Genomic DNA, 123861 nt, shown 5'->3' with positions numbered 1-123861 from the left:
GAATTTATGTTGTCACTACCATGACACTTTCGATTTATACACTCCAGCCTCAAAACTGACGCACAAAAAAAGTCTGCTATGCTGCCCTGGTCTGACCTGGTCCAATCCTGTGTATGCCTTGATTGCTGAGCCTGCTCAGAGGCTCATGGTCCTCCTGGGAATGATGAATTCCAATGATTTTTCCTAATTGTAGCACTGCAGAGTCTCAAGGGTGGCTGCATTCCTAAAGGTCTGCAAAATGATCTCTGGAAAGTGTGCATACTGCCTTTTAAGATCAGGATGAAGGGTTTCCTCTTCTGGGTGAGTTTATTAAGTCTGTACCAGAGCTGGGGTAAGGCATCTGTGTCCTTGAGTGAGGTTTAAAATTAGGGGGAGGCTGGAGAAGCATTAAAATCTTAATCTACTATAGGGTATTCTCTACCAGATATTTGCTTATTTCAATTTAATCCAGCAGACATTTTTTAGCACCTACTATGTGCCAGGCACTGTGTCAGGCATTGAAAATTCAGAGGCAAAATATTAAATAACTTTTGCCCTCAGGGTGCTTACATCCTTTTAAAGGATTAAAAAACAAACACACAGGATTCCACAATTAAATAAACATAAACTATATACAAATTGATTATCAAGTGACTTCAGGGTGTAACATCAACCACCAGGAAAAGTATGAAAGGCCTCCCTTAAAAGTTAAAACTGCAAATTAGTTAGTTAAAGCCAAGGTTTGTGAGGAGCTAGGGACTCTGAGAGGCAGATCATCCCAGGTCGAGGGAACATTCTGGATAAAAGAAATGAAATCCCCTTATGGAAAGAGTAAGTAAATCCTTTAACTAGAATATAAAGTACCTGAGGGGGCTGATATGGAATCTTTTAGGGAGCATCACTGGGAGACAGATTGTGAGTTCATAAAGTATCTACTATATGCCAGACATCATAAACTTACTTTCTACTTAGAGTCATTAAATGTCAAACTTACACGATAGGAGTTAGAGAATTGACTATCTTGGGATTTGTGGTTCAGAAGGAGAAGTATTCTTTCTTTGTCCTGATAATCTTTTTGGAACCTGATCTTTAAGCCAGAAGGCAGAATTGAACCAGGTTCTGGAGCTCTAAAAAGAAAATAGACTTTTCCAGGAATGGGAGGAAGGAAGGAGTGGGGGGCCCTCAAGAGCTGCCCAGCAGCAGCAGTAGGGGTCAGCCTTGCCATCCTTGTCCAGAATTTAATGAGCAGAGTGAAGGGAGTAAAGTCACAGGAGCAACAGATAAGAGGTCAAAGTGAAAAGGGGAGGATTCCCAGCCCCCACATGTATATTGGAGCAGGAAACAAGCTAAAGGCATTAGTGACACCTACCTGTTCAAGGACTGAGGGACTCTCCAATAAAAATGTTGCCTCTTTCCCAACTTCCCCTTCCCATGCATGACCAATAAAAGACAAGAAATGAATATAAATTTAATTTAGTAAAGGGAACCGATATATGCCTAAATATTAGGAATTTTCCTAACTGGGGGCTCTGAGCTACTGTGATTTTGCCTGTTTCTTTCATTTTTTTTATTTTTCTATGATATCATACTATATACATACATACTACATACATAACTACATAAACCATCAGAGACCTGGACTAAGAAGACCCAAGGGATTAGGGTTGCTTTTTACTAATGAGAAGAAAAAAAATTAGTTATTTTTATGATGGGGTATGGCTGATTAAATATCTGGAGAAAGGGGATATTGGGAAGAGACAGGAGTATCTTTCAACCAACAGCTCCCTCTTTGGTGATACATATGAAATGACAATTGATGTCATACACAGAAGAGTTTGCATTTTACATTAGTTGATAAGGAGCCATTGGTGAGCCTTCTTGATTGGGAGAGTGATTTAGTGATAGCTGTGCTTGATTAATATCTGATACAATTGAAGTTCCTTGTGATCAGGAACTATTTCCATTTTTGTAGTCCAAACAATTAGCTTCATAGTTGACATAAAACTGATACTTAATAAATATTGATCATTCTGGAAGATGAGGACCAGTAGATTGGAAAGGAAAGAGACTGGATGCAGGGACATCAGGGAGGATGTTATTGTATTCACAAAGCAAGGGAAGATGAGCAAGTGAACTAAGGCAGTGGCCAGATGAATGAATAGAAGGGGAAGATGTCATGAAAAAAGAATGGACAAGATTTGACAATTAAGTATGGGATACCAATGAGAATATAGGGTGGAAGAATGACAGCAAGGCTGGAGACCTAGACAAGTGGAAGAATGGAGGGGCAAGCTAATGAATTCTGTTGCAGACCTGTTTCATTGTATCCCTGGACTTCAGTTTCCATAAAATACCATGGTGCCACAGCTTTCCAATGAGTAGAATTTCTTTTAGGGGCAAGAACATCTATAAGAGCCAGAAGGCAGGGCCACGGGTCTAAAGAGGGACTTGTCAACAACCTCCTTCTGGCCTGTTTTCTCACCTACTCTGAAGGCAATAGGCACTATACCTGAATTCCGGAAATTTTCTGTGCATGAGGCCACTTAATTTGGTACTTTCCACAACCTCAATTAGTAATTAGGCAAGAGAAAACAGAGCCACCTACTTAGCAATTGCTTCCAAATATGAGTATGGAAACTACTGGGCTTTAGAAGTAGAAGGGTCCCCAGTGATCTTAGAATTGGGCTTCTCAGTTTTCCAGAACAGTTCCCATTTCCAGAAGGGAGGAAACTGAAGCCCCATATGAACATCAACTTTGGTGGAAAAGTCAATGGATTGGAAGTGTCTGAAGATCTGGGGGTCAGATGCCAGTTCTGGTCATTATGATCTGGGTGACTTCAGACAAGATATGGTCCTGCCCAGGTCCTTCCCATCTGAGGAAAATGATTGGATTTTGATCAGATGCTGCCTGGAGTCCTTCCCAGTTCTTGGTCCCAAGACCCTAAAGAAAGTACCCTCAGGACTCAGGGGAAGTGTCACTTCCCCAAGTCTTTCAGATGCTCCCCGGGGTCCATCCCTTCACAGATTTACTCTGAGCTCTCTTTTCCAGGAGGAATCTAGGAAGAAGGTCTCTAGTTCTTGGGTTGACCCTCTATGGGAGGATGTCATGAAGAGTGCAGAGCATGAGAAGTCATGGATCAGCTGGGGTCCTCATTATTGAGAGGAAACTTCCAGAGCAATTAGATCACAGATTCTTTGGAGTGTGTGCTTGTGACTTTGTGCCTCTTCTGAACTATTGCAATAGCTGGGCCAATATCATTCCTCAAAGACAATAGAATGTCTTTGAGGGAGAGACAGAGGGAAGGAGGAAAGAAACCCCAAGCCTTCTGCCTCCGATTCCCCTCCCTTTCCACTTCATCAGTTTGCTCTGAGGGCCTTTACCTGCCCCCAAGAGGTCCAAATATTCTAACTGCTTTTAATGGGGATAATCAATTGAGAGGCAGCCCCCCCCCAACTTTGCAATAACAAGGCTACACAAGGAGCACCCCTAGAAAGAAGAAAACTTGCAGGGAATGAGGGTGGGGCAGGGAGCTTCAGCCTGGTCTTCCTCGGAGGAGGTAGTGAGACCGCTCTAGGAGCAGGCTGCATTCTCATCACTTCCTCATTTGTCTCGGCAGACTTTAGGTCTGAAAAGGTCGGCAGCTTCTCTCTGTCTCCCTCTCAATCTCTGGATCTCTGTGTCCCCCGGTGCTTTAGAGTCCTCTTTCCCCTCACCAGAAGGGCAAGGCAAACGTCTCTCCACTCTTTGTTCTCTTGCTAGCCGTGGCTAGAGACTACACTGAAATGGAGAGGATGCTGACCCACCACGTAATGATGAGCTAGGACCCAGAGCACTAGCCACCCAGGAGCAGAGGCTGAGGCCGGCCTGGGAAGGGACTGGAGCCGAGGGTCGAACTCCTATACATGCCACTGACGGCCTCGGGCTCGGACCCTCAGAGCTGGGGAGCAGGGCCGCTTGGTGTGATCCCAGGAAGGAAGAGAGCTTTGGCAGAGATTGGGTTCTCCAGCTCCGGGTCAGTGAGTACGTCGGGATCAGCAGGAGGTCGGCTGGCCGGCCAAGCAAGGCGGGGAGTAGGGCTCCGCGGACTGCTGCAGCTCCGGCAGGGAGTGGGCGGGAAGCTTAGGGAAACCGAGGGTGGGGAAGTCGGGGTGGGGGGAGCCTAGATGCCGAGGACCCAGCGATGTGGACACGGTTCAGCCTCTCTCAGACCCCAGGGTAATGGGGTGGGGGAAGGACGGGAGAGAAAGCGCACACACATCCATCCATACAGGGCTGAGCAAAACAAAGAAAGAGTGTGGGCCGGTGACTTCATACTTCACCAATGTCCCGCCCACGCGCCCACAGCCTCTGCTGCCCCAGCCCAGATCTCCCGGGCGGGCGTGGAACCCGCGCCCGTCTCTTAGCAACTGCCGAGCCGCCGAAGTCGCGCAGTCCCAGCTGCCCGGAGAGCCCCAAAGGGACAAGCTAGGCCTAGCTGGGAGCCCCTGGTGCTCAGCAGCCCCCGTCCCAGCCCCTCGTTGCCAGGATCTGTTCCCGGCCGGGGCTGCACTCTAGGCCCCTGAGCGCTGGGGACTCCGCGCCTGAACAGCGGCGAGAACGGTTTTCTGGTTCCAAAGGGGGGAGGAGAAAGAAGAGGGGAGGGAGGGGGGAGCCCAACCTCCTCTTACCTCCCTCCACTCCCCCCCCCGGGACGTGCCCGGGGCCCCTCTAGCCCCACCACACCCCCCGCGCCCGCCCCCTTCACCTAGTCTCCAAAGCAGCATCCCTGCCCACCCGCCGAGAAACTCGACGTGGCCGCTGCCCGTGCGCCCGGCCAGGGGCCGCTCCAGTGCGTGCCTTCTACTACCCAAGAAGGAGCAGCGGCTCCAGCCTCCGTTGCCCAGCTTCATCCCGACCCGGGGCTGCCTTCGGGCAGTGTAGTCCCTCGGTCCCCGGGGCAGCCAGAACGCAACTTTGGCCACCTGTGTCTCGGAGCCTCCCAGTCCCCGGCCGGAGTCACTCCGTCCTGGGGCCGGGCCCCGAGCCCGCTCACTCCCTCCCACCCCCGCCCCCCCGCCGCCGCCGCCGGGCGCTTTGTTCGGGGCAGGCTCCCGCCGAGCTGATTGATGCCGCAGCGGCTCCGTCGGGGGCGGCCGCGGGCAGAGCTAGGAACAAAAGCCCTTTGTCCCGGGCCGGCCGGGCGGGGGCTGGGGCGCGGGCAGCCGGACCGGCCCCCGCGCGCTGGCTCCGAGGCTCGCCCTGAATGAAGCGCGAGCGCCCGCCGCTGCCCTTCTCCGGACTCTGCCTCGCCTTCGTGCTCCAGCCCAGCTCCCAAGCCCATTGTGCGAAGCGCCCGGAGTCCGGCGGCCGCCCTGACATGCTGTGCCCCGCTCGGGCTCTGGACCCGCTCCAGCTCCCTGCCGAGAGGGCGCCCCAAGGCACTGAGCCCTGCCAGGGCTGGAAAGGAGAGACGTGCGACTGAAACTTGGCCCCCAAGGATTTCCCCGCCGGGCTGCTCCAAACCCAGGCGGGAGACGAGTCCCAGAGCTTGAAGCCAGCGACCAGGAGGGGCCGCCCGCCGTGCGCTGCCAGCGATGTGGGGCTCGGCCTTGGCGCTCTGGACTGCAGCCGGCATGGTGTGCCTGCAGAAGGGCCGCCGAGCTCCGGGGCCCGTGCTTGGGGCCGCCTGCCTGTTCTCCATGGCTTTCGGACTGGGAGAGAGTAGTGGTAAGTGACCCGGCTTGGTGGGCACAGTGGCCGGGGCCGCGCAGGGCACGGGGGGAGGTGTTGCCTGCCAGGCATCTGGCTCTGTAGCCAGGTAAAGAGGAGCAGGAACTGCCTGCGTTTCTCAGGAAGGAGCCTCAGGCTGCAGGACCAATTGTGTCCGGACAGGTTTGAGTCAGGGGCTGGCTGCAGAGCAGGCTTGCCTACCTGACAGCTTCCCCCTTCCCCCAGTGAGGTCCTGAAGCAGGTGCCTCCAGCCTGTCCAGGTGTATCTCGAGTGGCTCCTTCGCTCGGGGCCAGGGAGTAGGGAGTGAGTGCTCGGAGAGAAACGCGGCATTGTCAACCAAGTCTGAAATCCAGCTTCTGTTTACAGAGGAGACAAAGCGACATTCCGGTGCCTCCTGGGAGGATTCTTTCTAGTTCTAGGTCCCCAGGCCTCATATACGGCCCCGGGTTGGAGGAGGGTTCAGTGAAAGTTTGCGTGTGGGGAGAGTGAGGCCGATGTCCTTGGTCCTAGAGCCAGGCATGGAGGGGATCTTAGAAGCCATCAGCCCAACCTCCTTATTTTACCGATGGGGAAAGTGAAGCTCAATGTGGGTAAATGGCTTACCCAAGGTCACACCGGTAATCGTCAGCGCAAAACCAGGAATGAATCCAAGTGCTTTGACTCCAAAGTCAGCATTCTTTCTACTTCAGTGTTCCGATTTTTAACTGAGAGCTGTCCCCTCAACTTTAGAGCTACCATGATAAACACGCTCAGTACTTCAAATGCCTGCCACCGGGGAAGAGGGGAACACCACTGGCTCTGAAATCTGAAGGGTCGGATTTCAACCATGCCTCTGGCATTTAATTGTCTTGGGCAAGGCATTTATAACCTCCTTGGGCTTCAGCTTGCTCATTTGGAAAAGGAAGGAGTTAATAGGGGACCTCCAAAGTCCCATCTATCTTTGGAGCTATGATTTATATATGGTCTAGCCCTCCTACCTCCTATAACTCTAACTGACTTGGTATCACTAAATGGTCCTTAACCCCCAATGATTAGGGCACACTATACTTCCTAGCCTCTTTCTCCAAGGGACCGGACGTTCACCCCAATTCCCCACAGTCCTACAAACTAGGGAGCACCACAGATATTTGTAACTCATTTGGCAGAAGAAGAGGCTGAGGCTCCGATAGGTAAGGTGAATCGTGTTAGACCTGAGGACCTCCTTGACTTCTTCTTCTACATTCCATTCACCTTGTTTCTTCTCTTAAGTCATGCTATCAGGACCTGAAGGATCCCTCTGCTCCTTCATATCCTTCATCTGTGGCTTTAAAACAATACCCTTGGTCTGATTTATACTCTTAAGTTTGCCAGAATCTACATTTTGAAGTTTGATGTTAATCTTTACTTAACAATCCCTGGAGCAGCTTCCTTTGACCTCCCAAAGCTAGGAAAGCTCAGCTATTTATTGGAAGTTGTTTGGTAGAATAAAATCAACTCCCACGCTTGGACTCTTTAAGCCAAATTTCTGCCTGAAACTAATTAAAGTGACTACTTCTTAACCCTATAAAATAAGATTTATAATGGAGTCACCATTCACTTCCTTTAGGGTGCTTAGCCTCCCTAAATAGTTTCAGATATATTTGACTAATATTTTATTCTCAGATTCCTTCTCCATCCAGCCCCATATCCAAAGCAGCAATTGGAATTACTTTTCTTCCTGGTTACTTTTTAGAGGCTCCTGTGAATTCAAAATCACATTTATAAAGTGAGAAAAAGCACACCATTCAGAATAATTCATTCCACCCTAATGGGAGAAAGCAGAGTGTTTTCCCACATAGCACCCTTTAGTCCTATGTCAAAAGAAAGGGACAAAAGTGTCTTTTTTCCAGGTGAAAACATTCTAAACAGGGTGTAGTACAGGCACAAGGCTAGGATCACTGGGCTGGAGAGGAGGGGTGGGAGTATTCTTTAATGGAGGAAATGTGCTAGTGTTCTGGATCACTTTTCACACTTGAGATGCTTGGCAGCCCTTAAGGATTTCTTTGGGAGCCCCCTAAAGTATTCTTCTCAAGCAAGAGAAGACATTTGGAATGATGTCACTGAGTTACCTTCACCTGGATTTTGGGTGCTTAGAAAAGCTTCTGAAACATAATAGGAATTTAATAGTAAGTACTTGCTGACTTGATTGGATATGTGATCTCAAATGCAGCCTTCTCTCCTTTGATTCCTAACACTATGGATAAGGTTTCTGATATAGCTATTAGGGTTGGGGTTCGAGACTGGTTCTGGGATTTGGTCTTATTTTTATTTATTTATTGCTTTAGTGTTGGAAGCTTTTAGTAGGGAATTCTCTCTCTTGGTGCAGACAGGTACCTTCTCTATACCTGACAGTCTTATTATAGTAACCTGGAGCACTAGGAGGGTCAGTGACAGTTAGTATAACTCACTGTCCCCAGGAGCTTCTTATCCCTCTTCAGACTAACCCTCACCCTCGGAGCTGAAATCTTTGCTTCCTATTTTACAAAAAAACAAAATGCAGGACCATTCTCCACGAGCTCCCTCTTTTCCCTTCGTCCTTGTCTCTTATCCCTCAGTTGCCTTCTGCCTCATTCTCCTCCTTCATCCCTGTGTCCCAGGGGGAGGTGGCCTACATGTTCAAGCAATCCCATTCACCCTCCCTTCTCAAACAGACAGCCTCCTCCATCATCCCCACTGTCACTTTTTTTCCCAATTCTCCCTCTCTATTGGCTCATTCCCTACTGCCTGAAAGCATTCCCATGTGTCCTCCACCATCCTGTCAAGCCCACTTTTGATCTTTCCATCTCCACTGTCATCCTGTACTGCTTCTTCTTCGCTAAAACCCTTGAAAAGTGCATCTAAATAGATGCCTCTGCTCTCTTTCCTCTTGCTCTCATTTGAACCCTTCACTAGTCTCCAGAACCTGCTCCCTCCAAAGTTACCAATCTTCTCTATCTTCCAAATCCATCTGCTATTTTTCAGTCCTCTTCCCTGTGACCTTCCGGTATCATTGCTCCCTCCTGTTCACTCTCTCCCCACCCTTGTACTCTTTTCTCTCTCTCCTGGTTTTCCTCCTACTTTTCTGACTCCTTTGCTGGTTCCTCCAGATCCCACCTTCTGACCATGGTGACCCTCGGAGTTCTGTCCTGGACCCTCTTCCCTCTTCTTCCCCTGTGCCACTTTACTAGTCCATCTCTGCAGTCCCCATGGATTTCGTTACCATGTCTATGCTGATGATTGTGAAATCTATGTATATCCACCCCATCCATCCTGTCTCCTTTCTTGCATTTGCAACTGCTTTTCACGTGTCCCAAATGAGATGGCCAGTAGACATATTAAACTTTACATGTTCAAAATGAAACTCATTATTCCTCCACCCCCAAACACCCTTCCCTACCACCAAAGCAGGCGATACCACCTACTGGGGCCCTCTGGCTTACAACCCAAGAGTCACCTTGGAGTCCTCATGATCTCTAGCTGAACTCCTCGAACCCCCATGTCCAAGCAGCTGCATAGCTTGTCCATCTCCCCCTGTACACAGTCAGTGTCCATCCCTGGACTAGGCCCCCTCACACTGCCCCCACCCTGGTTCCGGCCCTCCTCCCCTCTTGCCTTGATGACTACAATGACTGCTGGCAGGCAGATCAGCCTGCCTTCAGTCTCTTGGCACTCTAACTCGTCCTCCATTCAACCACCAAAGAGATCTTCCTAAAAGGCAGATCGCACCATGTCACCCCCACCCACTAAACCCCGCAGCTTCCTCTCACTTCCAGAATCAAATACAAACCCGCGTGTTTGGAATTCAAAGTCTTTCCTCTCGTACCTTGCCAGACTTCTTCCAACTTATTCTCCAAATCCTGCCCTCCCACCCAATGACACTAGCCTCGTGGCTGTTCCATGAACAAGATCCCCCATCTTCAAGCTGGGGGCAGTGCAGATTTCTGGTTATCTCCCCTGCCTCCTTCTTCCTTTATGGCCCCCCAAAACCTCATCTGAAACAGCTTCCTCAAACCCTCTTCCTTCGCGGGGCTTCATTCTTTCCAGTTCGTCCTGTTTATAGCTTCTTCCATAGAGTTGGTTATCATCTCCCCTCCTAAATTGTGGGGCAGCCAACTGGGGTACTGCTAGAGCTCTGGGCTTGGAAGCAGGAAGACTCATCTTCAGGGATCAAATCTGGCTTCAGGTGCTTACTAGCTGCTAGAAGTCTCTTGGCCCTGCTTGCCTTTGTTTCTTAATCTATAAATGAGCTGGAGATGGAAATAGCTAACCACTCCCATACCTTGGTAAAGGAAACTCCCCAGGCAGTCACAAAGAGAAGGACAGGACTGGACAGCAACAACAACTATTACAGCAGGAGCTCCTTCAGGGCAAGGGCTCAGTAGCCCTAGTGTTTATCATTGAGTCTCATAGATGTTTATTGACTGACTGCCTGACAGTTGGGGTCAGAGACTGGACTTGCATTCAAATCCCCCTGGCTCTGAAACTGTTCACTGTGTTGTTTTACTGCAAGAAATACCTAAAATGAACCGAGGTGTAATTTTTTCCAATTTAGAAATGAAAGGAAACTGAAATACCAGATGATGAAGTTAATCATCAATCAGTAAACATTTATTAAGTACCTACTAAAAGCCCTCAGGGGTAGAAGTGGGGGAATATCCAAAAGGAAGCTTAAGTTTCCTCCACTAAGTCAGACAGATAACACCTTGTCTGTTCAGCCTAACTCAATAGAGCAAGACTCTTGGTTTGTTTTAAGCTGCTACAACATGCTCTCTCTGCTATGCCAAGAGCTGGAGAATTCAAATCAAAAATAAAACCAGGCTGCCTTCGAGGAGCTTACATTCAAGAAACCTGGATTTAAAGGGAAAGATTTTCCCCTTACAAGTCTGTCACTTATGAAGTCTTCACTTCTTCACTTCACATCCTCAGTTTCCTTATTTTTAAAATGATGATGTTGCATTGGGATTTTTCCACCTCTAAATGTACATTCCTATGGCCCTTCTCTCTCTCTCTCTCTCTCTCTCTCTCTCTCTCTCTCTATATATATATATATATATATATATATATATATATATATATATACACGTGTATATAAATAGTCACCTGATGCTCAGAGAGGGCAATTAACTTGTTCCTACTTGAAAATGTCAAAGGTGAAATTTAAATCCAGATCTTAATTTTAGGCCCTCTATTCGATCCACTACTTTGCCTCTCTTTGGGATCTTGGTCTTCTCTAATTTACTCCAATTCAGTAATCTACTGGGAATACACAGGATAATGCAAGCAAATAGCAAAGCCTTTGAAGTAGAGGAGGAGGAGGAGTGATAAGAGAGCTGCAGGGTGAGCTACTTTGTTTGTAATCTAATAAACTTCCCTGGAATTCTCCTTTGGAGAATAGCTGCTGAGCTACCATGATAGTGTGAGATTTCACACACAGGTTCCAAGACCAGTGAAATCACAAAGTTAGCCAAATAGAAATAAAAAGTAAATCGTATAATTTATACAAAGCATATAAACATCAGGCAGGTGGTAAAATGAATAAAACACTACACTTGGAATCAGGAAGATGTCAGTTCAAATTTCTGTGTCAGATAATTAGTAGATGGGTGACCCTGGGTATGTCACTTAACCTGTCTGCCTCAGTGTACTCATCTATAAAATGGAGATAAAAATAGCACCTATCTCCTAGAATGGTTGTGAGGATCAAATGAGCTAATATTTGTAAAGTGCTTAGCACCTAAATGCTTGCTTCTTCTCCTCAGTTTATTTGTGTTAGTTTTTTTTTTTTCCTTAATCAGATTAGATGGCAAGAACAGTGTAGGGAATAATGGGAAGAAGACTCAATTTAAAATCACAAAACCTGAATTCAAATCCAGACTCTGCCGCTTATGGCCCTTGTTAATTTGGAAAAGTGAATATCTCTGGGTTTCAATCCGGGTCTGGACGTCTTCTAAGGTCCTGTCCAGTTCTATGATCCTAAGAACTCAGAGGATTCTGACACTATCCTGGACGTCTATAATGGACACGAAATGATTAACAACAGCAATTCACTCAACCAGCATTCATTATCTCTGATTATCTCTGATGTGGAAGGCATTGTACTAGGCACAGGGAGATCCACAACCAAAGGAAACTTTGCCTTCTAAAGAGTTTGTAATCAAAGTCTATAGCCAAGAACATCCACGGTGGTCATTTTTGCCTCTCTCTATGGTTTAAATGTACAGAAGCAGGAAAACCCTAAAGCTGTAAAAGAATAAAGATACAACCCAATCGATGGCTGAAACCTACCTAGGAAATGTTGAGATTTTTTGAGCATTTGGTAGCTAAACAGATTGAACTCAGAATGACTTTTATGGTAAGGCTAAAATTGACTCCGGTAGTAGTATATACAAATTTGGTGATATACATGTCATACAAACACATCTCTGTCATGGCTATGATTACCGTTCTCAAAAATCATCAATGGTAAATTTTTGAACCTGTCTTTTCCTTAAAGAATGTTGTAGGGGCAGCCAGGTGGCTCAGTGGATGGAGAGCCAGGTCCAGAGACCAGAGGTTCAAATCTGGCCTCAGGCACTTCCTAGCTGTGTGACCCTGGGCAAGTCACTTGACCCCCATTGCCTAGCCCTTACACTCTTCTGCCTTGGAACCAATGCACAGTATTGATTCTAAGACGGAAGATGAGGGTTTAAAAAGAAGAATGTTGTAATAACTCTGGCAAGATGACATTTTCCCTTCCTTGGCCAATCTTTTATTATTGTCATTATTGTAATCCTCAACGGAATGATCCTCCTCCTACCGGCCTTCCTAATTCCTCCCCTTTGGCATTGGAAGGGATTCTGAACATCATCTGGGTTGAACCTGTCCATTCCAGTCAATCTTTTAATTAATAAATGAAGACTCGCATCATACAGCTCGCAGTGGCAGAGGGAGCACTTTAAACGGGGCCTCTCCTGCCAGAACGAGGGTTCCGTCCTCTCTCTCTAGGAGCTCCTTTTCATCATCTGTTTCATACGTGGAAACAAGAAGCGTGAGTGAGGATGGAGATGGGGGCTTCTCTGTCGGGCCACGTTCCCACATTTGTGCCTGAGGACGGGGGACTCCCATTAACGGTGCTCCGTAACTCTGGGTGCCTCCCTAGCACTGGGCTGGTTTTTGAAAGGTGACAACCCTGAGAAAGTCTAGTTTCCCCCAAAGAGCTGCCTGAATCAGGCTCTCGAAGGAAATGTTTGAAAGGTTGGCAGAAGATGAGAAAGTGTTGGAGCAGTGATGGGGGGGCCGTGCCTGAGCAGAGCTGAGGCAGCCGTGGCCAGGATGGCCTTTAAGAAACATCCAGGTGGCCCTACCCCCCCCAGTTGTCTGCCTTCTGCCTTTAAGGTCAACATTAGAACCCCACCAAGAGTTGTTCTCTCTAGATAATTCCCTTTTAAACCAAGACCTCCTCACTAACACCTTAGTGTGAATTAGCTTAGTCTACACTTTCCCTAGAGACAGTCCTGAAAGGGCTAACATTGGGCGGCTGGCATCTGGGAGAAGAAAGGTGATGGCGGGTAGGGAGTGGCCCCAGGCACTTTTTACCCACTGTGCCATTTTGCTCAGGGTTGGCCGGGCTCCCTTACAAAGCACACTATAAAATGTGGCTACTGTTTGTTTTTCCTGTAGTGAGGGCCATGGAAAGCCTTTCATCAGATCAAAGGCAGTGCAATGAGTAAGGATTTACCTGGGCAGGAGGTAAACATGGCAGTGCTCTGGCATATGGCTGCTCACTTTGTCCCAGCCTTTTGGCTTCCTTATCAATCCTGGCATCAGATTTACGGGTGTGCTTTATCCCAAGCAGGGTTTGGCTAACATCCCCAAAAGGGATTTGGTGTCTTGTCTCATCAGTTTAATTCAGTTCCTGCCTTCAGGGAGTTTGGACAGTTATGGGGGCACACAACACTGAGAAAGCAGGGTAAACAGAGAGCCTCCGTATGACTCTGGCCAAGTCATTATTCTCTCAGTGGTGTAGAAATAGCTTCCTGGGTTGCACAAAGATACTGCCTGGATTGGCAGAGGGAATTTCCTTCCTGGGGGAGCCCTATGAAGGGCCTGATGCAATCAGAACAACAGTCCCTATGCTGGAACATAACACATTCCAAAGAAATACAAAATAAATCACCAGGTCAACAAGAATTTATTAAGTTCTTACTGTGTGCCAGCACTGTAGGGAATGACAGAGATGCAAAGAAAGATGAACTTAATACAGGTGGTTCTGCGCGCCCCCCCCAAGAAATTTTTTAAAAAAAGGAAAGATCAATCAACATTTATTTTAGAGAAACTAGCTCAGTGCCTTCACCAAAAGCAAGATGGAAGCAAACAGAGCATCCTTCTGCGTAACGTTGGTGGGCAATCATTGCCTCGTTGATTTCTGTACTTCTCCCCTTCTGTTCCTTCAGCCTTGATACAAGTGGAATTGCCTGCTAGAAACTCTTGGCTTCCCTACTGACCGATGCAGAGATGCTTTGGGCCCCCAAACAGATCATCTTTGCATTTCATTTCAGAACCCAGAACATGATCCCCATTTGGCTTTGTATTTAAAGCAGTTTCCCTTCTCTGAAAACCCATGATTAAAGAGGGGCTGCACTCAGCTAGAATACCAAGAAGAGGCAGGAAAACCAGGTGAAACCCAAATCTAGATCTAATTTTCAAAGTGCATAAAAAGGTGCTTCAGTCCAATAGACTGAGGTCCTCTTCTTTGTGGGGGATTGTCTTAGAGCCCCCAAGGATACAGAACAAAACAGAAACCAATCTCTTTCCTTCTTAACCCTCTAAATGATATGGGGAAGAGGACTACATTTATACCCTGATGAAAGGACCAAATCACTGGTCAGAGGAGTTTAGGGGGCTCTAAAAACTAGGAGTTTAGAAAAGTGTTCCTCTACGAAGTGGTGCCTGAGCTCAGCATTGAAGGGTGTTGAGGATACGAACTGGCCAACAGAGGAGGGACAACGTGGGCAAATGCTTGGAGATGGAAGATGTAATTCTGAGTTCAGGAAGACCAAGTTGGCCAGTTTGGCTGGAATAGAGAATGTGGGAAGAGGAATCATGTGTAATGATCCTGAAGGAGGCCTGGGGCCGGACTGGGAAAGGCTTTCACTGCCAAGCTGAGTTTTTCTCTAGCTTTCCTTTTGCTAAGTCCAAAAAGAAAATATTTAATCGAGAAACAAAAAATCCAGTGCTATTTTTCCAGTTTTTTCCAACCTTTCCGAATGAACTTTCATCCAAAGATATTAAATAGCTGGGAATAATAATAATATTTTCTAGCCATTTAGAGAGTTTTTTTAACCACACCTGTTAAAATTGGTGTGTTTCTCAGCCAAAAAAGAATCACTTAGCCATCTAGTTAAATGTGTACCATATAGGTGTGCATTTCAATCCCATCCTTTCCCCACCCAAAGTCATTTTATTGATCATTTAGAGCCAACATTTTGAACCCAAAATCTCTAAATGACCATCTGTGCCTTGGAACTATTCAAAAAGTAGTCGTGTTCCTTGGAAATGGAGAGATCGTTTCTTTGCCTTGTGGTATAATTTTGATATTGTTTATAATTGAGCAAAGCTGATTGGAGTAGCTCACTTCCAACCAAGCCCCTTTGGAGAAGCTGTTTCAACCTATTCATTCTTTTAAAGCATCTCTTCTTATTTCCCTTAACAAGTTTCCTGGTGAATAAGTGATACGGGAACTTGATCAATTGGATCATCCTTGGCTCCAACCCCACTTGCCTGACCCAGATGCTGCTTTCCCAAAAGATAAAAAAGGCTTTTAATTCATGGCAAAGGTCAGTTCCCTGGATGGCTTCTAGTAGCCTGTTAATCATTCAGTGCTTCCTGGTTGCCCATCCAGCAATGGTTATTTGAGCCAATATTGTTGCTTTCCAAAGGAGAGCTGCCATTGTTGTGCTTCGTTGCAAAAAATGAAGTTATTTATAGAAAAAAGATAGCAATTCCGGCTTCCTTATTCCACATCATCTTCCAAGGGGTGCCTTCTTATGATTGACTTTTGTAGGCTTATGCAATAACTTAGGCTTCTTCACCATGTAAACAATGGCTTTCCTCTACAAAAAAAAATACAATTGTTTTTCTCTTAACTAAAATGATGCTTTTTTGGTGAAAGGGAAAGTGAAAGGGAAAGAGGAGATTGTGTACATAGGGCTGAGTCTGAGTCTTTTCTGTCATTACCCAAAGCTCTTCTTCTATTTGGTTTTGAGGGTATAGAACAATGATGGCAGACCTTTTGGAGACCATGTGCCATGCCCCTTCCCCACCTCCCCACTAAGTGCCATATGTACCTTGCCCCATCTTTACCCCACGCAGGGGAGGGAGAAAGTGCTCCCATTGGGCTGATGGGCAGTGGGGACGAGGATGCAAAAAATTGTTATCAGGCATGGTAAAAAGGGGGAAAGGGAACAGCTCCTCCAGTGTCCCTCTGCCTTTCTAGTAACAAACTCTGGAGGGTAGTGTGGCTGTGTGCTCAAGGAGAGAGCTCTGTGTGCCACCTTTAGCACTTGTGCCGTAGGTTCATCATCACTGGTATAGAGATTCTCACTCAATTCAACTCAATTAACATTGACTATAGCACCTACTGTGCAGCTGGCTTTATGCTAAGCAAAGGAGATACAAATTAGAAAAAAAGAGGAAAGTCCCTGCCCTCAATGGGCTTATATTCTGAAAGGGTTTAAGCAATGGTTCACAGTGATAGTGGACACTCTCTCCCAGGAGAACTGCCTCAGATGTTCCATTAGAAATGTAGTAGAGAGAATTTTCTTTCAACTGTAACTTAGAGTAGCTGCTCCCTGAGGCTCCTCAGAGCTAGGAATACTAGGAATTTGAGGCCCTTCCACATTTCTCCACTACATAAAGACCCAGGCTGGAGAAGTACAACTGCCCATCTTCAGGTGTCCATCTTGCATGTTGACAGAGACATGGTAGAGGGATGTGACAGTAAAACTCAGTGAAAGCACACTCCGTAACTCTCATTGAGCTTCATGATGTAAAGCTGAGTGAAGCTAGAAGAACCCTCTGATGCATAATAGCTCTCTGCCCCTGTGCAAGTCTGTAAAATGAGCACAATTAGAGCACCTCTATCTTCCAGACTTCTTTGTGTGAGGATCAAATTATGTAATATGTTTAAACTGTTTTGTAAAACGTAAAGCACTATAGAGATGTCAGGTGTTGTTATTCTTTGTAGCACCCAGATAGATACATTTTTGTGTGAATTTACTATAAAAATATTATATAGTGATATCATATTAATTTAGACTGTACCATATTATAAATATTAAATATTTGCCATAAAAGAGCATTTGTCAAATCCCTTCTTAGTTCCCAAACGAACTACTAATTTTTGGCAACATTCCTCTTGTGCCAGTATTTCTTCCACTCTAGCTAGAGTCACTCTGAGAGTCTTCACTGCCCTCCTCCATCCCATCCCTCCATGCCTCATGGAATCATGGGAACTTTAGAGCTAAAAGGAGCCTTCTAGGGCTTCCCATGGACTCATTTTACAAAGTAGAGCTGAAATGTCTTGGCCCAGGCCACATAGGTGGCCAGTGCCAGAACTGACATCCCAGGGTCCTAAAAGGCTAACTTCAATATTTTTTCCCACCACATTCTGCTTCAACCTCCATCTAACTCCTCCAGGTTGAAAGAATGGGTGGGAGGGGGAGAAAGAATTGAAGTGAGAAGAGTCATGGCAAGTATTCCCTGTTGTGGAGATATGGGGCAGGGGTGGGATTGGCTGTGTATTTCTCCTGGGCCTGAAAACATGAGCTCATGTGAGAAATGAGCTCTAGTCCAGTTTTCAAAAGTTGAAGTCAGAGAAAAAAGAGGGAGAAGAATGAGAGAAAGAATGGCTGAGAGAGCTGTGATGACAGCAAGCAGCGATGGCACCAGAAAAGGCAAAGAAAATGCAAAAGACGCCAGATCCGGGCCCCCAGGTCTTAGCCTTGCCTCTTCTCTATGAGCTCAGACAAGTAATTTGATGCTTTTGACCTCACATTTCTAATCTGAAAAATGAAAGAGTAAGAACAGTCCATCTCTGAGGTCCCTTCTGCACTGGAGTGTTGGGTGTCTTCTCATTCTGCCCATTTAATAAACAGTTTCCAAGCTCTGCCTGTGCGCTAGACACTATGCCACTCTCTTATCTGAGATACAAAAGGATAAGACTTGGGGAAGAAACATCATTGATAATAAACAGTATAAAAAGAGGTTAACTCCGTTCATGACACACAAAGTCCAAAGACTTGACTTCTAATTTTTTCTGAGTTACTGATTGATTTGGCAAATGTAGAAAATTATTAATAGGGGGCAACTAGGTGTCTCAATGGGTAGAGAGCCAGGCCTGGAGAGGGGAGGTCCAGCCACAAATGTGGCTTAGATACTTCCTAGCGATGTCACCCGGGCCAAGTCACTTGACCCCCATTGCCTAGCCCTCACTGCTCTTCTGCCTTAGAACCAATACATAGTATTGATTTTAAGAAAGAAAATAAAGGTTTAAAAAACAGTCATCAATAACTCTTACTATAGAGTTGGTTTGTTTTGAGGTTCCCCCCCATTTTTCTTCAATAATAATGATTTTCTGATACCAGCATATCTCATAGTCACTTTTTGGGTGGGGGTAAGTGGGAAATGAAAGTATATTAAAGCATTCTCATCTGATAATTGCATATTATCAAACATCTAATAATAGTCAAAGAATTAACTGAAAATGAAAGCACAAATCAGCAAAGCCCATTAAATGCATTTGACCCATGTTGTGTAGATTTGGGTACTTCAAGATCGGTGATTCCAACCTCTTGAAGATCCATCCATCCCTTCCACCAACCCAGACCCTAACACTCCATGGCTTCAGAGCTGACCCATCCTTGAAAGTTGAAAAACTGGGCCCCCTTGTGGTCAGTTTCATAATGAGCCCCTCTTAGCTTGGCAAGGTTGGGCATTGGACGGTGTGTAAGTCCTCCTTGTCTACACCATCCTCGAGCTTCTTTGGCTCAGGAGAACCCATTGGAGGTGGGCTAGCATCCCTGGCACAGCCTTTGGGTCCTCAGAGTTGGGATGCTCCTATCCCTGGGTGAGGCATCAGAACAAGAGTCTCCTGGAGGTCATGTTATAAAAGATGCCATAAAAGGTTTTTCTTGCTGTTTTTCTTGAGGCTGATAAGTCTGTGACAACCTCAAAGCAAATGTTGTCCTTGAGATGGGAAATCTGGTAAAGCAGGAGGGATTGTAGAATATTGGACCAGTTGATGGTTAAACCATGTCTTGGGGCTTATAAAAACATTTTCATGTATGTTATCTCATCTGAGCTTCAAAAGTGCCCTGCAAGGTTCATTTATTATGATCCCAATTCTATAGAGTAGGAAACTGAGTCACAAAGAATCATCTGACCAAGAAGCATATATCTGTTAAGCCCATAATCTGGGCCAGGCACTAAGGAAGGGGGGGGGAGGTTCACCCAAGGATAAGAGCAACACAGAAGAAGGGCCAGGTCTTCAGAATCAACTGTGCTTCCCACAATACCCAACAGTGCTTCTCCTTAATATCTAGATTAAAAGCTACTCTTTTTATATGGCCCTTGCTTTCCTGATAATCTTCCTGTGTGAAAGGGAAAACAAATGTTATTTTAATCCACTTTTATTCATGCAAAGTCTGAGACTGTGAAAGGCTTGCCTGGGATCATACAGCTAGGCAGGATTTGAACCGAACGAAGTCTTCCTGATTCTTTGAAGCTACTTGTACAAGCTGATGGCAGAGCTAAGATGGGCTTGTGAACATTCAGCTCACATTTCAATGGACACATCTTACATTTCACAATTTGTCACATCCGTCACCTCACTCGAGGTTCAGAAAAATTCTAGGGTTTGCCTAGGTGTTATCCTTTTTTCATAGATGGAAAACAGGCCTGGAGAGATCCATGAGTTAGTCATGCAGCAAATTAGTGGCAGATCAAGGATTCAAATCCTGCTTCCTTAACTTAAACCAATGTACTTCCTGTTGTCCAACTACAAGGCAGTATTCCCAGATAACCAGAAATTCTTGGGTGGAGAAGAAAGCTAGAAATGATATCTCCCCATCATCTCCACTAAGCTCCACTGTGCATTTTCTTGATCGCACGCCAATCAATGGGAAGACTTGTTTATTCACTAATTTTGGAGGCCAAGATCCAATCCTGGTTCTGTCTCTTGCTAATTGTGTGATCCGAGGCAAGTTTTTGAACCTGTCTCAAACCCACGCTTCCTCATCTTTTAGCCCTAAATCTATGACCTAGGATTCTCAGGGCATTCTTGGGAGGTAGTGAGTTCCCTGTTCCTATCTGAATGGCTACCTGTTGGGGATGCACAGAGTGCAGGATTGAACTTAATGGCTTCTGAGGGCTCTTCTATGACTGTTGGTTGGAAAAACCCAAAGGGGAAAGCAGAAGCACATATTCCTTGGGGAAACGGAAGTTCCTTAGGAACTAGAACAAACCACCTGGTTATTTTGGACTCTTTCCTTTCTCCTCTGTAATCTTCTATGGTTGACTAAATGCTTCCTTAGTTCTAGTTCCAGTTGAGTCACTGGAAGTTCCTTGAGGACAAGAATTTTCTTTTTTTCTTTCAGTCAGTTAATAGGCATTTTTAAAGCTCCTACTATGTGCCAGGCACCATGCTAAGAAATGAAAAAAACAAAAAGAGGCAAAAGATAGTCCCTGCCCTCAAGGAGCTCACAATCTAATGGGGATACAACAAGCAAACAAATATAAAGAAATAACTATCTACAGGCTAAATAAGAAGCAGTTAACCGAGGGAAGGCACCAGAATGAAGAGGGGTTGGGGAAAGTTTCCTGTAGAAGCCAGGATTTTAGTTGAGATTTAAAAGGAGTGAAGGAAGACCGGTAAGTGGAGATGAGGGGGGAAGCATATTCCAGCCCTGGGGAACAACCAGAAAGAATTCCTTGGAGCTGAGAGCGATAGAATCCTTTTTTTTTTTTCTGGGAACAGCCAGGAGGTCAGTCAGTGGATCAAAGGGTAAGTATAAGAAAGGAAGAGGTAAGAAGACAGGAAAGTTAGGAAGAGCCTTAAATGCCAAACATAGGATTTTGAATTTAATCCACAAGGTAATATTGGGGCCTCTGCAGTTCACTTGGGGAGGAGGATTTACCCTCATTACCTCTCACTGTGCCTGTCACCCTTAATAATTATCAGTGGCACAAATCAACATAGAATCCCTGTGAGTTTTGTAGAAGACCTTAGAAGCACATAGAATCATTCGGAATTAGAACCAGCAGTGCCCCAAGAGATCATCTCATCAAACATAGTTACTTAACAGGGGAGGAAACTGAGGCCCAAAGACAAGACACTTGCCCAAGGTTACCCAGATGGTGTCATGTGGATTCCAACTTCTGACTCTTTTTATGGCACTAAGCTGCCTCTCGATGAAGGACACAATCAGTCAGGCTATCAATCACCCAACATTAAGTACTTACCATGTACCTGGCATTGGGCTAAGTACCCAGGACACAAAGACAAAGACAAAATATTATATTACCAAGAAGGACAGGGTCATCCTGTAGGTCCAGTGCTTGAACCCTAGCCTGGCCACTTGCTATCACTGTCACCCTGAGCAAGTCCCTTCCTATCCTGGGTCTCAGTTTCCCCCTCTGTAAAGGGATAAGATTGAATTAGAGGATCTCTAAGGTCAGCCTTTGAGCTTTGTGGGATCCTTTGGTCTTCAATGTCATCTCAATCTTCATAATATTATCAAAGGGAAAAAGAAATGGTGACAAGATGGAACCTGTGTTTGTTCTTTCTAATTCCTTTTTTTAGTCCACCCAGACAAGGTAAATCAAACATTGTTTATCACCTGCTGTATGCCAAGTATTGCACTGGGCCATAGACTGAGCAGTGTGGATGATGCAATAGAAGGAGCTCTGGCAAAGCCTCATCCTAAACCTTATTACATTTGGCCTCCAGCCTGGCAATTAACCTATTTGGGCCACAGGTTCCTCCTAGCTAAAATAAGGGGCTAGAACTGGATGCCTCTGAAGTTTCTTCTTTCTCAAGCTATGAGCTCATTAAACAGTTGTATCCATCCATCCTCGGTTCTTCTTTGAGTAGGAGGAGGAGGAGAAGGAAAGAATACTAATAGTAAATAATGGGGAGGACTTCCTGGAGGAGAGAGCAGCAGAGGTGAGCACTGAAGGAGACTTGGGATTTTGAGAATCCCAAGTTGGGAAGGAGTTCATTTAGAAGAAATCCTTTGTCAAGACTTGATGTTGATATTGATTTGCCAGTCCTGTAATAAAATCCATACAAGCAATAAGTTCTCCATTTCAAAGAAGTTTTTAAAATCCAAGTTTCTCATGGCCTACACTTTTAAACATCAAGCTTTAGGGATTTTACCCTGAATAGCTATTTAATGGTAAAAGAGAAGAAAGGGAGGGGAGGGAAGGAAGGAGAGAGGGGGGGAAGAAAGAAAAGAAAGAAAGAAAGAAAGAAGAAAGAAAAGAAAGAAAGAAAGAAAGAAAGAAAGAAAGAAAGAGAAAGAAAGAAAGAAAGAAAGAAAGAAAGAAAGAAAGAAAGAAAGAAAGAAAGAAAGAAAGAAAGAAAGAAAGAAAGAAAGAAAGAAAGAAGAGAAAGAAGAAGAAAGAAAGAAAGAAAGAAAGAAAGAAAGAAAGAAAGAAAAGAAAGAAAGAAAAGAAAGAAAGAAAAGAAGAAAGAAAGAAAGAAAGAAAGAAAGAAAGAAAGAAAGGAAGGAAGGAAGGAAAGGAAGAAGGAAGGAAGGAAGGAAGGAAGGAGGAAGGAAGGAAGAAAGAAAGAGAGAGAAAGAAAGAAAGAAAAAGAGAGGAAGGGAGAAAGGAAGAAAGGAAGAAAGAAAAAGGAAGGACAGAAAAAGAGAAAGAAACTCAAAAGAAAGAAAGAGAGAGGGGAAGAGAGAAAGAAAGAGAAAGGGAGAAAGAAAGGAAGGAAGAGAAAAAGAGAAAGAAAGACAGAAAAAAGAAAGAAAAGAAGGAAGAAAGAGGGGGAAAGAAGGAAGAAAAAGGGAGGAAGGAAGGAAAGGAAAAGTAAAGAAATGAATAAACGTAAAAGAGAAGAAAGGAAAAAAGGGGAAGGGAGGAGAGAGAGAGAGAGAGAGAGAGAGACGAGAGAGAGAGAGAGAGAGAGGAGAGAGGAGAGAGGAGAGAGGAGAGAGAGAGAGAGAGAGAGATGAGAGAGAGAGAGAGAAGAGAGAGAGAGAGAGAGAGAGAGAGAGAGAGAGAGAGAGAGATTCCTACCTGCAAAGAGTTGGAGTGGAAAATAGGAAGAGGCCCTGAAACTCTAATGAAATATATTATATTGAAAACATTATCTGGAGGGGCAGAATAGGAAACTGGTGAATATTTTGGCTTTTCAAAACAGGGAGTGTGCCTCCCAGAGAAGACAGCTGGAATGCATGGAAGCTTTCCAGTTCAAACAAGGAGCAGAGTACATGTCCAGTCCGACTTTTTCAGGCCAGACTCCGAGGCTCTGAGCAGGGCTTTGCCTAAGAGCAGCTGGAGCTGCCTAGCTTGAGTAGCTTTGGAGCCCCAAGAGGTGCAGCTCAAAGGCAAGCTCAGTCCCAGGGAGATGTCCTGATTGGTGGCCATGATAGCTGTTTTTCTGTCTTCCTTCCTTGGGTCTCTTTCCCTTTTTCCTGTGTCAAGAAGACTACCTCACTCATACAGTAAGGTCTAGTGAAAAGACTCAAGACAATAAACATTCATTAAATTCCCTAGAGGGTCTGGGCCAGCCAAAACCTTGGGGGAAACAAGGCAGGAAAAAAGGTAACAGGTCCTGCCCTCAGGAAAGTTGCATTTTGTTGGGGTAAGCAACTGAACCAGAATAATTCTAGAACCCAGGGCACTGGCCTTAGGAGTAGGTGGCTTGGATTCAAGATCTGCTTCTAACACTTTCCATGTAACTCTGAGCAGATTATTCAAATTACATGGGCCTCAGTTTCCCCATATGTAAAATGGAGGCATTGGTGCTTGTGCTATCTTACTGCCTGAGTGGTGGTGTGGAAAGTGATGGGTAGATCTCTAAAAGTTTGAGGCTGTACCAAAGTATATTGTCCAGAGAAGCAGGGGATGGAAGTGGGCTGGGAGGGAAGGACGTCTAATATTTGGGGAATGATGGGAAAAGGAAAAGCTTACTCAGATCTAAACAAGGGTCTCACACTCTCACACTTGCTCTTGCTATTTGTATGTCTATTCTTTTCTCTCTTTCTCCCTGTCTCTGTGTCTCTGCATCTCTGCCTTTGGGTATGCATGTCTCTTGCTGTCATCGCCATGTATCAGTGTCTCTCTCTCTCTCTTCCTTTCTCCTCCTCTTCATCTCTTTCCCTCTGTCCCCGTGACACATTAGACAACCCAAGCAGGGAACACTGCACCTAGTCAAAGAGCTTTCCACCAGATAGTGGGATCCTTCCCCTCCTACAAGCCTGGGCTCCAGTTCCACTTCCTCGGTGAAGGCATAGACGGCCCACAGTGCCTCACTCTCTTTGGGATTTCCACCTGCAATACACAGGTTTATAGTCCTCTCTGTGAGGCAGCTGCTGGACCCAGAAGACGCGAGGTTATAGCCATGTGGATCCTGCCCTCCAGGAGTTCAGGGTCTTGTGAAAGGGATTAGTCATGCACACAAATGACCCCAAGATATCGGAATCAGGCTCTCTGGAGAGGTCCCGGCCACAGGCAATGCCACGGGAAACTGCACCAGAGAGAGATCGCTTGCCATTGAGAACCATAGGAAAGGCTGACTTCAGAAGGACGGGCCCTCCAGTAAGGTCTGGAAGGAAGAGGAAGATTCTATCTATCCATCAGATGATGGTGATAGAGCTGGGCCACCTGAAAGCCCGAGAGATGACATGAGAAAAGGCACAGAAGGTAGTGTGGACAGATGGGGAACTCATGAGAAGGGGCAGGGAAGAGAGTAGACCAGATGGTTGGAACGGGGTGTCAATGGAAGGGCAAAACATGGCTACATCTAAGCTACCAGATGCCTCGAAGGGCAGGATCATCATTGGCAACAAGTTATGAAGTACCTCCCCCGTCCCAGGCGCTAGAAATAAAAGGACAAAAATAATGTCCCTTCCATCAAAGGGTTTACCTTCTGTTGCAAAGGCTTTCTCGTCAATTTGATCCATGGAGGGAAGACGCTGAAGGGTCCTGAGTAGAGGAATGGTGGGATCTGAGCCGTCCCTTAGATCATTTCTGTGGGCAGTTGTAGGAAAAATAAACTGGAGGGGAAGGAGACGAGATCCAGGAAAAGCAATCTGGAGGCCACTCCAATAGTCCAGGAGAGAGCAGATTCTATAGCAGATGTAGTGGGAGTTGAGGCTGGGTCAAGTTTAGGAAATCTTGTGAGGTAGAATTGGTGAACTGGTAGAATTAGGCAACTGATGGAGGTTCATTCACAGTACTGAGACTGAGAGAAGTCAACAATCTAGGCTCCCTGGTGATGTAGTAGCTAATATACTAGCCTCAGAGAGACATGCCTCAGTTCAAATCCTGCTTCAGACTTGGTGGTATGACAGTGGATAAGTCATTTAACCTGACCTTTCTTATCTGTAAATTGGGGATAACATCTGTTGAGGATCAAATGAGTTACTATATTCATGTGCTCTGCAAATCTTAGTGTCATAACAATGACTTAATCTTTTCAATCATGTCCAACTCTTTATGACCCCATTTGGAGTTTTCTCAGCAAAGATACTGGAGCAATTGCCATTTCCTTCTCTAGCTCCTTTTACAGATGAGGAACCCAAGTCAAACAGGGGTACCTTGCCTAGGGCCACACAGTAGTAAATCTGAAGTCTGATTTGAACTCAGGTCCTCCTGACTCCAGGCCACTGCTCTATCTACTGTGCTACTTACTTAGCCTTCCTGCATATCTCTGTTAGTTATTATTATGATTGTAAAGGCTTGAGGGTTTCAAGCCTGGATAATGGGGGTAGGAGGTGAGGAATGGCTTTATTGATAGAATTAGAAGAAAAATAAAGTCTTAGGGAGATGAGTTTAGTTTTAGCCATGTGGACTTTGAGCTTCCTCTTTGAAAGACACCCAATTCAAGAGAAAGAAAGCAGATTCCGGAATCAAAGGCCACATGGGTTCACCTCCCGCCATTGATATGTATGCTGTGTATGATGTTGGACAAGTCACTCAAGCTCCGTGGTCCTCACGTTCCTCATCTGTGAAATGAGGAGGCCAGAAAAGCTGATGTCTTCATTCCCATCCAGCTCTACCTCCATGACCCTATGAGGTGCTCATGGGACATGCAAACTGGGCTGTCCAGGGGGAGACCTGAGGTCTGGGGGACAGAGAGTGGGCAGCCTTCTGACTCAAAGCTATACCTGAAGGGAAGGAAGGGACTGCATTTATTAGAAGGAAGAAGGCAGAGAACAAAACGAAGACCAAGGACAGAGTCTTGGGCGATTTCCCTGCTGCTTAGGCAGGTGAGGAGAAGGAAGGAGACAGAGAATTAGGAGCTGTGTGAGTTGAGTGCGTGGAAGGTGAGGGATGAGAATATCAAGGGGCAGTGGGCAGCAGGGTCAGTCATTTCCCAGAGGTCAAGGAAGGAGGAAACTGAAAAGAAGTGATTGAAAGTAGTGATCTGGAGGCTGTCAGCAGCCTTGGCAAGAGCTGTTTCAGCAGAGTGATGCGGACAGAAGCCAGATGGTCATGAGGGGCTGAGCAACGAGGGGGTGGAGAGTAAACGAAGCTTGTGAACAGGGACTCCGCTACTCTTGCTAGAAGTTTGGAAAGAAAAGGAAGAGATTACTGATGTGGGGTGGGGGTGGGGGGAAACAGAGTCAAGGCTGGCTAGTTTAGGATAGAGGTGACATGAGCCTTTAAAGAGGGGCTGACCGAAGCTAGATGAGAGAAGCAAGGGGTCATTTCTGGGAAACGGTCATACTAGAAATAGAAAGGGCCTAGATCAAGAGTACCAGGTGGAGGGGGGGCCTCCACAAGGGGAACCTCCTCTGACTGAGAAGGAAGGGAAAAATACCAATGACAGAAGGAGAGGGTGAGAATGGGTATGCAAAGATTTCAAGGACTGAGGGGAAGGAATTGAGGAAGAGAATATTAGCTGTGAGACCTTGGGTAAGTCAACTTTGATGTGGGCTTCATTTTCAAAACAAGAGGTTTGGAATAGGGGACCTTGAAGCTCTGGGCTTCCAGACCACTGTGAAGTTTCCAGCCACTGACCTGATTCTTCTCATGAGGAGGACTGTCTGCTCAGAGGAGAATGAAGGCCATTGACTCCACTTGGCATTCCTACTGCCCAATGATGATTGTCTGAAACATGATGGATTGTCATGTCTGTTTGTCTATTATCTCAGTTCTACAGTGGATAGTGCACTGGGCTGGAGTCAGGAAGACTCCTTTCCCCAAGTTCAAATCTGACTTTAGACACTTACTAGCCGTAGGACCCTGGGCAAGTCACATCACCTTATTTGCCTCAGTTTCCTATCTGTATAATAAACTGGTTTTGCGACTGTTTTTAATCCGCGATGCCATACTATCTCTTAAGAGTTGCGCTACCTATAATTTTTATAATTTTTCATTTGATCTATACTAGGAAAGAGCAGCCTCTAGCAGCTCTTCCCTAGAGGCAGGGCCGTGTAAAGGAATATTGTGCTCATGTGCTCCACAAATAGCTGCAGGGCACATAAATACATAGACCCACGGAAAGAGCTGGTAATCGGCATCATTGTTAGCTGGTCACTGGCTGGCTCCATGATGATTCGGGGACTCACAGGAGTGCCCCAGGTCTCTGGAAATGTTCTTTTCTTTCTTATCTTGTCTACTGAATTAAAACAAGAAGGTCCCTGAAAGCAGTCTAGACTGGCAGGATTCGACCTCTTAGAGCTCGAAAACATGGACTCATGCTGCTATTGGTCGCTCTTCATCTTCGAGACATGCAGTTATGAATGATCATTTTGTAAATGTTCCAAATGACCAGCAGGGTGGTATAATGGTTAGAGAGGAAATTGAAAAGCCAGGTAGATGAGGGCCCTTTATTGGCACCATTCCTCAGCAATGCTGAATTTTTTATTGAGTTCATCTCAGGATCAGGACTTAACACGCAGGTCACTCTCCACCAAAGGCTCTCTGGGCAACATCCGTCAGGACCAACAGGGAGACAGCAGTGAGAGGAACAGCAGGAAGAGCCTTGGGAAAGGGCTGGGTCTGAAGGGAGAAGACCTAAATGGGAATTGTAACAATTCTAGCAGATATCTGGGTCTCTGGGGAGAGTCACTTCAGCTCCTGCCAAATCTCCTGCCCAATTACTGGAGGGGGAAAGTACAACCAGAGATTGGTTTGTCTGGAACACATCTGGGAGTTTGTGAGATTGGGAGCCCAACGGAGTCATCAGTGTGCTGCAGCCACCAAAACAGTGAATACCACGGAGTCTGCAGTAACAGGAGAGGAGCAGCGTCCAGTCCTGGGGAGGAGGGGATGATCTTACACTATTCTGCATAGGTTGGATTGTATCTGAAGGACTCTGTTCAGGGCTGAGTCCCACAAACAGGATATCGGAGTGTTCAGTGGAGAGCAAGTAGACTGGGCGATCATGCAAGGATCACATCATCATCATCATCAACATCATCAACATCATTATCAACATCATCATCAACATTATCATCATCATCATCATCATCAACATCATCAACATCATTATCAACATCATCATCAACATCATCATCATCATCATCAACATCATCATCATCATCATCATCAACATCATCATCATCATCATCATCAACATCATCATCATCATCAACATCATCATCATCATCATCATCATCATCATCATCATCGCTATCAATCAGTAGTGGCATTAACATGGTTGATTATAATGAATAATATTGATTGATGCCAATCGCTATCACTTACATAGCAATTTGTAGTTTACAAAGTATTTTACATATGGCGACTCATTTGATCCTCACAACAACCTCAGGAGGTAGTTGCTACCAGCATCCCATTTTAAGAAGGAACTGGGAGTGTTGAGTTTGGAGGAGAAAAGACGATAAGAATCTCAAAAGCACTGACTATATGCCAGGGAGCGGAGAATGATAGATTGAGAGCTAGAAAGAACTCGAGTCAATCTAGTACAAGGTCCCCATTTTACAGATGAAAAAATGGAGTCCCTAAAAAAGATAAAGGACTTCCTCATAGTCAATCACATAACATATGACATGATGAGAGTATTCAGTTATTTGAATGGCTCTCAAGTCAGAGAGGTTATGCTAGTTCTTTTTTTCCTTAAAGGCAGAGACAGGAGCAATTGAGGACAGATGTGCTCTGGTAAATGTTGCATTTGTGACATAGTTTTAAGATTTATTTGCATTGTGCACACTTAAATCTAGAGAGCTAGCAAGATAAAAAATCAGTCCTTAATTTGTAGGAGTTCTGGGGAGCTGAAAAGACGGACTGGGGGGAGGGATGAGGCCCAAACCAGTGGGGAAAAGAAGGCTGGGAGGTGGTGGATGCCCCCTCACCGGGGTCTTCACACACTTCTTGGGGCTATTTAGAATAGGTATACCTTGTGGGTAGACGTTAATATAGGCGGACTCTAAATTCCCTTCCAGCTCCCAAATTTGTTTCTACATCTATGAAAATGGAGGAGTTCAAGGCCATGTGTGATTCCTGCTCATTGTAATTCAATCTGATCCAACACATTCCATGAGGAAGACGCCATGTTCAACTGTGGCATTGACCAGGACTTCAATTCTCTTCTCAAGGAGCTTAGAATCTAGCTAATAAAGGGAGCTATTTGAGGAGGGAGAACTAGAGCTGCCTTTGCACCAAGAAGGGAGATGGAGAACATGTTCTCTTCCTGGATGGGGTGACAGCAGAGCTGGAACTTAAAGGGACAGACTTCCTCCAAGATGGTGGAAGAGACAACCGCACTGCCGAGAATAGGAACAGAGAGTTGGAGTCGCACCTAGATTTCTCCAGAGCCTTAGCACTGCCAAGTACTTGGTAAACATTATCCCATCTGAACGTGGCATCACTCCATGGGAAGTGGGTCCTACAGAGGTACTTTGATTCCTGCTTCTCTACAGCAAATTGAGGAATGGAAAAGTTAAGGGACTTCCCCAGAGTTGCACCCCAAAATAGAACTGAAGCAGGCTTTAGACCCAGCTTTCTATGCGCCGTGGCCTACGGCCTCTCCTGCTGTTTGTTCTACAAGCGGCTCCAGGTGCCTTCCAACGTTCCCCTCATCCTGGCCTGTTAAAGGCTGGGTAATCCCTCCATTAGCTTTGGCTCTGACCAGGACTGCCTAAAAGCTATTCAGAGCTGGAGCTGCTTGACCTGGGCCAGCCAGGCCTCGCGGGGCCAGGGGAAGGCATCGCTGGTCTCTGCCCGCTCTCTTAGAGGGTGCCCCATACGGACTCCCAGAACTCCCGGAAGACCATCCTCCTTCACCCAGCCCCATCCAGAGGCCTTGTTTCTGCATGCAGATGAGAGCCTGAAATGTATCTTTGCCAAAGTTTATCTGGCTTGTCTTCTGAGAATCTGATCCTGACACTGTCCAGCAGCAGGCTTTGACGTGGCTCCTGAAGGGGCCGGAGCTGGAGTCGGCCCCGAGTTCTGAGGAAACGCGGGATGCCCCTCCTCTTCTACATCCCTCCAAAGCCAGAGACCTGCCATCCCCGAGCCCTGGCAGGACAAAGGAGCCTCCCCAACGGCCACCCATCAGGCCCCAATTTCCAAGATGGAGGCGTGCCCTCCATGTTCCAATTCTGTGGCAGGGACTATAGAAGCAGAAGTAAACTGAGGGGGCAGCGGGCTGGCTCAGAGGATTGAGAGCCAGAACTAGAGGCAGGAGGTCCTGGGTTCAAAAGTGGCCTCAGATACTTTCTAGCTGTGTCACCCTGGGCAAGTCACTTCCCCTTCACTGACCACCTTAGCCTAGGCACCAAGACACCGAATGGATTCTGAGACACAGGTGAGGGCTTCAAAAGAGAGCAGAAAGGGAGTCCCTTCCCTTTTCAGCCACTCACTTCCTTGGCCTCGGGTTGCTGAGGGTTCGTGGAGGGGAGAATCAGACTAAGTTGAGGAGCCCCTTCCCTGCCCTGCCCGGCCTCAGCTCCGCATCTGAGGTACGCCACAAGGTGAGCGTTCAGCCCAGAACTCGTGCTTGGCCCCCTGGAATCAGGACTGAAATATGGCCCAGCCCCAGTCCGCGTGGTTGTAGCCCAGGTTGAATGTCCACGACGGTGACCCATCGGCAGCTCAGAGTCCAGAGTTTTAGGGCTCGGACAATGCTGGAGGCCTCCTCGAGGGCCTCCGTGGGACGTTGGCTTCGTCCTGGATTGCCTTGAAGGCCCACAACACTTTGGCCAGCTCGAGACACCAGCATCCCCATCAAGAAGAGGGGACACGGCACCCCAGGCCTCTGGATGGAACCCGAGACCCCTAGTCACGGGGCAGCCAGTCTCCTCGGCGCTCTACCTCAGGTCGTCCATCAGCCAAACATCCGGAGGGGGAGGACTGACCGGCCTTTCAGCTACATTCAAGCTCTACACAGGGCATCTTACATGCTTTCTAGACCCTTCTAGAGCCAAGGCTGTGATGCCAAGTTCCTTCAGGAAAAAAAGGAGAAAGCTAGTTTTTGTCCACCCCAAAGCATAAATCCAATGTCTCTGGGTGTTTCTATCTTCAGAGGTTCTGTCTCGTGGCAGGAAAGCCTCGCCACGGCAGTCAGCTGGCCCTTTCTCTCCCCTGCCCGCCCCCAGCCCCCCTGGGCTGCCTCTGCCGGATTCTCGAGTCTCCTTTTCAGTGCCAGGTTCCAGAGTAAGATGGCTCTAGAAGGAGCAAAGCCAGAGGCCAAGGAGGAAGGGCCGGGCTCTCCTTGGGGATGGGAGGCAGCAGGGCTGAGGGGGAGATGTACCTGGTGAATAACGGGGGGCGCCAGGCAATGGCCACCATTGACCAGAACGTGATTCCTAGGTCTGGGGGGCTGAGGCCGTTGTCACTGCAGGACGCTGATGATCAACGATGCAGAAAAAAGCCTATTTTTTTTTCTTTTTTTTCCTCATCATAACAGTTTGTGCATGGAGAGAGGGACACTGTTGGGATGGAAGTAGGAAAAGTTTCCAGGGGAAAATCGTATCATCCAATAACACAGCCATCGGGTTGGGAGCTCACTTAGGCAAGCTGGCTGAAGGAGCCCAGATGATGGGGCTCAGAACAGAACAAAGCCCAAGCCAGCTTGGAAGGCGCCAGAACTCAGGATTGCCATCACCCGTGGGCTGGGCCCTTTTCTACCTTTTGGCCTCAAAAAGCCAGAGGAGCATTGATCTGAGGCTGGAAGGAACCTCAGCATTCACTGAGTCCAGTCCGTTCATTTTAGAGATGAGGAAACTGGAGTTCTAGCACAGTGAGTGAATCCTCCCAGGTTCTACAGGATCACAGATTTAGGTGTGGATAAAACTTCAAAGGGCGCCTTGTCCAACCATCTCTCCTTCTAGAGATGCTGAAACTGAAGTCTAACGACTTGCCTAAGGTCACACAGCTGGTATGTGTCTAAGGTAGCATTCGTGGGATCATAGATTCCAAGCTAGACGAAACCCTAGAGAGAGAAAGCATCTTCGAAGAACCAGAGCAGAGCCGAAGCCTGCAGGGTCAAGTACGCCCACAGTCATCCCTCTGGAGCCAGCACATTCATGCCTGGGTCATGATAGGTTGGGATTTAGGAGACCAGAGTCCATGCCGAGTGCTTAGGGAGTGGTCCAGACCAGGGCAGAATTGTTGCTCTAGACACCACAGCAAGACAATCTTGGTTAGAACATCATCGTGATGGTTGGCATCTAGAGAGGTGAAAGATTGAGTCACAAAGAACATCTCAAGCATTTCATTTGATCCTTCCCCACAACCATGTGAGGTTTACTACAGATATGATAGGGATTAGTTATCTCATTTTACACAGTGAGAAACTGAGTCAGGGAGGTCAAGCAACTTGCCTGGGTGACTTAGCTAGAAAGTTCTACAGCCAAGACTTCAACTGAGGCATCTTCTGGATACAGTCCAGAAGCCTCTATTACTCATTGCTCAACTTGTGGATCCTTTCATTCCAGCCACACTTGAGAAAGCAGAATGGCACCATGGATTGGGAGTTGGCCTTTTATAATCAGTCAGAAAGATTTACATTCACTTTCTACCTCTGACACTTACTAGGTTTGTAAGCCTGAGCAAGTGTGTGAACCACCGACAACTCCCTAGCACTTATCTGTGAGGTATAAACAACTGACATCTTTGTTGTCAGAGAATTCCCACGCTAAAGGCAATCACGAATGATTAATGCGATATTCCCAGAAAAAAGAAGAGAGCAGGAAGTCTCTTCCTCTTGGGTTCCTCAAAGAAGGATTTATCCAGAACTATCAAATGTAAAGTACATTCAGTTTCCCCACCCTTTCCATCATCAGTCGACCATTAAAAGTCTTGGGCAGATGTCCTATTTGTGGGCCATGTGAGATAAAAGGAAAAAGACTGTAGGATATGAAAAGGGGGTTCCCTACCATGAGGAGGGGACCCCCAGTGACCTTCCTTTCTCTTTCCTACCTTTCCCTCCTTTTCCCTTTCCTCAAGAGGGTAAAGACTTAGATTCAAATTCTGCCCATTTCATTTACTACCTATGGGACTCTCTAAGGTTACATTCCTTGTCTTATACATATTTCCACATATTGATAGATAAATGAAAGACATTATCTATGTCCTCCATTAAACCATAAACTCCCTGAGGGCAGGGAATGCTTTTTGCCTATTTTTTACCCTAAGTACTTGCATAGTGTTTGGTGTAAAGATTTTTGGGTTGAGTGGTTGATTGAAATCATTTAACCTTTCTTGTCCTCAGTTCTCTACCTGTGTGTAGATGGGGAGAGGAAGGGACTAGATGACCCCCGGAATCCCTTCTAGCTCTAAATCAAGCAATCCTGCCTTCTTCGTGAAAAAAAAAAATGTGTTTATCTTTCAAAGTCTCCTAATTGGCCTCCTCCAGTCCAGTTGTTCTCTCAAGTCATTTGTCAATGGTCAAATGGCAGGGAACATCCTATGGAGAAGAGCTCATTAATGAGTAATCACCCATTGTGTCTTTCATTGCAGAAGAGAATCGATGTACCACCTCGAATGCAGCAACGTGTACCAAGTGCCTGGCGCTGGGTCCAGAGTGCGGATGGTGTGCCCAAGAGGTAGGTTTGTGTGCTGGTTTCCAAGCCCAACTTCATGACCCTAGTCAACTGGAGTGAGGAAGTGCCCGATGGAAATAAAGGGAGGGCCCCTGGGACAATTTTCCTTGGCCTTATTATTGGAGACAGCCTATCTGGCTTTGTGAAAATAAAGTGTAACCTTTTTATTAGGAAAATTACAGTAATTCAAAAATAAGTGCAAACCACTTTATGTTTTCCATCTGTTCCATAGACAGCATTGGCAGACAGAGATAGTCACTTTTTGTAGGCTCAGCCGACTTTGGCAAAACGTGCCGCCCTCATTTATTTTAAGCATTTAATTATTTTTCCAAGCTGAATCACGCTCATGTATAGGCTTATTAAATGTCAACAAGCTAATTTATTAGTTGTGTTTCATTCGTCTTTGTTTGAAATACTTGGAGATAAGTCCTGCCCTCCATTACACAGCATGGTGCATCACTTCCTTTGGGGGCTTGTGGAAAAAATGATTCTCTGTCTCTCTGTCTCTGTCACTGTCTCTGTCTCTTCTCTATGTTTCTGTCTCTGTCTCTCTCTTTGTCTCTGACTCTGTCTCTGTCTCTCTGTCTCTATCTATCCCTCTGTGTCTCTGTCTCTATGTTTCTGTCTCTTTCTCTTTCTTTCTCTATCTCTCTCTGTCTCTCTCTCCCTCTGTCTCTCCCTCCCTCTCCTGTTCTGTAAATTTTCACGAGAGTTTGCAATTTGATTACTGGAGCATTCTACAGAGATTGTAACCCTTTGCCAAAAATTGTGTTCCTGCCTTCTGCCAAAAATCAACTCATTACAAATAACAGCATCTTGAGGCTCACCACCCATAAGAAATCTCCAAAGAAAGCATTCCAGGGGGCTCTTTTAAGGCTTAAACTAGCCGGGCCATCAGAGTGTGTGTGTGTGTGTGTGTGTGTGTGAGTGTGTGTGTGTGTGTGTGAGAGAGAGAGTGAGTGTGTGTATGTGTGTGTGTGAGTGTGAGTGTGTGTGTGAGTGTGTGTGTGAGTGTGTGTATGTGTGTGAGTGTGTGAGTGTGAGTGTGTGTGAGTGTGTGAGTGTGAGTGTGTGTGAGTGTCCTTGGTACCTCACAGATGTGGGCTGCTGTTGCCTTATGGAAACCATCTGCTGATTTGGGTTTCTACCTTTGTTGATACTTTCGAACAGTTTGATTTTATTGTCACGAATGGTTGCTAGGGACAGCACCCCTGGGGCTCTTGGGAATCAAAGGCCACATGACTCCCCAGGGGGAGCCCTAAATCTTTTCTGTGACATGGACTGCCTGGGCATTTGGGTGGGAAAGCCAGTAGACTCTTTCTCAGAATCAGGTTTGAAATGAAAAAGTAAACTACATGGGATTGTCGAAGGAAGCGATGATGTTAAAATGCAGTGATGTGTGTATGTATTTATGAAAATGTGTGTGTATATATGCACATTAATTTTAAAAATCATGGATCCCAGATTAAGAAGCTTTGCTTTAAGAGTCTCTCAAGCTATTTGCAAAGAGTGAATAGACTTTCAGCAGTAGGTCATAGTGGAAAGAGAACACTGTTTAGGAATAAATCCAGCAAAGTCCTCACATTTTTCAGACAAGGAAACTGAGCCACAGAGAGATGAATTGATTTGTTCCCAGCCCCAGAGGTAACAAATGGTGCAGTTGGGTCTAAATCTCCATCCTACACATTCTCCCCATTACACTGTGATCAAGGCTCAGGCGTTGACTAGGTGTATGTACATAGACAAGTCACAGAGTCTCTCTATGCCTCAGTTTCCTCCTATTCAAAAAAAAAGATAATACTCTCTCATGAAACTGCTTTTTAAAATTAAAATTCTTACCTTCCATCTTAGAATCAATATAGTATATTGGTTCCAAGGTAGAAGAATGGTAAGGGTTAGGTAATGGAAATAAAGTGACCTGCCTAGGGTCACATACCTAGGAAGTATCTGAGGACAGATTTGAACCCAGGACCTCCCGTCTGTGGACCTGGCTCTCAATCCATCAAGCCACCTTGCTGCCCCATATGAGACTATTTTTCAGAAAAGTGCTTTAAAGTCTATTAAAGGTCTGAAGAAATGTGAGCCATTTCCACTGCATGCCACATGTTCTCGGGGCTCCTTCTTCCACCAGAACTTGGATTTGTATTCTTGGGGTGCTGAGCTCTGAGAGGTAAGATCGCTCTTGCTCTCAATGAGCTTATAGTCAAATGGGAGAAGATCACACACAAGAGGAGGTAGAAAAGGGGTATGTGGGGAGACACCAGGAGTACCTGGCACAAGGGCATGCCCAGCACAAGGAGAGTGGAAAGAAGCGAGAATCTAGTTTCTGCCCTCTCTAATGGGCCTGGGAGCATCCAGCCTTCATCCCTCCAATCAGAGATGGAGCAGGTGCTCTTTGTCAAGGCTTGAGGCAGCAACATGATGGCGAGATTGGACGTGAGGAGCTGGTGATGGGAAGAGCAGCGTTCTCACTTCACGTGACCCAGAAATCCTCTGAGATTTGAATTTTAGCATTTCTCTAGAGATCCCTAGTTATAGTCAGAGAGCCAGAATCTGGAGACCCCTGATAGGGAACATCCAGTCGAGGGTTTCCTAACCGTTCTGTCTCGCGGGCCCCTTTGGGTTGTGTCCGGTGGTGTCTGTGGAGCCCTTCTCAGAATCGTGATATTAAATGCATAAAATGAACTACTGAAAGATGTGGATGGCCCCACTTTTAGGGATGACGAGGTTCCGATACGCTGTAGGATTACAAAGGAAACACACATGAGGTATCTCCCCCCAAAAAAGAAGCTTATGGACTCCAATGATGAATGCTTGCCCTATTCCAGTCTTCTTGTTTTATAGGTTAGAAAAGCAGGACACAATAGATGAAGTTGTGGTCGAAGGTCACACAGGTAGGATTCAGAGAACTCAAGATGCCACTCAAAATCCAGGGCTGTTTCGAGCTTGCCACCCTCTAAGAGGTCCCCTGGCTTGTTCTGTCTGGGCTAGTGCCCTAATACTATTCCCGGATGGCTGTTGCAAGTGCCAGGAGGCCATCGGCTGTGGTATGTTTTAGCTGGAGTGGTTTGGAATAAGACAGAAAATTCGATACAAATTCCAGTTCTCAGCCAAATTTCTTTATAGCCAGCTATGAGGGCTATAGTCATGGTGGAACTGGAACGAGGGCAGGACCTTTGGGTCTTTGCCCTAGGGCTCTGATAGCACTTGAACTCCTTTTGCATTCAGAAGTCATTGAGATCAGCACCTGACTCAGAAGAGTATCTCATTAAAATAAGAAACTACCAGAGAGGGGCTATAATCATTGTTCAGTCATATCGGATTCTTCATGACTCCATTTGGGTTTGGGATTTTTGGACAAAGATACCGGGATGGTTTGCCATTTCCTCCTCCAGTTTGTGTTAAGGATTGGGAAACTGAGGCAAACAGGATTAAGTGACTTGTCCAGGGTCACACAGCTATTGTATCTGAATTCCAGTCTTCCTGACAATAGACCTTGTGCTCTATCCATTGCACCACCTGGCTACCAGAAAGAAAAAGTTTGGTATAATAGACAGGACAAGCCTTAGAATCAGGATGAGCTCAGTTCAAGTCCCATCTCTGATATGAGCTAGCTGTGTAAGGCAGGTCCTTAATCACATGATATTGTAGGCAACTGATTATGAGGTGCAGAGAAAGTGTCAGACAGCATTGACAGAGAGAGTTGCCTCTCCATTGATCAATTAATCAATCAGAAATCTGGTCCAAAAATAAAAAACAACAACACCCAGTTGCTGATGATATCCTTCCATTCCCCTCCAACAATACTCTAATTTCGTCAATAAAAATATCCTGAGATCTGCCATGTTTGGGGTGTTGTTGCCATAAGGGGAGCACTGAAAAGTATGCCACTCTTCCTCCTGCATGCATGCCCATTGTGCTCCCTCAGCTGGCATCAGCAGTCTCCTGTCGCCCTGCCACATGCCCGCCTTCATCCCCGAGCATCCCCTCACCTGGCACAGCCTCAGACTGCAGGGTCTCCAGATCCCTTCCCTCACACTCTTCCCTGATCACTTTGATCACATCTCAGTCAGAAGAAAGAGACTCCCTGCATTTACCCTGCCTAGTAAGAGCAGAGGCAGTGCCAATAGGGCAAGAGACATTTCCCTGGGTAGAGAGGATTAGGGTGACTTCTGACCCTTCAGACAAAAGGCCAGGGACGCCCGTATGGGGTGACCCCGTGGGAGCGATGGAGCGGGAGACAGTCCGTGGACCCGGGACATGTCCTTGTCAAACATTGCCTAAAGCACAAGGACACAATAACACGTTTAAAAAGAGATTCCAGCTGTGGAACATGGAAATTATGGGACTGTGTTTCTACCTCCCTCCCCACAGTGTTTTCCTTGTCATCCCTCCGGGAGGGCTCTCTGCTCGTGGAATAATGATCATTGGCAAAGCTGCGGATGCTGTTAAAATAATGATGAGATGCCTTTTTCTTGGGTTCTTCACATTCCCTTCCTAACCTTTGCAGGAGGTATGAGAACACACTGAAGTGTTCCTTCTGCCTTTCCTACTTGGTCCATGTCTGAATCATGCCTGGAAAGATGCCCAAAGGGCAGTGAGATGGGACACATGGTCTTCTGGGTTCAAGTATAGCCTCCTTGAGGGCAAGGATCATGTTGTTCTTGCTCAGGACCTAAAACTGTACTTTATACACAGAGAAATAAGGATAAGTACTCGCCTTCTGATGCCATTGATAGGAGGGACTCTCAGAGGGAGAAACTCCCTCTACCAGTGTAGACAGGAACCTCCTCTCCAGCTTGTTGATTTAGAGAGTTCCCAGAGCTCAGAGCTTAAGTAGCCTGCCTACTACCACAAAGACAACATGTTTCAAGACAGGATTTGAACTCAGGACTTCTTGACACCCAAGTCAGCTGTGGCTCCATAACCTCCAGCTGAATCTGCATAAATGCTTGTTCATATATTGATTGAATGGTTACTGCCCTTGGCTATCAGCACTTTCTCAGTCCCTATCTATAGATCTTTTTGTTAGCACTGTATCTCTCAAACAGAATGCAGTCTTTGAGGGTAGAGGCTGTTCCTTTGTTTGCTTGTTTTTTTCCTTCTTGACTTTGCATTCCCAGCACCTAGCACAGTGTCTCCCGCTTTGTCCCTGCCTAATCAATGAATCCTTATTGAATGGAGTCATTAAATCAGGAAAGGCAGGCTGGTTTGTTAGGTAGAGAGCTCCCTGGAGTCCCTGTTTGCCTTCACTGATTGGCTGGTGGTCCTTCAGCAATACTGAAAGAATCTAAGAAGACAGAGGCTTCTTGACCCCAAGCATCTGCTTGCAAACTGGAGAATCCAGGTGGCTCTGGTCCTTCGAGGCCAAATAGCTCCCTGAGTTTGGGGCTGGAATTCCCCAATCCCGATCAGAAGTTTCATGGCATGAAGACCTGGCCTTGACGTCTTTCCTCTCCCGCCCTTCCATCTGGTTTTGTTTCTTTGTTGTCGTCATTTTCTAATAGAGACAACACCTCCCGGGACATCTGATCCTGGACTGTTCTGTTTACACGTCACGTGCAGGTCCTGGCCAAATGCGCCGGGGATGGCATTTACCCCGTGCCCTGGGCAAGGTGGGCTCCTCTCAGAGCAGGGGACCATGAGATTGCCCTCGGGCTGTCTCTCATGGCTCGGTAGGTGCAGGGTGTCCCTGATATTCTCTAGCTGTGTGGGGGAAGCTCTGAAGGACACAAAACAGAGGGGGAGAAATAATGGCTGCCACCTCTCATTCTGCCACATCTTCTCTTCCTGTCTTGTGGGGAGTTAAGAGAAGGGAAGAAGAAGACCGCTCAAATGATGAGAACGCTGGGTTAGATCATGACTCGACTGATGTCCATTCTTACCTGTGAAATGTGGTCTTTCTGCCCTCAGACAGGGAAGATCTCATTTGTTTTGTACCCTCTGAACTGGCTTGAAAGTCTTAAAAATATTCCTACCATGAGCACTGGCAAAGAGAGATTATAGTCTGTGGGAGATTGAAGATTGCTGTTCTGGAGACTGGAAGACCTGTATTCAAATCCTGGCCCTGATGTTTATGAGTTTTAGCACCTTGGACAAGTGTCTTCCCTTCTTCTTTCTAGAAATCAGGAAGTGATTGGGGGTGCAGCTGGGTGGCTCAGTGGATTATTGAGAGTCAGACCCAGGGATGGGAGGTCCTGGGTTCAAATCTGGCCTCAGACATTTCCTAGCTGTGACCCTGGACAAGTCACTACACCCCCATTGCCCAGCCCCTCCCACTCTTCTACTTGGGCACCAATAAACAGTATTAATTCCAAGACAGAAAGTAGGGGTTTAAAAAAAAAAAGAAGTGATTGGAGGTTCTGCCCTGCTGTGATCTGATGATAACAACAGTATTTGAGTATTATTTTTTATTTTCCATTCTAAATGGCCCATTTAAGGAAGGGCAGGAATAAGCTTTAGGACACCCTAAAGGAGGGGAGCCAGGATGAGCGAGGGTCTCAAGTTCCTGCCTTGGGAGGAATGCTTTGTTAAAGGAACAGGGGATGTTTAGCCTAGAGAAAAGTATGGGGGTGAGAGGAGTCATGATATTTTCAAAGATTTGAAGGACTTGCTTTGTAGAAAAGACTTAAACTTCTATTTGACCCTGGAGTAGGGAGCTAGGAGAAATGAGAAATTTAAGCTTGATATTGGGAAAATCTTTTTAACCATTAGGAATGTCTTTATTTAAAATGAACTGGCATGGAAGGGAATGAGTTCCTCGTCACTGGAGCTATTCAAGCAAAGTGAATAAGGCATCAGAATTGCCTGGTAGTTGGCGAGATTTCTTTTTCAGGTAGGGAAGTGGTCTCAGAGGTCAACTCATCCAACCTTAGGCTACTCAGATGATTTGCCCAGTAATGTAGGCAGTCAACAAACAAAGCAAGCTAGGAACTCGGGTCCTCAGACCCTGGAACAGTGGCCCCTCTCTCTTGGACCAGACAAGACTGATGGCTGTGAAGGTGGTTTCTATCTTTGGAGATTCGTGACTCCGGGAAGACATTGAGCCCTCGGGCACTTTCCCAAGGCAGATGGGTTGCATTTTCCACTGGAGCCAAACACTTCTGAAACAAAAACCTACCCATTTATTTATATGAAAATGGCTTACTCGCATGTAGATAAACAGCTCGCTTCTCTGACTTCAAAGGATCTCGTCCTTCTTCCACGTGAGGACACCACTCAGGGTGCATCCTTTTCGGTGCCTCGGTAGATGATGTTATCAACTGCTATGGCAAAAACAAACAAACCAGTTTCCCCGGCAGCTAAGCTTCTGGAGATGAGGTAGCTGGCTCCTCTCTTGTGGAGGCTGGTCCTCAAACAGCAGTCAGAGGCCAGGACTCAAAGTTTTTACAGACTGGAGACTTAAGTAAAACCTGACACAAATGTTGTAGCAACAATTAACATTTCAAGAGCCTGTTTGATGATGATGAAAACAATGTCATCATCATCATCATCATCATCATCATATTTATAGAGAGAGCAGCACATGGCTCATTGGATTGAGAGGCAGACCTAGAGACAGGAAGGTCTAGGTTGATCTTATGTCCTAACTGTGTGACCCTGGGTAAGTCACTTGTCTAGCCCTTACCTCTCTTCTGTCTAGGAACCAAAACACAGTATTGATTTTAAGATGGAAGGCAAGAGTGTAAGTAATAAATAAATAAATTTTTAGAGAGCACCTACCATGTGCCAGGCTCTGTGCTAAGCACTTTACAAACATCATCTCATGTAATCCTTACAAGTGTAAAATTTTAAATTAAATCTCAATAATAAAAATATTCTTTTAAGATCATTAGAATGATCATTAGAAATCAAGGAATAAAGAGAATACAAAATAAAAATCACATGCCCATGGCTGGTTAACCATTTTTAAAATCCTTGCTCACCACCATCACTGCTGATTGCTGTATCATGCCCCAAAAAAGAGCAAGAGCCTCAACGCCCACTCCCTTTATCCTCTGTCTACAGGAAGTACATAATGACAGGAAGTCAGTGGGCTCTCGGGATATGTAGTTCTTTTTTAGGGTAACAGATTTTTGATTATACACAACAACCCTTGGAGATAAGTATTATTATTTTCCCCATTTACATTTGAGGAAACCAAGGCAGATGTTAATTGATTTGCCTAAGGTTACACAGCTAGTAAGTGACGGAGGGTTACTAGGTAGTGTAGTAGGTAAAATGCCAAGCCTGTAGCCATGCCAACTTGAGTTCAAATCTAGTCTCAGACACTTAATAGCCTTGGGACCCCAGGGCAAGCTTTCTCCTCTGTAGGAAATGGCAAAGTACTTTAGTATATTTGCCAAGAAAATCTCAAGAGGAGTCACAACTGAATAACAAAAATATGCCTAAATCACGAGAAAAGAGCCCCGAGTTGTAGGAGGAAAGGCTGAGGACAGAGACACGGACACTGGAGCGAGCCGTTACGTGGCTCCCCACCTACCCCTGGCACTTCCCCTTGTCCTTTGTTGTGTCACGCACTGAATGAGCCTTCCTTTTAGCTCAATATAAAGACTACTTAATAAGCACATACTCCAGCCAAGGCACAACGCCAAGGGCTGGGAGCAGAAAGATGAGTCAAATACCAATCCCTGGCATCAAGGAGCTTTCATTCTCTGGGAGGAAACATCCCAATGACCTAATTCCTTGGTATCTGCAAAGCGCATCCCCAACCAGGTTCTAGAGAAAACCCCCCAAATGGACAGACACTGGGACAGAGCTCCCTTTCCTTAGCATTTTTAATGTGCTTGTCATCGTTTGAGATCTGCACAGAAATCTGGCCAGGTAAATGCTGTGTCTTGTAGTGTCCTATTTTGCACAAAGGGAAAATGAGGTTTGGAGAGCTTAAGAACTGCCCCCGGCACACACAACTACTAAATATCTGCCACAGGACTGCCATCCAGCTTGTCCAGAGTTCAAATCTGTGTTTTATTCAAGAGTCGACATTGTGCCACAGTCAATAAAAGATCATTTGAGGAGAGAGACATCCCCGACCATACGTCTTAACCAGAAGAATATCTATATCTATTCTATTAAAATATAGAATATTCTTGTAAGAAAAATATATACTCTTGGGAAAAGGCTATTTAAAAATAAATGTGTGCATCTATATCTATATATTCTTGAGGAAAGGGAAAGTGTTGGTCCCACCTCTCCACACATCACCTGCTATTTTAGAAGGCCCTTCAGAAATCATTGAAATGGAACTTGGATTCCATAAAGAGTCACGGATTGCCTGTGGACATCTCCAGTTGTTGAGTTCATTCAGTCCCAATATCAAGGGAAGTTACCCCTTTCTGTGCTTCTGTGCTGATTTCTCCTCACTCCCAGATTCTGTGGCATGCATGTGAGCAGAAGAGCTCCATTGCTTTTCAGCTTCAAGTACGCCATCCCGGCCCCAAATCAGGCGCTTTCCTGGGCTCCAGGGATGGCAGCATCCCATCCCTACCAAAACCTGGAGCTTCCTCAGCTGAGATATCACACAAAGGCTTCCAGTGGCCTCCATAATTCCTTCTAGGCTTATAGATTTAGAGCTGGAAAGGACCCCGGAGGCTTTCTAATCTGAGCCTCTCGCTTTACAGAGAAGAAACCTGAGACCTCCAGTGTGGAAATGGCTCACCTAACATCAGACAAGTAGAAAGGGACACATATAGGATTTGAACACAAGCCTTTTGATTCTAAACATAATGTACTTTGTCCTCCACGCCATTTGAGCTGGGAAAAAATATATGAAGTTGGGAAAGTTGATTTGTCTTTTTGCTTTATTTTTCCAAGAGGAAGAGTATATGTTTGGATTGGGAAAGGAAATAGTTGCATTTAATTGTAATTCTGGACCCAAATGATCTGGATGGTGGGTTCCTGCATTGCATGCTTGGGTCCTTGTTGAGCTGCGTGCCATACTTTGGCATTCTGTCCCACTTCAGTACATCTGACCCAAACACAGGGCCTTAGATAGTTGAACATGGTATGGATGACAGTAAAGGGACTTCCTTGGGCAGCATCTGTCCCCAGGAACTTGTGAGTGTTAGATCAATGATGGTGATAAGCAGAAAAATAGCAACAATAAGAATAAGAATAATTATCATCACTGGCATTTCTGTAGCGCTTTAAAGTTTGCAAAGTGATGCATACATATAATATATTCCCATATTTGTATATATATATTACACCGTACTTATATATGTGCCTATATCACACATGTGTCTATGCCTATACTTGTAATCCTCGGATCCTGGATCTGGAGCTGAAAGGTCCAACCCAATCACTTTGTTAGGACAGTTTAAGAACGGACTGACGTTCTTGGATTTGTAATTTAGATGGGCAAGCCTTCTCTTCAGTCTGGCAGTGATTTTTCTGGCAGGCTTTGAACCAGAAAGTGGGCTTGTCATGCCTGGGAGCTTTGAAACAAATGAACCAAGAGCTGCTCCCCAATTAATAAACGGGAAAAGAATATTAACAAGCAGTTCTTGCGGGAAGACGTCCAAGCAATCCGGAGCCGTATGAAAGAATACTCCAAAGGGCAGATAATTAGAGAAATAGGAATAAAAGTACCTCGGAGGGACCACTTTGTACCCATTAGAGTGGCAAAGGTGACCAAAAAAGATGCTGAATATTGCAGGAGCTACAGGGAAAAGAGGCCTTTGAATGCAGCGGTGGCGGAGATGTGAAATGGTCCAGCGTTTGGTCATTGGGAGCTCCATCCCAAACGTAACGTGAGAGATGCATTCCTCTGACTGAGCAAAACCTCTACGAGGTCTGTGTCCCAGAGAGACCAAAGAGACCAAAGGACCCAGATACACAAAGCTCTTAGAGAGCAGCTCTTTTATAGTGGCAAAGAACTGGAAACTAAGGCAGAACCCATCCATTGGGAAATGGCTAGAGAAGTTATTGGCAGGAAATGCAGTGGAATCCCATTGTTCCATAAGAAATAAAGACAGTTTTCAGAGCAACCCAGGAAGACTCAAAGAAATCCTACAGAGAGGTGAGCAGAAACAGGAGAATAAGTTATTCTAGAGCAACCAAAGACTTCAACAATGCCATAATGAGTCACGGCTCTAGAGGACTGAGGATGAAGTTTACTGCCTGATCAAGAGAGAAGGGACCATCTCACCATTCAGAATGAGACCCTCGGCTAAGAAAGGAATTTGTTTTGCTTGATTTTGTCAACTTGTTATTAATCATTTTGCTTTCCTGTTTGTTTGGTTTTTGTTTGCTAAGAAGAAGAGAGGAAGGAGAAAAATTAAATTATTTGTAATTGGAAACATAAAATGTAATCCAAAAGCAAATGCATGAATTAAAAAATTTAAAGTAAAGCATTTGGACAGTTTTTTTAAGGTAGACAAAAATGTTTGAAAGAGCAGTCAGGAAGAAAATCACCAGCACTGCACGAGCCAAGAAGCCTTAGCTGTGAGTCGGATTCCTCAGCCTCATCAGATGGAATATGCTGAGCTGGAGAGAAACATGGGGCACTGGGTAAAGCGAGGAAGAGGCAGGAGGAGAAAGAGGGAGACTAAGCTGGCCGTCAGCTCTATGCAGACATTTGAAAGAAGCTGGACTAAAGCTCCCAAGGTGATGAGCTCTTTATGCTGGAGCAAAGTTCCAACATGTCTATTATTTCCCCAAATGTCCCTTAGCACGGCTGTGCAGCCACAGGCTCTGGTGTATTCTCTTCTCATTTCTTTCATCCCAATGCTTCTTTGTTCCCGACTGTCTCAGGCAGAAAGAAGCCCAGAACCAGGCTCAGAGGCTTGTGTTGAATACTCAGTCTAAGAAAAGGGGAATGGAGGAAGCCAGTGTTTAGCTGGAATACAAGAGATTGGAATTTGAGCAGAGCTAAATCTCTATAAGAAGGTCCCCTCTTAGGCCAGTTCAAACTTACTCAACTTTTCATTTTATGATGGGAAACGGAAGCATGGGAAATTCAGTGACTTGGCCAGAGTCACGCAGCTTACCTTTGTTGTTGCTGTTCAGGGTTGCCTGCCTCTCCAGGAACCCATTTGTGGTTGTCTTGTCAGAGAGGTTGGCCATTTCCTTCTCCAGCTCATTTTATAGATGAGGAACTGAGCAAACAGGGTAAGTGACTTACCCAGGGTCACACAGCTACTACGTGTCTGAGGCTGGTTTTAAACTTGAGGCTTACTAACATAATAAATGTTTCATAAATTCCTGTTGACTGAATTTCAGTTCTTCACCTATTAAAAGGGAATGATGATACCTGGAGTGTCAGCTTCCCAGGCTTCTTGTAACACAGATGTGGTTTTAGATAGTGGTGTCTATCTCTATCTCTACGTGTATTTCATATATATGTATATCTGTGTGTGTATGTAGTTTATATATATGAATATACAGCAATGAATTTTCCTCTGGGAAGCTTTCTCTCACTAGCACACACACACACACGTGTCTCTTTATACACACTTTATATACGTAATACATCAGCATAAATGCATGTGTGCATCATTTTGTAACCTTCAGATACTACTTAGATATCAGCTATTATTCCTATTATTCCCAGGCTTAAACTTACTTCAAGCTTATAATTTTAAAGCTGGGAAACTCCATATGCCTCATCTAGTCTCACTCAGTAGCTCATCATGGCAGAGAGACGAGGAGCCTTAACTCGAGCCCCAGAGGTAATCGGACAGTGGAGCCAGAACCAGAATCGAGTCCCCCTAACTCTTGAGTCCGGTGGCCTTTGCTCTACATCGTGCCGCCTCCGCTTTTTTCAGCTTGGTTTGGTGCCTGCTTTCTGGATGCAGAATAGATATTCCCACACCAGAATCTCTAACAAATGACCAGTTGGCTTCTCTTTAAATTCCGTTTCCTATTTGGAATGAACAAATGCTCATTCTTGTTCAATTTCTTTCTCAAGGCAAATATTCAGGAAGCATTAACAAGATGATCTTGTACTGTGATTAGCTAACGGTATTGGATATGCCTAGTCCTAGTTTTTGTAAATATGGCTTGTTCAGAGAGTTCAAATTCAATTAATTTCAGTAAACATTCCTCATTCACTCATTTTCTAACTAATTCCTCATTTAATTTATGTTTCAAACTTTGGAATTGACCATTAACATCCATTTGAGAATGGGTTTGCCAGTGGATGCCTATCCTGGGTTCTTCGTAGAATGTAATCTCCTTGAGGAGGGGGACTCTTTCGTTTTTTCCCAAGGGTTTGGCACCATGCTTGTTGAGCTGAATGGAATGAAACCAAATTAAATTCTCCGGTCATTTGTATCCCCCCAGGTGTTACATGTCCTCATCCCATTTCTCGGAACACTAATCTGGCTTTCTTTGAGTCGGACAGATGTTGCATGCCTTAAAACCACCAGTGCTTTTGCTTCTTAACAGGATTTCATGGCTGGAGCGTCAGCGAGTGAACGTTGTGACATTGTTTCCAACTTAATAAGCAAAGGCTGCTTGTCCGATTTTATAGAATCCCCTTCAGTTGGCGTGACGATACCCAGTGGAAGTGAAGCAAACACTCAAGTCACCCCTGGAGAGGTGTTCATCCAGCTGCGACCAGGTGTGCTGATTTAAATTATTCCTTTGACTGTATTTATTGGATGCTACTTGAAGCTTGGTTCCAATGGCTTCTATTGACTTGTCGGTTGAGGAGAAGGCACTATGATCTAGCATAAAGGGCTCTGAATTAATGATGAGGGGAAATGGGCTATAAACCAGGCTTTCCCATCAGCTGACTGTGTGACCTTAGGAAAGGTAATTCAACTCTCTAGTCTGCAATGTCTTCCTGGTGACTGGACCAAATGATCCCCGAACCCTAACTATTCTAATATTCTTAATCATAATAGTAGTTTTGATAGCAGCAGAGAGAAAAAAGAATGTGCCTCCATCTTTGAAGAAACTTCTAGTTGGGTAGAGAAACTGGATGCTGTGAATGGGCAGAAACTGGAGGAGGAGACCAAAAAGACCAAAGGCCCAATGGGGGTTGGAGATGATAAAGGCTCTTGGGGGTGTAAACCTTAAAATTCCTTAGACTTATAAATGTTGGAAATTTCACCATTGGGAAATTTCATACTTGAAAAATTTCCTATTGATAGTGGGTCTTGGCTATTGGAATGTGAACCCCATTGGCATGAGAGTTTCCTCCTCCTCCCTTCTTAAGATTACTTTAGGACAGAAACCTTTTGCTGAACAATGAAAAGGACTTTGACCTATGCTTAAGCATAGAACAGGAATTTCTTTGAGTCATGATTGATTTTAGAATTGATACAATGGAGATACTTGGAATCAATCTCCACCCTACTCAGTCCTAACAGGATTGAGGAAGGGCTGCAGCATAGATCAAAATTTAATTATTTGAATCTCTACCCTACTCAGGTTAACAGGATTTAGGAAGGGCTGTAGCAAAGGATCAAAGATTTAATTATTTGAAAATATGACCTTCAACAGACATGTGCAAAGCCAGAGACCTCTGGGCGGTCCTGGGTTAAGCTAGAGCCTCCATTGGCACAGGGAAATTGATGGACAGTGATTGGTAGATATGAGAACTGAGGGGAGGGAACTTGGATGGTTTCCTTAAAGAGAGAGGGGTCTGAAGACTCAGGGGTGGTGGTTGAGGAGTTTGTCTGAGTGGTTGCGGTGTGCTCTGAGAAGCTTGCTCTGGAGGAAGCTGAAGGTGGGGGCCTCTGAGACTGTTTCTCCATTTTGGTCACGTGAGTAATAGGGACTGATCTCTTTTCATTGCCCCAGCTATCTAAGGGCTTGGGCCTTTTGGCCCAGCCTAAACAGAAGGGGTATTTAAGCCCTATTCCCTTCTCTCCCTTTTCTCTCTCTCTATCTCTAATTCCTTTCTTCCTCCTGTTGTAATTAAACTCCATAAAAGATTGACTGCTGACTTGAGTTTTCATTTAGGAATTACATAGCTGAATTCCTTGGCGACCTTAAATTAATACATATCAGTCTTTTAAAGTGATTTCCTTGTCACAGGGGTATTGTTGGGGAGTCTTTTCCTAATGAGTGGGAATTGTCGATCGCATTCAGCAAACACATATTAGGTGACTAGTACTGGATGCTGGGCTCTATAGTAGGTGCTAGGCATATAAGAGCCAAAATAGAACGGTCCCTTCATTCTACCAGTCAAAAGAAATTAGCATGCAGGGACATAAATAGGAAATATTTGGAAAGTAAGTGCAAAGTAATTCTGGAGGACAGAGTTGAAGTCCACGATTTCATTGGTGTGAGTGTTCCTTTCACAGCCAGCTAGCATAGGGAGGGAGGGCTGGACTTGGAGGAAGACAAGGTCAAGACTTGCCTTGGATGCAGATGAATTTTGTCATGGTAGGAATGTCACAGTTTGTACTTTCGGTGCCCCTGGCTCAACAAGAACTCCCATCATGGGTTCCTTTTGTGTCTGTTTGTTTACAGACTCTACTAGTCTTCCTTCCAGAACTGGGACTTCGTGTCCATCTGGAATATCAGGTCACTTGACATTGATCTGGGTTTTCTAGTTTTCTCTGGAAGATTTTTCTGGGTGTCGAGTGCTATTTTCTCCAAGAATCTCAGAGGGACCTCAAACCAGGGAGCTGCAAACTGTCAATATAGCCCACATGGCCTCATATAGGGCAAAGTATGATCTCTCCCCTACTGCTCTTAGTTTTGCAAGCTCCAACTCCAAGCCTTCCCCTGGTTCAAGCTCCAGTTGCCAGCTGCTGGTCCCAATCCTTTTCAGCTATCTGGAAAGCTCTCTAGGCTAAGAGCAAGAGACCTGCTTATTGGTCCTGGGTGTGAGCTTCCTGCCGCAGGTCACTCAGCTGCTCTTTGACCACCTTCATTCTTTCTTCTGTTTCTTCCAGGTCAGCCTTATTCTGCCACCACCCAACCTAGTACCTTTCATCTGCTCACATCCTCAGAGTGATCTTCCTTCCAAAACATTTCCCCTTCAGCTTAAGACCCGGAGAATTCTTTCAGCTCCCTGATTCCCCGGATAAATTGCGTCCTTTAAAAATGAATTCCCCAGGTGTGTCTAAGCCAACTGAATCCTGCCTCATGGGCAGCCTCGAGATCCAAGGGTCTCAACCTGGAGTACATGGCTGCCCCGAGGATTTGCTGAGAATAGATTGCAGGGAGTCAATGAACTTGAATGGGAAAAAAATATTCTATCTTCATAGAATCTTCACTGGCCTCTGCCTAAAATTTAACATTTCCTTCAGTTGTTTAAAAATGCCATCTGTTAAGAGCTGTTACACTCTCCACCAGCCTGCCATAGGAAAGGGGAAGACTCCTCAAGCTCTATTCTATTCACAGCAATATTTCTTCTCAGCCATCTCCTTCCTTTTGTGGCCAGCCTTTAGACACTTTGCCCACCAGCCATCATTATGTACTACCTCTTCTGTCCAGTGATAGTGGCCGCCATCTCTAGGCTCCAGGTAGTTTCTCTGGCTGTCTCCTATGCCCAGAATGCTCTCCTTCTTCTGCTTTGACTAACTGGCCTCATTGGATTCCTTTGTTCCATTGTCTACAGGAAGCCTTCTTTACTCCCTCCTAATCTCAGTTCCTTTTCTTTGTTAATTATTTCCTATTCATCTGGTCTAGGGACAGATTTGTTGGCTTACTTTCCTTCCCATTAGATTGGGAGCTCCTTGAGGATAGGGACCATCTTTGCCTCTTTTTATGCCCCCAGCATTTAGCCCTGTGCCTGGTACACAGTAGGCTCTTTCACATGAGCTCATTGATTGACTGGCCTTATCTGTTCTTGTAGAGCTCTAGCAGGTAGACTGATTATCCTGACGATGAGAATAGACTATTTCTTGCCATATATTATACTAATGGCTCAGGTAGCTAAGTGGCATAGTGGATAGAGCACTGAACGTGGAGTCAAGAAGAATCATCTTCCTTAGTTCAAATCTATCCTCAGATTTTATTAGCTGTGTGACTCTGGGCAAGTCACTTCATCCTCTTTGCCTCAGTTTTATCATCTGTAAAATGAGTTGGAAAAAGAAATGGCAACCCATTCCAGTATCTTGCTAAGAAAACCCCAAATGAAGACATAAGGAGTTGGGCATGACTGAATGACAACTGAAACGCTAATTTCTACCAACTCCTCCAAGTCATCTCTCCTCATTTGTCTAATCAAAAGTGGAAGAATCATAGTAAAGTAGGAAAGTAGTTGGTCTTAACCTTTGGGTGGTCCAGGTTCAAATCCCACCTCTGAAAAACTAGCTTGTGCGGATGCACAGTTCCTCAGCCAAGATTCTAAGATTTATCTACTAAATCCTAAACATGGATTCTCTTCTGATCTGCAAACTGCTTGGGCATAGGGAATTCCCACTGTAGGAAGTCCCCCATGCTTACAAAATCAAAGCTCCATTCACTTATAAACTGAGGCTCCTTTGACCCTTACTCAGTCTCCCATTAAGCCTCACGCATGGAGCCACCTGCTCCTTCAGGCTTCCTTCTGAACTTCCCAGTCTCTTCTCAGACAATGTTAACGCAAAACAGCTGCTCATCACTCATCACAACTGGATTATATTTGGCTTCCTCTGGCCCCAGACAGACTGGGAATAACAGGGATGTGGCCAAATCCTCACATGAATTTTGGGAAGTATTGATTTCATTTTCCAACCCTGCCTCTTGGTGCTCCCCAACTTTCTGTCTCATCCATCAAAGCTATTGGAGGAAATCTGTGTCCTTTTCCCTCAGGGCTTTGTTGGCTGACAGCTTCAATGTTCTGATAAGCTCATTCTCCCTCAAGTGTTCATGTATGAACAAAGAATGGTGATTGGTGACGATGGCTATGTAGTGTCTAGATATCTCTTCATAGGCAGAAGAAGTTTGTTTTTCACTTCTGAAACATGTTAGAGCGGATTTGTCTGAATGCTCAGAATAATAGAGTGAAACAAGAAAGGGTTTGGAGTCCCGGTGCTTTGACAGGTGAGCAAATCATCTTCCCTCTCTTGCCATTCGTTTCCTCGAATGAGGGAGTCGAACTAGATGAGCTCGAAGATTCCTTTCGACTTGAACTTCATTGTGTCAGTGGAGGTAGTGGAGAGCTCCTGTGTCCTTGCCTGGCTCTCAGTCCACCCAGCTGCCCTCAGAGCCACTTCTTCCAATGGCACAGGCCACCCACCTGCTCTGGGTTGGGGCTAGTTCTTGGACCTTTATCTTGATGCAAAACTTTGAATCTTGGTCATGTTCGTCCATTGCTCTTACTTCTTTCCCTGGATGTCAGAGGGAATATATCTCACCCCTTTTCAGGGAAAGTCCTTCAGACCTCCCCCAAGTCTTCATTTTTCTGGCTAAACATCCTATTGGGCAGCTAGATGGTCCAGTATACAGAGTGCTGGGGCTGACATCAGGAAGACTTCCTGAGATCAAATCTGGCCTCAGACACTTACTGTGTAATCCTGGGCAAGTTAACCTTGTGTGCCTTGATTTCCCCATATGTAAAATAAAATGGAGAAAGAACTATAAAACCACTCCTGTATCTTAGCTGTATGACCTTGGGCAAGTCATGTTAACCCTGTTTGTCTCAATTTCCCCATCTGTAAAATGAGCTGGAGAAGTAAATAGCAAACCAGTCTGGTATCTCTTCCAAGAAAACCTCAAATGGGATCACAAAGAGTCAGACCTGCCTGAGACAATGGAACCACAGATAGCTACTGTTCTTTCAACTGATCCCTATGGGATATGAACATGAGACCCTTTACATCCTAGTCACCTCCTTTTCCCTTCATTAGTCAAATATGACATTGGCACACCCTTATTCTCACATTTTTTTAAAACAGAATTCTCTCATCCCCCTCTCAACTCCCTTACCCATGGAACTCCGACAAGTCAATTAAGCTACCTCATCTATAAAAGAGATAGTTTGAATTGATTTTCTTTTTTAAATTGAGTGTCTTTATCTCATGCAGGCTGGCAGTGGGGCTGCTCCTCATGGGCCCAATATTACTGATGATCAGCCCCAAAGATTTGACTTGCTCCATTTTCCCCCAATCTAAACTGATTCATCCATCTTTTAGGCAGCCTGGTGGACTGCCCCTTCCCCCACCATGGGTTTACCATATTGGAGCTGGCTTTACTTTGGCACTGGATGGGTATCCCTACTACAGCTCAGAATTTCCTGGCTCAAACAAGTCATCAGACTCAGCAGCCAGGCTTAGAGACATGTACTATCACATCTGGTTAACCTATCGACCCTTTCCTAAAAAAAGTTCTGAAAAATTCAAAATAAACCAAGGAAAACAATTGTAATCAAATAGTTATAAAAAACGGGTTTTAAATATATGTATTCACAGATCTCAGATTAGGATCCCCTAATCTAGACGGCCCCTGAGATCTCTACCAACTCTCAGCCATTGATCTTAGAGAGCATCAACTTTCACTGCGTAGGTCTACCTGGCATTTTTCCTGTCTCTGCCTCAAATTCTGTTGTTAATAGCTTTTAAAGGTGGTGTGCATGTGAATCCCAAGGACAGTTGTATCTTAGACTAGCTTAAAGGTCAGAGAACTCAAACACCTTCCCCCTTTGCAGTTGAGGACACTGAGGCCAGGAAAAGTTAAATGACTTGCCCAGGACCACATGAATAGAAAGTAGCAGAGCTAGGATTCAGATCTAGGTCTTCTCCCTCTAGATCCAATATTTTCTTCCTATTGAGCCATAGTCTTTCTAAATAAAAAGAAATGAGAGAAAACATGAGTGGGGAAAGGATAGATAACATTTGGTTTTTCTCTTTATTTCTACTTGTCATCTCACTATTTCTATTCTTCCTAGAATACTTTTAAATTAGGTTCAAAGTTAGGATTATTTTATTTTAGTTTATGTTATGAAATTCACCCAAGTGGAAAATTAGTATCAAATATCCCATCAACTCCCATGACTTTTATGAGAACCTATCGTAAAATTTGAGCCCAAAGTCAAATGAGCTGATTTAAGAGCAGTGAGCCACTCACTGGATATTTTGTGGAGAAGATTCTTGGACAAGTGGAGAGGTTGAGCATGGTGGCTTCTGGGACCCCTCCAACTATTCTATGATTTAGCTTAGGATTTCTCCAACATTTTACCTCAAAAAAAAAAAAAAGAAATTCATTGGAATGAGTATTCTTTATCTGAATTTTACATTTTAGAATTGTGCCCATTACTGTTCCCAACTCCCAAATGGGGCCACCATTGCCTAGAACAGTAATATGATCATTGGAGACATTTAACAAATGGCCATTGAATTGATTATGCTTTCCTAGCATTCTAATGTTATAATAATGGCACTCAAAATTCAGGAAATATGGAAAATACCCTGACCAACAGCCATCAGGATTTGAGTTCGTGTAGCTTGCAGTCTGAGGGAAGATAAAGGTTTTTCAAGCTTCAAGTGTAGTCAGTCTCCAGCTCATTGTCGGGAACCATCTCCTAATAATCATCTCTGTCCAAGAGTAGGATGGGCTGTCTCTGGAGGTGGTGATCTCCCTGTCATCAAAGGTCTTTAAGTTGAGACTACATAACCAGTTATCAAAGATGTGACACTGGGATTTCCTTTCAGATATGTATGAGACCTGATGATGACTGAGGTTCCTTCCAACTGTCAAATCCTGTAATATTTTGTGAGTCTGAAATGCAGACATAGATAGCAGAAGGGATTTTCCCAAAGTCTCATACATAATGAGTGGAATTAATGTTACTGTTAGAGAGTTGGGGTAAGTTGGAATTGGGTTTTAGGATTTGACCCCCAGATCCCCAGGCTTAAAATTCCTGACCTATAAATGACAAAGGGGGGACCTGTCAAGAGGATCATGAAGCATTCTAGAACTGATGAGTTTCCTCCACGTAACTTAAAATTTAAATCAGCAAAAGACCCTTGAAGGAATCTGGATCATATTCTAGTTTTTCACAATAAAGAATCACATTGCCTAAGAGGGTTGCAGGAAGTCCTTCAGGATCCCATAAATCTAGACCAGCAAAGATGTGTTGGAGCAGAGGAGCCTCCCTGGCACCCCAGAAATGGCATCCCAAAGGCAATTCTCCCTTAACACCTGGCAATGATGGATAGACGCTCTCATCTTCTGGAAATGCATGAGAGTTCACACACAGTACGTTCCAGAGGCAATTACAGAAAACAGAATCTGCAGACAAGGGAGACCTCCTCAACATCTTCTTAATAGGGCATCATAGGGGACAGCAAAGTGGCTCAAAGGATTGAGAGCCATGTCTAGGTTCAAATCTGGCCCAGCTGCATGACCCTGAACAAGTCACTTCACCCCCATTACCCAACCCTTACCGTTCTCCTTTGGAACCAATACAAAGAATTGATTCTAAGAAAGAAGGGAAGCATTTAAGTTTAACAGAGTCATGTGAATTTAGTTTTTGGCTCAGCAAATCTCATAAAGGTATTAGAGATACTTCCATTTAAGAATGGACGGCTTTCCATGTGACAGTCTCCCCATGGAGGTAGATAATTCGGTGTTGAGAAGAAAGCTTCCATATGACCGCATCTGTTGTTTTCTTTCTACTCAGGAGCAGAAGCGAGTTTTATGTTGAAAATCCAGCCTCTCCAGAAGTATCCAGTGGACCTCTATTATCTCGTCGACGTCTCTGCCTCTATGCACAATAATATTGAAAAACTCAACTCTGTCGGAAATGATTTATCCCAGAAAATGGCATCTTTTTCCCATGACTTTCGACTTGGATTTGGATCCTACGTGGATAAAACAGTGTCTCCCTACATCAGCATCCACCCCGGCAGAATCCACAACCAGTGCAGGTGCGGCCAAGGCCTGTGATGCTCCACGGGGATGGTGGGCAGCCAAAGAGGCGGATGTGGGGCTGGTTCTAGAGCTCCAGAGCACCCGTATGCTGCTACTTCTCCTGCTTTCCTTTTTCCGTGTTTGCCAAGGCGAGATTTGGAAGGCTTGGCCTGGAAAATGGCTTTGGTGTGATACTTTCAGGGCCCTCAGCACCATGGTCAAGGAGAGTGGGAGGGAGGGAGGAGGAGGAGGAGGAGGAGCAGGAGGAGGAGGAAGAGACAGACATGGGAAAACAGGAAAATATGGATTCAAATCCTTCCCCTCTCCCTAGTGCTATGACCCTGAGCAAGTCTCTTAAGCACCGGAAATCAATCTAGAAACGTTTAATGATATGAAGTAGATGAGAGAGAACCATATTTCAATTTAATTTGTTTCCTTGGTAAACCTGTTTTTAAAATGGCGCATGCATTTAAAGACAGGTTCTAAGAGGCAGTCCAGAGGTCTCCCCAATCCAGCAAAGTCAGGAGGTGGGGCCGTCCCAAAATATTTAATGATCTACTAAAGAATATTAGGGAGAATATATACACAATGATATGCATTCTACATAGTAATAAGTAGACCTAAGTGTACGTATACATAATAAATATACATAATAAAAGGGCTCTTAAGCACCTTAAACATATATAGAGAGCATACTATATAGGATATGGATATAGAATATGTTTGTATGTCCATAAACATGTATAGGTCACGCACATAAAATTATCGGTGGCTCTATAGGCATAGAATCCTAGATCAGACGGTTCTAAAACATGTGTCCTGGCCCAGCTTTGGAAGTCTGGTGAAACTAATGGAGCCCTGCTTAGAATGATGCTCTCAAATGCATGCATTTCAATAGATTTGCAAGAGATAAAAACAGATTGAGATATATTATAAAAGATATTCTTTTAACATTCATAGCATCCAGGTTACATGCACACATACGTGAAGTCACTGTCCTACAGCATCCATGAGCTGGGATCCCCCTATGGAGGGGAGAAGCCACAGGAAGGCAACCCCGTCCCCACTGCCAATGAAGCGATCTTTGCCCAACTAGCCATTTTCTTTCGACAATTATCATGTGGTCCAGAGAAATTGTCCTCACTCTTGTCATTTACAGAATTCCGCATTTTTCTCCAGTCCCCTTCCCCCCCCCCCCAGCTTTGGATATTTATTTCTGAGTGTCAGTATTCGACAATATTGTTTTCTGTTATTTTAAGGCTGTTCCAAAAAGTAATTAATGGAAATTCGGGGCTCTCAACCGCTGCCTCCCTGTCATTGAGACTCAAAGAGCACTTCTCAAAGCAGAGGAAACTAACCGCAGCATTTTTTCTCCCTGTGACTGCAGCGATTACAACTTGGACTGCATGCCTCCTCACGGCTACATCCACGTGCTCTCTCTGACCGAGAACATCACGGAGTTCGAACGAGCAGTTGACAGACAGAAAATCTCAGGGAATATTGATACGCCCGAAGGAGGTTTCGATGCCATGCTCCAGGCGGCCGTATGCCAGGTAAAGGGGGGCTGGAATAACCAGGGAAGGCAGAATTCTCAAAGATTGGGTGATTTTAGGATTATTTTCTTATTGAGCCCAAAGCAGAATGTAGCTTCTTGGTTAATAAGGTCTTGGCAGACTCAAAGACTGGGTCAACGATAATGGAATTAACACGAGTAGGAATAAATGGATAATCCTACACTTCAGGTAAAAATGGCATTCCTTGTGGTGGGAAAGACCTTTGAGATCTAAGCCAGCTCCTGTGCTGTCCACATATCACCCTTCCTTGGCTCGCTGCCCCCTTTCAGGTTGGGTGACTGGCTGCTCTTCTCCTCAGTCTCCGGCATAAACTTGAGGGTTTCTAATGCTGTTTCCCACCAGCCCCCTCCTCTCCCACACCAATATCCAGTTATCTCCCAACAGTAACTAACCACTGGCCGATATTTAATAAAAAGTGTGGTCAAATGAAAAGCTGAGGGAAGTATAGTAAAGCGCTGAGACTTAGAGTGGAAAATGGCTTAAAAACCTCCTTTTACCCAAGCCCAAGGCTCAGAGGGACACTCAGGTCTCATAGTAAGTCACAGACCTGGGATTCACGCCAGCTTCTATGACTCCCAATATGGTTCCCTTTGCACTCCCCCATTCTAAAGATGGAATGACAAAACCATTCCCCACCCAAGCAGAGAAGGGCACGCTTTCCCCATGGACACTCCACTGGTCCTGGAGAGAGTTGTTGGGGCACAGCATACCCCACTCCATGTGGAGGCCCTCCTTCCTACACATACAAAAAGTCCTGAACACATTGCAACAAGCATCCTGGAATACTCATGTTGGTACGCCATGTAGCCAAGGGAGTCCTCTTACTTAGCCTTGGGGCTCCCTTTTCTCCTGGTGGATCCCCCTTCTAGGTATGGCATAACTGAGGAATGAGTGCCACCCTGATGGACAGGACCCAGAATTCCACCTGCCACGATGGTTCAGTGCTGGGTGCCAGATCTCTCCTCAACACTCCCTAATGGATTTGGCCATTGGGGTAAAGCAACTGACTCTATTTGCTGGACCTTCGATGGTCCTTCTGACCATAAAGCTCGTCAAGTTATGCCTTTTGTAATGTGACCACATTCTGGCTCATCATTCATCCTTGAGCTCTTGCAACCAATGAGAAAACTCCTCATCAGGACACAGCAGCAGCCCCTCTGGTGTCCGTGGCCAGCAGCAGGCTTCCCCAAGTTCACACGTTGGGTTGAAATCAGCAGGGAATGTTGTGCATGCTCTGAAGACTAGCCTTACTGACTAGTTCCCTGCTATCTCTAGATGGGGGCATTTGGGCCCTCCATCACAGAGTCGGTAAATAGGATGCAGGGACCAAACTTAGATCATCCAAGTCCTCATCCAAGGTGCTTGCTTTCCTCCATAAATACCTCAGTACTTTCTCTCTGAGACAAGGGTAAAGTGAGTAAAGAAGAATGAAAGCAGAGTAAAATAGCTTTCTCTATGGATAAGGTAACTCATGCATTGTCTTTTAAAGGCATTGCCTGATGTTAAAATTCTTACTTCTTTTCTTACATGGATTTAGGACAGAACTTTGGTCAGGAGGGACAAGCCAGTCATTCTCCACCATGCAACCCTACTGTTGAATTCTTTATAAAATAAACAAAGATTTGAAAAGGAAAATAGATATCTAAGTTATGTATTACTTATATTTATATAATTATATAAATGCAATTGAATATACATGCGAGGATGAAGTAGCAGGGCTCTTTGACTCACTGACTCCACAGTTCTTATGACCCCCCATCGTTAATTAGGTATGTGCAAAGCTAAAACAGATCCTCAATGGTTTCCTAAGGGCTGACGGTATGTTTATTTTCACTTTAGAGTCATATTGGTTGGCGCAAGGAAGCTAAAAGGTTGCTTCTTGTGATGACAGATCAGACTTCCCACCTTGCCCTTGATAGCAAACTTGCAGGGATCGTGGTGCCCAACGATGGAGAATGCCACCTAAAAGACAACGTCTACATCAAATCCACCACCATGGTAAGGGGCCAGTCTGCCCTTATTCATCTCTGCTCTTTAGCTGATGTCTCAAACGGGGACAATTCAGCTGTTCTCTTACATGGAAGGGACCCAAACAACGTGAAGACAGAGCCAGGAAGTGTAATGAGATAGGACCGAGGGGATAATGGCTCTTCTTAATGGTGATTTGTAAAATAGAGTCAAGAGTCTTAGGGAATCATTAGTAGCTGACTCAGGCATGTCATGAAAAGTGGGGGATAATTTATATAATGGATCGCTTGCATTTGTTAAAAGAGAAAGAAATCGGCCTTTGCTTTGTGTAAATAAACCAGGGCTGCTTGGGAAGGGCTCTTCTTCTCTGGGATATCTTCTGCTTGGCCAAACATTCAGAAACCAGTGCTGAGATGGAGCCAATAATTCTTCGTGTAGGGTGGAAGAGGAAGGGTTTTCGTAAGGAAATTTATCGTCTGAACAAGCGGTATGCCCTTTCCTCCCTTCTCCTATGGGAGGTATTTTGAAATTCATAGCTGTTTTTTTTTCCCATTTAAATCCATTTCTGAGTTCCGAGCAATGAGTGAATCTCGCGGATTCCTGTGAGTGGTATCTCAGTGTCAGTCTGGACGGCAGTCATTTTCAATGCGGACTAATTCTGGGTGCAGAAACTGTGTCATTGCGTTGGCATCTGGGTAATGAGGCTTTCACAAGCTCGTGTTGGAATCCTAGCAGTGACCCCACATTTCTTGTCTTCTGGGCATTAACTCTTGAATTATCTCACTTGACCAGGAAGTTGGGATGATGTTTGACAACGAGAGAAAGAAAACTCATTCTCCTGTCCCATCTTTTTCAAATCTGTCGGCTATTTGCTCATAAGCTTCCGTCTTACATTTAAAGATAAAAATCCCCTTTAGAGTTTTGAGGTTCATTTAACGGGTAATTATTGGTACCTACTGTGTGCTGGGGGTACGCTGAAGAATGTGACACCACCTCGCCCTCACGCAGTTGTGGGGTAGTAGAGACAAGTGTATATCCCAGTTGGACGAGTGAATACTCAGCAGAGATAAGAAGGGGGAGAGAGACTGGGCAGAGGGGCCTCCACCTACACTCTAAATCTGCAGTCACAAATCCAGACGTTTATCCCGGCGGCCGTAGAAGGCAAAGTGAACACTTGGAAGGGGTAAATATGGAGGAGGGGCATGAGGATTAGAGGAGGGGGGGGGGTCCTTCTGCATTCTAAATCTACCGTCATGAGGGTATCTGGGAAGTTTTCCCCCTCTTAACCTTTTCACTATACACAGCATCTCTGAGGTGCCCCAGATCATCTTGTATGTCCTGAAAGTGTGTCTGACTCCTTAAGAGACGGGTCGTTCAAGTGTCCCGGACATGACCTTCTTTTGTCCCTCATTCAAGGAGCATTTATTAGGCACCTACTATGTGCAAGGCCCTATTTTAATCTCTAAAGAGGCAAAAAGAGAGGCAAAAGATGGTTCCCCCACACGAAGAAACAGTTAATTGTTTTGTACTGCAGGAGCTGTCATCTCCTTAAAGTATATATTCACACTTGTGCAGCCATTCCATAGGATATAATAGTCAATGTTGTATGTAAAAGTAAAAAGTCAAATATATGAATACATATTGTGCATATCTACTTACATCAGTTAACCCCACTTTTTAAAAGAACTTCCTTGAATTGGAAAAACAACCTCCTCCCAAGATATTCTGAAGTCATCTTAGGTGAATCCTTTTTTTTCTACTTAAGATGTGTTTTCTGTGGCACAACACCTCCCAGTGCCTAAATGAGTCCAAAGTCCTGTGGGCCAGGGGCTGTGCTAAGCGGTGGGCATACAAAGAAAGTAAACAATGGTCCCTGTTCTCCCGGAGCTCATCGCCTAAGGGAGGGATAGCACATAAACAGCGAGGTCTGAACAAACTACAGACAGGACTAACTGGAGCTAATCACTATTGAGGGGGCCGCAGGAGGTGAGAATTTAGCTGTGATTTGAAGGAAGCCAGACACATGTTTATCTCTAGAAAAGCTTAACTCAGGATTTGCTTTGAGAGCCTTGATCTCCTTCATTGGAAATGAGCTCCATCTAGTCCACTTCCATTAAAAAGATGCTCCTTAAAAGACACCAAAGTGGACCTTCCTCCCTTGATCATCTAAATCAAATGATTTTTTGAAGATTTAAGACTAAAAGTACATCAGGGTATCCACCTGCTGGCACGCTGATGACTGGCAACCAGCCCATCACATTCATTTTGACAGGAAGAGGAAGATGGAAGAAGAATCAGATATTTTTTAAAATTTTGTTCACTGGAATGGTCAGGGATGAGACTGTGGGGAGGGCACTGGTCTGGTAACTGAGGACCCAGAAGCAGAAACGGGAAGTAGCTTACCCTTAAGGAGCTGACTTCTTATTGGAGAACTACCGGAGCACACAGAGAGTGAATACAAACATATATATTTGGAGAAGGTGATTTTGAGAGAGACAGACAGACAGACAGAGAGAGAGAGACAGAGACAGAGAGAGAGAGACAGAGAGACAGAGAGACAGAGAGACAAAGAGAGAGAGAGAGAGAGACACAGAGAGAGAGAGAGAGACAGAGAGAGACAGAGAGACAGAGAGAGACAGAGAGACACAGAGAGAGAGAGAGAGAGACAGAGAGAGACAGAGAGACACAGAGAGAGAGAGACAGAGACAGAGAGAGAGACAGAGAGAGAAGAGACAGAGAGAGAGAGAGAGAGAGAGAGAGAGAGAGAGAGAGAGAGAGAGAGAGAGAGAGAGAGAGAGAGGAGAGAGAGAGATTGAGAGTTGTAGCAAAGAGGGAATGGCTGGAGAGAAAAAAGAAAGACCTTATGTGGGAAAGAGCCCAAGAACTTTGCCTGGAAGGAAGCTGGTGATTCTGCAGAACTGCACACAGACAGCCACAGAGGCCAGAGATGGGATGCCTTGGACAGAGAATAGCTGGTGGTTCTGTTAGACTGGAATGAAGAGGATGAGGTGAAACAAGACTAAGGGTCTAAGTGAGATGATGGAAAGTGTTAAAGGCTGGGGTAGGGATTTGATGTTCTTCCATTCTCGAGGCAGAGAGCAGGATATCCCACAGTTGAAATGGCTAAATCCATCCGTGTTTGATGGTGTTTGAATGTCTCGGCTCAGCCTTCTTTAGTTAATGTTTATTTTTGAGAGGAAGGATAAAAAAGGCCTTTCATCCACATAAACAGTAGAGGCAGATTTTGACTACATGTGTGCACATGGATGCCTGCATCCACACACCCACACACAACCATTCCATCCACATTGATAAGCTCTCGGCTTCTATAGGCAGCCTTCAATGAAAGAAGAACGCTCTGGTTTTCTTCTTCAAGACAATTTCAGGCTGTTCTCTCTGGATGTTTGCATTCCTATTGGAGGAAGAAATAAACCAGAGGATTTGGTTTACCCAAATTAAAAAGCCAAAGCTGATTTCTCCATCAAGCACAATTTACAAATAAGAAACCACTATTTATGTATACATATGTTTGGTCATAACACAAACCAAATCTTTCATTATCAAAAAAATGGAATTTGTTTTCCCCTCTGCTAAGCCCAAGGATGATCACTTTGCCAGCTTTTTTCTTAGAGCTCGTGTGTTGTCTTTGTTTCGTTTTGTTATTGTTTTCCATTGCAGTACTGCCAATTTCAGTGAAGATGACTAGCCTGAATCAGTTCCATCCAGATTTGGGGCCATAATGAGAGAGCTGGAATCTGAACCCAGGTCTCCCGACCCCAAATCCAAGTACCCTTCCCAGTCGCACTCTCAGGCATTGGCCTTCTCACTTTTGGGGTGAGGACATAGGCATTTAAAGTCTGGAAGCCAGCCCCAGCATCCCTCTCTCCTTCCCTTTGGGCCTCAATCTCCAGATCCAAACCTGTCTTCCCACTCTGCCCTTCCCCTAACTCTTCTCACCTGTTTGTGGAACCCCCCTCCGGTGTTAAGAGAGGCAGGAAGAGTTCAGGAACCCTAGGTGCGGCTGAGAATAGTGATAAGGATGACTACAAGGGAAGGGCAGAGCCGATGACAGCCATTGATTCTTGCGCAGTGAGTCAGTGCCTGGTGGGTGCCAGGTACCGGGGAGACAAAGAAGAAGAAAGAGGAGGAGGCGTTCCTAAGGGGTGACCCTATACCTGGATCTGTGCTAACAACAGGGACCCTCAGAGAACACAGAGATTCTCCTGGGGAAGGAAGCCCCACGAGCCCATGGAAACAGAGATAGAGAAAACACTGGAGCTCCTTTTAAAAGGAATCTCCTCAGATGCCCGCCATCTTTCGAGCATTTCAGAGCATCTCCCCCCCGCCCTTTCTGGGAAACAGAGTTCATTAAAAACTAACACGAGAAAGGAAAGAACCAACCCCATCCCCACCCCTACAGTCAGGCACAAACCATGACGGCATTCTGTAAGTCTCCTCCTGGCTACACGTTGCCCATTGGAACAAATCTAGTTCCAAGAAGCGATAACTGATTCATGATGAAAGCAAGGCATCACAAGAAACATTTCAGACCCACAGTGGATTCCACTTAAAGTGGAAGCAATTTTGAACCTGAGCAGGCAGCTGCTTCATGGCCCCCAGAGAAGAGCTGGGAAGCTTGGGACAGGCAGAGGAGAGCTCTGGATCTGCATTCAAGGGATTGAGACTGGAATCTTGGCTCAACCAGGATGACCTGGGTGATTCTGACTAAGTGCCACTACCCAGCTGAGCCTCAGTTTCCCTATATGTCAAGTGAAGGGGTTATCCTGGATGGATCTCAGGCCCTTTCCAACTCTACATGGATGATCCAGTAAGAGGAATAGATTCTCCCCTGTGCCACTGGAAAGAAGGAGAGGCTGAGAGAACTGGTCAGAGGTGAACCATGGAAGGGAGCCTAAAAAATGGCTGATGTGTCCACATACACCGTGGACATCTTCTAGGTACTCGGCTGTTGTACGCTGCCTCCTCACAGGGCGAGGTCTTTCTACTCTGTGTTTCCAGCACATTGCACCAAGCCAGACACTTAGCTCTTTGGGGAGTCCCTTTGCTAATCTCTGAATTAAAAAGAACCCCCAGGTTTGACCCAGTCATGAAGCGGGTTCCTCCTTTCCTGTCTGTCCCATGGGCCCCAGCACGTACCCAGATACAGATCTCGGCCATGCTCACCTAATTGCCTTTGGAGGTCGGCACACCTGGTTTCCAGGAACCAGCGTCATGTTGGTTATTACGCTGAGACCCAGGACATGTGAAAGGTCAGCTCTGATAAGATCTGCCAACTGCTCTCTGGAGGCAGCAGCTCTTGAGCTCAGCCTTCCTCTCTTCCTGCTGCCCATGGGTGAGGCTGGCATCTGGCCAAGCCTGGGGAGCCAGCCCACTTTGCCCTTGAGGAGTTCACCAGGTGCCTCGTGACTGGCATTTGACAAGGAGCCTGAGTTGTGAACCTTTTCGAGTCTAAAGCAAAATGACATCATTCCGTTTCTGAAAATTTAACATTTTAAAGGGATTTCCCCCTGTGGCTATGTGCACCAGGACCTCACACACTGATCCTGCCTCTGACCTAGGCTATGTGACTCTGAGGAAGTGCCCTCACCTCCCTGAGCCTCAGTTTCCCAATCTACAGTTAAGTAACAATTCCCATAGCATGTTCTGCCGCTGTAATGATTCGAGATTTTAAGCATGAACTTGACTTTTGGTTCATGTCTGGGGATTTCAAACAAAGAGACAAGTATTGGTGAGGAAGTATCTTCTATGACTGCAAATAGGCACGTTCTCTCTATCTTACAGTTTAAAAAGCTATTGGGGGGGGGGGAGAAGCTAGGTGGCTAAGTAGATAGAGAGCCAGGCCAGAGAGGGGAGATCCTGGGTTCAAATATGCCCTCAGACACTTCCTAGATGGGTGACCCTGATCAAGTCACCAGGAAGGAAGGAAGGAAGGAAGGAAGGAAGGAAGGAAGGAAGGAAGGAAGGAAAGAAGGAAGGAAGGAAGGAAGGAAGGAAGGAAGGAAGGAAGGAAGGAAGGAAGGAAGGAAGGAAGGAAGGAAGGAGGGGGTATCTTTATGTGCTTTTTTAGAAACTTCATTAAGCTTTTGAGACTATGAAATTCCAGATTGGGAGTATTAGATTCTGAATTCCAAGATGTATTCAGGCCATTTCATGGAGGGCAGCTCTGTCTGAAGGATGCACAAATCAGTCTGGAGGAATGGGCAGAGTAGACTCTGGGTTCAGGAAGACCTGAGTTCAAATCTCTCCTCTGACACTTACTTAACATATGGACATGCCTAAATCAATCGACCTCTCTAAATATTAGTTTCCTCATTTGTAAAATGAAGATAAGACTATCTGAAGTATTTGCTTCTTCAAGCTGTTGTATAGCCCAAAGAGATCCTTTTCAAACTTCTCAGTTCTCTACACACCACTTATTATTTCTCAGAAAGGCAGCTAAGTAGTGAATATACCTATCACTTCTTGATTTGAATACCAAGAAACAAGCATGGGGGAGGAGAGATGAGATGAGATGGTTGCCCAAAAAGATTGGTCAAACATTTCCTTTAGAGTAATATTGGGATCTTATTATTATACGGAAAAGTTGGGCATCATCTTTTTGCTTCCATCATACTTAGGAGTGAGGACAATGAATTCCAAAAGCATCACACACACACACACACACACACACACACACACACACACACACACACACACACACACACACTCTTCAGTAAACCAGAATTTGGAAGGAATTGGATGCTTCTACCTTGGGAAATATGTCATAATTTTGCTTAGTGTTCAAGGATCTCATTTTGCTCAGCGAGCACCACTCAAACAATTCATTGTTATCAGGGATCATGATGGGTTGAACAATAGTAGAGATTTATTCATTCATTCAACAGACACTGACCAAAAATAATAATAATAATAATAATAATAATGTGCTTTGCAAACCTTTAAATTCCATTTAAATGGAAGTTATTATAGTGATCATTATTACTATTACTATGTGCTAAACAGTGACAAAAACTAGTTCCGTCCTCCAGGAGTTTATTCTGTGGAAACAGTGATGTAATACAAAAAATACACAGTTCAGTATAATAAAATGGGGCAAAGGAGAGAACTAGATACAGTTCTATAGGAAAAAGAAGGAAGCAAAGAATTCTTCCAGCCCAGGGGAACCAAGGAAGACTTCATAAAGCAAATGGCTTTATGAATGATGAGTTAATAGAAGACTGTAAAGGCAAATCTGTTCTGGTATTAACGTCCTTGATCTTGTCAGTGTGCTTCAGTGCTGGAATTAAGGAACTACCACTGCAGCAGTCAGAGCCAGGCTCCCAGGTCAACCTGCTTTAAGGTGATGATATAGTAATGTTCCATCTTTAGCCTGACCAGCTTGAAGGAAAACAAGCCATACTGAAATTGAGACGCCGAGTGCTGTGACAAGAACACAGGTCTGGGAGTCAAATAACTTTGTTCAAGTCCAAATTCTGCTGCCGGCTTGCGTGAAAGACCTTGGGAAAGTTCTTGACATTCAGAGCCTCACTTTCTTCCCTTGTGAAACAAATAGGATGAACTTGATGGTTCCTTCTAGCTCTAAAACTGGATTTTTGCATAGCTGCTTTCTTTATCATTTTACTGAGCATCTATAGGCACCAGAAAGACAGTCTGTCAAAGTCAGTGAGTTGTGAATTCACTAGGATGCCTGCCAGGTTGGTTGTCCTTGAATTGGCTCTTTTCCACTACACTTTGTGTTTTTGGAAATCAAACAAAAATCAGTGCCAATCTGCAAACATAGTCAGACTACTTCTCTTGTATGAAGGGATGGTCAAAAATTTTACATGAATTTTCCAGATTGCAAGGGCACCAGCCAGACCCCTTAACTCCCAAGATATGGAAGGAATGCTTGTATATGAGGGCAGCAAGTATATGCAATGATTACTGGGTTCTGCAGGCAGCTGCTTCTTCTCTGTTCACATTGTCTTCTTCCCTTCTTCCCTTCACTTCTTCCCTATTTTTCATTAAACCCAGTAAACTCCCAAGATCCTCTTCTCCTTCCAGAATCTTCTCCCAGGGTTTGTGTCTAAATTCTCCTCCTTTCCAGTCACAGACATTTTATGCATTTTTCTCTATCCTTTATCACTTATCTTTACATTTCTAGGCTATTACGAAAGCCTCCTTCCCAGTCTCTGTGCCCCCAATCTCTCACCTCTACAATCCATCCTTCTCAAAGCTGCCAAATTAAAATCTTCCTAATACACACCTGTGGTGCTCCCCTCCTGAGAAATATATAATGGCTCCCTATTGTTTATAGGGCAAAATCTATTCAGAGTAAAAATTTTCCCCAATCTCCTTCCAATCTACCTTAGAAGAATCCATCCATGCATATTACTCCTCCTCAAGCAGTCATGGGTTTCTGCTGATCTGAACAACTGGCTGTCTGGCCTCCGAGGCTGTCCTGTTTTCTCCAGGCTCTCTACATCCATTCAGGCTTGGCATATATACTCTCTCAACATGTCCACCTATTGAAATCCTTCTCCTTTCTCCCCAAAGCCTTCCCTCATCTCCCAGGGGAAAGTGACCTTTCCTGCTTCATTGTCCCATATTATTTTTTATCACATGCATGTATATATCCTATTCCTCTTTGTGTGATGCTGCACGTGTACATATCCTACCCCTCCGACTAGATTGCAATCTCCTCAGTATACAGAACCATTTCATGTTAGCATCACCAGTGCCTCCCTAGTGCCATGACAGACAGCTCAGGAGCTTCCTCCTATTTCAAGATAACAACTCCTAGCTGCTAGGGGTCCAGTCTCTCCCTCTTGGAGTCTCTTTGTTCCCCACCTCCAACACATGGTGTTGGTGTTGTTAAGTCAACTTTCAATTGTGTCTAACTCTTTGTGGACCCCGTTTGGGGTTTCCTTGGCAAAGATATTGGAGTGGTTGGCCATTTCCTGCTCCAGCTCATTTAACAGAAAACTGAAGCAAATATTGTTAAGTGACTTGTCCAGGATCACACAGCTAAGTGTCTGAGGCCGGATTGAACTCAGGAAAAGAGTCTTCCTGACTTCAAGCCTGGCACCCTATTCTCTGAGCCACCTAACTGCCCCTGGCACATGGCAAGCACTGAGTAAATTTCTGATGAGTAAGACTGATTATATATGAACCATGTAACTTCTCTTGAAATCAATCATTCACTTAAATGTACTAGTTTAGCAAATCAAGCATTTATTGACTGTGCCAGGAAGTGATGATTTCTTCTTCAGATAAAAGTTTAAATTGATGTTGTTTTTACTATAGAATAACTTACGTAAGCTACAGGTTCTGGTTGGTTCCGGTCGATTTTCTAATATTACAGTGGCATTTGTGTTTCCTTTTTTTTTTAGCTGTCTACTTAGAATTTAGCTTAAGAATCTCCTTTTATCAAAAGAGACACTTGTTTGCCCCATTTCTCCCATCTACCATGGTGTGCCAGGTATGAAATCCTGTTTTTCCTCAGTTATCTCTATGTCCGAAGTTGCTCCCCATGAATCATCCTTCCCTCCCCTTCTTCTCAGACTTTTATGAGTTACTTCCCACACGTCTCTACGAAGTGTGAGCGAAGAAGAGAAATAGCAGAGGGGTCAGTCTCCTTACCCATCAGTAATTAGCAACTGTCTCAGCCCATCCCCATTCATTCGTCCCTTCTGCCCCTGAAATACCTATTATCATTATTAATTATTTTCCAAGTTTAGAAGAGCAGTCTGTAGTAGGTTAACTTGAGGGGGAGTGTGGCTTGGGAGAGCAGTGATTTCACTCGACCTGGATAGCTAGTCAAGAAGGAGGATTTTCTCTTGGCTAGTGAAAGAGGGGGCGGAAAAGATAAAAGGCGATAATGATAGTAAACTGCATGAAGAAGGAGAAGGGCTTCTGTCATGGCAATTCATCTACCATTTGGTTGTCAACAGTGGCTTATGGAAACATCTGTTCTAAGTTTGTAATGAAAGAGAAAATCTCTTACAATATACTTGGAATTTTCTATTAAAACATTTCATCCACTCCCACCCTCCCCTCAGGGGTTCAGGGGATCTGTCTTGCCAAGTTTGGAAACTCAACTGAACCTCTTTTCCTGATCTGCTGACCAGACAAGTGCCTTTCAAGGTGGAGTTTATGCATCCTTGGTCAATGTAATTTCCCGTTTGTAGGGGCCAGGGGAGGAGGGAACATTAATAAACCACAGAAGGCTGCTTAAATTGTGCATACCTCTTTCAAAACCAATGTTATGATGAGTTAAGTGTAAACAAGTTAGAAACATATGGATTAAATTTCCCTTAAAATTCACATGAATTTAAAAATTAAGAGTTGGGGGTGGGGTGGGGCAAATCCTTGGCAGACTGAGTTCCAGTTTTACAAACCAAACATACTCAATAAATAGTTGTAAACTTAAAAATAAATTCCTAACACAACCAGATTTACCCAACCTCATGCATGTCACTGGTTAAGTAACTTTGACACATTGATTTGACATCCACTCTATTGGGTGCAAGACTTAAAGAAGTGTTTAATGAGCTACTTAATTGTCATGAAAGAGCTATTTCTAATTGCAGTTTCCAATTTTTTTTACCTGTAGAGGAGCCAACTTCACCATTAAAGCTGGCTCCTTGGTCAGTTTTCAGTAGGCAACAACTAGGCAAGAGATGTTCCTTAAAACTCTTTTTATGAAAGTTCTGCCATTTTATTTCTGCCATTTTAAACTGTTCCCCTTGCCCCCCAAAAATAAAATGATAGTGATTTATTTCCTTCTGAGAAATAAAAACTCTTCAATGAGTAGAAGCAGAAGAAAGGAAGTGGAGCCAGCCATATAAGAAGGAGTTGGGTTAAATTTGTTTTAATACACATATATGAGAAGCAAGATAGGTTCGTAAATAGAGAGCTAGCCTGGTTATTATCAAGATTAGATAGAGTTCAAGTCTTGCCTTTAATTCATACTAGCTGCATGATCCTGGGTAAATCATGATTTTCCAGCATTGCAGGAACTTTTTTTTTAATTTAATTTTATTGATTAATTAAGAAAATTTTGCCGTGGTTACAAGATTCCTGTTCTTTCCTTCCCCTCCCCCCAACCCCCTCTCATAGTCAATGCACAATTCCACTGGGTTTTACATGTGTCATTGATTAAGACCTATTTCTATATTATTGATATTTGCACCAGGGTGATCATTTAGAGTCTCCATCCCCAAACATGCTGACAACTTTTTAAGTTGTCAAGTAAGTTGTTTTAAGTTGTTTAAGTAAGTTGCAGAAGAGGTACCACCTGGCATTGACAGTGAGAGATTTAGCACCATGTCTTCCCTACATCCATCTATCACAAGAATAGATAGCTATCAAGATAGACGTCTCTTTATATATGAGCCACAAACATTAAGCGCTCAGGGTAAAATATTCACTTTAACTTTTTAAACAAATATATGCCCTGGGAAGGCTAAGGACTGAAATTTGATTTGAATTTGAGTCATGTTAGTGACACATATCTCAATCACAAGATTCACTGGGATTCTAACAGCTCCATATAAAAGGGTAAAAGAAGCATTCCACTTGTGTTTGTGTGTGAAAGGCAGATCAGAGTCCAGTATATGGGCAGCAAAGGATGTGAAAATTCAATTCAATTCAACAAGCATATATGAAATGCCCACTACATATTAAAGTAATTTTGGATTTGGTGACAGAAGTCTTTGGTATGTGTACTTTGTAAGGAATTACATTAGCATGGAGACTTAGGGATGGTGTAATAATGTCTGTGTTTGCTTTTTCTTGTACATTTGCTATTGGTTGGAATTCTTTGACATTTGGGTTTAAGGTTGACTTTGCTATTGTAAAAGTTAAAATTAAATCTCAATAATAATCTTATAATTTAAGAGATTTATTAATGATCATTAGAAATCAAGGAATAAAGAAGATACAAAATAAAGACCACATGCCCATGGCTGGTTAGCCATTTTTTAGTCAACCCCACTCAGCACCACCAATGCTGATTCTACATCAGAGAGAGGGAGCCTCCAAAGCCCACACCCTTTATCCTCTGTCTACAGGAAGCGCGTAATGACAGGAAATCAGTGGGCTCTTGGGATATGTAGTTCTTTTTTAGGGTAACAGATTTTCAATCATACATTATTCTATCATTGGTGTTCTCTTTTGTAATATCATCTCTGATTTCTTTGTCATTGTCTCCAGGAGGCCTGCTAATATGAATGTTTTGAGATATTGCAGTTTTCTTCCCCATTGTGCCATTCTGTTGTTTGCTTATTTGCTTCATTTAATTCAGTTGCAGTGTGTTTAGAATCTCTAGAACACACTAATATCTGTGTCTCATATGGTTCTGCTTTTGCTTTTGCAATTACTATTTGTCATGTACTTTCAGTATCTAAGGTATACTCTTTCCTTTCTGCTAAGTTACTTTTGCCTTGTGCTGAGAAAAGTTGCAATTCACTTTTGCTTGGATCTAATATTTTGTGTTCTTCGCTTTCTAATTTATAGTTTCTTAATAAGTTTAAAGCTTGTCTGAGAAATTGTTGCAATATCAGTATTTCCTTCCCCTTTCTTGTATCTTTTTCCACTGTTCCAAAGATTTTCTCTTTAATCACTGTTACATCATTATCTAATTGGATTTCTTCTTCTATCTGTTCTTTAGTTTTGTGTTTTGCTTTTGAACCCCCAATTCTATTTCCATGCATTTACTTTCCCCTTCATTTTACTCATTTCTCTTTCCCTTTTCACCTTTTGATGCACCTGGCTTCATAATTGGCTTTGCTTGGCAATCCCTGACACAATTTTTGAGTAATGTGGTTTCAGTCTCTGCTGTATGTATTTCTGCATAGTGTTCAGATCCAGCACAGGAGATGAACTTTTACACACATGATCACAGCACTGGGAATGATTTTGTGTTGTGTTGTATCTTGTGTTACTTACTATTGTGAATCTTGAAATTTCTCAGACTTGTGAATGTTAAAAATTTCCCCATTGAGGAATTCTCCACTGGAACAATTCCCTACTAGGAACATTCCCCATTTGGACAGTGAGAACTCTACTTAGATCAAAAATGGGAAGACCTCTACTCCACCCGTACTTAAGACTGCTTTAGGGGAGAAAACTCCCTGCTAAACAATGAAAAATACTTACACCCATACTTAAGCCATGTCTATTTTTAGAATTTATACAATAGGGTGCTAAGTACCTATAAAGGTCAGGCAACTTGTGAATTTACAAGGAGCAAAGAGGTGAAAACTTATTCAGAATTTTTTTCTGGTTCAAACTTACTAAAAGGATTAGTCAACTCAGCTGTGTTTTTTCTGGTTCAAACTTACTAAAGGGATTAGTCAACTCAGCTGTGAATTCAGAATGGGCTGTCCTTTGGAAAACGTCTACTGTGATTGGTAGATGGAAGAACTTAGGGAAGGTGACATAGGAGAAAACCCCCTATATAAGAAAAAGGAATCTCTTGAGAAAGGATCTCTTGAGATATACAGGCTTTTGAGAGACAATCTCTAAGGAGGTCTTTCAAGGGAGGCTGACTCTGGCTGAAACTCCCTCTGGGGAGGCTCTATCCCCCTGAATCCTCGCTCAAACAGATCTTATGGTGAGTGATTAAGGACTGACTGATCTTTTCTTTTAGGGCTTAGGCCTGGGTTGGCCAGTGCTGCCTGGGCCGGCCTATTCTTTTCTCATTTATTTCCTTTCTCTCTCTCTCTTTCTTTGATTCCTCATTGTATTATTAATTAAATTCTCTATAAAACTCAGTTGACTTGGGTATATTCATAATTGGGAATATTTCCCTGGTGACCACCTTAAATATTGATTTAAAACAAGACACTGTAGTGAAAACATATTTCCTGCAGTCACAATTTGCTCACCCACTCTTATATCTACTACAATTTATATCTTCCACTATTTTAATCACTACAGTTTACAACCTCAACCATTTTAACTCTTACAGTTTATGGCAACCCACTATTTTAAATGCCACACTATTCCATGATCTCTTGTTATTGGTTTTCAGGTCTAATTGTTGTTTTAGGTTGCAAAACTCTCACTATTGCCCAATTTTTCCACAAAGGAAACATCTCTGATTATTGGACCTCTGCCTATATTGTTGTATATCTCTCCTTGGCCTGTAAGCTTGTAGTTTTGGCTATATATTGATTTCACCAATTTCCTTTTCTTTGATGGTTGCATTAGCCTCTTTAAGTTGTTGTTTTAGGTCTTTAATTTCATCTTTTTCCTTAGCCTGTTCTTTATCCCCTGAGAATATATATGTGGATGTTTTTCTCAGGTCTTCAAGGCTAAGAAATTCCCAAATCAGACAGTATAAATGAAAGTATGTCTTTATGGGCATGCAGCCTCCCTTCACAAATTGTCTTCTAATGTGTTATATATTGTCCTCATTTAAATTTTGGAAGCCTAGGATGTTTTCAGATGCCTCAATCACCCTTTCAAGATAGATAGATAGGTGCCTCCTGTTTCCTACCTGGCTCGCCAAAGGATTGAGGTACAGGGGATAAGGAAGGGTTTGCAATAAGGAATGGAGGAGGTAAAGAGACAGAGGCAATATAGAGGGCTGGTGAGGTAAAAGGAGAGGTACCCACTGGGCTGAGAGACAATCTTTCTAATCCCTTCACATTCAACCCACAATAGAGATACCCCTGGGTAATAGTAAGTTAAGGATGACAGGGTCAGTGTCTCAATGAGTAGACTTCTGGGGAATAATGGAGTTTACTTCTTTAAAGCTTGGCTAGTATTTGAAACCCCAGAAGTCCCACTCGTCTGGCAGGCTGCCTGTTCCTGTTGGCTTTAGTTATTAGCCATGGCTAAATGGCTAGCCTAGCCTACCACCCTCCTTTTCTTTGATCTTCCTTCAATTTGAATATGACTGTGACTCTCTATTTTATAAAGTAGTTTAATAATTCTAGTAACAAAAGAAAGGGGATAGGTTTGTGGGAATAGGAGACCCTGCAGGTTATCTTTGCTTCTTCTGCTGCTGAGCCAAAATGGCTCAGCATCAGCTTCTCTTATCTCCTTCTTCTGTAATCACTGTCTCTATCCTAACTAAACAGATGGTCAGTGTCCTTCTTGGGAAGGTCAAGGGATGGAAAGCATCTTCAAGGTGACCCCTTTGAGCAGCAGTTGTTATTTGATTCTTCCTCTAGTTGATACTCTCAAACATTTAGGAATCTTCTTTCTTTGTCTGGGTAAGGAAAATGGAGACAAGGCTTTTTTTTTTCACAAGTTGGGTTCTAGAGCTCAAGTCCCAACTCCACTTTTAGCAGAATTCCAAGGGAAAAGACCTTTCTTTTCAGCAGTTTCTCCCACAAGCCTCTTCTTCCACTTCAACTGCCACTCCCCCTCCTGTCACATTCCAAATGATGGCTGCTCAATCTCAGTTTTCCTTTCCACAACCTCAACTCCATAGCTTTCTAGCTAGGGAAACTTTGGCAATACTACCCTCTGTCCTGGTTCCCAAATTTTTTTTTTAAATTGTGAAGAGATGATTCATAAACTGCAATGGCCTCAATAGATAGGGACCAAGATGATGTATATTCCAAGTTCAGTATTCCTAGGAGTCTAAAATCTCATTGGTATGGGTACTCCCTCTAATTGTGCTAGACAAATTCTCCCATCCCTTTAATTGTGTGATTTCTATCCAGGTCTTTCTTTAAATCCTTATTAAAACATAGACTCTTGCATACTTAAGGATACTCCCTATGTCTCTGTCTCTTTCTCTCTCTGTGTATATATATATATACATATATATATATATATATATATATATATATACACACACACACACACACAAATGACACATTGATATTCAATTAATGTTTGTGGAATTTGTTTGATTTTTAGGAGTAGCTGACCCTCCTCCCCAAGCTCTTTTATCTTTTATCTCACCTTTTGGGTAACAACTTTTAAGCAATTTCTCCTACACAAGTCATTGTTTGCAATGGAATAAAACCAATTCATATAGATTCTGTGTCTTTTTTTGACCTTCAAGTCACTGAAATGTTGACTTTTTTTCAGAATTCATAAGTCTTTTGTCATAAACTCAAAAAACAGCCCCAGGAGAATATGAATGCTAAAAAAGGCAAGTCTTTTATGTCAGGTTATAGGTTGTAATCATTAAAATCATTGTACAGAATCCAAAATGCAACCCTAGTTTATCTTCTATTCCTATTAGTTCCTGGTACAAGATATAGATACTGATAGAATAACAGTGAATGGGCTAACAAGCCAATTATGTTTTAAAATCTAGCCAATAGGTGTTTTCATCCACTTTTTTTCTCCATGTGGATGGCTATACTTTATCTCTTTCCAACAATCATTAATTTAATTAGAGTTCTTGGGGTGTCCCAAAGATTGAACAAGTCTGCACAGTATTAGGCACAAACAAGAACATCTGGAGAATTCTATTTTTAATATAGCAGCACCCTTTTCTTTATATGCTGTGCAGAATATTCTCTACGACACTAACAAATACCCAAATTAAGCAAACACAATCAAATTGTGTTTGGTCCCTCATTTGCTATTGGTACTCAATGGCTTTTTGTTGGACCAAGTTATCTCTGTGATCACAGCTGTCACAGAACATTGTATATTTTGAATATATACAACATGAAACATTATAATATAATGTTGTTCTCAGTCAAAACTACTTTTCTGTCCACAGAAAATAGACATGGCATTCTATTTGCTATACCTCTCATCCAGCTGCATGACTTTAACTTCTAGACTGCTACAAACATCTCCTCTTAATGCCAGCTTACTCCCTTCATATATTTTCATCGAGGATTCCCTCAGTGTGTGCCTTGAGCATGGACCCAAAGATGTCATAGAGCTGAGATAGTAATTCTGCTATTTTCTTGCAAACTTTTCTTCTTTGAGATATTGATCCCCAAGGACCTATAAAACAGGATTAGCTTGAATATGTTTCTTCTGCAGGTATTTAGGTTAGTCTACTTGCTCTTGCCACCTTCATCTTCTTACCTTTCATTTCCATTTCATATAGTGCCTCCCATCAGAACTGAGATGATGAGAACAGATTCTTACAGAGCCACCCACAAATTGGTTCCATTTAATAACTATCTTGATGGTCTCCCACATGGATTCACACATATTTTCTGTATCTGTATATTGGGGAAGCCAATAGCTTATTTAAACCCACTCAGTATTCATTACTCACTATTTTCCGCAATCACGTACACTTCTCTATACTCCTCTTTCTCAACTCTGGTGGATACTGCCTGCTTTGGAGCATGGATGTGGAGAGGCCATGCTTGTGGCTTCTCATTTTCATGCCCAATTTCCTCATTTTAAACCAAAAAATGTGCACTTTTGTTTATAGTTCTCACTTATAAAAATTTCAACTTTTCTTCCTCCTCCCTTCTGCTAGACCATCAACTACAGGTTGTGGAGGGATTGGATTTGTCAGAGAAAACCATGTGGGAAGTTGGTGCTGTGGCAACAGGACCGATCACAGGAAAGGTTTTATTTGACTTTGCAGGGTCAGTTTGCTCTAATGATCAAGGTGCTGGCAAAGGAGCTGATGGATGCATGCCTTGCTTCCAGCTTGTGTAATATGACTCAGAGGCAGCCTTTCAATGGCAATGCCTTCCATCAGAGGAGACAGGACTTTTTGGAATTTAGCATTACTCCATCCCATCTCAGACACCTTAAAAATAGTGTTCTCACTAACAAGTTTTGGCTTCTAAGTCAGATACACTCCTGACATCTCAATACTTTCATTCCACCATTTACTCTAAAGATGTATTAAATATGATTTTTTAATTATCTGGAATGTGTCCCTTTATTCTCTGGATGATGGGTTTCCACCCACCTAAATGCAGATCCAGAGCCTCCCCATGAACCATAGATGATCATGTTTGTTTCTTTTGACAAGAACTCTGATGCTGTTAGCCAAAGTATAGCTCTGCCCAGTTAATTCAATAAGCATTTATTAAGCATCAACAGTATACAAGCATTATCTGATAGGTGCTAGAGATTCAAAGAAAAACATGTAACCTGCCTTCAGAGTCAAGTGACCCAGGATCTAACATGGAGTCTGGCACTTAGACAAGTATCTCTGTCACCACAGATAAGTCACTTAACCAGGCTTAATTTTCTCAGTGAGAAGATAAGGTAATTGGATTGGATACCCTCTGAAATCTTTCCCAGAATTAAAGCTATTGTCTTATTTGCTTTCTTTTCTTTTTAACGTGAACCCATAATTCTGGGTCCTGTCCCCAGATGTGACTCCTTCTATTCCCTTTTGTCTTACAGGAGCATCCATCACTGGGGCAACTTGCAGAAAAATTAATAGACAACAATATTAATGTTATATTTGCAGTTCAAGGGAAACAGTTTCATTGGTACAAGGTAGGCCAATTCCAAAATGTTTTTGCTTTTTATATTTTAAATCTTGTCCATATGCCAAAATGAATGATTAGTTGCGTTTCTGAAATGCAGAAATTCTCTAGAACCACAAATGAGAATCTGTGTTCAGTTAATTCCCTCCTTGGGTTCTTTCACCATATTTTCTAGCATGCACTATGAAAGAGCACAAACAGGTTTTAGTTGGGTGATTTCTCAACATTCTCCTCTCCATTTTTCATAAATTCACGTCATAACAGCCATGGAACCACAGATTTCAAGTTGGAAGTGAAGTTAGAGGTCATCTGTTCTAACATTCTCTTATTACCAATGAGAAAACTGAGACTCAGAGGAGTTACATGACTTTCCAAGATCCCAGAGGTCTTAAATGATAGAGATAGTATTTGAACCCCATCCTTCAGATTCTACATTCTCCTGCAGTCTTGACACTGTACTATTCTGCCTCTCAAGTCAATGGGAGACTGCTACCAAAAGGGTATTATTTAGGATAACTTTGTGAATTGAATAACCATTGGTTTCATGCTTTACCTTTCTGGTTCTTGTGCCCAATCCTTGCCATTTTTTATCTAAACCATCTAAAATTGGAGACTCCAAAAGTTAATGCTAAGGAGATAGACTTGACCTGGTTCATTTTTAATCTGGCAAGATTAATTATGATCTATCTTAAAAGTTCAAACTTATTTTTCAGGAAGATATTGGAGGGAATGAAATGAAACCAAGTTCCACTAGAATCATGCCCCAGGTTAATTCTGCTTCATCAGTATTCTATGCCCAAAGATGGACCTGAAAACAATTTGGACAGCCTGAAGAAATTCCAAACTGGGGTGGAGAGCTCAGAGAGAACAGCTCTGAAAGGGTACTTCAGAAGTTTAAGTGAGGGTTTTATATTGAAAACAGCACTAGATTTGAAATCAGAAGAGCCATTTTTAAAACTTGGTTCTACATATTACCTCTGTGACCTTGAGCTAACTTACTGATGCTCAGCTCCAAAATCAGGAAGCAGGCTTGAGAGATAACCCTGAGACATTTCCCCCATATCTAATGCCTTCTTTCAAATTTTAACTAGTGCTCCCTCAAGGAGACAGTATCTGTCTCTATCAGAACAGAAAAAATAGTGAACATCCAGATGATATTGAATGACTTATCCAGTGTTTTGGGGAAGAAGGCATCAGGATACAAAGAATGAGACAGAAACACCCTGAACTCTGCCTTCTTCCTGAGCACCTTGTCCAACCTCCCACTCCAGCCATGAGTGAACAATGTGCCTATTCTCCATGCACTCAGAAGCATCTGATGTCATTACACACACACACACACACACACACACACACACACACACACACACACACACACTCACTCACTCCACCTTCCATGATATTTTCCTTCTTAGATCTTCAGGTCAAGAGGTTACTAGCTGTGTACAAAACAATGGACAGAATCTCTCGGTTAGGTGGACAAAAAGTATTCCTTTTCTCACTGATTACTATACCTAGTAAGTGTGTAAAAAGTGATTTTCACTTCTCTGGGAACCTAGGGGCCATCTAGGCCAAGCCCTTCATTTTATAGCTGGGGAAACTGAAGCCTAGAACAAATCGAGGCTGACAAAAGGCAGATCTCAGAGGTGTGTCAAGGACAAAGTTTAGTTTAGGAATGTGGCACCATTTTCTCCTTTCCAAATGGAGTCTACATGAGTTGCCCTTGGAGAAGGTAGCCATTTCTCTGCACAGATCTCTACTTAACCCAGTACCAACCACCAAGGAAATGTCCAACAAATGCTCAGGAACCTATCCTGGATTGCTGTCCTATAGTCATGTATATTCCTGTGTTGTTTCAGGATCTCCTGCCTCTCTTGCCTGGCACTGTGGCCGGCCAAATTGAATCAAAAGCAGCAAATCTCAACAACCTGGTAGTGGATGCCTATAAGGTATGTTGCCAGGCCCAAGTGTTCTTCTTGTTTGAGGGTTTCAAATTTGATCATTCTCAAGCCTGAAAATGCACTGGGAATATTCTTATTTTCATTTTAATTCCATGTTGACTCTGAACCATTAACCACTGATGTTTCTGCACTATACCTCTGAAGAGCTCATCCATCTTTGACTTTCAGATCTCTGGGGAGGAGAAGCTTCTTTCCTCCTAAAGCAGCACATTCCATTTTTTGATGTCTGGAAATGGAAGGAAAGTTGTCCTAGCAAGACTAAAATTGCCCTTTGATACCTCTAACCATTGCTCCTCACTCTGTCCTCTCTGGGAGGTCTCTAAGTCTGACCTATTTCCCTAATCAAACAAGAATTGAAAGGGCCTAAGAATATTATGCATGAAAGAGGCTCTACTCTCAAAGAATGTGTATTCTCACAATGACAGTGATAGCCCCCAAGTACCTGAAAACAGTTCTCATATAATATTAGCAAATAATTATGAAGCACCTTCTGGGTTCTAATCACTGTGCTAAGCTCTGATGATACAGAGAAAGGCAAAAATGATCTTTGTCCTCTTCATCCAATGGAGGAGACAACATGCACATTACAGTGTACATATAGGATAAATGAGAGCTAATCCAAGAGAGTATTAAGGAGAACCACAAATGGCTTCTTGTAAAAGGTTAAACTTTAGTTGAGACTTAAAGGAGTTGGAGATGAGGAGAAAGAGAATTCCAGGCATGGGGGACAGCTGGAGAAAATGTCCAAATTCACAAGGAGTACAAGGAACAGCAAGGAGGTGAGTGTCACTAGGTCTACAAAGGATGTAGAGCGAAGTAAGAGGTACTTGAAAGGTAGGCAGTGGAGGGGTTAAAAAGACAGAGGATTTTCTAGTTGATCCTGGATGACATAAGGAACCATTCTGCCCTTCTTTGAGCTCAAATTTTTCAGATTCTCCCATTGATTCTCATAGAACATTTAGTCAAGTTCCTTCACCAACCTGGTGATCCTCCTCTAGCTTGTTAATGGTTTTCCAAAACTGGGCCACCCAACACTGAATCCATCTAGAAAAGGTCTGCCCAGAGCAGTGTATGGCAGGAACATCACTTCCCTAGATTTGGAAATTGTGCCTTAATTATTGGCCACCTAATGTGGGTGATTTGGGACTTTGGTGGACACTATATTCTATTGATAACTCACTCCAAGAGAGCTCTCAGGCTCCTAATGCCCATAGCTATTGCCCAGGCACATTTTCCTCTCACTCTGTGTGTCCTCCATCTTGAACTCATGAAGTAGATTTTTTGAAGCCACATATGAATGAGACTTTGCATTTACCTCGATGAAATGTCACCTTATTGGATTTGGCCCATTCTCCTCATTCGCTCGGACCTTCATGAATCTCAGCTTTGCAATCTAATGTAACAGACTTCATCTGTCCTAGGATGAAGATGTGGTCATGATTGCTCATGAGTCACATGAACATACATCATGAGAGAAGAATCGTGTTATTCATCACCAACAAAGCCCAGTGCAGACTACACTATAGAACTGGGACATCACTTTCTTTAAGTCCATGTCTCTATTCTGTAAAGGCTCTTGAAAATTACATTGGGCTTATGCTGTCCTAGTCTATGACAAAGTTCCTCTGAGCATAAAGGAGGTGATTCAACAGATATTTGCTGAATGAGAACAAATTGTTTAATGAAAAACTCCGTTATCCTCTTTTAGAATATACTTTGTTAGTGAAGAAGCTCTTGTTATCGTAGACTGAATTAAAAGTACTTGAGTGTACAGGATAAGGAATGTGGCAATACTTCTATGTTCTGCCCTAGTCAGATGATATTTAGTGCATTGTACTAGGTTTGGGGGATGGGAGAAGGCAGAGTTTAAAAGCATTGTGGGTAAAAGATAGAGTAGCTGGAGAAGGCACAAAAAATATAGTAAAGGGTCTTTGAGTTAATTTCATAGACCAATTTTTAAGGACATGGAAATGTTTAACATGGGGACGAAAAGACTCAGTAGGGATGGAAGAGCTGTGATCAGGTGTAGGAAGAGCTCTCCTATGGAAGGGGGATTAGTCTTATCTGCTTTACCCTTCAGGTTTGAACTAGAAAAGGAATGGGGGTGAAGAGAGAATGTTACAAAGAGGCATATTTAGTATATGTAAAAGTGGAATGGAGTACCAGGAGGAATAGAAGAGGTCTTCAGTCAAAGCCTGGATGATTACTGCTTGATGTGTCATTTATGGATTCTGGCTCAAGTACTGGTTGACTTGGCATTCTCTGATATCCTTTCCTAAATTGAGATTCATTGACCATAAGACAATTTTCTCCACTCTAAATTGGGTGATATAGCACTCTCAGTGTAAAAAAGGAAATTGGTTATAGAGTCATTGTTAACTTCCAAATTCTGAATCTGGGAGGCATTCCTCCACTCTATCCTCTAAAATTCCTTGATTTATCAAGTCCAAATTGTTCTGAGAAGCCAATCATGGTCATTGGAGGCCAAGAAAACTGCTCAAGTTGACATTTCTTCTCAGGATGCCTGATCACCCATAAGAGGAACTGGTTGAGTATACCAGTAGCCATTCATTCATTCATTTAAACCATTGCTTTATATGCTTAAATATTAGAAATGAAGTATCTGTTTAAACAATGCTCTAACTCAAAGATTGTTTGTTTTACCATGGAAATGTTGGGGAAGAGAAAGGAGTTTGCTTTGTTCTAAAGTTTACTCCCAGAATTTTATTAGGATCAATAATATTTATTAAGCAATATTCTACACACTTTTTGGAGCTGTTCCTTCATAGACATGTCTTTATAGGAAACTTACCTACTTTTTTGGACCTTGGTTTCCCCATCTGAAAAATGACTCAGTCAGAAAGGATATTCTCTGCATTCTGGGGTATTTTTCAGTACAGACTCATAGATTTAGAGTGAGGAGGGTCCTTAAAGGCTTTTTAATCCAATCTCTCATTTTACAGATAAGGAAACTGAGGCAGAGAAGTTAAATAATCCAATAATGGTGATATATCTAGTGATTCTCTTCAGCAGAATTCAAACTCAGTTCACCCTGATTCCAAGTTGTAGGATTTATTCACTACTCATGACACTCTTAACATTTTGACCTTTCTCCTCTGGGGAAATTGTTTGAGATTTCTTACCTCTCTTATCTCCTTTCTTGACTCTTCTTCAGTTTCCCCTCTGATTTGTTTTCCTTGGTTCCTGTGTTTAGAACTTAAGGTTTAAGCTATTCCCCCAGTTATAGACCCAGGGTAGTATTGGCTTGTGCTCTACAAAGGTCCTTAGAATCCATTGGCACTGATATCAGTAGTATAAGAGAAAATGCTCTTATTTTAGAAGTTCTTTTCTGACTCTGTCAGAGGCCTTGCCATGGTGGGAAGCTTAGACAAACATGGCAGTCAATGGTAGGCGCCAGAGGTTTTCGCAAATCCCTGGCAGTCTCTAGACCCTTTCTTCAATTATTTAGGCGAAAAAAACAGTGGAAGAAAGCTCAGACATCTCTTTCTTGAGGCAGCAACAAGTAGAAATGGACCCAACAAGGCAAGTTTCTTTTCAAATCTATCAATAAAATCCATGAGCTTTTCTACAGTCCTCAAGTCTATGAAAGTGAAATGTTTTCTTTTGCAGCTGTGGGCTCCAGACTTCCAGCTGTCAAGCCTCTCTCCCCTCCATGATGATGGATGGGCTCCCCACTGTTTTATTGGAGCCATATTATGAAAGGAGAGCATTCACATTAAGAAACAATGCTCATCTGGGGAACACCCAGACCTACCAAAACATTCTGAACTATTGCAAAGCATACAGATTTGGTGGGGGGAGGGGGATGGAAACAGCAACCAAAATGGGGGTATCGAAATCCTTTTCTCTGAAATGGCTAGTTTGCCCTTTATGCATTTGAACTATAATTGGGTCTCTGTGATGAAAACAATGCCTTTATTCATTCCTTTGTTGCAGACAGTCTTTCTTTGATTGTACTAGAACCATGAAGTCAAGCATGCTTTGAACGTGCTCGACTCTGACTCATCACTTCTCGTTGGGACTCTGGGTGTCCTGTAATTGAAGGTGTTGTCCTTTGCAGAAACTGATTTCCGAAGTGAGAGTTCAGGTGGAGAATCCAATACAAGGAGTCCATTTTACCATCACAGCCATCTGTCCTGATGGGAGCAGACATACAGGGATGGAAGGATGCAGAAATGTGACCAGCAACAATGAAGTATGTAGACTTTGGGACCTTCCCCTCACAGCCTCTCTAGAGAACTCAGTTAGAGAACATCCAAGTTAGAAGGGGTCTGTTCTAATTATTTGTCCTCATTGCACCCAAGGGGAAACTGAGGCCTGGAGAAATGCTCACGTTCTCCCACTGCTTAGTACAGGGCCTGGGAGGTCCATCCAAAGTGCTTTATAAATGTGGGTTGACTTGATATCCTCCTCGTCATATGGCTAGCCAGCCACAAAGTTGGGAGCTGGACTCAGATCATTGGTGCCTGCTCCAGCACACTTTCTACTACACAATTATGTCCCTTAACCCAATCTAATCTTATTTCCTAACAACTCAATTATTTGGCACCTTTTCTTACAAAGTAAATTAGGTGGAAAACTGCTGAAATTTGTAGGATTTGTAAAGCACATTGTTTTCGAGAGAGTTCTTCTGTTGGAGTTTCATAATGGGATCTTATTGAATTTCCAAAGTTCTTTCCTTGGGTTACTATGAAAATTCCCTTCTAACATGGATGTGTTCTCCAAAACTAAAACTCTTGGTGCAAATTTGTAGCCTTTCTAGCCTCCAGTTTCACTGAGACAATTTAGGACTTTAATGTGTTTTGATGAGTAGTGCAGTAAGGAATTTGCTGGAATTGGAGGAAACCTGGGTTCAGATCTCAACTCTATTACTTGTGCTTTGTATGAACTTGAGGAAGTCATTTTCCTTTTTTAGACTTTAGTTTCCTCATCCACAAAATGAAAGATCTGCCTTTAAGTGAAGCAGTTCACTAAGTGCAAAATATAGATGTTCCAACTCTTAAGTAAAGCTTACATTCTCTTGAATTGGACTAGGTTGTGTCCATGGTTCCTTCCAGCTCCAAACTCTGTGTCTGTGATTTACTGATTCCATTATTCATGTCTTTTTGCTATTTTCAGCTCTGAAAATTCTAGTAGATAAGGTCAAATCTCAGGAGATAGAGCTGGGAGCAAGAAGATATGAAGAATTAGAGGGAAATCATATAGGAAAACATCTGGGTTCTAAAAACTTTTTTTTTAATTAATAGCACTGGCCCCAGCCTCCCCACATAGATCTGTGGAACAATGATTTAGAGGAAAGGAAAAAAAAGTTAAACTAAGATTCATATGAAATTGAATCAGGCAAAGAAAGGGACAACAGCAGGATGAGAGGCAAGACTTGGCTTCTGCCACTTTCTCTGCCCTCTCCATACCTGGATCACCATTGCTAAGTTACCAGAACTCTGTGGCCTCATTCTCAGTCAATAAAATGAAACGTTATAGTACTTAATGATTTAGAAGGTGTTTCCAGCCCTAAAACCATTCTATCATAACATGATTTTTAAACAAAAGTTTAAAAAATCCAAAGAAAACAAAAACTGAAGCCCATAAAATAGATTCTTTAGAAAATCGCATACACACAAATTTAAAAGTTAAAACCTAATTCTATATAATAGTATAGGATGCAACATTTTGAAAGAGGTACTTTGCAAAAATGATGCTTTTCAGTGCTTCGATAATAAAATCTCCTAAATTGTGAAATCGTGGCACTGACATCTTGTAGTATATTCACAAAATTTTGTAAATTTCTGGTGAAATTTTACTATCACTGCCTTTCTTTCCAGAGGGTGCATCAGGACTTCATTAGAATGAAATTTAGACTTTTTAAAATTTCTCTATGGATTACCTGATCTTCAGGGGTCAGAAACCATTCAAAGTTCCATCAAATAATATTTTAACAAATGAATTATTGCAATTTTATGGTTCTTACTGGTTTTTATTTGCTGAACCAATAGATTGCTTTTAAAAGGCAGGACCTGGGAGATTCCACCTTCAAACTCACGTGATTCTGAGGAAGTCCTTTTCTCTCCTTTGACCTCAACTGCATCCTTTGTAAAATGAAAAAGCAGGTTGTTTTGGGTTCATCTCTTAGTTTTCATTCAGATTTAACGGTCCATACGTTTGTTGCCATAAACTTACAAGGGGAGATGAGCAAGCAGGATCCGGATTAAGTATTTCTGGAAATGCACTTGCTCAGGAAGGGTTAATCTCTTAGAAGTACGCCTTCCTTTCAATAGTTGAGTCTTGGCAGGCTCCTTTTCCTTACTTAGTTCTCACATTCTTCCTCTTCTTTGTCTAATTCTTTTTCTCTTTCTCCTTTAACTGAGTAGTACAAACAGTATTACTCTCGGGAAAACTCATATGACCTCTTCATTACGTAAACCCTTTAGTTAGGCTTTCCTATTAATGTTGGCAGTACCTTCTGCTACAAACCTTCTTGTGCCCCCACACATCTGTTAATCCTTAGGATTCATGTACGTGAAAAGAAATACAACTTTTTTTAATGCAACATCAAACTGTTGATTTTTAAAAGGAGAATCAAAAATACTGCCTACATCAACCTAACACATTTTAAATAGAATAGGCTTAGATTGGATATCTTTGATGAAATATAATGCCTGTGGACCAAGAAGAAAGACTAGAAGAAAAATGTGTATGTCTTAGTTGCGTTGGAGGCTGGACCAGCCAAGAGGATTTTTCACTTTCCAGAAGAGTTCAAGCCTCTGAAAGTTTTAGGGTAAGCCAATAATGGAGGCCACACAAGACAGCCAAAAAGAGGAGACTGACAAGAAAAGCAATAGGGCCATAACTGGATGCCTGGTTCATGCCAACCCCAAATGCTCCTCTGTAAGCGTAGCAATGCCCTCAAGGGGATGAAGCCATTCAGAGAGCTTGCCTCTCCCCACACACTACCTGGGAGCCTCAGAGGTGAAAGAGGGAGGTGTTCTGGACTCCCAGAACAGCTTCTCTAACATTTAAAGTTAGAAACAAAGCTTAATGTGGCAAAGAGTCTCAGAGAAGCCATTCATTTTGGCTCCTGATTGAAGAAAGAGTTGAGATTTCTCCCCAAGCTGGCACAAACTGGAGGAGGAAGTGGGGGGTTTTAGCCTTCCTCTCAGGCCTCTGGGAAAAAGAACAGAACGAACGTCTGTTAGAGCATCTTGGTCAGCCAACTGGGAAAGCCACAGGGGAGCAGCCCTCCACATTAGCCTGTGGAAGCAATGCAATGTGCCAAATAATCCGTGACCCTGCATTTTACCCAGGCGAGCACTGAATCCTGAGCAGAGAAAGCCCTGGGCTCCGAGCCAGGGGGCCTTGGTTCAAATCCCAGCTTGCATGTATACCAGCGCTGTGCCCACAGACAAGTCATTCCACATCTCTGATGCTCAGAGAACTGAGAGCTAGGATGGGACATCAGAAGTCACCAGTCCACCCACTTCATATTAAAGAAGAAGAAGAGGTGGCCCAAGGAGGTGAAGTGACTTCCCCAAACTCACCAAGGTTAATTCCCAGAACTGAAACTTTAGCCCAGTGCTCTGATGACAAACATCTCCTTCAGCCCATTTTTTCCCCGCCATCCTACCTCATCAGCACTATTATGTTGTTGACACTTGGACAGCTCCTTCAGAGGATTGCTAGGAGAAACCCCAGAGTGCTATGAAAACAAAAGATAGTGCGATTGATCCTATGATTTTTGTTGTTTCGCTCCCTCATCTTCATCTTTTTTAAACAGAGTTCAGACAGAAGCATTCTAGGAAGTCACTCTTTCCATGATTTCTTGGTTTTATGGATTATTGTATTGGCGGATTTGGGAAGTGAATAGGATATCATGAATAAGCATTTATTAAAAACCTGCTTTGTACCCAGCACTATGCTAAGGACTGAAGAAACAAAAAAAGCACAATCCCTACCTTCAAGGAGCTCCCATCCTAATGGGTGCCCACCTGCAATCCTCTACACATGTGAAACCTATGAAGGATAAATGGGAGGAGCTCTCAGAGGGAAGACTAGCAGATATATTTGGTGCCTCCTGTGCCAGGTGCCGTACTTGATTGCATGGGATGTTACCTTAAACACAAGCAATAGGGCAGTGCCCAAGGTCAGGGCACTACATGGGGTGAGCTGGATCACTGACAGTCCTGGAGGTCTTTTGCTGAATTTCATGAATCATCAAAAGCGTTGACATGACAAAGCAGCAGTCCTCACCCAGTTTCAAACTGCGACAGGAGGGAACCAATCATATATTTATAATCTGTTACACCAGTGTAGTAATAGGAATTATGGGTGGCAATTAAAGGAGCCTCATTTCAAACTGAAAGGAACTTTGGAGGCCATAGAATCTAACCTCATCATTTTATAGAGGAATAAACTGAAGCTGGGGGAGTTTAAGTAACCAACCCAAAGTCACAAAGGTAGTAATGACTAGAGGTGATGTCCCATATGAACCCAGGTCTTCTGAATTAAGCAAGCCAACCTTGGAGCAAGGAAGCCTTACCTCTGGTGCAGCCCAATCACATGACCAAGTCCAGGCCACTAAAACACTCATTGCCCCAGAAAATTCTCTGAACCCTAAATTATGAAGGAGGTTCTGTTCTAAATCAGTGGAAAGACTTTCTGCACTGAGTCTCCCACGTGGATGGGATTCCTGTTCCACCCTGATGGAACATAGGGTGATTCTTCCTTCAGGGAATCCATGAACTCAAGATGTGTGTAGAATTGGCTGACACTACAACAGGGCATTCATTGCCTTCTTAATTCCTCCTCATTCCACCTATAGGATTATGGGGGCAGATCTTTACATCAACCTTTCTGAGTGGACCTAGCCTTTCTCTAATCATGAGATAAGAAAAAATTTCCTAACAATTAAAACTGTTCAAAAGTCTAATGGAGGTAGTGGGAACTTCATTCACCCAACATCTTCAGGAGACCTTGTTAGGGCTCTGACCAAGACAATCCATACTAAATAGTCTCTGCCATCCTTTTCAACTAAAGAGGTAACATGTGGGAAGAGCAAAAGATTTGTCATGAGAGGATCTGGCTCTACACCTGACTCTGTCACTCGCTCCTTGTGGGACTTAGAGAAAAAAAAGTCACAACTTCTCTGTTCCTCAATTTTCTCATCTACAAAAGAAGAAGGTTAGATAGAACAGATGATGTCAGAAGTTCTAAGTTTGTTCAAATCTGGTCCTCTGAACCCTAAAATTGCTCATTTGTTATTCAGTTGTTTCAGTCATGTCCAACTTTTCATGATCCTATTTGAGTTTTCTTGGCAAAGATACTGGAGTGGATTCTCATTTCCTCCTCCAGATCATTGGACAGATGAGGAAATATTCCAGGATCACAGAGACAGTGAGTGTGTAAGGCCAGAATCCAAAGTTCTATCCATTGCATCATTTACCTGCTTGATAGCTCTAGATTATTGGATATTTTGTGTTAGCCACTGAAGCATGCAGACTGGACATCTCTTCTCCCTCACTCTCAATATATAATCATAGAATCAAAGATTTAGAATTGAGAAGAGCCAGTGATTCTTAGATCCAATTATCCAGTCCTGACTTCTCTCCTGACCTTCAATCTCATATCTACTACAGTTCAAGTTGAATGTCTTGTAGACATATTAAACTAAACATATCCATGATAAAATTCATTATCTTCTACTCTTCAACCCTCCCTTCTTCCTCACAGTCTTACTACTGTCAAGGCCTCCACCTGTTCTCCCTATTCACCTGAGTCTTCCTTATCACCTCACTCTAGGTAGCATAGTTGATAAAGCACTGGGCTTACAGTCCAGAAGACTTGGACTCAAATCCAGACAGGCACTAAAGAATTGTGTGATTTAAACTCTGTCTACCTCAGTTTTCCTCAATTCCACAAAATGGAGATATTAACAGCACCTACCTCCCAGGGCTGTTGGGAGGACCAAATGAGACAAAACTTGTTGAGCTCTCAAGTGCTCAAGTCTTGCTTATTGTAGGAGTTTAATAAATATATATTCCCTTCCTCACCTCATGCTCTCTCACCTCCAATATCTGTGTTGCCAAGTCTTGTTCATTTGACCTTCAAAAGTTTTCTCCTGTATGTATGCTCCTTCTCTCCTCTGCTACAGCCACTATCCTCATGCTCCCATCATCTCATACCTTGGTCTATTGTGTCGTATGCTGGTTGGTCTCCCAGCCTCACATATCTCTCATTCCAGGACATCTTACACTCAGCTGTCAAATTGACTTTTCCTAAAACAAACATTTGACAATGTCACTCTTCTGCCCCATTCAGTATATTGCAATGACTCCCTATCACCTCCAGGATCAAATATAAATTCCACGTTAGGCTTTTAAAGCCTTTCCTATCCTTCCCCTTACTTCATTTCAGCCTCAATATATCTCTTAGCCTTCCATGGACTCTTTAATTCAGTGATGCTGGCTTCCTTGCTTATTCCTCCCAACAAAACATTCCATTTCTATATTCCAAGACTTTTCACTGATTGTCCCCCATGCCTTATTTTTTTCTCCCTCCTCATCTTCATCTCTGACCTTCCCTGGCTTCCTTCATGTGAGATAAAATATTCATTTCTGCAAGATTCCTCTCTGGATCCCCTTTAAAAATAGCATCTCCTTCCTTCTGTAGAGACCTCAGCTTTATTCTCTATCTATTTTGTTTATAACTGATGAGTCAACAATTATCTAAACATCTACTATAAGTCAAGTACAGCACTAAGTATTGTGTATTCAAAGAAAGACAAAGACCAGCTCAGCGTAATTGAGACAACATAAAGCAATAATGCAAAAAAAAAAAGCTATATACAGGAAAAATTGGAGATCATCATCATTGGGGGGAGGCACTCATATGAGAAAGGGCTGGCAAAGGCTTTTTGATAAAAGTTGGGATTTTAAATTTAGACTTGAAGTAAGTCAGGAAAGCCAGGAGATGGAGATAAAGAGGGAGAGCAAATGCCTGGAATCTAGAGATGGAAGGTCTTCCGTGAGGAACAGTTGCAAGGAAGCCAGGGTCTTAGATTGAAAAGTGTATAGTGGGTATGGGATGAGGGAAGTGGGGAATCGGAGATATAAGAGGACAGTAAAGGTAGGAAGAGGCATTTGATCTTAGAAGCTTTCGAGATTCTCTGGACTTTATTGAGGTAGAGGGATAGCATTATCTGATCCAGGCTTTATGAAGATTAATTAGACAGCTAAATGGAGGGTGGACTGGAGTGGGAAAAAGCTTAATCACCAGTAGGCTATTGCAATAGTCCAGGTGCGACAAGATGAGGGCCTGCTCCAAGCTAGCAGTGTCAAAGGAGAGAAAGGGGTATTTACTAGAGATGTGATAAAGGGATCATTAAAAAGAGGCAACAACAGATAGGATAAAGGGGAGTGAAAGAATAAGGAATCAAGGATGACACATAAGTTGCAAACCTGTGTGACTAAAGGATGGTGGTGCCCTCAACAATATTAGCAATATTTTGAAGAGGGAAGTTTTGGGGGGAAAGATATAGAGTTCAGGTTTGGACATATTGAGTTTAAGATGGGACATCCAATCTGAGACCACTAATAGGCAATTGGGGCTGTTTCCTAGCCCATTAAACTGTAGGCTCCTTGAGGGCATGTTTTGCCTTCATATATATTCCCAGTCCGTATCACAGTGTCTGAAACATAGTAGGTGCATAAGTCATGCTTATTGACTTGTTAAATATGTCAAAATGAGCCCATGTGCTTTCCCCATCCAATTTGGCTGGAAGATAATATATTCTTGGGAGGAGAGATGACTGGCACATGTAAATATCACTGTACCTTTTTTTTCCCCACCAGGTTCTGTTCAATGTCACCATGACCATGGATGGATGTGATGGAGCTTATGGGGAAAGCTATGCCATCATCAAGCCCATTGGTTTCAATGAAAGTACTAAAGTCCACATTTATAGGAACTGTAGCTGCCAGTGTGGTGATGGGAAACGGAAATGTGTAGATGAAACTCTCTTAGGTCCTACTTGCTCCCAATGTGAGGGTGACAAATGTCATTTTGATGAAGCCAAATTCCCTCTGGACAGTTGTAAGGCACAACAGAACCAGCCGGTCTGCAGCGGTCAAGGTGTTTGCATATGTGGGAAATGTTTCTGCCACAAAACTAAACTTGGAAAAGTATATGGAAAATACTGTGAAATGGATGACTTTTCCTGTCCATATCACCATGGAAACCTTTGTGCTGGTGAGCTCTAAAATTTAAATCCACTTGTACTATTCCATTTTATACTTGTCTCTGTGTTAACATTGCATGAAATTACCATGTATAAACTTAGCAGAATTGGATTTGTCCTGAGTATTTGGGTTTCATATGGTAAACATGTCTAAAATACGGTCAAGTTGCACAAGGCATACACATTTATATTTTTAACCTTTCCCAAATGGAAATACTTGTCTATTTCCTGATCTTCTGTAGGGAGAAGAAATAAAAAGGTCAATTGCAAATAATTTCTGCCTGCCAGAATCAGATTCACTATGAGCATACAGAAACATTCTCTTTCCATGAGATCTCAAAGGATATTCTTTCTAAAGGAATTGTTGGGAGCTGCCCATAAAATCAGCCCATTTATCATTCTTAGAAATGCCTATTATGAGTCTCCAATAAATAGCTGCTAAAATAATAGAGACTTGGTAGACTATAGGAGGTGGTACGGATTATTGTCAAGGGTTTGGAGTCAAGGAAACTTAGTTTTGAATAACTGTGAGACCTTTGGCAAATCATGAAATCTCCAAGTACCTCAATCACTTCCTAAGAACATCTCTATTAGATCTTAGAGAAATTATCATTTGTGTTGAGGGAGAGTCTTCCATCCTGGGATGCCGATGAAATCATAGATCTTTTGCATACATGTTATGAGGGAGCATATTATTGACTGTTTTTTGTCTGAGATGGGGCAAATAATTTCTCTGGACCTCAATTTCTGCAACTCTAAAATGGAAAAAGTAATAGCACCTACATCATAAGGTCGATGTAAGGATCAAATGAGATAACACGTATAAAACATTTGGGGAGCCTTAATTTATAAGTTTGAGTTGCTATTATCATTAATATTTTCCTATTAATTCTATGTATAAATACATTTAAGTTTTGTAAGTTGGAATATTAATGTAATGGTCAAATGCAAAGAATGATATTCATGAAAATGAGTCCAGAATTTCATTTGAAACATTGCTCTATTCTCTATTAGGTTCCATGCACATAACATTTAAAAATTATAATCACCTAATAAATTCTTTAGCTGATCATGTTTCCTGCCAACCAGAGGAAAGGCAAAAGATCTGGGATTTCTAGAAAATGCTTGTTTATTGGGTGAAATAGAATAAGATCATTTTGTGTCGTTATAAGGCGATCTTGGTCATGATTAACTCAAAACATTGCCACTCTGATTTTTCTCTGAAATCCATTGACCATGAAGACATCTGTTCATTTATTTCAGTAACATCTATGCTATGGCATGTAGACTTTAATACCTTGTTGAAGTTTAAAACTTTGGCATATCCCATATAAAGGTCGCCATATGCTCCAATTGACCAGGAATCAGCACAGCTGAATTTGAGTTTAGGTTTGGGGACTAACTAGGTATGCGATTTTGGGGGAATAACTTTAACTCATTGGACCTCAGTTCTTCATCTGTAAAATAAACGTTTCAGATATGATTTCAGAGAGTTACAGCAGTTTCAAATTGAAAGGAATTTCAGCAGCTTTATCTATTCCAACCGAAAGAGGAAAAGAGATTTCCTTTAGCATCCCCAATGAGCGATCATCTGGCCTCCGTTTGAATGCCTGCTCTGCTTTTTCCCATTCCAATAATCTATGGGTTCATAACCATTTCTGTGTTATTACTCCTTTAGCAGTCTGATGAATGCTTTGAACCACTTATTAGGATGCTGTTTTAAAACATATAAAATACATAAGAAAACAAAGGAAACCAATTGTATCGAAGTATAGTTATCGAAATACTCAAATAAAAGTAAATTCATGGACTGTGGTTTAAGAACCCTTGAAGTAATCTATGAATTTCTAAACATATGCAGTTCTTAATAGGAGAGAGTATTTCTTATTCATTTTGCCTAAAAGATGTTTGGCATCCAGAATATCTTATTTTAAAAAGTAAAATATGAATGCTTCAGCAAGGAAAGAAGCTTTACCCATCCTTTATGAGAAATGATCTTATTTTTGAGGTAGGTTATTTTTTTCCTATTGTACTTTTTCTATTTCATATTGTTCCAATTCCTCTAGTTTAGAATAGTGTAAGGAATAGACAATAGAAGGGCATAGCAAGTGTCATGGAAGATTGACACATTCCTCTCAACACTGTTAGAAATCCTCAGGACCTTAAAACACCATCATCAGCACCCTAACTAGCCATTTTGGCTCCTTAGGTGAGCAGTAGGAAGTATACATCAAGTCAAATCACTTCAAGTCAATTTTTTAAGAAAATTCAATTGAACATGCTGAGGGAGAGACCAAAGACACAAGGAATCCTGGTAGGAATGGAGGAAGAGAACAGGGCTATATTGGAAGAAGATCCGAATTATGACCACTGGAATAGAAAGTTTTTTCCATTCTGTAGCTTTGTTTTGACTCTTCCCACCTATCCCCCTTCTGATGCCTTCCTATGGCATGGAGATAACTCTAGGTCCACAAAGGCTATGCAAATGAAGAACAAATTTGGGAAGGCTCTATATTAATGGAAAAGCTTCAAGTATGGTCTTGAAAATAGATCAAGTTTGTTTTCAAAGACCAACCTAGCTAAGGACTGAAAGGCATGGTATCAGTATACTTGTCATCTGGTGATGGATTATTTGTCACTTAGTCTTCTGGAGCACCCTTCTACTTCTCCAGTGATGATCTAGAGATGCTTGAAAGGAGAAGAGTCTAAAATTCACACAATGCTTACATTATTTATTCACTTTAATTTGAATATTAGTACTCTGAGAGATCCTAATCTAGTAGTCAGCAAGGGGATATATGGACAAAGAGCTGAATCCTATCAATTGAGACATTCTTGATATGAACAGAAATAGAAATTGTAACTAAATTGGAGAATGAATCAAAGATATTTCTTGAAGAGGCAAAGAAAAACACTGAACGAATAAATTGTATCATATTCCCAGGGGCAAGAAGAAACTTTATTACAAGGAATATTTAGCCATCATGTTTTATAGTATTAATATATTTGCAGAAAACTCACCATGAAAATAATTATAATTTATACATCAATATCAGTTGCTAAAGATAAAATGGTGGAGAAAATCTAAAAAGAAATTTAAGGCCCTAGAAATTAAATCAATGTATATTTGAATAGCTGCCAATTTCAAAGTCTAAGTAAGGGGAAGGGGGGAAGAATGTGGAGAAATATATGGGAAAGCATGTAAATTCAAGATAAATGCCTTAAGGTCTTTTACATATATATCATGAGTGGTTTCTTCAGATAACAACTGGTTGCCAGGAAATTATTTCTTTTTGATGTGCTCTGGGTCAACTGTGTGTGACCAAGGAGACCATCAATTTGTCAGACCTATGATCAGAATTAGTAAAATGCAAGAATATAAGAAAAGGGGATGACTTACATTTTAAACAACGACCTACAATCTTAAAAAGTAATTGACAATAAAAATGAGGAACAGATGACAGAAATGATATTTTCACTGATTATAATAACTTCATCCAGACAGTTAAAAAATGTAAGTTAATTGCCACAATAAGGAAATTAAAGACCCCAGAAAGTGCCTTACTTAGCAACATTTTGTAACTTAATAAGTGGAAAATGAAAATGTGTGTGCCAAAGGCAACACCTGGTTAGGATACAGACTTGTTTGTAAAATATCATGAAGAAGGATGAAGGACAATTTGGAGGAGACATTGCCTCATAAAACAGAGAGAAACAATGGAAGGTAAAACAAGTTCATGGTTTGTTTTTGTGTTGTTTCATTTTGGGTTTTTTGAGTTTGATAAGATAGCAAACTAAGCAAAATCATCCCAGGGTCATTTAAGGATCAAAATGAAAGGAGTCCTACAACCAAGAAAAATAGAAGGTATTTAGAAAATTCATGGCAACTAATTATTTTCTCTCTCAAGAAAAGTGGACCTATCACCTTTAGATCATATTATCTGGGGAGCTGAGTTCCTCCAGAGGCTCCTATTTGCACATGACATAAATGCTAATTATGGCAAGCCTCAGAACTGCAAAGCTTTTGAGAATAAATCTGCATTCAAATCACTGTATCCAAGCAGGCAAGATCAATGGAATGAAGAATGGCCATTGCCAGATTACAACATGGATTTGAAGAAACAACCTCTGGAACATGTCTATCATCATGCGTGTTTGAGATAAATTATGTAGATTGACAATATGTTGGACCCAGAATTGAACAGCAGGAGAAAAGCCAGCTGGATTGACTTCAGCTAACTGCAGATTTCTTTTAATGACCCCAAACTTCCCATGAAAACAAAAGTCCATTTTTTAAACCAGCAATCTTCTGATGTTGCCATATGGTGGCATGGAATACAACATTCTCCAAATAATTAAAGATGACAGTGATTCCAGAGGGCAATGGAGCAGTGCATGGTGGATGTCAGTAAGCTACAATATACAACCAATGAGGAGCTAGAGGATGAGTGATTAAATGATTAATAATGTCCTTTATCAGAATAATTGGAAGAGAAATTGGTCTGGTCATCTAGGTGGCAGAGTGGATAGAGCATTGTAAGTGTCAAATTAGGAGTTTTGATAAAATAAGAGAGCAGTTTTTAATAATTTAAGTTTTTAATGAGAATATAGCAGAGTTGTAAATTAATATTATCCCTTTAATTCAGAGAAAAGAAAACTTCTAGCAGTTTTTAACAATTAAAAATTTAGTTTAATTAAAATAGAAATAGTAAAAGAATAGAGTAAAATGAATATAGTAAAGGAGAGAAATATAGGAATGAGGTAAAGAAAGAAAATTTCCTAATGTCTATACTAATTCTATAACTTCCTATAATTACTACCTAAAACTGCCTCTATTTACCTATAACTAACAACCATCTCAAAAAATTCCAACCCAATCCAGTCTAATCAAAACCAACCCAATCAGTATTTAATCTAATCCCAAATAGGTCTGTTAACAAAGACCAGTTACCTACCAAAAAGTTGAAGAAAAGGAAAAAAATCTAACAGCCCAAACCAAAAGCCAAAAAAACCCTCTAAAGGCTAAAGCCAAAAAGCCCTCTCAGTAAACTCAGGCCCTCCTTTATATTCCAGCAAATAAACACCAACCACCAACCCAGGACACTTCCAGCAGCCAACTTCCCATCAACTGACCCCTGACCAACTGATGCTGATCCCCTTTTATCCCTTTTTCTACTTCACTTCCTGTCTCTATGGTTTCTACTTCCTATCACTGTGGACTGGTTAATCCCTACACATCTCCATGGTAAGAGGACCTCCAGGTCCCCTGTAAAATTTAAAAAAGAATAAAGAGTTCCCTTTTACAGTACCATGCATGGAATCAGGAAAACCTGAGTTCAAATTACTCCTCAGACACATAGTAGTTAAGTGACTCTGAACAAGTTACTTACTCCCTGTTTGATTCATTCTCCTCTTCTGTAAAATGAGTATGATAAGAGCATTTACCTCCCAGTGTTATTTTGAGGTGATAGACTTGTGTGGTGAACTTACTAAGAACAAAGAAACAGTTTTATGACCACAAAATAATTCTTGGTTGCAAATCACATTACTGAAAGAAGATTCAGAATCAATGAGATTACAAATTCATTTGGACATTTGAATAGTCTTGCTAATTACATGATCATTTCAATATTATAAATAGGGTCAGCAGCTTCTAAATTTGAATATGAGATCTGTGCTCCAGTGATTCCACCCTAGTTCTGGCTTGGACCACCAATGTTCACAGTTCAGCATTAAATATCAATGTGCCATATCCTATATATAAATGAAGCGCAGTATCTTGATCTGCTGCCAGGAGAACTATGCATTAAAAGTTCTTTTTAAAGTTCCTGCCCATCCTCTCTCCCAGAGAGCACCCTTTGTAACCAATGTCTCACATTTATGAGCAAGATGGCCAAGAGTAAAACTTTACCATCTAGCAGTGACAGCGACTCAAACAAAGAGACATGTGCCAGGCTGAGGGTGGATGGGCATGCGTATGGTCCCATTGGCTTAATAAAAATAAAATAAGTTACTATTTTCGATGAGTTAACTTTGTTTCCCAACAGGCTTGACCAACAACCAGGGAACTTGGAGAATCTTTCTTCAGATGCCAGCAGAGTCTGACTCATAGACCTCTATGGTTCTCCTAGCTTTTGGCAAACACCAGGCACAGCACAATGCACCATGGAGATCTTTAACGGAATGTCCTGACTTTTCAGGTTACAATTCAGATAATTAGCATGAGTTCAGCATCTTGTCAGTGGAGTTTGTTTTTGGTTTTTCTGTTTTCAAAATTAGAGCTCAGTACCAATCAAGTAGTCTAGGAGATCTCATTTCTAGCTGAAGCAAAATCCACATGACTCCACCAGGCCACAGGATGAAATACTCTTGATGCCAACCTAATAGAGAGTTGACTTCACGCTTGTTAACACAGTACATAAAATAAGATGAGATTTCTCCTGGTTGAATGGCCTTGGAAACAGTCACTCACCAGGTCTAGCAAATATTGATGCTAGGCCAGTAGCAAGGGGGCTGGCTTCATTTTCCTGCTTCTAGGTTTCAATGGAGTAGACAAAGCAATAAGTGCCTTGGAACTGCTCCTAAACTCCACAGAGCACCAAATTTATGCCCTAAAGTTTCTTCCTTGCAGGGCATGGTGAATGTGAAGCAGGGAGATGCAAGTGCTTCCGTGGTTGGGAAGGAGACCGTTGCCAGTGCCCATCCTCCTCTGCCCAACACTGCATCAATTCCAAGGGCCAGGTGTGCAGTGGAAGAGGAGCCTGTGTGTGTGGGAAGTGCGAATGCACCGATCCCCAGATTGTTGGCCGTTTCTGTGAATATTGCCCCACCTGTGATACAGCCTGCGATGAAAACCGGTAGGTCCCAAAGTCGCCACCCTGGTCCTCATGTCCAACTTTACTCTGCTCCCCCTCAGACCCCACACTGTTGGAAAGCATCTGCATCTTCTCTGTTTCATAGACTTGCTTTAGCCACTGGTACCTTGAAATGTCAGGACAAGCTAAGCTCCTTGAGAGCAGATACTATTGTAATTTTGGTCTCTGTATGTGCAGCCCCTGACACATAGTGCCCATTAATACATGTTTGTTGAAGTGAATCTAATGGGAAACCAAGTCAGCCAGGGTCCAGCAAACCATCTATTAGATGCTGATCTGTAACTCAGTTCTCCCAGTCTACAGATGCTGAGTGTCCTCACTGACAACTTCTTACTGTGTTGTGATGATAACAATAGAGTGGCTGCATAGAAAGCCTTGGCACTAAAACTAACCTCTAAGTACAAGTCCTCTTATAATGGCTGGGGTTTCTGTAGCACTTTCAGTTTTGCAAAGATCTTTACACATATTTTTTTCATTTCTCACAACCACCCTAGAAGTAGGTGCTATCATTATCCCCATTTTACAGGTAAGGAAACCAGGGCAGACAGAATTAAGTGCTCAGATTCATACTATTAGCAAGAATCTGAAGCTGGATTTGAAGTTGGGTCTTCCTGACTCCAGGGGCAGCCTCTACACTGCTCCCAGGACTGGAGAGTTCATCTAGTCCAACTAGTCCAAAACACCTATTATTTTAAAGGAGAGGAAACTGAGGCATATGAGTTGAAGGGACTTGTCCAATGTCACACATCTGGTAGACTTCAATGGTGAGATTTGAATGAGAGTCCCCTGGTTCAGAGCCAATGCTTCTTCCACTGTGCCATACTGTGTATCACGGCAAGAAGCTGAGACAGAACAGGGATGGTTAGTTGCCAGTTCAAGGTCAGGGCAGCACTATAAAATCCAATGAATCATACTGTTTATTTTCATAGGATCATAGATTAAGAGCTGAAAAGGATGTGAGAAGCAATCTAGTCAAACCTCTCTTCTTAGATGAGTTTTTGTTGTTGTTATGGTTAAGTCATTGCCATTGGGTTTGACCTTCATGATCCCATTTGGGGATTTCTTGGGAAAGATACTAGAGTAGCCTGCCATTTCTTTCTCCAGCTCATTTTACAGATGAGGAAACCGAGGTAAACAGGAAGGAAAGGAAAGGACTCCCTGAGGAATCTTACATTCTATTAGAAGGATGTGAACTCTACCCAAAAGAGTAAGGGCAAGAAAGAGGGAGGGACTACTGAAAACTCAAAGGCTTCCTGGAGGAGGCAGAACCTGAGCTGAACCTAAAATTAAGATATACTAGTAAGATGAACGAAGTACCAGTACATACTTGTAGTGTTACAAGGGGTAATCGGGACTTTTTGTGACTTTTTCTTTTCTATGAGTAAATTACCTGGCAGAGTTAGCCCCGACACAAATTCTTTTGTCTTCATTCCTTAATAAAAATGACATCTTTTAGGTCACTAAGAAACAATGGAGCCCAGATCATACACGTCTCTCTGATTACAAATAAACTTTACTTTGCATCTCAGGCATCAGGAAGCCATGATGCCAAAGTTACGCTCTGGCAATGACCTCACCTCTTCAGAAAAATCTCGCCACAGTGGAATCTTATCTAAATGTGTAAATGTTGCTACTTTTGTTCTTGCTTTGCAGGAGTTGTGTCCAATGCCACCATCCTCATAATGTATCTCAAGCCATACTTGATCGCTGCAGAGCCTTGTGTCCTCCAAAGGCCCATTATGTTGACCAAATAGAAGGTAAATTAACACTTGGTTTCCCCCTAATTGGCTGGAGATTTCAGGTCTCTCCAACAAAGCTACCACCTAAGCTGTCATCACCTCAGCATGGTGTTGAGCACAAGAGGTGCCAAGAAAGGCACAAGACGGTCTCTGGGAGATGCCTTAATTTTGATGTCTCCCTGAGAATCGGGCTTCGCATTACCAAGGATTGGGCTGGGCCAGAGTAGGACAGTGTGGTTGCCATCCCAGCTATCCATGTGGATTGACACACAAAAAGATAACAAGCATTTCATGAGAAGCCATTCTACGGAGCAGTGCATGCTTGTCTTCCCTGATGGGATGCTAGATAGATGGCACGTGATAAATGTTTGAGGATTGATTCATCTGATTCCATTGGTATGTGGCCAAATAAATTGTCTGAGATGTCTGTGAGGCCTCAATGCCTAGTGGAAGTAAGATTATGGCTGGAGAACTGGCAGGAACCTCAGAAGACATCAAGGCCAGCCCCCAGTTTTTACATATGAGGAAATGGAGATGGGGTTATATAGCAGAGTCAGTATGTGAAACCAGCTCCTCCAATAGTATTTCTACTATCCCATCATCCTTAAATATTCTTTCCAGATGTGAATTAACTGTAGCTAATGAACTAATTGGCCTGTCCAGAGAAGAAGCTGCAAAGCCACATGGGAAAATTAAGGCCCCTGCTCAAAGTTGACTCATTTTATGACTTAGGGGTTAACTAAGACAAAGAAAACAATTTCACCCCCACTTACAAAGTTCCCCCTTGGAGTTAGTAAGACAGACCAGAGTTTAATTCCTACTTCTGATACTACCTGGGTGACCGTGACGAGTCTCTCCCTGGACCGTTATTTTCTCATTTGTAAAATGAGGTAAAAATAAACCTAAAAATAATTAATTAAAAAAAACATTTAGGCTTGCAGAGCCCCTAATTATATCATTTTTCACTTTCACAAAAAATCAACTGTGTGCAATTCTAGCGAGCATCTGCCCTATGAAGTAGGTATTTTTTACAGATGGTGGAGGGGGGTTTGGAGATTTAACCAGGATTGACTGGTAAGTTTCTAAGGCAGGATTTGAACTCAGGTCTCCATGGCTACAAGTTGAGTGTTCTCTACACTATATCACCCTATCTTTCTTATAGGGCTGCATCCGGTTCCCAGGAGATCATTTATAAAAGGCTTTGCATGCTTTTGAGAACTGAGTCAATGCCAGTTCTTCTCATTCTTAGTGTTCAAGCACCACTGTCTTTCTGACAAGAGACTTGACTCAGCCCATCCTCAAAGGGCCACCTTATAGACATCCCCTGCTCCAAGTCTTGCTCTGCTTTTGGAGCTCCCAACATGCTGTTGGCTCCAGAATGAGCTCCATCTGCCTCCAGCTGGACCTGCTATTCTTCAGCATGTAGGGATCATTTCACGTTATTTATTACACTGAATAAGCAAACACTTCTGCCTCAAGAATGGCCACAGAAAGCTTCTTCTTGACAAGTCTAGGGGAAAAGCCATTGCTTGAACCATCCTGCCCCTCTCTGCCGCCAAGACAGAGGCCAAAGCCACATGTTTAGCTTTTTCTAATGACATCAAAAATGACCCCCATTCAAATCATGGAAATGCTCTCTACCACCAGCTCAAGCCTATTGTCTCCTCATTTCCAGGGGGTTCCTCCTGCCTTGATAAGTAGCCCACAAAGAGAGAGCCCTCCCTCAGAGGATGTGACTGCATTTTCCCCTCCAATCGGCCACTTTTAAGTAGACTTCCTTGGCTTATGGTCAAGCTCCGGGCAGGACTCCAGTCCAGGACGAGGAATCAAACATTTCTCCTTAAGATGGGAAGAGGAGCTGGTTACCAGGCAGAATAACTTCTATTAACCAATTAATAGGCAGACGTTCATATCACACTTATTATTTGTTGGTCAGCGAGAGAACAAGGGAAAAACGAAAGTCTCTGCCTTGAAGGAGGTTATAATCTACTGGCAAACACAGGATATGATGAGTCAGAACACACTTACGAGTGAGTTCTGTGTGCCACGTGTGATGCCCAGGGAGCTTCCAGGCTTCACAGAAGCACAATCAATCTCAACTTGACACCATGAGCATTTTCAGCATCTGCTCTACATAGAAAGCTGGGGTCTGGGAATCAGAAAGACCTCGGCTAAAATCGCATCTGTGCCATTCACTCGCTGTGGGACTGTGGGCAAGTCACCAACCCTTTCTAATCCCCACTCTTCTGGTTTGTAAGAAAGGGATACAACAATGATAGTGCTGTTGGGAATAGCAAATGAGCCCATTTGTATAGAGTGCTCTGCAAACTTTATATCTCACTTATTATATGTCAGGTATTAGGGCAAGATGGTAGACCCCAAAGACACATGCCCAAAGGAAGCTTAGCGACTCAAGCTAATTGTCACTCATGTAAGCAGCCAATGCTGGCTGGAATGTGCAAGCTTGTGTCCTCTTGGAAACCTTAAAACCTGAATCATCCATGTATTATGATGCTCTATGCCCTTTCTGGAGGTTAGTCTTTCTTTGGATCATCCCAACCTGGAAGACTCATCCTTGTCAGCTGTCAAATATCCCCTTTCTACTCTTTAAAGAGATCTACATAATGATCTCTAGGGAACTGAGGTGCAGCCAAACAGTTTCCAGTGATGAGGCAACCTTTACTTTATTCCTGAATTCTGATTTGTTTCTTTTTTTAACATTTTTATTTATCTTCTTAAATATTTCCTCGATTGATTTATTTTATTTTGACATACAAATTCTCTCCTCACCTGCCTCTCTTCCCTTTTGGAAAGCAAGTAATTTGATACTGATTATATCTATATGAAGTCATGTAAAGTATATTTCCCTTTTCCCATGTTATAAAAGAAAACCCAGAATCCTCCCCCCCAAAAAAAAACACAAGAAAAATAAGGTTCACACACACACACACACACACACATAGATTCAGAGTTCATCACTTCTCCCTCTAGAAGTGGATAGTATTTTTCATCCTGGGATCTTTCCAATTGTCTTGGATCATCATCTTAATCAGAATAGCTAAGTCTTTTAGAGGGGATCATCCTTACGATATTGGTGTTACTGTGTTCTGATTTGTTTCAAAGAATTCCAAGGAAATCCACACAATTCAGGATCCTAAATTATCCGTATTCAGGATGACTCTACCCTGGTCCCCTTCCTAGAAGCTCTCTTGGGGGAATCACAGAATTACTGACCTGTTGGAAGAGACTTTAAGGGCCAACGAATCCCATCCCAACATGAAAGGATTCCCTCTCTATAGTATACACAGCAAATAGTGGTCTGGTTTACTTGAAGACTACTTAATAAGTAACCATTGACCCAGGAAGTCAAGAATTCACCTAGAGAATGGGTGGAAGGACAAACAGTTACCTCCGACCGCACTGGGGGAATTCCATGTCACTTCTGGTTCTTCAGGGTATTATGAAACTGTCCTCCCCCATTCTTCAGGTGATATTTCTGGTTCTGGGGTTCCTCTAAACTTGCCAAACAATATATGCCAAATGTCTGGTATTAAAAAGTAGGCCCAGCATGCCTCGCTTCTTTGGCCAACAATCTCCTTTACGTTAGTATTCATGTGCTTTGAAAGAATACATTGTGAATATTTTTTTAAATATAACAAAAGTTCACTTCTTGCCAAACAGAAAGTGAAAGACATCTAATAAGTAGAAGTAGGTTTGGCAGGCAGGGCTTACCCAGACACTCCCAGTTGCTGGAGAAGCTGGGTCCAACACTAATGAAGCCGGATGAAGTGATTTCAAGGGAGATATTTAGAGAAATCCATTATAATAGTGCTGATTTGGTTTCTTCAGATGTTAAATTTATTTCATATAAATGGAGCAAAGCAACCAGGAAGAATGCCCAGCAAGGGAAACGACTCGGTCTTTTTGGTCCCCAAAGTTGTCAAGATGTTCTTCTGGTCATTTTGTACTGACCAGAACATCAATGACTATCCCTGATGCTGTTGCCCACGCTCACACCACTAGGAACTATCTGAGATCACATTTAAACTCAGTTCTCCATGCCTGGCCCAGCTTTCTAACCACTGCACCACTTAGCTATGTGGATCTACTGTACTCTACTGCCTCAAAGACAATGTGTATACTAAATAGAGGACACATTTTTGTGTCGTGAAGACTTGGATTCAAATCCTTCCTCTGACCCATACTAGCCACGTGGCTATGGGCAGATCTTGAATGTCCAGGCACCTCTCTAGGACTAAGTTACATAGGAGTTGTAAATACGCATCAGTAGGAAGTTTCTTACACCAATGATAACAAAGTCAAAGAGAAACAGGGACCACTAATGCGTGCAGAAGGTCTCAGAGGACCACAGCTTGGTTTCTATTTAAAACATCATGGTATCTAGGTCTTTTTTCTTTATTTTGCTAAATATTTCCCAAGTATGCTTAATCTAGTTTCAGTGTTTCAGGCCACCTGGGTCAGATGTTTGCGCTCTCTACACCACAACGATGAAATCACAGACCCAGATGGAAGCTATTATTTAATTATAGGGTATCTGTCACTCAGGGAAATCAGAGATACCTTACATGCAATTAGATCATTTCCCTTCTGTATCACAAGTCCATATTCCTCCTGCTTAGTGATCTGTATATTTTGAGATTTGGTGGTGATTTGACCTTAGTATTCCCCAATGCATAGAAGTTTGTGCAGTGCCTAGAACAGAGAAGGTATTTCATAAATGATTGCTCATTAGAACAGAGCCTTCCTGTGAGGTCAGGGGAGGGAGATCAACTTGCTTTGTTCCCAATGAAAGGCTGACAACAGAAAATCAACCTTGTAGCATTCATCTCTTGGCCTCCTCCTGGTCTTCAAGCTTCACACTTTCCTGTATGTTTACCCCCTTACAGAATGTCCCTCTAGCCCAAGCCATTTCCGAATATTCTTCATCATCTTCATCATCACATTCCTTATTGGATTACTGAAGGTCCTCATCATCAGACAGATCATCCTCCAGAGGACCAGAAATAAAGTGAAATCTTCAAATTACAGAGTGTCTACATCGAAGAAGGTAACTGATTTTGGAAAAGGCATTGGGGTGGCAGGATGGGGAGGGAGAGGAGCATTGTAGAGTGATTTTCTGAATAGAATATCCAGATCCTTCACTGATACCCCTTTGGCTTCTTCTTCAAGGATAAGATGTTTCTGCCTACCGTTTGCACACGCACAGTCACATACCGCCGTGACAAACCCGAAGAGATAAACATCAACATCAGTAAATTGCACCCACACGAGACTTTTAAGTGCAACTTCTAAAAGGGTGGAAGCTTCATTAGAAAGCGTCTCCATGACCATCTATTAAAAAGAAGTCCCAGGAGATGCCAAAATGGTCTTCAGTCACACCGGTTGGCATCTGAACATTCTGATCGAGATTGATGTGCTTCCATATTGTGACATGTCCATTGGATGTGATAGCTGCTGATTTTTTTGAAAGAGAAATGTGGCTTACTACTGTTTGAGACTAGTGTTGTTGTAGCACTTTAATGTAATATATAACTTATTACTTACAGCATAGAATGTAGATCTGAACAGCACTGATCTCACTTTACAGGTAGCTAACCTCCATCCCTTTTCCCTGCTCTGGAAAAGACAGTGCTGTGAGATGACTTCGGCATCACTGTATACTACAAGGGTACAATACTCTCTTGGGTCATATTCATTTGTCGCCAAACTTCCAAATGAAAAAGGTGTTTAATTTTCATTCAGTTCACCAGGTGTTTACATTTTTAACCTTCAAGTAGAATGTAAACTCCTTAAGATCCAAGACTACTTTGTGTTTTTCCTTTGTCTCGCCAAAGCCTAACCCATAGTCTGGCTCTTGGTGTGAATGCTGGCAAGCTGCATTGAACAGAGAAAAACCTCTAGATTGAATTGTCAACTCGATCTTGATATTTTGGTGATGGGTGATGGGAGATAAATGGTGGTGGGACAGTGTAACCTTCATCTCATAGTAAGTGATTTTGTTTTCTAAACTCTAGGGTGGTGGTTGTTTTTTTGTTGTTGTTGTTGTTTATTGTTGCTTGTGTGTGTGTTTGCATGTGTGTGTGTGTGAGCGTGTATTTTACAAACTCTAATCCAGAAGTGTCTCCCAACTGGTTTTTCAACGTATGTCACAAATTACTGGGTCAAAGACATGCTTAGCTACTGCCACTGGAAAGACCGAGGATGTTGACTGTCAGTTTCATGGAATCTCTTTGTTGGCAATGACCAAAGGGTCAGTAAGAGAGATCTTGTAAGGAAGCATCAGGTTTCTAGAGAATGTCATTCCCTCATTTCCTAGTGCTTTAGGGTTTGGAATTTTCTTACCTGATCAAATAGATGCATGTCAGTCTTTCCTTTGCCCTGATGGGGAATTTGAACCTCAACAGATATCTAAAAACTGTGCCATCAGACAAAGTACCCAGTAATGGCATCTTTTGTTTTTAACTTAGGAAAGTCATATGCCAATTTTGCCACACAAACTGGATTTTGATTTTTTCTATCAGTGTGTTAAACTAGCCTGATGACTCCTGTTTCCCCATTGTTGAAATAGGAAGGACCTGAGTTGCCTTTTCTCAACAGAGATTCTGAAAAATGTAAAAGAATACTAGCGATCCTGTATTCTGACTTTCTCTTTTACTCCATTAATATTTTACTGATAAGAAAATGGATGTGCCAAAGAGAATACATGACTTACTGAAGCTCACAAGTTGTTTTTTTTATTAATAAGCTGGGGATTTTTTATTTTGCTACAATAGGCTACCTCCTAAATCTTTTAAATTAATATTGAATTATAAAGATTTTTTGTTTCTTTGTCAGAAGTATAGATGTATACATTTATATATGCAGAGATATATAAATGGGTGTCATAATTCAAAAAACAAAGGGGAGAGGGGAAGCTAGTGCCCCCAAAAACCTATTGGGTAATAGAATCTCTTAGATACATAGAATCACAGATTTTGAATGTTGAAAGAGACCTTGACACCTTTCCAATCAAACTCATTAGCAAAAAGAGTTTCTAGTTTCCAAAACGTCCTATTTGCCCAACTCTTTGGTGACTTCCTCGCTGGAAAAGACACTTTCGTTTCCCTATATTTATAAACACATTCAAAGTAGGCAGTGTGGTATAATGAATGATTCCCCCTTAGAGTCAGGGAAGGCTGGGTTCTAGTCCTCCCCAGGACACAGACTGGCTGTGTGACATTGAACAGGCCACATTCACTTATTCATCATTCTCTCTTCCTCTTAAATCAGAGATTCAGAGCAAATAAAACAAAAATAGCTACCTTAAATTCTGTTTTACAACCTTCACTTTGTGTCTTAGTGTCCCTTCTAAGGCAGAAGAGTAGTTAAGGACTAGGCAATTAGGGTTAAGTGACATAGCCAGGGTCACATAGCCAGGAAGCATCTGAGGCCAGATTTGGATCCAGGTCCTCCCAACTCCAGGCCTTCTGCCCCATATGGGTATTATTTTTTATCTCATAGAATTACAAATGGTTGAGTCCCTAAAATGTATCCCTTTTATACCCAGCAGAGAAGTTTTTCCAGATTTGGCTTCTATCCATTCCTTTTTGTCAAACAATTGAATTCTACCCTATATTGGCTACTTGAAAGATGAAAATTCCTTAAATGAGCAAAACTCTCAATTATTATAAAAATGCTCTCACATCTAACATTGATTAAATGTGAAAACTTATCACATGTCTTAGCCAATTGTAGAGTATTCTGAATTCATCTCCTGCATCCAACTAATTGGATCCAGCTAAATGGGGCCTGGGTTAATTGTCCTTTTAAAAGAAGTGATTTGGGGAAGGAAGGAAGGAAGGAAGGAAGGAAGGAAGGAAGGAAGGAAGGAAGGAAGGAAGGAAGGAAGGAAGGAAGGAAGGAAGGAAGGAAGGAAGGAAGGAAGGAAGGAAGGAAGGAAGGAAGGAAGGAAGGAAGGAAGGAAGGAAGGAAGGAAGGAAGGAAGGAAGGAAGGAAGGAAGGAAGGAAGGAAGACAAGAAGGAAGACAAGAAGGAAGGAAGGAAGACAAGAAGGAAGGAAAGAAGGAAGGAAGGAAGGGAGGGAGAAAAGAAAAAAATGGAAAGAAGGGAAAGGAGGGAAGGAAGGGAGGAAGGGAGGGAGGGAGGGAGAAAAGAAAAAAATGGAAAGAAGGGAAAGGAGGGAAGGAAGGAAGGGAGAAAAGAAAAATGGAAAGGAAGGAAGGAAGGAAGGGGAAGGGAAGGAAAAGAAGAAAAGGAAGGAAGGCATTTTTCACTGAGTGAAGTGCTGTGTGTTACTTAACTGATTTCCTGTTTCATGATGTCCTATCATGCTTGTTCTTCCTTAGATAAATAATTATCAGTTTAATATTCTTTTACTTAAATTATTTAGATTTTTTGATTCATTGATATCATTCAATTGATAACATTTTGAAATGTTAGTGTCTTCTAATTAATTTAATAGGTGAGGGGAAAACAGGGTATTTTTAGAATAGCTAACTTTTGTATATATGGCTTAGTTTCTATTCAAGTTATAACAAGAAGCCTTTTGTGACTGATTAAAAGAAGTGGGAAAATGGAAATAAAGGTTAAAAAAAAAAACCCTTGCTTTGAACTCACAATTAAGATTCTTTTTATCAAAACTTCACAGGATATTTTGTTGTGGTACAGCATATGTGCTCCCCTCAATAAATAAATACAGAAAAAGATATCTCTCACATACACACTACAATCAAGCTGTACGTGTACATAAAGCAATGTGATACAACAGAAATAGTTTTGGCTTTAGGGTTGAAGCATCTGAGTTCAAATCCTGAATCTGTCACTTACTACTTGTGTGACCTTAGTCAAGTCCCTTAACTCCCCGAGTCTTATTTTCCATATGCAAAATATAGATACTGCCCCTGGTGCCCTCTTCTGCATCTAGTATTCTGTGTTTTCTTTAACTTGGATATTTGACAAAATTCTCTGTGTTAGGATTAAATCAGTGTTCAGGCTATTAGCTGGCAGCCATTGATTGAGGAAAATAAATTCTCTCAAGGAATCAGGCATCCCTAAAGGAATTGGTTTTGTCCCAAGTGTCCTAATGAACATTCCTTCTCTTATGAACATATCAGAGGGGTGAAGAAGCCAGTTTGAGAGGAGAAATAAAATCTCCAAAGAGGAAAGCTCTGGCTTAAGGTGAATTAGGCCAAGCCCAATGAGGCATTTCATGCAGAAGGGTTTATCTCAAGGTTCTCATCACTAGTTGTAGTTTTTCAGTTGGGACTGATCTGAACTCAGAGGAATGTTCATTTGGAGAGGAAAACAGCCAAAAATATTATCTTAGGGAAGGTTTCTATGGTTAGTTAACATTCATTCCTCCTCCTCCTCCTCCTCCTCCTCCTCCTCCTCCTCCTCCTCCTCCTCCTCCTCCTCTCTGTCTCTCTGTCTCTCTCTCTCCTCTCTCTCCCTCTCCCTCTCTGTCTCTGTCTCTCTCTCTCTGTCTGTCTCTCCTTCTCTCCCTGACTCCCTCTCTCTCTCACTCTCTCTCTCTCTCCCCCTCTCTCCCACTCTCAACATCTCTCCTCTTCCTCCTTTTTATTTTCTCCTTATTTTTATTTTTCTCCATCTCCTTTCTTGTGAAGAGGGATCATAGAACATAGAATTATAAATTCATTTATCAAAACCAATACCCCCCACTTAAATTTATAAATGAGGAAACTGAGGTGTAGAATGACTTGCCCAAGGTCACCCAGTATCTTTTCCCTACTTCTTTTTGCTTACTATTTTATCAAAGACAATTCCTCAGTTATACATTCTTCAAGGGATTCTTTTAATATAGTGTCAGCCAGGAAACACAATTAAGGGAACTCAGAAATCTAGAACCCATCCACAGAAATTCACTTTGGAGGTCAATTCTTACTTAAGTATCTAATTATTTTCTTACCCAAAAATGTAAGAGTGTGGCTTAGTTGAGTTCTTGAAACCCTTTACAAGTCTATGAATGCCCCTAACTTCTCTACAATAGAGCCTTAGAGCTGGCAAAAATACAGGTTGTATCTCATGTGATCCTCACAAGAATCCTATGAGGCGGCTGCTGGTTTTGTTTTGTTTTGTTTTGTTTTATAAAAATGTCAGTTAATGTGATTTCTTTTCAAGCTGCTTATAGAGTTAGCACAGAAACTGCCTTATGCCTATGCCAGAGGAATAGAATAATGCAGGTGACTTTCTTTCACTTCCTAATGGAGCTTAAGACTCAGTGCATCCATATGCAAGTCCACGATCGCAAATAAATTTTTTAGATTGAGGGAGCTGAAAGGCGAGTGCTCTGGACCCCAAACCAAGAAAATCTGGTTTCTCAATTCTTGTTCTGACGCAACTGGGCATCTGCTTACTGACATATCATAATATACCCTTAATAAACACTTGTCAGCTGATCATGGGATCCTGAGTAGTATCTCAAAAAGATCTCGAAAGTGGGTATAATGACAGCAGTTGCCTCAGAGTTATTGGGAGAATCAGATGAGGAAGATGTGAATGTTTTCCACTGGGGAGGGGGGACAGTGATTCAGGAGATTAGGGCAGTGCACAGATCTCCAGGTCAGGTGGATTATTCCCAACATTCCCCAATTTTGTGGTTTGCCCTTGACATTGAACTAGGATAGGCTTGTAGAAAGAAGGAAAAGGACATCAGGAGCCTTACTTCTTGGCTGCTGTGAAGGAAGCCATTGTAGGCGACTGAAGGAGAAGCTCTTTTCCATTAGAGAGAAAGTGGGACAAGAATGTTCTCCCCCAGGTCAGGGTTCTTCTTCAGCATTTCACAGTTCAATGGCAAGATTTGACCCCTTGAATTTGGAGGCTGGTGGTGAAAACCTTCTTGGCAGTAAGTCAGTCTCTTTCTCCCAGACTTCTTAGTCACCACCCTCCAGGAAAGGACCCAAAGCCTGGTTACATTCAGCATTTTGCCAACTTTAATGTGCCCTAGAAATGTAAGTTGTCCCTGGATGCCCAGAAAGCATGTTTTCTTGCAAAGAAAAAACAAAAACAAGAACAAGAGCTTACCTATTCATTTTTTCAGAGCCTTCATTTATGGATAAACTGTAGGACAGATTCCCTCTGACACCCCCATGTCAAAGAAAGACAATGCATCATTGGAAATGGTGTCTTGGGTGCCCTAGTCATGTCATATCACATCAGTCCTGTTGTCTTTCATCTTGTTGCTAGGTAGTCAATATGGTACCATGGAACCATGCTCAGGGCACACATGTTGGCCATGCCTTCCCTCAGCCCTCCATAGCTCCCCTCCTCCTTTCTTCTCCCTCCATCCTAATTTAGTCCAGAATGGGTTCTCATTCTCCTCTTAACTGCACATGTATATTATTTGAAATGCCTGCATTATGGGCTGAACTGGAATCCTGGGCAACTACCCTCTAACCTCTTAGAATTCATTTCTGGGTAAGATGGCTCCCTCCATCATATACTCTGAGCTTTACAGGGCAGGAACTGTTTCTTGTCTTGTCTTTACATCTCTTGCGTTTCACTCAGTACAAGGGGGTCCAAGGTATTTTACAGAAGCTTACTGAATTGAATTGAACTTATCAGTTGGACTTGGCTCTTTCAAATGGATTTTTCCTTTGGTTTGTAATGACCTAAACTTCTCCCTGTCTTTTTCCCCTTTCCCTTCCCTGAGAACCATTCCTTACAAGAACAACAAAAATGAATTAATTAAAGATTAAGAGAAAAAGAAAAAGAAAGGTGAGGTAAAAAAAAACCTGAGCAAAATTGACATTTTTCAAATGTGACATTGTATGCAGTGTTCTCCACCTTTGGAACCCCACCTCTAGAAAGGATTAAGAGGAGGTAGGTGTCTTCTCTTATCTTTTATTGGAGTCAACCTTGCTCTTTATAATTCCATATTCTTGAGTTTTAATTCTCCATTATTTATTCTTCCCCTTCATTAAGTCGGACTTTTGAAAGAAATTTCTGAATCTGACCTCTTGCTCCATTTCAGCCAAGAAATACTGGTTTGTTTCTTTAAAACTCGGCCCCATCTATGGATTTTTCCGGTGTAGGTAAGACCTCCTACATTTTTCCATCAGCAAGAGCACACAGAGTGGATGGGCCATTCCCACAACCAGAAAAGCTGACTGGATATACAAAAAGTCAGAATTTTAAAATATAGGAAAAATAAAATTTGCACAAATTAGCACAGATATTCATTGAAAGTATATTTTATGTGTCATTAGAGTCTGTTTTACTTTTAACTTCTACTGCTTTGAAGGAATTCAACCTCCGTAAGAATCTCTTTATAAATGTTTTTCAGTTGTCAAGAGGTTAACGTTTAGTCTGTCAAATTTTTATATTTTAACCTATACTACCTTTTAAAAAATTGAATTATAATATAGCTCCTAAGTTTTTAAATTGAAGAATTTTGAACTTAAAAATAGCTTTTAGGGAAAGAATTAGGTTCTCATTAAACTTACCAAATACTTCATTTGCAGCTTTTTAACATTTAAAATTTAAAAATTGTAATGATGATGAAAAATGTAATGGCTATCTTGATTTCCCCGATGTCATTTATGTGCCTGATTTTTAATTCTAGCTGACTACTAACTCCTATTTTGAAGTATTTATTAATGAATTGACACTGTAGTTTTCTGTGAGATGTTTATTTTTCTAACAGAGCTCATAACAACTTAAGAGATTTGTGTTTTATTGATGGAGCATTCTAAAAATCAATGTTTCATCGAGATTAAATGGCGTCTGTTTTGAAATTAAAATATAAAGTTCTAAGGGAATTTCTTGTACTGTCTTCATTTCTACTGTGGGCCTAACAGCTGTCTCAGGTCACTCCCCATTATGCTACTGATGGCACCAAGAGATAGTCCATTATCTACCCTGGACATAGGAGAGTGCCTTGGACTGAGCTGTGATCATCAGCATCATCTATCTTTCCAGAAATCTGTCTCTTTGTAGATTATAGGTCCAGTGGGGAGATGGCCTGCAGATGAAGCAACAGAAAGTGGCCTGGAATCATTGAACCATTTGGAATGACTCAAATTAGACAGTTTGCCATTTGCTTTCCTGATGAGTAATTTAAGGGAGAACTCACAAACTGAGGTCTAACCAAGGTACTATCACAAGGCAAGCACTCCTCCAGGCCAGATCGCCTCACCTCTATGGAAGTTAGTTTCCTCATCTGTAAAATCAGGTGTTTAGACTCGATGATCACTGCGGTCCTTTTCACTTCTAAAGTGATGCGTTTCCAAATAGTGGTCATTAAAGAAAGTGTTTTAAAATTGTCTTCAATGGACTGGAGTGAGGGAGGTGTCAAACAATTTATTCAGATCTATTCTGAAACGGGTTCTATAGGCAAGAATTGGGGAACTTTTTTTAATATTTCAAAAACTATATTTCAATATAATAAATTTCCTCGATAATAAAATCCCATGTGTTTAATTTTGTGCACTTAAAATCATTCATCTGAGAAGGTCTCTGTAGACTCTACTAGACTTGCCAAGGAGACGATGATATAAAAAAAAGTTGAATAACTCCTGGACTAGATGTAAGTCATCATAAGAGATACCTATCAGACCTCCCAGAAAGGAAGGAGGGAGAGAGGAAGGAGGGAGGAAAGGAAGGAGAAAGGGAAAAGAAAAATTCAAAGCTATCTGATTATTCTCAAAAAGTAAGCTTTTAAGGGGACTGAATGGGGGAGAAGCAATGGAGGATGAGGAAGAACAGTTGTCTTCTCATGGAAAGTTTTCTCATCCAAGTCAATTAGGAAGCTGGAAGCCATTGTTTTAATGTGATCCATGTAGTACAGGTGAGAAAATTCTTTTTAAAACATTTTTACTGATTTCCTGTGTTTGCATCACCTGGGCTTCTCTTTGTATTCTTTCTTCTCACCTTCCTAGAGAGATAACCGTTCTAAGAAAGATTTTGAAAAAGAATAAAAAAGGAAAAATGTTTTTAACATGCAAAAATGATCAATATATCAAAAAATCATGATGGGATGTGCAATTGTCTACACCTATGGACGCCCTCCTGTGCAAAAGCAGGTGGGAGATGGGTCTGATAAAACACTTTTCCATTAATACACTCCCAGGCAAGTTTTGTGTCTGGACTTCTTATTCCATCAGGTGACAATTGTAGGCTGCAATTACCAAAGATGGTCAGTGACAGTAATCCTAATTAATCAGGAGACTGTGGGCAGAGAAGCATGTGATCTAGTGGAAATAATTCAGAGCAGAGGATCGAGAGCCCTGGATTTCAGTCTTGGCTCAGCCATTAGGAGTGGTGTGACTTTAGCCAAGTCTTCATGTTCCTCATCATCAGAAATGGGAACATTAACACCCCTGTGTTGAGAGGTGTCACATGAAAAGCATTATACAGAGCAAACCCATTTTTATCATTTATCATCATCATAATAAGCAAAGAGCTTTCACCAAAGCAGTTTGTTTCCGGAAGGGACTCAGACTCATCGGGTCCAACCACCTGTTTTTTTATTTTATTTTTTAAATTTTGAATGTAAAACATCCCCAAAGAATATATCATACTCCCCACAGAACCCAAAAGGACAATTCTCTACAAAACAGTGAGTACCCCTTTAAGACCTCTTGCTTTTTATTTTTAAGTAGATTCAAAATTCCACATGCCTCTCAAAAGCACCCTCTTTGTGCTTCTTTCTGAAATTTCTTCTATTCACTTCTGAGCATTTGGGAAAATGGTTTGAAGCCCCTGTTTTACCTTTGGTGTCCATGATGCTAACACCCCTCTTTCTGCCCCAATTAAAGATTGAGAAAAAAAGAAAAAGAGACTCACTCAATTTAATGTCTTTTCACAATAGTGTTGAGAGGAGACTGTCAACTTGATTCTCCCATTCTGTTGTACCTCACTGAAGATACAGGGGTCAAGGAAACCATCAGGCTCTGGTCTCGAGCACCCACCTGGCTCAGGTGTAAAAAGGCACTCCAGAAACCTGTCTGAAGATTAGGAGTATGCGGACGGGGACAGCCAAGGTAACCCCATCCTCTGGGAAATGCCTATGACACTGACCAGTGTTAATACCGTGCTGCTTCCCATTCAACTCCTGAAAGAAAAAAATACAGAAATAAAACCAATGACGGTAAAGACAAGAGGGAAACTGAAAAAGAAATCCTTTGCTATATTCCAACAGGGTCAAGAGAATTGTGCAGAAATAAGAAAGAACATTGTTTAAACTACTAAAGGCCAACATAGCAGCTATGTGGGAGCAGGTAGGAAGACTGAGACTGAGTTCTGCAATTTTTTGTCAAGGTTTAGAGAGAAGCATTTTAAAGTGCTGGATGTGGGCTGATCGCCCTGGCAAAGACCCCTTGGCAAAGAGAGTCTCATATTTGAGCCAAAGGGTTCAGAATCACATCAGATTGGAGTATTTGTATATTTAAGAGGGGACAGAGAATCCCCAAAGGGTCTGGACTAAATTCAACTGATCACCTAGTTAGCTTCATACAAACCCATCCCAGATGGGAAATCGATGATACTCACATGGCAAATAGACATAGAAATAAGTCCAAAATCTAAGGCCAAACATTTTGAAGTACTGAGAGCTCCTAGTGAGGGTTCTCCCAGCTCTGACTAACTTACAAAGTCACTCTGTCACTCTGCTAGTGAGGACCAGGAAGGATTTTACTAGAGTCAAATGTGAAATTCATTGGTCAATCCAAAAGCATTATTATGTACAAAACTCTGAGTTAGGCACACACACACACACACACACACACACACACACACACACACAAAGAAAAAATGAAGTGGTCCCTGCCCTTAAGGAGGTTACATTCTATTAGGAGGAAAAAATAAGAAGGAAGGAAGGAAGGAAGGAAGGAAGGAAGGAAGGAAGGAAGGAAGGAAGGAAGGAAGGAAGGAAGGAAGGAAGGAAGGAAGGAAGGAAGGAAGGAAGGAAGGAAGGAAGGAAGGAAGGAAGGAAGGAAGGAAGGAAGGAAGGAAGGAAGGAAGGAAGGAAGGAAGGAAGGAAGGAAGGAAGGAAGGAAAGGAGTGAATCTATTAAGCATTATGCTAAACTCTGGAGATACAAATGAAAAACAGCATCCTTGCCCTCAATAATCTTCTATTCCAATGGTGAAAAAAACACACCTGAAGGGTAGTGGTTCCCAGGGGAAAAGATATTGTCTGGAAAAAATATGAGCATAGGGTAATAGATTGACATACCACATCTAAGGCCATGTTATTTCAATCACAATTTTGGGGGGGAAGAAAAATTGGGCAGGAGGGCTGGAGAGTCAGGACAAAAGTAAAACATATCTGTTGTTTTTCTATAACAATGGGAAAGACACAATTCGAAAGAATGGGACCTCAGAGAAGTTTTCCTGCTAGAATTTTTAACCTGAAGTCCAAGGGCTTCTTTTATAAACATATTTTTTTATAATTGTATCTCAATATAATGGTTCCTATTAATTTTATTTTGTGCTTTAAAAAAACCCATCTTTATGAAAAGGATTCCAGACTGCTAAGAACAGGGTAACAAAAAAGGTTAAGGACCTTTGGTCTAAAATGTGGTCTCGTTTATATACTTTTATGTTTATAAACAGCAGAAATGTGAAGCATTAGCAGCTGTAGGGATCAGGGAGGACCTCAAGGAGGCAGTTATGGAGCCCGGGTTAGGAGAGGTGGCAGAACGTTCCAGGAATGATAGTCTTTGCAAGGGCACTGAGTTAGGGAGTGGAATGAATGGGAGAGGAAAAGCAAGAAGGTAGTTCTCATTGGTGTGTAGAATATGGGAAGGGAATACGATTTAATCAGAGAAACACAAGGGCACTGGAATTTCAAGACGAATTTATTTTCCTTCTACTGAAGAACGTGATCGATGTTCTCCTTAAGGAGTAGTCAATACCTCAAAGCAAATCCTCTTCCCGTGTCTCATTGTGCGGGGCAGGGGCCCTTGTCTCCTCAAAGACCATGAGAGTGAAATGTGTCTTCTGAAGGCAGAAGGTTTTATGGGAACTGAGATAGATTATTGTGGGAAGAGCACAGAGCCTAGCTTAGTTTGGACAGGTTGAACCTGGCCGTGGGGGAGATGGTGTCCACTCGATGAAATCGTGGATTTCGGATGGATTGGGAGAGAACTGAGGAAGTAGCCGTTCAAATAGGCACTTAGTTTTGTCAGAAGAATTTCTGCAAGAAGTGAGACCTGGAGAGCTAAGAAGGGTATCGTGTGAGTGTACCCACAAAGGTGGGGAGAGTTAATATAAACATCATTAGAGTAAGAAGGCCTGAACTCAAACCCCAGCTCCACTTCTACTGCCTGTGTGACCATGGGCAAGCCTCATCACTGCTTGGACCTTTGGTTTCCTTCCTGTAGTTCAGGCCTTAATCATCCAAATCACTATGGGATAGCCAAGTCATTCTTCTGAGTTATGGTATCTCTTCTTTACTCTTCTCCTTGTGGATTCATCAGTTCTTGGTTATGAGGGCAAAAGCTGCCATCAGCTGACTCAGGGATGGTGCTAATACACCAGTGGGTTGCTGGGAGGTCCAATTTCCTCCAGATGCTTCAAAGTGTTCAAGGAGCCCTCTGGCCAAAGTGCAGGAGATGCATCTGAAACTCTAAGACCTCTCCTTACTTGCCTCTGCCCCTGCCCCAGTCCATGCATTCTCAGGGGATTTAGCTGGAACACTGTGCTTGCTCCCCTTTCTGGCCTCCCCAGTTTTAACCAGCTCAATGTTTTCATTCAGGAACCACAGGGACTGACAAAAAGGCCTCCTCACCTAGAACAGGCTACTGGCCTGGCATTATTTCACTTCAATAAATAACTTTCAAAGACTTTTCACTTCGTTTATAGCTACGATTGGCTGATTAATTAATTAAGACGTTTCCACCTACCTAAGGGATCAAGGCGAAAATCGGATGGAATGGTTTTGACCCAGTCCTTGCAACCTCATTTTACAGATGTGGAAACCAAGTCCCATAAAGATAGGTGACTTGGCCAAGGTCAGAGGTCATAAATGGAAGAGCTAAATCCCCAAGCCTGTCATTTCACTTCATCCTCATCACAACTCTGTGAGACAGGTACTATTCCCATTCCCATTTAAAATGGAACTAACTCTAGATACTGCAAATAAGCCAAATATTGTTCTAATGCCAGTGGATGAGAAAACTGACTGGGGACCCACCTCTCACGAGTGGTGACATCAAATTAAAATAAGAGGCTCATCTGTCCAAGAAGAGTATCACAAAAACCTTTGGGACTCGACCATTTATGACTCTTTTATAGTCTCAACTTCCAGGCATGCGACTAGATATAGATTGAAGCTGTAATGGCAAAAGCTGTGAAATTCTGGCACAAGAATGATGCCAGTCGGGCTCAGACTTCAAAAATCAACAGAATTCACTGCATGAAAAAGGCAATGCCTGAGTGTGCCTCACTGCTCACGCACAGATGGTGATGGTGAACCTCAGTGGCCCCAGTGACTCAGTCTTCATGGAATACAAGCCTAACCTTGGGTGTCAATTGGCTGATTTCTACACACTTTTTTGGCTTGTTTGATCTACTTCCAATATCATCTTGTCCAGCGATGTACATTTTGCCAGTTGATTGAGTAAAGTCTTCCAGTATTCAACAACCAGTACACTGATAAGGGAACAGAATTTTCCCAATAAACTTTGGCAGAATAGGTGTTGCTTTTACTTTGTTATGACTACAGGACTTCAGTTAACTACAGAATTAAGCCTAATGTAAAGTCATGAGGGATAAAGCCATATGGGTGGTCTGGCGATTGCTAAAATTCACATTTAGTCAAATGGCATTGTGGGAAAAGCACTGCATCCTGGGACTCAGGGTCCTGGGTTTGGATCCCTGTTTCTGTTATTTCGAAATCTCTAATGGCTTTCAAAGCCACCTCCCCTGGGAAGCTTTTCTTTATTCTTCTGTTGTGAACACTTTTACTGTCTAGAAATTACTTTGGATTGATTTGCCAGTAGTTTGTATCCTAATATCTATAACCTGCATCTAGAACATGCTGGCTGTATGACCTTGGGAAAGTCATTTAAACTCTCCAAAGTAACTTTCTAGGACTTGATGTTTCAGAAGTTTCCAATGTGCATTGGTAGGCATAGTGTCCTTACCAAGAGTTCATAAGGCCAAATGGAGTCATAGACCGAGAGGAAAGGGTAATGGGAAAGGGAAAGGGAGGGAAGAGAAAGGGGCAAAGGGAAGAGGTAAAGAAGGAGGAGAGGGCAGGGGAGGAGGGAGAGAGACAATGGGTGAGTAAGAGGAAGGGAAGGAGTGAGAGAATCTGGAATTCAGATTTTAAAAAGAAAAGTATAGAGAAGAAATAAATATTTTTTTAAAATAAAAGAGAATTTGAATGTAGGTGGTTGGCTTTGGTAAGAAGATCCACCATTTCATCCAAGACTAGAATAAAGCAGGATATAGTGAAGAAAGATATCTCAGTGATGTGAAATGAAAAAAGAGAAGGGTGAGCTCTAGAGAAAAAAAAACAACTAGTTTTGCATCAAAATTTGAGCTGAATCCTGTCACTGAGAAGATGAAGGTGAGAGGGATTTTTTTTTTAAATCTTCCTTCTTAGAATCAATACTGTGTATTAACTCCAAGGCAGAAGAGCATAAGGGCTAGGCAATGGGGGTTAAGTGACTTGCCCAGGGTCACACAGCTGGGAAGTATCTGAGGACAGATTTGAACCCAGGACCTCCCATCTCTAGAGAAGGTTTGGAACAGCTGCTAAGGAGAGTGAAACAGTGAATTGATTCAAGAGGAATAGTTACCTGGCTGCCATGGCGGATCCTGTTGAGATTAGATAGCATAAACTTGTAGTGAACTCAATCAGCACGGTTTTTTTGGTTTCTCTCACTCCATTTATCAGCACGTGAAGAGTGTGAGGCTTTTAAAGTGTAGAGGCCTGGGAAAACTGCAACCCCTAGCCTGCCTACTACTTCCTGGCATGGGATTGGTCTTGAGTGGACCAATCCTGTGCTGGGGGTGGGACCAAGCCCCTACTTCCGGTCACGTGATTGGTCTATATAAGGACCAATCCTGCGCCTAGGAGAAAGGCCATTAGTTAATTTCTGTCAGGGAGAACTCCGGTTTTTCTTATTTCAATAAAGTTAATTAGATAAAAGAAATAGTTTTTATTTAATTCATTTCAATAGGCACAAAGGAGGTAGACCGAAAGAGTAGGGTTGACATTGGGTCAGGCAAGTTTGTTAATAGAATGCGACAATAATGAAAAGATGTATTTGGTCATTTCAGGAAAGGATATTCAACCAAGAGAGGCATCCAGGATGTCTGAAGGCGCTTCAGAGGAGCAAAGCTCCCCGCATCCTTGGCCATCCTACCCACACGCCTCCCCAGCAAAGTAACAGAAAGAGTTCCTGGGGATGCTTTCCAGTCATGCAACCAGGAAGGGATGGCAGTAATCTGAGCCTTAGCCTCTTGAGCCTACCAAGTCTTCAGGATGCCTGGGTATAAGGGTTTGGGTTGCTGATTTTACCCTAGAAAGAAATGGCAGCCAGTGAAAGGGTAATAAAGGAAGCAGCTACACAATGAGGAAGAGGAGGATAACTGAGTTAGAGCACTTCAAGGCTTTCAAAACACTTTCCCTCATTATCTTTTTTGATCCTCACAACAGCACTCTAAAGTAAGCTTTGGAGGCATAATTACTCCCATTATGTAGCAGAGATTAGGAATTAGAGGCCAAGAGAAGGAAGTGACTTATCCAAGGTCATGTAACTATTAAAGGTCAAAGATCAGATCTGAATTCATCTCTCCTTGACCCAAAGTCCATTACTTGATCCATTTGCCACATATCAAAAGAAGTGGATTAAGACTTCTAAGTTCCATATCAAAGATGTATGGAAAAGTACAGGATCTTACAGGATTAAAAATCAAGATCACTCTCTTTGATTGTAAAATTATTCTGCTTATTAAAGCGGAAAAGGCTAGCACACAGATGAAATCACGAAGCCACTAAAGTACCCAAATGCATCAAGAAAATGATTTCAAAAACTGATTTCTACTTGCACAGGATAAACAGAGTCAGTGTGGAACCAGACCTGTGTATAATATGAACATTTACATGAAGCAAGCTGGGAGATAACAAAGACATCTGTCAAACATCTCATTTCCAATTGAAAGCACACTAAAACCAGAGGCATTTTTAAGGACCTACAATGAAGCAGGGCAGCTGTCCCTATCCAGTTGCCATGGCCCTTTTCCCTTTTGGACCTTAGCCTAAAAGAGAGACTAGACAGCAATGCAGAGAGATAATACACGATGGGATGGGGGAATGATGCTGATTCTATGATTACATGGGTATAAGGGATTCCCAGGGAGCAAATTCCCTCCTCTATAAAGGCTTATTGGCACCTGTTTGGAGCCAGGAGAGTTTTGGTTCTGGTTCTTGTCTATTGATGTGGTTGTTGTCCATGCCTGCCCATAAGTACTTTATAAAGGAGCTACCCAATGACCTGGGGGATGTCCCCTGTGTGACAAGGAAATCATTTTAAAAGACTGATATATATTAATTTAAGGTCGCCAAGTAATTCAGCTATGTAATTCCTTAATGAAAACTCAAGTCAGCCGTCAACCTTTTATGGAGTTTAATTACAAACAGGAGGAAGAAAAGTATTAGAGAGAGAGAAAGAGAGAAAGGGAGGGAGAGACAGACAGACAGACAGACAGAGACAGAGAGACAGAGAGAGAGAGAGAAAGGAATAGGGCTTAAATACCCCCTCTGTTTAGGCTGGGCCAAAAGGCCCAAGCCCTTAGATAGCTGAGGCAAAGAAAAGAGATCAGTCCCTATCACTCACGTGACCAAAATGGAGAAACAGTCTCAGGGGCCTCCACCTCCAGCTTCCTTCAGAGTAAGCTTCTCAGAGCACAACCTCTCAGAGCAAAAACTCTCCAACCACCCCTCAGTCCTCAGACCCCTCTCTCTTTAAGGAAACCATCCAAGTTCCCTTCCCTCAGTTCTCACATCTACCAATCACTGTCCATCTCTTCCCTGTGCCAATGGTGGCTCTAGCTTAACCCAGGACTGCCCAGAGGTCTGTGGCTTTGCACATGTCTGTTGAAGGTCATATTCTCAAATAATTAAATCTTGATCCTTTGCTGCAGCCCTTCCTAAATCCTGTTACCCTGAGCAGGGTGGAGATTGGAAGTTCCAAGACCTGGTTCTGTCTTTCCAAGTATCTCTATTGTATCGATTCTAAAATCAATCATGACTCAAAGAACTTCCTATTCTATGCTTAAGCATAGGTCAAAGCCCTTTCCATTGTTCAGCAAAAGGTTTATGTCCTAAAGAAATCTTAAGTAGGGAGGAGAATGACCCTCCCATGCCAATGGGGTTCACATTCCAATAGACTATCAGTAGGAAATTTTTCAAGTATGAAATTTCCCAATGTTGAAATTTCCAACATTTTTAAGTCTAAGAAATTTTAAGGTTTACACCTGTTACTTTTAAAACTTTTTCTCTGTCATGGATGCCTTTGGAGCTTGGTGAAGCCTATGGAACCCTTCTTGGAATTACATTTTTAATGCAGAAAACAAAATACTTAATGAATTATGTTTAAATACAATTATCAAATATTATTAATAATACTAGCTAAGACTTATATAGTGCTTTAATTTTCACACGAAAAACTTTCCAAATATCATTTCATTTTATTGCCAAAACCATGGGGGGGTAGGTGCTATCATGATCACCATTTTACATAGGAAGAGACTAAGGCTAAAAGCAGTTATTTTCTGAACAAAAATTTCCCAAATGTTATATTCTATAGCACTATCTGTACCCAAATGAACATTGTTTATAGACCACAACCTAGTGATGTCTCTCCTTCACCATTCAAGTCACCTACAATGTCAATTGCAACACATTGACAGAGCCCAGGAAATATTGTTGATTGACTAATTAATTTTTCAGAGATCATAGTATTATAGGACATCAGTCATGTAGACAATTGGAAATATATTGATTAACTTAATTTATATTATATTAAGTTAAATAATTAAGTTATATTATGTCAAAATAAATTAAATTACAGTCATTTATTTAATAATAAATCAATTAAAGTAAATTAGGAAGCATCACTGGGAACACTACAAGGTTAATGTCAATTCCATGGTAGTAATGTAATTAATTCTAAAGTAGAATTCAGAACAGGTCTTCCTGATTCTAAGGCCAGTTCTCTATTAACTGAACTGCTCTGACTCATCCTAACACACAGTATTAGATGACGAGTTCATAAGAAAATTACTAAACAGAAGAGTGGTTTTTGGTCTAAAGGAAAAGCCTATTATTGACTAGGGGGCCACAGCAGGCTAACAGCCCAATTCAGTCAGAGTCACCAAGCCCAGAACTGTACTGCTCTACAGGGAAATGGACAATTGAGTGGTACAAACCATTTGTCCTCATTGCACT

The 123861-nt window shown here is 42.6% G+C and overlaps 1 protein-coding gene and 1 long non-coding RNA gene across 5 annotated transcripts; one reads left to right on the top strand and one right to left on the bottom strand.

The window, feature by feature from the left end:
* Window positions 1–3575: 3575 nt before the first annotated feature.
* On the top strand, window positions 3576–113216 carry ITGB8 (integrin subunit beta 8). Of its 3 annotated transcripts, none has more exons than XM_056800527.1 (14): window positions 3576–3992; window positions 33834–33919; window positions 47391–47480; window positions 55425–55671; window positions 57042–57207; window positions 59068–59226; window positions 77509–77604; window positions 79454–79543; window positions 83637–83771; window positions 91420–91816; window positions 98437–98662; window positions 100334–100437; window positions 105327–105487; window positions 105610–113216. In XM_056800527.1, the coding sequence occupies exons 1-14, from the start codon at window positions 3883–3885 to the stop codon at window positions 105730–105732; spliced, it is 2190 nt and encodes a 729-aa protein (XP_056656505.1). In that variant the 5' UTR covers window positions 3576–3882; the 3' UTR covers window positions 105733–113216. The 3 variants fall into 3 exon arrangements, with proteins under 3 accessions (XP_056656505.1, XP_007505454.1, XP_007505455.1); XM_007505392.2 differs by lacking the exon at window positions 3576–3992 and adding an exon at window positions 4176–5686 and having other exon boundaries at window positions 47306–47480; XM_007505393.2 differs by lacking the exon at window positions 3576–3992 and adding an exon at window positions 5547–5686.
* A 521-nt stretch (window positions 113217–113737) lies between these two features.
* Window positions 113738–120371, bottom strand: LOC103092742 (uncharacterized). Of its 2 annotated transcripts, XR_473730.3 has the most exons (3): window positions 120206–120371; window positions 115243–115510; window positions 113738–114348 (listed from the first exon to the last, which is right to left on the bottom strand). It is a non-coding gene; the product is annotated as an uncharacterized LOC103092742 (long non-coding RNA). The 2 variants fall into 2 exon arrangements; XR_001625333.2 differs by lacking the exon at window positions 113738–114348 and having other exon boundaries at window positions 115229–115510.
* Between the last annotated feature and the right edge of the window lie 3490 nt (window positions 120372–123861).

The sequence above is a fragment of the Monodelphis domestica genome, chromosome 5 (genome assembly GCF_027887165.1).
Source record: "Monodelphis domestica isolate mMonDom1 chromosome 5, mMonDom1.pri, whole genome shotgun sequence".
Classification (NCBI taxonomy): domain Eukaryota; kingdom Metazoa; phylum Chordata; class Mammalia; order Didelphimorphia; family Didelphidae; genus Monodelphis; species Monodelphis domestica.
Note: the sequence above shows the minus strand (reverse complement) of the source record. Positions and strands in the feature narration are given on the sequence as shown.

Bases quoted from the DNA above. Each gene is read 5' to 3' on its own strand.
- ITGB8 (XM_007505392.2), top strand. From the start codon at position 5,554: ATGTGGGGCTCGGCCTTGGCGCTCTGGACTGCAGCCGGCATGGTGTGC. The intron at 5,687-33,833 runs GTAAGTGACCCG...CTTTCATTGCAG, and splicing joins CGGACTGGGAGAGAGTAGTG to AAGAGAATCGATGTACCACC. The intron at 33,920-47,305 runs GTAGGTTTGTGT...GCTTCTTAACAG, and splicing joins GCGGATGGTGTGCCCAAGAG to GATTTCATGGCTGGAGCGTC.